General features: G+C 34.2%; 2 protein-coding genes across 8 annotated transcripts; one reads left to right on the top strand and one right to left on the bottom strand.

Moving 5' to 3' along the window:
• Positions 1-50,281: 50,281 nt before the first annotated feature.
• RNMT (RNA guanine-7 methyltransferase) lies at positions 50,282-89,431 on the bottom strand. Of its 4 annotated transcripts, none has more exons than XM_012541563.3 (11): positions 89,362-89,431; positions 78,062-78,514; positions 75,630-75,765; positions 72,239-72,364; positions 70,521-70,636; positions 66,486-66,667; positions 61,244-61,408; positions 57,690-57,807; positions 54,367-54,468; positions 53,577-53,610; positions 50,282-52,269 (listed from the first exon to the last, which is right to left on the bottom strand). In XM_012541563.3, exons 2-11 carry the CDS (start codon positions 78,467-78,469, stop codon positions 52,232-52,234), a joined length of 1,425 nt encoding a protein of 474 aa, XP_012397017.1. In that variant the 5' UTR covers positions 78,470-78,514; positions 89,362-89,431; the 3' UTR covers positions 50,282-52,231. The 4 variants fall into 4 exon arrangements, with proteins under 4 accessions (XP_012397017.1, XP_023352042.1, XP_023352040.1 ...); XM_023496274.2 differs by lacking the exon at positions 89,362-89,431 and adding an exon at positions 89,047-89,126; XM_023496272.2 differs by lacking the exon at positions 89,362-89,431 and adding an exon at positions 79,395-79,443.
• Positions 87,926-124,898, top strand: FAM210A (family with sequence similarity 210 member A). 4 transcript variants are annotated; one of them, XM_023496271.2, is made up of 5 exons: positions 89,495-89,810; positions 103,346-103,410; positions 114,633-115,127; positions 121,312-121,423; positions 124,002-124,435. In XM_023496271.2, the coding sequence occupies exons 3-5, from the start codon at positions 114,673-114,675 to the stop codon at positions 124,233-124,235; spliced, it is 801 nt and encodes a 266-aa protein (XP_023352039.1). In that variant the 5' UTR covers positions 89,495-89,810; positions 103,346-103,410; positions 114,633-114,672; the 3' UTR covers positions 124,236-124,435. The 4 variants fall into 4 exon arrangements, with proteins under 4 accessions (XP_031802543.1, XP_023352039.1, XP_031802542.1 ...); XM_031946683.1 differs by lacking the exons at positions 89,495-89,810; positions 103,346-103,410 and adding an exon at positions 87,926-88,013 and having other exon boundaries at positions 124,002-124,898; XM_031946682.1 differs by lacking the exon at positions 103,346-103,410 and having other exon boundaries at positions 89,514-89,810.
• Positions 124,899-144,179: the final 19,281 nt, after the last annotated feature.

Here is a 144,179-nt window from a genome sequence, read left to right as displayed (position 1 = left end):
TCACTAAGAGATCCAGTATGGGACAAGCTTTGTAAAACCCAATGAAAAGAAGCACAAAAGGTTAATATTCAAGTTCATAAATCATCACAAGTACTACTCTTCTTCCAACTATTGCTCCTGAGAGCTAAACAGTCCTGTAGATTCCTACACTGGAGCTATGTAGGTCCCTTCTGGTCCCTCACTCTTGCCTCTTCCACTCCCCCCAAAAAATATGGTAGAAAATCAATACCCTTCTCTAGATCCACTAACTATATGTAACTCACAGTAATAGGTGAAACAAAGTCTGGATTTATTCCTATACATTATAACAATGGGTAGAGAACTGTTCTTGGAGTCAGAAAGGTCCAAGTTCAGATCCAGCCTCAGACACTTACTAGATGTGTAACCCTAGGCAAACTATTTAAGCCTGATTGTTTCAGTTTCCTCATCAGTAAAATAAGCTGGAGAAGGAAATTGCAAACTGTCTTTGCCATGAAAACCTCAAATGGGTTCACAAAGAGTTGGATATGACTGAACAACAATATTATGGTTCTGTCTCTTCTCCTAGACTGCAAATCCTACTTGGTCCAAGAACTAATCTCGATCAAGAAAATGAGCCCAGACATTGATTCATTGTTGGTGGAGTTGTGAACGAATCCAACCATTTTGGAGAGTAGTTTGGAACTATGCTCAAAAAGTTATCAAACTGTGCATACCCTTTGATCCAGCAGTGTTACTACTGGGATTATATCCCAAAGAGATTATAAAGAAGGGAAAGGGACCTGTATGTGCACGAATGTTTGTGGCAGCCCTTTTTGTAGTGGCTAGAAACTGGAAACTGAATGGATGTCCATCAGTTGGAGAATGGCTGAATAAATTGTGGTATATGAAAATTATGGAATATTACTGTTCTGTAAGAAATGACCAACAGGATGATTTCAGAAAGGCCTGGAGAGACTTACACGAACTGATGCTGAGTGAAATGAGCAGGACCAGGAGATCATTATATACTTCAACAACAATACTATATGATGACCAGTTCTGATGGACCAGGCCATCCTCAGCAACGAGATCAACCAAATCATTTCTAATGGAGCAGTAATGAACTGAACTAGCTATGCCCAGAAAAAGAACTCTGGGAGATGACTAAAAACCATTACATTGAATTCCCAATCCCTATATTTATGCACACCTGCATTTTTGATTTCCTTCACAAGCTAATTGTACAATATTTCAGAGTCTGATTCTTTTTGTACAGCAAAATAACGTTTTGGTCATGTATACTTATTGTGTATCTAATTTATATTTTAATATATTTAACATCTACTGGTCATCCTGCCATCTAGGGGAGGGGGTGGGGGGGTAAGAGGTGAAAAATTGGAACAAGAGGTTTGGCAATTGTTAATGCTGTAAAGTTACCCATGTATATATCCTGTAAATAAAAGGCTATTAAATTAAAAAAAAAAAAAAAAAAGAAAAAGAAAATGAGCCCAGGAAGTTCTCAGTTGTTGCTACTCCATTGCTTCAATTAAATTCAACTCAATGAGCATTTATTAACTATCTATTATGTATAAAGCTTTACTAGGCTCAAATTTGGAGAAAAAAAAAAAGTCCCTGCCTTTAAGGAGCTTAAATTCTAATGAAGATTGCAACATTTAATAGACAAATAAATAATATTACAAATTAAGAAAGGAAAGAACACAACCACCCAAGGAGATGAGAAAAGGCTTCCTTCAAAGATATGACCTGAATTAAGCATTAAAGATAACTAAGAATTCTAAGAATCAGAGATAAGGAAGGACTCCAGGCATATAGAAGAACCTGTATGGATGCATGAAGGTGAGAGATGAATTGCTGAGGAAGGGCTCCACAGAATCATAGATTTAGAACTGGAATCACCTAGATCAATTCCCTTTTTTTCCCTGACGTAATTGGGGTTAAATGACTCACCCAGGGTCACACAACCAGGAAGGGTTAAGCGTCTGAGGTCAGATTTGAACTCCTCCTGACTTCAGGGCTGGTACTCTATCCAGTTCCCTTCTTTTAAGGATAAAGAAACTGACCCACCCACAGAGGCTGAGTGATTTGCCTGTAGTTGAACAGCTAGTAAATGTCTAAGGAAGGATCTGAACGCTTCTTGTCTTACCTGATTCTAACTATTGCACTCTTGTGATCTTATAAGAACTATGTAATCATGAAGGGCTAACTGCCTCCCAAGATTCTTGTCATTAATGTATCAGAAACCAGATCCTCACTTATTATTAGGATAGGATCCAGAAAAAGCCCTTTTCTCTGCTCTTCTATTCATCTTTTTCAAAATGAAATGACTATTAAATCAAGTAAAGAATTTCCCAACTGTTCTCTTTTAGGAAATGTGGTTTTTATAATGACTATTTTAAGATCTTATATTGTGCCAGTAGGTAGTCCCATTTTAAATGAAGAATTCATTGTGTTTCTGGTTAATGCAAGTGGCTTTCTTAGAATATTTGAAAGGGTTTTCTAATTTTCCCAGTCCTTTATCCCTTGGCTATGGAGAAGGATGGAAGAAGATTTGCACCTTGCCGATTACTTTAGCACCAAACAAGGTATAAGTATTTACCAAATTAAAAATCTTCAAGTCAAAATTGCCCAAAATCTAAGACCTAAAACAAGAACAATAATTTAGTAATCCTCACACTATCCTGCCTTTATTTGTCAAATATAGTATTTCTTACTTAAATCCAAACTTTCCTTAAAATGTTTTCTTTATGAGCTCATTAAGATAATAGTGTTTACTCCAAACATCCAGAGGCAAACAATTCATGGGATTTAATGGATAAAGGGTTGGATTTGAAATCAGGAAGACTCATCTTCCCAAATTCAAATCAGTTCAGACATTTCTTAGCTATGAGACCCTGGGCAAGTCCCTTAACCTTGTTTGCCTCTGTACTTCATATGTAAAATAAACTGAAGAAATGGCAAACCGCTCTAATAATATCTTTGCCAAAAAAGTACCAAAGGCAAAATTAAGTCAGAAATGCCTTAACAACAATAACAAATGTGTATGGATGTGGGTGGAGAGGTATCATGTGAAAGGGGATTAAATTTACTCTAATTAGGTAGTATCCCTGAAAGAAATATGGGAGTTGGATAAAGTAATGGGGTTGAAAAGAAAGAGAATGATCTGTGTTTTAAATATGATGCAGAATAAATGCCTATGGGACATCCAGTTTGAAATGCCCAATAGATAATTGGTAATGATAGATTGGCATTCGAGAGAAAGGATGGGAATCATCTGCAGAGATAATTAAGCTCTTGGGAGTCAATGAGTCAATGAACAGATAGAAGACAACCTAGGACAAAAACATTAAAAAATCTGGAAATAAGACTACAAAGAAATTTCACTAGACATTATAATGGTCCAAACTCATTAACAAAAGAAAAATAATTTTCTCTAATTTAAATGGCTAATCCAGTAAGATTAAATGGGACTTACCATTTTATACCATGCACTACAATTTCATTATATGTTTTAAACAATTACTTTTCTGACCAATAGCTCATTAGAGCACCACATCAAAGAGAAAGTAAAGAAACAAGAAGAATTTTTGGTCTTTTAAAAATTAGTAATTTTAAAAGTAATCTTTGGCTCAAATCTGTGACTTTGTTAGTATAATGCCAGTACAGTATTTGCCAGTTTGAGATGAAGATGGAAAAGCAAATTCAGTCTTATAGAATTATCTAGGGCAATCAAAGGTTAAAAAATAAAAAAATAAAAAAACTTTCCTATGGTACAACAACCAGTATGTGTCACAGGCAGACATTGAACTCAGCTATCTTTGACTTCAAGGATAATTTTATATCCAATAAGATAAGACTCACATCCATGTATTAAACTGGCTAGTGATTCACATTCAAATTTTTTTCTCTTTACAATCTATTATTTTTAGGGGACCTGGAGAGAGGGGACCAGGAATAGAAGAAAAAAACCCATCAACCATAAATATTTATTAATATGGTCAAAAATCATGATATGGCATTCCACAAATGCCTATTTTGAGGACCAGAACATTCAGAAATAGGTTGGCCATTACTCAAGCTGTTCTAGAAACTCAGAATTTCTAAGCCCTATAACCCATCAAAGGAGAGATTTATTCTCTGAATTCTATGATTTAGAATGGAACAGGACATCATTGGAGCTGTTAGGGACTTCAGAGGTCATTTAGTCTAACTCCTCATTATATACAGGATGGCATTTGAGACATAAAGAAATTAAGTGACTTTAAATCCAGAATGACTGGACTATCAGATTTATCTACTATCAACAATGCTTTAAAAAGAAAAATAGCTACAGCTGCCAGAATAAAGAGCAGCTATTACTGCTAACTTGTCCTTTACATATGGGGAAAACTAAATCCTACATAATTATTTTTATCAACTGAAAATTTCTGACGAGCATATCTCACAATTGCCAATACTAGAAGATGACATATTTGAGGGTATTAATAGCCTAACGATTCTATGAGGTATTTTTTTTTTTCCTTTATAGTCTAGTTATCCTGCTTTTTTTGAGTTGTGACTCAGCTTTGGTGAGGACTTTGACCTTTAAGCCCATGACAAATTAGTCTAACCCTAATAAAATTAAAGAGATATTGAATTAGAATAAGCAGGGAGCAGGGAACTGAAGAAAGGAGTCTTAAAAATCATTACTTTCACTTGTTTTTGAAGCTCAGTTTTATCAAATGTAATTCAAACTTTAGGGAATTGGGTGGTCTAGTGACTTGGCCTATTGTTAGAATGACTTAGCCTGTAAATTCCCCATTTTTTATGGTCTTCAAGCAGATAATAAATGATTCATTAAAATGGGTATTCCTTCATCACTCTACTCTGCATCTGCTGCTCTGCCTGGTTTCAACTCTATAGAACTAGAAGTCCCTTTCAGATTAAACTCATCACCTCTAATCCCATCACCATACTGCTAACTCAAGCCCAAATTGACACAAACTCCCTGCTCTCTCCTCTGATTGGAGGACTAGAGGGTAAATTATCAAACTCCATCTCAGTGCCTTCCTCTAAAGAGTACAGAAATTAGACTTAGCTCACTCTATTCTGCCTCTGCTGATATGCTCCCGAAAACAAATAAACTATTTTTCATTAACCTTACATTTTTTACAAAGTACAAAGCAATTTGGAAGATAAAAGAGAAATAATTATAATTTTTCTTCCCTCAGCATATGGGGTTTAAAGATGATAGTTGTTAGAAAGAAGGAAATCATCACGCCAGTTAGGCCTCTAAAAGCTTACTCCTTGCTCAGTCATTAAAAAAAAAAAAAAAAAAAAAATGTCCAAAATACTTCATAGGAGCTTTCCTTTCACTCTAAGTGCTTGCATAGAAAAGCCCAGCATTGGGAGAGGATTATGTTCAATCAGCTCAATCATTTACCATTCGAATGAAGTTCCATCCTCCTCCTCTACATGTCTAAATGAATTTTTAAAGATAGGTCCCAGCTCCCCAGCATGGGTGTGAGGGGTAGGCTGGAAAGTGAAACTGTGTATAAAGAAATAATATTCCAAAAACAACACTTTGAAGAATTTCCTCTGCCACTATGACCATTCTGATAGACTACTAGGAGGGGCTAGCCAGCGGCACTACATTAACTTGTGAAAAGGAAAGGGAAGGACATAGGTTCAAATTCTGATGCTACTTTTTAGTACCTACATAACCTTAGATAAGTCACAATTTCTCTGTCTCAGTTTCCTTATCTTTCTTTTGTTGTTTTTTTTTATATTTTAATATTTTTCTTCAGTTACTTGTAAAACAATTTTTTACATGTCTTTAAAATGTTGAGCTCCACATTCTTTCCTTTCCTCCCCACCCTATTAAGAAGGTATATGTGAACATAAGCAAAACATCTCCTTAAAAGTCATATTGCAAAAGAAAACATAGTTCTCCTACCCCCAAAAAAGCAAAAATCCTCAAGAAAAATAAATTTAGGGGGAAAAAGAGAATGCTTCAATCTGTATTCAGATACTATTAATTCTTTTTCTGGATAGCATTTTTCATCACGAGTCCTTCAGAAGATCATTGTATTTATAAAAATAGCAGTCATTCACAGCTGATTCCACAACATTGCTATTACTTTATATATAGTACATTTCACATCACTTGAGCTCATGGAGGACTTTCCAGGTTTTTCCGAGAGCATCTCATTCATCATTTTCCATAGTACAATAATATTCCATCATAATCACATGCCACAATTTATTCATCCATTCCTCAATTGATGGGCATCCCCTCAGTTTCCTTTTTTTTGTCCTGAAAAGATAGCTGCTATAAATGTTTTTGTATATATAGGTCTTTTCCTTTTATTTTTAATCTCTTTTGGCATTCTTGCCTAGTAGTGGTATTTTGAGGTCAAAGAATATGCATGATTTTATAGCCCTTTTAGAAATAGTTCATATCTTCTGGTCATTTATCAAATTTTTATCAATTTTTTATAAATTTGACTCAGTTTTCTATACATTTGACAAATGATGACTTCATCAGAGAAACTTGTTTCAAAATACTTTTCAAAAATACTTTAGCTAACTGTATTTTCCCCATTTTTCTATATTCTCTCTCTCTCTTTTCACCCTGTCGCCCCTCAAAAGTGTTTTGCTTTTAACCACTCAGTATACCCTCTCTTCAATCACACTCCCCCTTTCTCATCCCTTTACCCTCCTACTCTCCTGCAGGGTAAGATAGATTTCTATACCTAAATTGAATGTGCATGTTATTTCCTCTTTGAGCTAATTCTGATAAGAGTAAAGTTGGCTCAATCTCTCTACCTTCTCTCCTGTTCCTCTCTATGTAAAAGTTTTTTCTTGTTTCTTTTATGGCAGATAATTAATACCATGGCACCTCTCTCTTTTCCTTTCTCCCAGTACATTATTCTCTCATCCCTTAATTTTATTTTTTAGATATTTTCCTTTCATACTCAATTCACACCTGTGCCCTCTGTCTATATATACCAACTGTATAATAATGAGAAAGTTCTTATGAAGTTCTTATAAGAATCATCCTCTCATGTAGGAAGGTAAATAGATAAAACTTATAAATCCCTTATTATTTCCCTTTTTAAAGTCATCCTTAGAGCTTTACTTCAAAGTGTACTTATATAAAGTTTTCCAGGATTTGCAACCTCTTATTTTGCATTAGTTAGTAAATTTATAATTATTTAGAAATTTACCTCACCTTACTTTTGCTACCACTCATACTCTCTAATCCCCATCCCCTGTCATGATATCCTGCTCTAATTCGCCCCACCTCTTCCATTTTGTCCTTCAAGGTGCATGATCCATGATAAACTTCTTTTTACCTTGAATTTTTTTCTTTCTCACTCCCTCTATAGTCTGAAATTTATTGAAACCTGTATCCCTCCACAATCTGGCTTTCAACCTTATCATTTCAACATTTTTTTCAAAACTGTCAGTGTTCTCTTAATTGCCAAATCTAATGGGCTCTTCTCAATCCTCATTCTTCCTGATCTCTATTCAGCATTCACCACTACTGATCACCCTGTCATCCAAGATATTCCCTTCCATAAATTTTAATCCCATTGCTCTGTCCTCATTCTCATTCTTTCTGACATCTCCTCATTGTCTTTTGCTAGTTCTTTATCCATGTCATTTCTATTGTCAAAGGGATTTCTCTTGGGTCCACTTCTCTTTTCTATCTTATCTGTTCATTTATTCATTAAGCTTCATGACTTCAATTATCTCTATATAGATAGCAACAACAACATTTTTAACACTAATATTTTCAAAGCACTTTACAAATATTATCTCATTTTATACAACAACTCTGAGAAGTAGGTACTGCTATTATCTCCATCTTACAATGAGAAAACCAAGAATATGAATTCAAAAAGGAGATTTCATACCAAATGGAGAAAAAATTTTCACAAGGAAGGCAAATGGTAATAATAGTCAGGGACACAGGAAAAATTCTACCTTGGGGAAATACATATTCGCTATCATTTCCAGAATTGTTATTTCTAAGAGTAAGGCACAACAGAAAATAAAGGGGGGGGGGGGCATCAAAAGGCAAGATATATATGGCAATAGCATAAAAACTCTTTTGAAGAGGGAACCCAAAATGAGTAGCTTAGAAGCTTTAATTTCATAAGTAATATCAAGCATAAAAAAAGGGATAAATATACCTATTAGCTAATAGGTTTGCTTTAAAGTAAATTAAAATAAAATGTGACAAAGTACTGTCAGCATAGAAAAAGGCAAGATGGGAGAAGAGAAAATTCTAATTCAGAAAATAAAAAGCAATATTAGACACAAGTAGAGAAAAAATATGAATCCAATTTATACTTTAAATGTGAAAAGATTAAAAAACATCTTCAAGCAATGCCTCTAAGAAAAAGACATCTTGAGCAGAAATTCAACTAAAATTCTTACAAGAGATGAAGCAAAAGATTTTTTTTTAAGTATTTAAAAGTATTTTTTCCAAATGGAATGAGACTCATTAAGGAAAAAATTTTAAAAAGAAATGAGAACTATGGAAAAAAATGGAAAGGGAACTAACAACTTGGCAGAAGAGGTCAAAATTTCCCCATCCAACAAATTCCCTGAAAATGTAGATGGACCAAAAAAAGCCAATGACTTCATGAGGCAATGAGAAATATTAAAACAAATAAAATAAAAATTAGAAAGAATAAAAAGTATCTTATAACAAAAACTATTATGTGGAAGAGATCAAGGAGAAAAAGATTAAAAATCAATGGACTATTTGAACATCATTACTATTTTTAAAAAATAGTTCAAGAAATCTTACAAGAAATTTACTCAGATCTTTTGGAACCAGAGGACAAGGATGAAAATAGGAAGAATTCACTGGTCACTTGTAGAGGGCTGAAACTATTGAATTCAATGCACTGAGGTCAGGACTGCCCAGGGCGCTGGAGGCTAACAACTGATTGAACAATATCCCATGGGCATATGCTTGGACAATGGTCCTTTCCGCTATCCATACTGGCTCAATGATTAGTGTATAGAGGGTTGTAGGAGGGAATAGGGGATGGAGTAAAGCTAGCCAGGGATATACTCTTGGCAGTAGACGAGGGAAAAGGTGGTCACAGAGAATCTGCTTCCATCCTGTTCAATCCTGTTGTCTGGGGACTGAGAACAAAGATTGAGGACTTTTGCTTATCCTGACTCCGACTGATTCTGGGATGTCCTAGGTGCTAGCATGGTTGTTACAGTCATCTCCAGAAAGAAACTCCAAAATGAAAATTTTCAGCAACATTATAGCCAAATTATAGAATGTCCAAGTCAAATTAAAAATACTAGAAGTAACTAAAAAGAAAGAAATTAATTAATTATCAAAGAACTCCAGTCAAAGAATACATAAAAGCTAGCAATGTAAAGCGTAAGAGAATGTGGAATACAATATTCTAGAAGACAAAGGGTACAGGCTTACACCTCAGAGTAAGTACTCAGCAAAATTAAATATAATCCTAGAGGAGGAAAATTGATTTTTTTTATTTTTTTGCTGAGGCAGTTGAAGTTAAGTGACTTTCCCAGGATCACACAGCTAGGAAGTATTAAGTGTCTGAGGCCAAATTTGAACTCAGGTCCTCCTGACTTCAAGACTAATGTTCTATCCACTGTACTACCTAACTTCCCCCAAAAAAGTTTATTTTTAAAGAAACATAGGACTTCTCAGCATTCCAGATGAAAAAAAAAACAGGGCTACAAAGAAATTTTGAAATACAAACATGGGAAAGAAAAAAGAGAGACAGAGAGAAACAGAAAAAGGTACAAAAATCATTTCATTCAACAGGAAAATAGGAGGCAAAGAGAAGAGAAAGGGGAATTAGAGGGGGAATAATCTATTTGGGGATAAAAATATACAAAATGTTTATATAGATTTAATCACAAACTGTTCTTTAAGGAAACAAAGAACAATTTAAATAACTTGAAGAAAATGATAATACTACCAACTTAAACTTTTAGAACTATTCTAATGAAATAATCAAAGGAGTAATTTACAGAACTTAATAAATAATAACAAAACTCACTTGAAAAAAATAAAAGGTAAAAAAATGTCAAGGAAATAATTAAAAGAGGTAGAAATAAAGCAAGGAATAATCTTTCCAGAACTCAAAATTATATTATAAAGCAACACTCACAAAAGCTATCGGTAATGGTTTTTTAAAAATTAGAAAAGTAGATCAAAGGAATAAATTAGACAAGGGAAAAATCAGAAACGATGAACTCAGTAACTTAATAGTCAATAAATTGTAAAACAAACTCCTTATCTGGTTAAAAACTGCTAAGAAAACTGGAAAGCAGTCTGAAAAAAATTGATTTATCCAATATCTTACACTATATCCCACAATATATTCTAAATACATATGTGATCTCAATACTAAAGATTACATATTAAAAACTTAGAAAGAACCAAATCATATATCTTTCCTAGCCATGATAGTGTATATATTCGAAACATGTTGTCTTAAATGTATGCTCTATCCCAAGGGACAGAGGCAATTACAAATGATAAAATAAAATATATCATGTAGATTGCATCAAACTGAAAAGATTCTCTACAAACAAAACTAGTGCACTGAGTATAAAAGAGAAAATGGTCAATTGTGGGAGGAGGGAGTGGGCCCGAGAGGACGACGGATTTTCATATCAAAATTATCTAATAATGGTTTGGTATCCAAGATATAAGAACAACTAATATACATGTGTATATTGGGGGGAAGCCATTACCCAATAGATAAGTTATCAAAGAATATGAACAAGCAGTTCTCAAAAGAATAATTGAAAACTATTAATAACCACATGGGAAAAATATTCCAAATCACCAACAATAAGAGAAAAGAAAATTTAGAACAACTCTAAAATTTTATCTTCCTTCCTTCAAATTGGCAAAGATAAAAAGAGATGAGAATAGTTAATGTTGAGAGGGCTATGGAAAGACAGGCACACTACTGCATAGTTTTTGGAGCTGAGTATCAGTTAAATACCATTTTAGAAAGCAATTTAGAATTATGCAAATAAAGTGATTAAAATGTCATACCCTTTGACCTAGAGGTTCTATTTCTAAGCTTATACCTCCAAATATACTATTGATAAGAAGAAAGTTCAAATTGACACCAAAATATTTATAATATCAATTTATGTGATAGCAGAAAATTGGAGGAGGGGGGAGATAGGTGCTTATCAACTAGAAAATGGCTAAACAAAGTATGGAATATTACTGTACTATAAGAATTGCTGAATATGATAAATGCAAGAAAGCATGGGAAAATCCATATGAACTCATGTAAAGTAAGCAGAGCCAAAGAAGAGATATAAAAGATATTTCCATTGTATTCCTTTTTGCAGAGGTGAGAATTTTTTCAGACTTTACAGTAAATTATGCTAATTTTTCCTCTTATTGTCTTGGAAAAAATACTATTTGTTATTTGAGTTTGCTTTCTGGGAGTAGGGGGGAGGAATACAGGGGGAAATTATGATAATATTTAAATGATGTAAATAAAAACTTAGTTTTTAAAAAAGAATGCTTTGAATGTACAAATGGCCACTGATTCTAAAAGAAAGATGATGTACATTTCTTTTTTTTGGCAGAAAATATGGAATGCTGAATATAATATTGAATTTGGTCAATGTGTTAGTTAATTTTGCTGACTTTTTAATATTTTTATATACTGCTGTAAGGATAGTTCTCTAGTCAAAAATCAGGGATATATTGAGAAATACAAATGAGATAAAAATAAAAATATACCAAACTCTGAAGAAAGTTTCTCAAAATTTTGGTGCCTAATATCCCCCAAAGAGTCTTAAAATCTACTACTTGCATAGTCTATTTTGAAATAAAGAGATGTCTTTAAAAACCCTCATGTTCTTACTCATTTGTATTCCAGTCAGCATGCAGCATTCCCAGAATTCTGCTGAATTCATGACATCAAATGGATTAGCATAGATGAGCTTATTTTTAAATTTTAAAATAATGATCAAGTAGCCATATTGGTTAAATAATATAGCATTTAAACTTAAATATGTTTTACAGTAAATTAGAGTTTTAAAATGGAAGAAGCTATTTTAAAGAGTACAGATGAATAGATTCTGGAAATATGATATCTGGAATATAATAGTTTTCATTTGGAAAACTCTTACACAAATGATTTGCCTAAAACTTTTTTCTATGATACTTTAATAATAATCATAGATACATAGGAGTTTGGCTTTTTTTGTTTGTATTTTTAATCTCTTCAAAAAATAAGTTTTTTCTTCACCTAATGAATTTAAAGAGTTGTTCCAATTTCAATCTACCAATCACCAAATATTTATGGAACACTTACTAAATTGAATTAGAAAGACATATTTGAGGCATATAAGAAATTATAAAATGGCCCCAAGCTATATGGAGCTCAGATCCTAGCAGTATCCTTCACTTATCTATGCAAACAACTGTGACAAAAGATTATATGACACATATATAAAACACAGATCTATGACCTTGGACAAATTTCATGACATTTAGGATGTGGATTTCTATATCTATAAATTGAGAAGATTAGACTGGATTATATACCTCCAAAATCCTTGCTGTCCCCATAATTTATGAGCTAAATAATGTACTATAGGAATTCAAAAGAAGGCATGATTGTTTTTAATTAAAGTTCCAGGGACAACTTAACCGAGGAAATAATAGTTGAGATGGACCTTGAGTGATAGCTAAAATTTCTTTTGTTTTGGTTTTACTTTTGTTTTTACATCACCTCAACCTCTAAATATATCCTGCCCTTCCCCTCCCCAACAAGCCATTCCTTAAAACAAAAAAGAAAGAAAAAAAGTAGTTCAGTAAAGCTAATTAAAACATGGACCAAATCTGACAGTATACATTATGTTCCAATCCCATAGTACTATAGCTCCACAAAGAAGAGATAGAGGAGCACTGTCTTATTTGTTCTGTGAAATCAGAATTGGTCATTACAATTACACAGTATTTAATTGTTTTCTTAATAGGTAAGATAGAGACAAATGGAGATTGAGGTGGGGATCCCCTCCCACTAAAGACAATATTATAAGCAAAAAACTCAGGAGGAAGGCACAGGGCATATTTGTGACTAAGTGAGGAATCCAATAAACAAGGAATATAGACTCTGTAAAAGGGAAGATAAAACCAGTGAGGCAAATTATAGCAAGTTTCTGGAGGGCTTTGTTTAGGAGGCCACGAAAAGCCACTTTTTAAGCAGGGGAGTAACACAATAAGAACTGTGCTTTAGGGGCACTATGTAGTGATGAAGTACAGGATTGATGAGAATGAGAAAGCCTGGAGACAAGGAGAATATTTAGGCTGTTTAATATTGTAGACATGAAGTAATAAGAACTGAGCCTGGGGTAGTAGTAATGGGAATAGAAAAGAAGGAATGCATTAGACAAACTTTATAAAGGAGGAATTCAAAAGACATAATGAATAACTGGATATGAAGGATAAAAAAAAGGAAGGAGTTGAAAACAATTATATGAGATTCAGCCTGAATGACTTTCAGAAATAGGAAAGTCTATTCAGAGAGGTGTTTTGAAGAAAAGATTTTGCATTTGGTTTTTGTTATTGAATATGAAGGGATTTTTAATACCTGGACTTCAAGATCATATCTTTAAAATGATCCTTCTTAATAAATGTTTGTTGGAGTGGAGTCCTGAACAAATGTCATATTATCAACAGTTAAAACTGCTTCAGAAAGACCTTCTCACCACACTTAGCCCTTATAAAAACCTTGACTTCTTTTACAATAGAAACAATAACAAATGCTACCATAAGACACCAATCTACAAGGGAAGGGATATCTAGCACTTTCATGTCATCATTTCCCTAATTTTTAACATGTGGGGGAAAGTGTCATGGAAATTTCGCTTTAAGAAATCCTAACAAAGCAGAAGCATCCTTATCAGCTTCTGGCTTATGGTACAAATGATTAAATCTACTGATAACTACTATAACCTTTCTTCTACTGCCTTAAATATACTGTGCAGCAACTCCACAGAGAAACAGATGCAACATCACCTATCTGTGCAGTCCCAATTTTAGTTAAGCATATGAGTCATTTACTTTACCATGATGCTGACTGCTTCTCTACAAAGAGACACTTAAATGAGACATTTAAGGGAAAGTTATCTAATCCAGCTGTCAAATGGAAATGACAGACTAGAGTTACAGCAAAGTACATGGTTAGATGTACTAACTGAGAGGACATTTGTGTAGGGAACAGATATCCATAAATATTAGTATCTCATTCTATATAATCAAGAACCTCCTTCATAAGAATATTAGAAAATTAGAAATTATTGTTATTTTGCATTCTACTTAGTCTATATCTAATGGCATTAATTCTATAAACTCATTAAGAATGGGGACTGTAACATTCTTTAATTTTGTACTGCCAATGACCAGCACAGTATTTTACACATAGTAGGATTTGAGTATTTTTAATAAATACCTCTTTAATTGAATGACTAAGCTTTACCAGATGTCTAAAATTCAAATACCGAAGGATTGCCTCTTTGCCAGTGTATCAATATTAAACACACATTTACATAATTCAAGTCTAGACTAACCCATGCTAAATGAACAGAGAGTCTCATCTAGCTAATTGGATTGCATCCAAGAAGCAGGTGTGAATGTTTTCGGTCCCCTTGCTTTATTTAACTTCTGATGCTTTTGGCATACCAAATGTTTCATACTTTTAAAAAGAATCTATCTGGAGTGAGCTGAATGCTCACAGTGTTTTCAATGATAATCAAAAAGGTGACTGGGGAAAATTTGTACATGGTCACTTAACATTCCCTTTTATTTTTGATGGTAGATATAAAGCAAAAATACCCAACCAAAAATTCCCAAAGGTCATATATCAAATATACATGTGGGGCTACTTTTCTGTTCACATGTTTGCATGGGTATATTTAAATGTAAACTTGTCATTCTACCTTAAATAGGTTCAAAACAAAAATTAATTCATTTACAGGGCTTAATACAGTCAAATGTAATTTCTCAGAAAGAATTGAAAGGTATTTTATGAACCCATATCAAAGCCCATCATATAGCACTTGAAATCTTTTTAATGTATCTATTTTTACAGAGCACATAATTTTTTGGAACTAAAAATATTTAATGAATATTATAGAAATAAAATAGCAATAGCACATTATCTCCATAAACATAGAATCTAGTTACCTTCAAATAAGTACAGCATTAGTGAGACGATTAATTCTACCTCAAAAACAAATCCATGGAGAACATATGGAGATTTCTATGCCACTAACTTCTGAATTTCAACTTTTCAATATGTCTTCTGGTTATCTCAGAACCCACTTGGGAAGATACAGTCACTAGAGAGTCTCTCCCTGAAAAGGGCAAACAAAAATCTTTAAGCATAGCCAAGAAGATAAGCTACAACTACCAGTTAAAAGACAAATGTCAAACAGAGTTTAAAGATTAAGTATGACTTTTAAACTTTCAATTCAGTTGTTTCTAGTCAAGTCCAACTCTTCATGATCCCATTTGGAGTTTTGTTGCCCAAGATACTAGAATGCTTTGCCATTTCCTTCTCCAGCTCATTTTATAGATGAGAAAACTGAGGCAAACAGGATTAAGTGTCTTGCAGAGAGTCATACAGATAGTAAGTATCTGAAAACAAATTTTAACTCAGAGAAATGAGTCTTTTTGACTGCATATACAGAACTCTTATCCACTGCGGTCCCTATCTCACCCTTTTAAATTTCCCAGTCTCTCTATCTGACTTAGGGCTAGACAATCTTTGTAATATCTGCTGAAGTTCTGACTATCAATCTGCTTGCTCCCTTTCAGATGTGCTATAGAGCAGTAATAATAACTAAAAAACTCAAATATCAGTGAGGACTTCCAAAAGTTCTATTGTTCAGATTTTCAGATTGTGATGAATTTTTTTTCTGTTTATCTATAAAATGAAAGGCTTGGACTAGTTGCCCTTTGAAGTCCCTTCCAGTTCTGATAAATGATCCAGGATTCAATTAACTGTATTTAATGAAAAGATATGTACACCCAGGTAGGTATTTGACTTTATAAATGTTCACTGTTATAGGGCATGATTCTCTCCTTGGACAATCAGTAGTGCCAAAGCCTAACCAATAAACACTAAATAGAAGCATTGACTTATAATGACAAGGAACATAGAGATCACCTTATTGAAATTTTTCACCTTATAAGTTAAGAAATTAAGTCTCAAAAGAAGTGAAGTGATTTAGGATCTTAGATACCCAAAGTCACACAGCAAATGAACATTAAAGTCTAGACTCAAATCCAAAATCACAAATTACAAATTCTTCATTGTTTTTTTATTATACCACACTGCAGATTAACATTCAATAGCATCAGTGACTTTGTGCTTTGAGTTTCATTGCTATGGTAATGACCTAACACTAAAAGCCTTGGTCAAACAATCTGGTTCACTTTTGTTTAAACCTATTGCTTAAAGATTGGCTGAGATGGTATTGTCTATGGAAGTCTTATCTGTTGTCAACATTTCTAAAGGTGAAGTTTCAGTGGAAGTTGTTACACTAAGAAGATCCATCAAGAAGAAAGTAAGAAAAGATAGGAAATGTTTTTCAATAAGGGTTATCCAGAAATTATCATTGGGCTAGACCAAAAGATCAAAGAGACCAACTACATGAAAAATAAGAACAAAGAACATCCCATTTATGTCCTCAGAACCTTATGGTCCATATGGTCCCTAAACTGGTTTTATGTCTGGTGACTGTCTCTGCTCCACAAACCTTAGCGGCATAATGTGGAAATTTATATTATTCATAAATGGTTATCAGTCTTGTACTGACTAGATACTAGAAGGCATGTAACTGAATTTTGTCTAATATGCTCAGGTTTTTTATATGCAGTGATTTGCAAGTCCTCTTCCATAGGAAGTCCATTAACTCTACAAGTTATAGAAGTGCAGAATTTGTGATTGGAAGGACCACAGAGACTATCTAGTCCAATCCATCACTAAGAACCCTCTCTACAACATAATCAACAAGTGGGAATACAACTTTCACTCAAAGGCCTTCAGGAAAGAAGAGCCTGCCCACTTCACCTGAGGTATGGGACAGGCAAAACCCTATATTTGTACATATTTAATTTTTAGGAAGTATTTCCTGACATCAAACAAATTTTTTTTTGCCAGCTTCTATTCTTTACCCTTCTATATATCTATTGAAATCATACAAACTATGTCTAATCTTTAATCCATAACAATCCTTCAAATGCCTGACAATAGAATTTTAATAAGCCCTCAATCTCATGTTTCTCTTCTCTAGAATGAACAATTTCAGTTCTTTCAACTAATTCCAATATGCTGTGATCTTGAGGTCCTTCACCATATTGGTTGTTCTCTTGAATTTATTAGTATCCTCACTAAAAATATGGCATCTTAACTCAGAATGTCAGAACTAGAAAGATCACCTAACTGAAACTTCTCATTTGATAAATAGGAAAACTGGGACACAAAATGAAAAAGGATTTTCTAAGTCAATTAGTGTGCTGATAGCAAGCAAGTGATTAGAGCTCATATGAACCTTCAAAACAAAAGGAGAACATTTACTTTACTACATTACCACTTTGCTCTTTTACTATCTTTCTGGAAATGTTTACAGCTTTCAACTTATAAATTGGAATTCACTTTACTCACTTAGCATCTAAATCACACTTTTCTGCTCTCTGTACTTAGTTCTGCTTCAACAGTTTCAAAGACTACTGTCCAATGAGTTCTGTCCCCAGAGGGGGAGAGATACTTCTAAGAGCTCTCAGAAGCAGGATGAGGCTCCTTCATCAGAAAAGTTACTCAACCTAGAATCAAATTTATTTAAGTAGCCTTCATTTTCTTTCCCTCCTCCAACCCTTGGCAGATTTTGAGCACTTTTCCCTTTCTGTTTCTTTGGTTTTTGTCTCTGGGAACTTTTTTTTAATGTCTCTACAATCTTAGATGGGAGAAATACTTCATTTTGGAGAATATCTTCCTGTGCGCCAACACTTTTAAGTCTATTTGTCAAAGTTCTTATATCTAGAAGGTGTTCAATCCTTGTTCAGCAGTTCCTCTTCTGAAATTAGCATTCCCTGGTTTCTGAATGTAAGGTGCTATAACTACATGCATTGCAATTCAGGAAATGTAGTATAATGGCACCAATAAAAACAAACAAATAAACAACAACAACAACAACAACAAACTCATTGTTTGGAGGCTCCTAAACAAAATAATTGATTGGTTAATGCTATTTTTTTCTTTCTCAATTATTTAGTGAATCAGTTTCAGTGACAATGTACAAGACTCTAGAAAAACAAAGGTTATGGGATCATTTAAGTTGTGGGCTAACTAAAGTAAGAGAGAAAGCAGGTCAAATTTTAACAGAGATTTCTTTTCCCTGTACCATATGATCGCTCTTATTCATAAGCAAAATAAGAAACTAGCTACATGTGATTTCAGAGATGTAAGGGAAGGTCATCCTAGCTCAAAAAACCTCCTATTCTCAACCCCACTAGCTGATGCCTGAAATTATTTAAGTACCATTATAAGATTTTTTTTTTTGGTGGGGGGAGAAGCTGGGGAAAGACCTTGAGAATGATAAGAGTCTAAAAGATTAGAACAAAGTAGAATAGGTACCAAAATGGGGATGGAGTTCTACTTGGAGTCACATTAACTGGCTGTGCAACCATGGATAAATCATAACTTCTCTCCATTTCCATTTCCTCAGCTTTGCTATGAACACGATTCTGAAAGCATAGGTTTAGAGAGGGACCTCAGAGGTCATCTAGTTTCACCCCTTCCTTTTATAGATGAGGAAAATCTGGCCCAGAGAAATTAAGTGTCTTATCAAAACCTCACAGAATTAATTTAAGGAAAACAATTTATAAATTTTAAAGCAAGTTAATTTATAATAATTGCTATTCCTGATGCAAACACAATTGAAGCCTAAATTTACTAATCACACTAATACAGTATAAATTTAGTGCTGACCTTTTCTAATTTTAGTCACAAGTTTGAATAGAAATGAAAAATTATTCTATTAGTAGAAAAGGTTAGCGGTGGAATTACTCAGTAGAAGAAGATGTACCCATCAAAGATCAGAGACACATACTGTCCTGACAAATGTTCAGAGAGGTAGCTATACATAGAGAAGGGGATTCAAGGCTGGAAGTATCTTCAAAGAGTAATACAAAAGAAAGCCAACAGTGAATTTCAGAAAAAATTAGCCCTCCTAGTCAAGAGTTGAGTTGAAGATATTAGCAAACAAAAAAGCTCTGCTGAATAACCTCCGAACACAACTCATATTACTTCACTGATAAACAGGAAGGGTTTTAGTTAAGATACAATTAATTTTAGTCTTATCCATAAGAATTTCAATGGAATAATAATCATGTGATAATGCCCATATAGCATTTGGTGCAAATGAGTATTTGGGTCCTGCATCCTTCTTGTTCCAATCCTTACATAAATCTTCTATACAGGATTAATATACCCATTACATGGTAGATTGTGAATTCCTCAAGATCATGAGTTTTTAAACTTTTTTTTTCTTTTACATTACGGACCCTTTTATAGGCTAATGGTAAAGCCTATAAAGCCCTTCTCAAAATAATATCTTGAAATAAACAAAATAAAATACATAAGATTACAAAGACAATCTCATATTGAAATAGAGTTATGAGAATATTTAAAAAACAAAATCAATGTCAGAAATGATCACAACCCAATTGATCTTCTAAACTATTTAACATAACCAGTTTGCTCACTCTGGTAATCAGATGTGCAACATTTCTTGGATGAAGTCCTTCAGAAAGTGTCGTCAGGGGGAGGATTCTGGGAAGACATCAGAGTAAATCAGAAAGTTCCAATCTTTCCAGATTACCACCCCAAACACAACAAAATTGCATCTCAGAATTGCAGAGGACCTATCAGCAGCTACAATAAAAGACTGAAAATCCTGGAACAATCAAAAGAAATAAGCTTGTGGATGAAAATGTTATCCAGAAAAATTAAATATAATACTAAATGAAAAATAATGGACTTTCAATGAACTGTCAGATTTTCAGGATTTTATTGCAAACAAACCTGAACTCAATAGAAAATTTAATATATAAGAGAGCCAACATCAAAGACTGATTTCAATAAACTCAGTAATGCTTTATATAGAAATATCCATATTTCTAAGATTGTGACTAGTAATTGGGTAGTCCAAAAGAAAGACTGGGGTAGATGTGAGCATGATGTGATTCTAAAAAAAGCAAAACGGTGTGGGGAAAAGGTAAAAACCATAATGATGCTATATAAATGAAATACAAGAGCAAAAAACAAGGAGGAATTAGATGAGGGAAGAGAGCTGGTAATTTTGAAGTCCTATTCACATCAGGATTAGGGTAAAGAGGGAACATTATGTGTGTACACATGTGTATATACATACATATATAAATAGTATGTATATATAATCATGTCTATAATGCATATAGTGCCATTCTTGAAAATGGCTTCTTGCAGTAGCTTTGCCCAGACTGTGGGGCAGCAATTATGCAAGCCCAGAGATATCAGTAAGCAGAAAAAAAGTCAGCAGAATTGCTCTGTGACATCATAGGTCAGCTCAATTCATTCCTCTGGCAGAAGGGTCATGCATTGTTATTCATTCATTACAGGTTACAAAATACTTGCTTAATACCCTTATTAGCCCCAGGGATAGATAGCTGTGCTCATTCCTAGTTCCAATGGACTGAGTCTCTGGGTTCCAGTGAGTACCCCATATAACAGTGTTAGTATAGTGCAATCGCCTAAACACTGGACAAGAAGGGCTTTCAGAAAGTGCATCTATGTTAGAATCCTATAAAGTATTAACTCACTAGAGCTGATAGAAACAATGCTTATGTAATTGGCTCACACCTTTGGAGTTCACACCTTTGGGAGAGTTCACACATTAGAGCTCACACCTTTAAGAGAGTTTACACATTAGAGGTCACATTTTAGAGTTCACACCTTTAGAGAGCTTATATAAGCTAGAACCCTCCAGGAAGAGAAGGAGACTTCAATAGATGGAGAAAGCAGGAATCAGTAGAGGTGACTGAGAGCCAGAATTCAGTTGGGAGATTCAGAGGGAGCTGGAGGTTGAAGCTGGAAGAGACAAAGGACAAGCTGCAAGAGCTCTTGGAACCAAGCAGAGAGATAGGCCTCTAAGAAAGCTAACTGGGCTATTTTGAAAGAGACAATAAAAGACTGAACTTTTAACAGCTGGCTGCATTTGTGATTATTACTTTGAACTGAAACTAAGGCTGCCTCCAGAAGCTGCCCAAGAAATCTGCTCCCAGAGAACAATTATATTTTAAAGAAAAGAAGAACATTACACATCTAGAAGATGTAGACGCTGGGAAGGAGCTTGTGAATAAGAAGGAATATTGAAAGGAATTTAGACACATCCGGTACCATTATTATGTAGAGTGTTTAGGACATATAAATGCTTTTTCACTTATTCATTTATCTTCATTTTAGAGAGGAAGAAACTGAAGCATAGAAAAATAAAGTTACATACCTAAGATCACACAACTGTTAAGTGGCAGAGTTAGGATGTATATATGGATCTTTTGTTTATGACACTAAATGGATCTTTCCCATTATATCATCTTTAATTTAATCAATGTATCTTGATATGGGATCACAGGCTTTAGAGCTAGGAGAGATCTTAGAGTTCAACTAATCTAATCCTTTTATTTTACAGGTAAAGAAACCAAATCAATTCAGATAGGTCATATGATATGGTCAGGTCATGAAAGTAGCAAATAATAGTATTCAACCTCAGATCTTCTGAAACAAGATCCTGTACTCTTTACATTAAGCTATATATATGCCTCCTCATGCAAATGAGGACAAATGTAATTGTCACATTAATAAATAAATCATCATCAAAAACAAGGACAAGAATGGGAACTCTCATCAACAATAAATAATATGATAAATTGTGTTGCATAAATGAATTGTATCATGCCAAGAGAAATAATGAATATGAAGAAGTAAGGATTAACCAATTACTAGGCCCTGTGTAACAGAATCACTCTGCGGTTAATCACTAATTGATTTGTCAATTTACTTGGAAATTCCTATGTACCCAATAACAAATTTAATCAATTTTATTTAGGCAATGAGCGCAAGATTCTTCAAATCATAACCAGTTTATATAACCAGGGCAACTAGATGGCATAGTGGATAGAGTACTGGCCTAAAGTCAGAAGGACCTGAGTTCAAATCTGGCCTCAGACATTTAATGCTTCCTACCTGTGTGTCCCTGGGCAAGTTACTTAACCCCAATTGCCTCAGGAAAAAAATTTATGTGACCCAGATTAGCAAATTTTCTAATCACAATACCCATATGATTAATAAGAGAGGCAGCAGGCAGAGCTTCCTGCTGACTGCTTCAAAGTCACTCTCCCATTTGGTCCCCGTGAATCTACCCAGCAACAGCACTTGATAAAAAGGCAAAGACATAGAGTTCTGGATTCTAGATTGACTTAGGGATCTCATCATACTCGTGGCCAGGGTACTGAGAGACTAGGGACAATCTGAGTATTGTGTTACTTCTCAGGGTTTTACTCTCACATCATCTCACAAAAGAATTGAAAGAATCATGGGGATGCTAATAGGACTAATAAAGAGTAAAATAAAAAGAAGCAGGAAAATAACATGTACATTGATGACAATTTTTAAAAAACCCAAGAATAAAACGAGACTGAATGCTATTTGCTTCTGTTTCATGGGAGAGTTCATCCTATTCCCATTTACAGTTATGATTACCACCTCTGTATTTCCTTTCATCCTATTTTCTCCCCTGTATATAGTTTTCTTCTCTCTCAGTCATTTGGGTAATTCTTAATTGTAAGCCCAGGTCATTTGCCTTCTAGAATTCTAAGTATACTAGGCCCTCAGACACTTTATTGTAGAAGCTGTCAGATTCTGAGATCCTGAGTAATCCTGACAGTTGCTTCTTGATACTTGGATTGTTTTTATTTGTCAACTAGCAGTATTTTTTCCTTGAGATTATAGTTCTGGAGTTTTGCAACAATGTTCCTTGGGGTTTTCCTTGTGGGATCTCTTTCCAGAGGTGATTGAAGGATTCTTTCAATGACTATTTCCTCTTTGATTCTAGGACAACAGGGTAGTTTTCATTGATGATTTCTTGAAGAATGCTAACCAGGCTCTTTTTTTTTGGCATTGCCCTTCAGGTGTAGTGTTCTTGTTGGTTTTCTGGAGGTCTTGGAACAGCCTTCCTTTCATATGATTGATCACCACAAGAATAGCCAGATGTTAAAAATCCAAAAGCCTTTATTGTCTCCTTCGCCTGGTGCTCAGCTAGCTTTCTCATGCCCTTCAGAGTGGACTTGGTTTCAATGGAGAAAATGCAAGATGACAGGCCAGCCACCACAAGGCTGATGAAGATGGAAGTGAATCTCTCTCTCCTTGGCTCCAAATACTTGAGCTCCTGCCTCCAGTCCACTTGTCTTCTCTGGCTCTGAATCTGGCTGAGGCTCCCAGTTTATATGCTCTCTTATAATTACGTTATCATAGGTGTGAATCTTGTAGAACTATATTAAGTACTACGTATATGAACTGAACTAGAGAACTATTAAGCACTATGCTAAACTAGATAACCATTGTCTTTATCAATTCCACTGACTTAACACCTTGTAAGAATCCTTGTTTCAGAGTTCTGGCCCATAACATTAAGGTAGACCATTAATTTATAAATTTTCTCTCCTGCTTCTATTTCCCAACTCAGCTGATTTTCCAATGAGATATTTTACATTTTCTTCCATTTTTTCATTCATTTTAGTTTAACTGATTCTTGATATCTCATAGAGTTATTGGCTTCCATTTGCCCCACTCTAGTTTTTAATTTGTGATTTTCTTCAGTTAGCTTTTGTATCTTTTTTCCATTTGATTAATTCTACTTTTCAAGGTATTGTTTTCTTCTGAGATTTTTTTTTGCATTTGTCCAATTTTATGTTTTAAGGAATTGTTTTCTTCAGTTAATTTTTTTTCCTTCCTTTTCCAAGCTGTTGACTCTCTCTTGCATACCTCTCATTTATTTTTTCACTTTTTTTTCTACCACTCTTATTTGCCTTTTAAAATCTTTCATGAGCACTTCCAAGAAGCCTCTTTAGGCTTAAGAACAATTCGTATCAATCTTTGAGATTTCTTCTGTGGACATTTTGTCTTTATCTGAGTTGGTCTTTTGGTCTTTCCTGCCATCATAGTAGCTTTCTTTGGTCAAGATTATTTTCTGTTTCTTGCTCAATTTTTTTTTCCTTCTCTTCTCTCCATCCCTGTCTTTTGTGCCTTTTATAATCTAATTTTTCTTCTGTGTAAAATGAATGCTGTCCCAAGTTTCCGGTGCACCTCTGAGTCTTGATTTTGTTTGATGTGTTCCTCACGGCAGAAAATAGCCCTACCTGCTTTCTCCAGGCAACAGCCAGATTTCCTGGGTTGGCAATTTGTTCTTTAATCTAGGACTGAAGACTGCCTCATTAGTCTGTTCTGCTACTGATCCAGGACTGAGGTTCTCAGTTGCTGATCTCTAGTATTAAGATCTTTTCACTGGCTTTCTAAGACACTGTCTTAGATGGATTGAACACCCCTTTCACCTTAATGAAACTGACCTGTTTTGAAGTTCTTGAGCTGGAGAGTGGTTTCATTCCATCAGACTCTATTCAGAGGTTTGGTTTCATGTGGTTTTTAAGGCAAACTGGAAGTGCTCAAGCAGCTTCCTGACCATATTCTGTCATCTTGGCTCTGCCCCAAGAATCAGAATAATTGAATGATGTACAATTATAATTAGTAAACTTGGCCTTAAAAAATAAATGGGGGTGGAGCCAAGATGGCAGAGAGGAGATGTGGCTTAATGTGCCCTCCTCTGACCTTCCCTCAAGTCAACAGCAGATTAAGCCTCTGAATTGGTTTTGGAGTGACAGAACCTACAAATATTTGGAGTACAACAAATTTCCAGAAGATACTTTGGAAGAACTTCAGGAAAGGTCTATTTCAATTGGGACAAGGAGAGGCTGTCGAGCCCAGACTGCAGTGCAGGGAGCCCAGGGCAAGGAGCTGGGGTGGAGAGCCAGGGCACTGAGGTGTCCAAAGACTAGGGAATCTACTGTGAAGCTCTAAGGTTACTCTGTCCTGGCTGCAAAAAGGTGGTTTAGCAGATTTGCTGTGACACACCCAAAAGAAAATACAAAAGCCAAATTGTAAACCACTGAGCCCTGAAAGAACATGGGACCTAGCCTACTCAGCATCAAAAGTCAGTGAGGAACACTGGGCCCCAGAGCAAACTAAAGCACCTGTTATCCCTTTGCCTTTACAGCAGATTTCAGCTTTTTAAAAAATTGAGCAAAAAGGACTCTTACTATAGACAGCCTTTATGGAGAGAGAAAAGAACATACTTCAAACCCTGAGGTTCAGAAAGGCAAACCAGCTCCAAATGAAGCCCCAAAGGGGGATATGAGTTGGTTCCCATTTCATAAGGCTCTCTTGGAAGAATTCAAAAAGGATCTTAAAAGAGAGTTAGAAAAAAACTGAGGAAAGGAAATGAGATTTTTGCAAGACGGTATGGAAAAGGAATCTGAAGAAAACTCCTTAAAAAACAGATATGATGAAATCGGGAAAGCATATAACTCTCTACAAAATAGATTTGACAAAAGAGAAAAGGCAAATAACTTCTTACAAAATATATTTGATGAAATGGAAAAAGCATATAACTCCTTACAAAACAGATATGAAAAAGAAACCAATTCATTAAAAAATAGAAATTGTGAAATAGAAAAAATTGATGAGAAATGCAGCTTCCTCTGATTTTTGAAGAGGTTTGGATTATCACATTTACTGTCTTCAGTTCAGGTTATATATTTGTTATTTTTGATGAAATGATTTTTTCTTTCTTTTTTAAAGAAATTGCCAAAAGACATAGTTTGCTGTATAGGAGAGAGCAAGAGATATATTTGAAAATTTTAAAATGTACAAACAAAACTATCAATAAAAATTACTTTTAAATAGTCTTACAGTAATTTTCAGACAAATAATTCTGTGAAAAGTCCTCCCCAAAGTATTATTCAAACTAATCCATGTTCCAGGAAAGTGAATGTCTATAAATTGCAACTACAACTGCTCACACTGGACTATTATGAGTCTGCAGAACTTCTCATATGGCATCAAAGGAAGGATTACAAGCAATCTCTATCTGAAGGCAATATCATAGAAAAAATATATTATGTGGAGAAATTCCATAATCATTTTATGTACTATGAAATACCTTGTTCCTCACCTCTGCCTAGAAATAGCAAGCACAAAATATGTTTTTCATGGTCTCTTTGGTGTGGCAGACTGCTTTGTAGATGAGAAAGTTTAAGGTCTTATATCCAGAACAGATAAATATAGAAGTAGCACTATCTTCAACAGTTTCTCCAGCAAGACTGTTGCTGAATATTGTTACTCTCCCTTTAAAATGTAATGGAATCTTGTATTGTTACATATTCAGTTATGCCTTAAGAATACAGTAAAGATATCAATAGTCTTTGTAAGAGAAGATTATATATGTCTTTGTAAGAGAAAATTATATATATATATATATATATATATATATCTGTATATACACATGCACATATAATTTGTGCATATACATATATGCATTGGTAGAAAAAGATATGTACCTATAGGATTCCAGAATCTAGAATTAGTCTGATTTAACTTATACCTGAATAAGAATTAGCTCTGCAACACATGAAACAAAGGTCATTCAGTCTTTGCTTGAAGTTCTGCCTTGAATACATTGTCAAATATGACCAAGTTGTTATTTACTTTGTTTTACTTTATTTATTTGGTATTGTGAAGTTCAAATGGCATGTCTATAAACTGCTTTGCAACGTTTCAAAAAATAATATGTAAATGCCAGTTATTATCATTGTTATTATTATTAAGAGGAAGGAGGTGTTGGGTGGTGACAATGATAGGAAAAAGGAATATTAATAAAATATTTAAAAAGAAAAACAAAAAACATTTATAGAAAGAGAAGATCATAAATTACACTAGATGAAAGGGCATTAAGGAAGTATGATTTATACCTGAGGCAAAAGTATCCACCCTGATGAGATGGTGGTTCTAAGGAATAAATCCAACAGTTTGAATTATGAAAGGAGCTGATCTTTATCTGATCTTTATCATTATCAGATCAGCCAACTACTGATTAACTGGGAAAAGAATTATACAGGATGAAAAAAACCAATCCTGATTTCCAGAACCATAAAATCTATATGAAGTACTATACTCAATCCTACTTTTATCCTATCAATAAATATCCACTTTCACAATTCCCTGTGAAAACTAAATAAAATTCAACCTCCCAAAGTACAAAAAAGATTGAAGGTAATTAATAAAATCAAAGGTTTTAATGATTTAACTGAAAAATTGAATGAATAAATGAAGTCTTGAGCTGAAGGAATATGGCATGTCTGTGGTCCTCTAGTGATCCTTGAATTCACTTTAGAAATTTTTGGCAGTGTGTCATAAAGCTTAGGTTTCTACAAGTTTCCTTTCCCACTTCCAAAATTTATTTAAATCAGAAGCAGATAGGTGCTCAAGGGCTGGCCTACCTTTCAAAAGTCTTCTGTTAAAGAACATATGTAAACTTTTTTACACCATTGGCTTCTTTAATTCTGTATGTGCACAGAAATGTGTGTGTTTGTACATTCTTTGTCCAAGGTTTGCTGATGTAGTATTATAATTAGCCAAAGTGTTCTTTCAACAAGATCTTATACATCAGAGAGCCTATCCACTCCCTACTTAGATAATCCCAATGCTTTTGATTCTGCCATAATGTGCTCTATGAATGGAAAATGTTCTGGTTTTTCTCAACAGATTAATAAATACTCCTGGATCATTACATGTCACTAGGCTTTATAATCATATTACTAATTATAAAGTGATTTGTAAATGCTACCAGTTATCAACAAGATTGGGACAGTTACTCTAGGCTTGCTCTAATTATCTGACTCCAATTGGGTCTACATTATAATTTTACAATGGTCAATTTTCTTCATGCAGACATTCCAACATTGAAGATTCACTAAGAAATTACATATTCTTAGGGACAGAGTTATTTCCAGATTGAGATCTCCAAGTTTGTCCTAAGTGACCAATCAGATTAGTAGACTAGTAGTATAGTGGTAACAATATTGGAATCAAAGTGAGGAGGGAATCTGGATTCATATATTGCTTCTAATATTAATTGTGTGACCACTGGAAAAATCAATTAACCTTTTCAAACCTATATATTTCCTTATTTGAAAAGAATGGGGCGAATCATACCTCATAGGGTTTTTAAAAGGTATCAAATTAAATAGAAAGATATGTCATTTTGTAAACTTCAAAACACCATTTAAAAACCAGCAACATAACTAAGAGAAAGCGACAATTTTTAGAGAGACCTAGGAAACATGGTCTCGAGCTTCGATTTCTTTCTTCATTGGTAAACTGAAGATTCCAGAATTTTCTTCCTCTTAATTCTATTTCCTAGTATCAAAACCTAGACTCTCTCTATTCAGTCTATTCTTCACACAACTGCTGAAATCACCTTTCAGAGATTCAGATTGCATCCCATGTTAATTATTATCTTTACACTGATGATTCTTAAATCTACCTATCTAGCCCAAAATTCTAAACTTGCCTTCAACCTCACATCTTTCAATCTCACATGTCTTTCAGTCATTTCAAACTATATGTCCAGTAGACATCTCAAAAGAAACATGTCCAAAATAGAACTTTTTTTTTTCTTTTAAACCCTTCCCTACCAGCACTATCTTCCCTATTACTGTAGAAGATAACACCATTCTCAGAGTCATCTTTGACTCCTCATTTTCAGCCCTTCATATCCAATTTATTGCCAAGTTTTGTCAATCTCACCTTTCCAACATCTCTCAAATATTCTCCCCTCTTTCTTCTAACACTGCTAACACTACCACCACTCCATTAGAGGCCCTCATCATTTTTCACCTGCATGGTTGTAACAGCCTGATGGTGGGTCTACACCTGCCTCAAGTCTCTCTGCATTTATCACTGTGTAATGACTTCCCTGGATTCCTTTATTTCTCAGCTGAAATCCCATCTTTTGCAAAAATTTCAACCTTATTTATATATATTGGTTTGTGTTTTCCTCCATTATGTTGTAAGTTTGTCAAGGGCAGGGACTGTCTTTTACTTTTTTTTTTTTCTTGCATTCTCAGCACTTAGCCTGGCATGTATTAGGTGCTTAATAAATGTTTATCAGTTGATTGATTTAGGCTGTTATTCCTACCCTATCCATTCCAAATAAAGTCTTGGCCTTGCTTTCCCAGGATTATTCCATGGAGAAGGTACAGATCCTTCTTCAGGACCTAGTCTATCCAGATCCTCAGCCATGGAAAGAATGTTGGATTTGGAGTAAAGAGACTTGAGTTCAAATCAGGGGTCTATCACTTATTATCTCTGTGCCCTGGACTTTTCCATTTTCTTACATGTAAATTGAAGAATTTTACTTAAATGAACTTAGATTCTTTATATCTTTAAATTTATGACCCTAATCTCCACTAGAGTAAATGCTTTGTCCCTTGGGAACAAAATACACTTAAAAATAGCCCCCCCAAAAATGCAATAATATAAATAAATAATTCACAGTAGTCCATAAACAAACAAGACAAATCTCACTTTCCAAAGTGTCATAGGATCATAAATCTAGAGCTGGAAAAGACTATTAAAGTTCATAAAGTGTCACTAGCACCACCACCTCATACACACATATATTTATAGATGAGAAACCAAAATACAAAAAAGTTAAGTGATTTGCATTGGGTCACACAGCTAATAAATGTCTGAAGTGAATTTTAAATGCAAATCTTCCTCTAACTCCAAGTCCAGAATTCTTTTACATCATGCTGTCTTTCACAAGAAAAAGGAACAACCATTCATCTTGGGGGCAATCCCTAACAGGAAAATCCATAAGTCAGAAGAGGATTAAAAACCTTAAGATATTGAAATTAACAGAGGAAATTCCTTAATGAATCTGACTATTCTTTATTTTAATCACATGAAAATCTGGTAACTCTTATTGGTTGCAAGATCAATAAGAGTGAACAACATATAGACCTACATAATCTGCCTCCATCAGCCTCCATCTGGATTATTGTATTCAATTCTGGGCACCACATTTTTTTTGTTCTTTTCTTTCTTTCTTTTCTTATTCTTTTCTCTTTTTACTGTTCAATGGTATTTTCTTTGTGCCAATTACATGTAAAGATAATTTTTAACATTCAATTTTGTAAGATTATGAGTTCCAAATTTTTTCTCCCTCCCTTTGTTACCTCCCTCCCCCCCAAGATAGATACTGATATAGTTCATATATGTACAATCATTTTAAACATATTTCCATGTTAGTCATGTTCTGAAAGAAAAATCAAAACAAAAGGGAAACCTATAAGAAAGAAAAAGCAAACCAAAATGAAGGTGAAAATAGTATGCTTCAATCTGCATTCATTCTCCATTGTTCTTTCTCTAGATGTGGATAGCATTTCCATCCCAAATCTATTGAATTGCCTTGGATTACTATATTTCTGAGAAAAGTCTATCATAATTCATTATCACATAATCTTGCTTGTTACAATACATACAATGCTCTCCTGATTCTGCTCACTTTACTCAGCAATCAGTTCATGTAAATCTTTTTTGGCTTTTCTAAAATCAGTCTGCTAAAATCATTTTTTATAGAACTTATAGAACAATAATATTCTATTGCATTCATATACCATAAGCTATTTAGTCATTCCCCAATGGATGGGCACCCACTCAATTTCCAGATCCTTGCCACCATAAAAAGAGCTGCTACAAACTTTTTCGCACATGTGGGTCTTTTACCCTCTTTTATGATCTCTTTGGAATACAGAATCAGTAGTGACAGTTCTAAATAAAAGGGTATGCACAGTTTTAGAACCTTTTGGGAATACTTCCAAATTGCTCTCCAGAATGGCTGGATCACTCCATAACTCCACCAACAATATAATAGCTGGATACCACATTTTAAAAAGAATAGCAATAAATTATAAGACATCCATAGGAAAGAATTAGAGATTATTTGTATGAGGATTAATAAAAAGAATAACTGGTATTTATATATTCTTTTAACATTTGCAAAGCTTTTATATACATTATCTCTGAAAAGATCAATAGCTATAGAAGAACCCTTTCCCATTAAGGTGCTCCCTTACTGGACTCTAGCAAACTAGGCTCAATCCTGGGGGAGGCAAACCCTAAAGAAAAGAGTTGCTCATAATTTCTTCATACAAAATCCCTGAGAGAAAACTCAAGTTTAACTTACATCAAGGGTCTCCCCCAAAAAAGGGTTATGGGGTTCCTTTTAGAAAATTAGTTAACATAGTCAGTTAACCAATAAGCATAATTATTAAATGCTTACTATGAGCCAGACATTATGCTAAGTGTTGGGAATACAAATGTAAACAAAAATATAGCTTCTGCTCTTAAGAAGCTTTTATTCCAAAAAAGAAGACAACTCATAAAAAAAAAAAAAAAAAAAAAAAAAAAAAAAGACAAAAAGGAGGGAGTAAAATGGAGTCACAGCATGGAGGCATGAATGACAAAGTACAGGGGAATGCACCTTAGTTAGAAATGAAGAGATGGAAAACCTGAGTATGGAGATTCTGTGAAGAGTCTTTCATTTTTCATTCAGAGGAAGGGGCAGCTCTTCCTTCTCAGTCGTCAAATATTTATGGAAAGAAGGAATCAATCAACCGCCTCTGTTCACATATGGAAACTTAGAGTTCAGAGAAGGGTGACAGTGAGATCTAACCACTTTGGAACATTGAAAGCTTGCAGGTCTTAAGTCTGTTGCTGAGGTCCTAGAACAACACAACAAATCCCCAAGAAACAAGAACAGGACCAATCCAGACCTATCTTTAACCGTGTGTAGACTCTAGCCCTAACAGTCCAAATACATTGAAAGAATGAGCAAAAAAAGAAATCTCATCACAAAGAACTGTCATGTTGAAAGGGAAGCTCAAGATACAAACTAAAAAGAGAATGATTCCTAAAAACATCTGTAACACAAACGTAGCCACAAGCTCTGCTTCAAGATAAAAAGTAAGTAATTTTAAAAGTATTTAAAATTCTCACAAATGTAATGAAAGCATTTGAGGGAAAAGATGGTAGTTATCAAAGAAAGACTTATAGAAGGGATTTATAACTTGGCACAAGAAATCTTGCCCAAGTAACAAACTCCCTGAAATTAGAATGAATCATACAGAAATCAATGACTCCCGGAAACAACAAAAAATATTCCAAATCAAAAGATCTAGCCTTTGATCTACCTCTTCACTGTTTACCTCAAAAATTCCAGACACCAGTAAGGCAATAATTCTACTGAGCTACTTGCTCTTTAAAAGTACAGGTTCCTAGTGTCTGGAGCTTTTCAGGTAAATAATGAAAAGGTCAAGGGATAGATCTTATTTGGTTGGCTTCTAATTCTAAGCACTAGGAGCCTAAAATTTAAGGGAGACAAAGCAAAATCCTTGCTCACACTACTGCTTGGAAGTGAAACTAGCTGGCCCCACACTAGCAGTTTCTGAATCAGTAATATAGATTGAGGCTGAAAAGGACAAAAATGTCTGCCTTACGGCTAGCTAATTCTATAAGCAATAATAAAATCAGACTCCTACTCGATAAACACATTAATCTAAGCGCAAATATTGTAGCAGGATAATATTAATACATTCAAAGGATGCAGAAAGGGCTGAAGAAGTAATTGACAGACTTGTAAATTTTTCTCTAGTGAATTGAGTTTTGATGTGTGACTTTGGCAGTCAGCATTCACATGATTAATGATCACTAGGATACGGCAGAATTCCAATTTGGTAAAATGTTTTCTAATGAAGTATGATTTAACCCTTTTAAACTCCTAATAACAATACTACATTCAGATGAAAAGATAGGCATTAACAATCAGAGGTCATTTATTCCCAAATTACTGTTCACACCAATAGAATACAAAGAAATGTTCCTCAAATAGTTCTATTAATGATGGTATAAAACATGTTTCTAAAATGAATTTTGGTTAGGTCTACATCAAACCAAATATTTCAACATTATGGTCAGTACAAAACAAAACCAAAGAACCTTACTTTTGGCTTTTACAAAGAAAAAAAAGAGCTTTTCTTTTCTCAACCAATTGTTTAGTGTCTAAGCCTTATAAATTGTTTCAGTTACAAGTTCTAGAAGAGAATTCAGAGCAGTTACGTATCCTCTTGACTGCAATCAGTATAGCTGGTATGGAGTTTGTTGGGACTAATCCTCAAAGACAGTTTTGATGTCTGCATCACCCCTACTTACCTCAATAATAGCAATCAGTCAGTAATAGCAATATTGTTTTTTAGTCTCCCTCCCTCTTTGTTCATGACTTCAGACTGGCTAACAACACTAATCTGATGGAATGATGGCTTCTGATTATGAATTTCTTTTTGCTTCAATTTCTCCTGCTTATCATTTAATGACTAGACAAAGTTGACAGCTTTGTGGCAAGATTTCACAGATGTTAGGAAGCATCCCTGGGGGAAAGATACTTCCTGTACCTTGAAAAAAGTACTTCCTGCATCTTGGATCATAAGATTTTAGATGATGAAAAGATGATATGTTTACTTCATTTGACACATGGGAAACTTGAGGATAAGATAACTTGACTAAGATCATATAGAAGTAATTAGGAGAGCAAGGATTCAAATCAAGATTTTCTAAGTCCAGCATTAATGCTCTTGTCACTGTAACATTTTACCTCTGCTAGCTACAAACCAATATTTTTAATTCCATTATCAGAACCCCTCATTGCACAGCAAATATGCAAATATTCTAGGAAAGAATAAATTGACCTAAATATTATCGTTATAGTTATACAGCAATAATTTAAATGATTGCTATGAGCTCCTTTTTTGAGAATATATAATAATATCAGAAAGCTATTTGAAGGAGCTATGGTACAGAACAGAAAGAAAAGGATGGGGATTTAGAAACCATAATAGGATATCCCCCACAAATTGGCTTAGAAAACTGATTTAAACAGTCCCAGCAAGTGGAATAAATTCCTAGTCTTCTTGCTCAGTCATCCCCCAAAAATCTAGTCTCCTTTATCTAGGAGTGGGATAATTAATAGCAAAAAAAAAAAAAAAAAAAAGGAAGAAAAAAAAAGTACAAGGAGAGGGAAGCATAAAAGACTGATAAGAACAGTTCATTGGTCATAAAGTGACCTAGGCTAATAATTTCAGAATGCAAAGGCAAAAAAGGTAATCTTCCTACTTAGAGACCAGAAAGTGATGGCTTTTTTTTTTTTTTTTTTTTAATCAATCAGCACTGTAGCATCCCATCACCTTCAGGCACTGCATCAGCCATATAAACCTTGCAGCAGCAATTAGCTGTTCCTCTGAGTCTCTCTAAATGAAAGAATTGTAATGCCAGAGAAACTGAGGCAAGATAGAGATTAGAGAGCTAATATTTTATTTGAAAGGGCAAGATTTACTGGGACCAAATGGATCCATGGTTTGGTCCCAGGGCTAAATGAGACTATCATCTCCAAGAATCCAGCATGCAGCAGCCAATGTGAGTTCTCCATGACACATTTATGCACAGTAGCTAAATAAAGTCGGGGGGGGGGGGGGGGGGGGGGGCCCCACCCCTGGGGGGGGGGGGTGGCCCAGCCCGCAGACCCCACCGCAGACACCGCAAACTCTGGTGAGTGGGAATCTCCAAGCAGGAACCATCAATCCCATTCTAACAGGTTGGAGGGTAGGACCATAAATTCTAACAAACTAGGAGTTAAGAAAGTGTCTGACTACAGACACAAAGTCTGGATTTCCCTTTTTTGAATTTACACATTGACAATTTATAACCTCTGAGTTATACCCTTCTTAATGCACTGGAGGTTTGCAAGTAAGGGGATTGAGACAGAACAATTAAGGAAACTAAGGCAGGATCAATTAGGGAAACTGAGGCAGAACAATTAGGGAAACTGAGTCAGGACAATTAAAAGAGAACTGTGGCACAACAAAATAAATGTGAATCTATGCATCCTTGTCTTCCTATAAATTCCCAAGATAGAGGCTACATTCTCCATCACAAACTCAGCTTCCTCCTCCTCCTTCTTGGGACTTTCTCCCAGAACTTTTTACAAACAATTCCAAACACCTTGACATTAGTCTCTCTGGTTAATGAATTCTGGGATAGCTAGTTAGGTAGCCAACATTGGTATGCCCTCCAATGGAATGCCAAGATGTGCAGGAGCCTAATTGGTAAATTTTCTTTATGAACATTAACATCTCAGAAGTCAGCAATAGGAACAAATCAGAGCTTAATTTATTATTTTTTGATTGTCTAGGCAGAAGGTATCAAACTGCTGCCCTCTCATTATGACCCACAAAAATCTCCAGTATTGGAGGAATCAAATTAAAATCTAACTTAGAAATAATTAACAAAATGAGTAAAAATACAATAGAACATAGATTACATTAACGTGGCTTTCTAAAGCAATATGTGCCTGCAGGGATCTTTATGTATGGTTTAGTGGCCCCAATTCCACTTGAGTTTCACGTGCTGGTTCAGACTTAAAAATGTATTCATAATAAAGATTAAATTTAAAAGTATTTATGCACACATATACACTCTACACAGCCTCTCCACACCAGAGCCTGGTCATTAAACATTTGCTGGCATACTCTTTTTTGTTCCATAAACATTGCTTAAACTCAGAAGGTGGCTCAGGGAATGCCATCATCATCAAAATGGAGGCCTAGTGACTATAGAACGATGATGGTGATGATGAAATAATTATAATGAAAATGAAAACACTATACCAACACTACATATGCCAGACACAAACCAATATTTGAAAATCCATTATCAGAACTCCTCATTCCACAGCTAAAATGTATATATCTCTGCAAAAGGATACAAAGACTTAAATTTATCATTATTAACTTTAACATTAAATAAATAATAATTACATTATTATTAACAATAATTTAAACAATTGCTATTAATTCCTTTCTTGAGAATAGTTAATAGCAAAAAAAAAAAAAAAAAAAAAAAAAAAAGCGGCATTGGATATATGAAAGAAGAGCATACAGGATAAAAAGAAGAGGGCAAAGATTTAAGATTTAAGAGATATACTAGCATATGCCACCAAAATTATTGATTCCATGAAGACTTGACCATAGATGAAACATTACAAAGAGTTAGTTAATTCTAAAAGAAACAGTTACAGTCAGAAGGGGAGGTGATAGGTCAGTCTTGAGCAATTAGACCTAATTTGACCAATAAAGTGGGAAGATGTCTTACTTCTGTAAAGGTCATTTTTAAAAAAATTTTAAGCCTGAACTTAACAAGCAGGGAGAGAGAGTTAGAAAGAAAGAGAGAGAGAGAAAGACAGGGACACACAGACAGGGATATTTCCATAAACCTAATAGAACAAAAAGGATTATATCTAAAACCCAGAATAGGAGAAAATATTATGATGAGGCTTGATTAATGATGTTACCATTGTTCATTGCACTTTTTCTTTTTCAGTTTTGACTTGGGTGGCCCACTGTGTACAAAGATTAATATGTTCTAGGAAGTTATAATGGAAGTCTTTTGTCTTTCAACCATTAGGAAAACATGAAGGTTTTCACTTCTATTCCTAATGAATCTTAATATGAGAGATAATTATTATCATTCAGGAAAAGCACAATTAAAAAGGAATGAAAAGTTACAAATAATTGCTGTCATTAGCCATTAGCAATTTTAACACAGAAGTAAAAAGATGTCTTATAAACAGTCTTTTTTCAGCACTTGAGTGGGACCTATGTAATTAACAAACTTTCATCTAGCAGACTATAGTAAAAGATCTGTTGTTAAGGTCATTGAATCTTCATTTCTTTACCTCAAAAATATCCTTAGCAACAATTGCTTTCAAAGAGGTTGTATAAATTCTCGAAAGATTATAAAGATATTAGGTAGGAGAGGAGATAGGCAAGAAGAGTCAAATAGGAAAAGTTTAAATATTCTAAAACTATTTTGCAAAGAGTTCAGAAAAATATATCAACAACACAAAGAAACTGTTTTGTTTTTTTAAATTTTAATAGCCTTTTATTTACAGGTTATATGTATGGGTAACTTTACAGCATTGACAACTGCCAAACCTCTTGTTTCAATTTTTCCCCTCCTTCCTCCACCCCCTCCCCCAGATGGCAGGATGACCAGTAGATGTTAAATATATTAAAGTATAAATTAGATACACAATAAGTATACATGACCAAACCGTTATTTTGCTATACAAAAAGAATCGGACTCTGAAATATTGTACAATTAGCCTGTGAAGGAAATCAAAAATGCAGGTGGGCAAAAATATAGGGATTGGGAATTCAATGTAATGATTCTTAGTCATCTCCCAGAGTTCTTTAGCTGGGCGTAGCTGGTTCAGTTCATTACTGCTCCATTGGAACTGATTTGGTTCATTTCATTGCTGAGGATGACCAGGTCCATCAGAACTGGTCATCATATAGTGTTGTTGTTGAAGTATATAATGATCTCCTGGCCCTGCTCATTTCACTCAGCATCAATTCCTGTAAGTCTCTCCAGGCCTTTCTGAAATCCTCCTGCTGATCATTTCTTACAGAACAATAATATTCCATAATATTCATATACCACAATTTATTCAGCCATTCTCTAATGGATGGGCATCCACTCAGTTTCCAGTTTCTGGCCACTACAAAGAGGGCTGCCACAAACATTCATGCACATACAGATCCTTTTCCCTTCTTTAAGATCTCTTTGGGATATAAGCCCAGTAGTAACACTGCTGGATCAAAGGGTATGAACAGTTTGATAACTTTTTGAGCATAGTTCCAAATTGCTCTCCAGAATTATTGGATGTATTCACGATTCCACCAACAATGTATTAGTGTCCCTGTTTTCCCACATCCCCTCCAGCATTCCACATTATCTTTCCCCGTCATTCTAGCCAATCTGACAGGTGTGTAGTGGTATCTCAGAGTTGTCTTAATTTGCATTTCTCTGATTAATAATGACTTGGAGCATCTTTTCATATGGCTAGAAATAGTTTCAATTTCTTCGTCTACAAAGAAATTGTTAAGTCCAGATACCAATGCCCGCAAGAGATAGAAAAAATAGAAGTATTACCCCATGGGAACAAATTAGAGGTAGCTGGATGGTACAGTGAATAAAGTGCTGGACCTGGAATCAGGAAGACCCAAACTAAAATCCTGTTTCAGGTGTTTATTAGCTCTGTGACTCCCTCCTATCATTGAATTGAGATTTCCCCTCATTTCCCCCTCTTTAAATTCTTCTCTTTACCACATTCAATTTTCCTGTAGGACCTCTTCTTCAGAAGTTATTTTTCCTTCATTGTTTACTATTAATTTGATCAGGGTACATGATACACTCCATTCTGTCTTCTTTCTACCCACTTCCATTTTTTTTTTCTGCACAGGATGTGCTCACTATGTATAGTGCCTACAAATTCATTCAAAAAGGTATTCATGATATAAAGGCATTACTCTTCTGATTCTGATTCTTCTGATTAATTTACAAATCTTTGGTCACATTCATTCTTTTTCTTTTTTTTATCTAAGCTATCTAATGTGTTTCTCACGATTTTATCACTTTCTCCACCTTTTCAATGAAATCAACATGCACCCATTAAGAACTATGGATAAAGTACTGTGATAAGTTCTGGGATATAGATAGGTAAAATGAAGTTTCTGCTCCCAAGAAGCTTACAATAAGTTCTGCTCCCAAGAAGCTTACAATAAGGAAGACAACATGCAAATCATTAGCATGGGACTTATGTGAGATCAACAAGAAATAACATAAAGGCAAAGAGGTTCTGTCTAGGACAGAACCAATGAACACCTGTGTTTAGCACATGTAACCTGGTGAAGTTCCAGAGAGTCATGACTAATCAGAAAGAAAGGAAAAAAGGAAGGAGTGTCATGAAATTAGAGAGAGAAAAGAGTGTCAATTAAAGAGTTAAGGATGAGAAGTGAGAAGTTAAGGAAAAGTGAGGAAAGGATAGTGAGGAAAAGATAGAATGTAGCGTGTCATGTATCCAAATCAAGTGAAACACATAACTGACAATAAAAGATAGGAAATGGATTTAGAAGTTTAGCCAATGTAGCCAACAATTCATAATTAGCACTACTAGATAACAAAAAGTTAGGAAAATATTTTAGACACAAATATGACTTACGTGCCAGATGGCTTCAGAAGGCAACCTTGGGTTACAATATAACTTATTTGTAAGATCTTTTTATTTATTTGAGTGGATATTTATTACACCTCATGGATGCGATAAGACAATGGTCACAGCCTAAATATTGGTCACAATCACAGAACTTATTCCAGTCAAACACAAATAAATGAAAGTGTAAACCTTAAAAGTGTGTTTAAGTACAAATGAAAATGGTATTTAAAATGAATTATAACAGCTTTTAAAAAATAAATCCCACATTAATACATTGTTGGTGGAGTTGCAAAATGATACAATCATTCTGAAGAGCAATTTGGAGCTATGCCCAAAAGGCTATAAAACTGTGCATACCCTTTGATCCAGCAATGTTTCTACTGGGTCTGTATCCCAAAGAGATCATAAAAAAAAAAAAGGGAAAAGAACCCACATGTGCAAAAATGTTTATAGCAGCCTTTTTTTTTTTGTAGTGGCAAGGAACTGGATTCCTATCAGTTGGGGAAGTTATAGTATATGAATGTAATGGAATATTATTGTCTATATGAAATGATCAGATAAATAGGATGGTTTTTGAAAGGCCTGGTAAGACTTGCATGAATTGATGCTAGGTGAAATGAGTAGAACTAAGGACACACAGCAACAAGATGATTATGTGATGATCAAAAGTGATGGATTTGGCTGTTTTCAACAATGAGGTGATTTTGATTTAAAACAATTCTAATAGACTTGTGGTGAAAGAGCCATCAATATCCAGAGAAAAGACTATGGAAAGTAAATATGGAGCACAGCATAGTATATTCAGTTTTGTTGTTATTTGTTTGCTTGATTTTTTTTCTCATTTTTTCCTTTTGATCTGATTTTTCTTACACAGCATGATAAATGTGGAAATATGTTTAAAAGAACTATACGTTTAACATACTTTGGATTACTTGCTGTTTAGGGGAGAAGGGAGAAAGAGAAAGAGGGGAAAATTTTTGGAACACAAGATTTTGCAAGGATGAATGTTGGAAACTATCTTTGCATGTACTTAAAAAAATAAAAAGTTATTATTATTTTTAAAAACAAGAAAAATAAAAAATAAGTCCCATTATTACTAGTCCACTTCATCTAGCTAACATTGTTGCATGAAGGATATAGATCATGAATATTTTCTAATTCTCAGAAAGTTGAAAGAAACATCATAAACTAGTGGTACTTTATACAGAAAAAAAAAAAAAAAAAAGCCTGAGAAAACTTAGCTAACCATGAAAACTTAATTCCAACATTAGAGCAAACTTAGTCGTGTGATACTTTAACTCAACCAAGTTTATACTGAGGTAGCAACAATAGTAGACAAATTAAGATTTTAATTTATTACATCCTGTTTTAATAGATGTTTTCCTTAACTCACAGAGAAATGAGGTAAATAACCTCAGTATAATGTATTGGGGTCATAATAATGTTTTATTTAAGTTGTAAAATTATGCTGAAAAGAATCACAAAAAAAGGTGAAGCCCAGATGGTGGAGTAAAGGCAGGAACTCGCCCAACTTCTCTCCCAAACTGCTCCAAATTCCTATAAATAATGACTCTACACAAATTTTAGAGCACACCCAAAAAGATGTAGAACATTTTCCAGCCAAAGGCAATTTAGCTCAGCAGAAAAAGTCTGTTAACACCAGGGTGGGAGTGCCAAGCTGGGGACTGCAGAAAAAGTTAGCTAATTTTTGAGACTAATTGGGGAGTTTTGCAATTGGTCATTCAAGATTCCAAAGTATTTAGCATAAAACCAATGCTATATAAGTGTTAATTTCTTTATTGGATTTAATTGCTTCATATTTGGTAACTTTATATGGATTTTTAGATGTGACCAACATACAACATTGAGATAAAAGAATTTTATGTGTGTGTAAAGTAATTTGGAAGCAAATTTAACTAAATTAAGGCCTCCTCAAGGAGGATAGTGCAGAGTCGAGTCTCTTTTTCTTCCCCTTCCCCCATTCCCTGACTGCAGCAGAAACTGCTCAATCAGTTCAGTGAAATTTATTATTTGAGATATGATAGTAAAAGCAGTTTCATATAAATAGTAATCCTTTTGCATTGACTTTGGAAACAAAAATTTTATGATGAATCTCTTACAATTATATGAGATGATCACTATTAAATGGTATGTGGCAGAATTGTGAATTGATGTACTTTAAGCACAAGATCTCAAAAATTTGTGTGCAAATATTGAAACATTACTACTGGAAATTTAAAGCTGTATTTGATTTGATTTACATTAGAATACAGATTATTAGAACAAAGTTCTGATAGCTTACCTTGGGGGGGGGGGGGATCACATGTTTGTATCCTCTAATTAGATGAAGTATGTTGCTTTCTAAGTTGTATATTGGATAATTTGTAAAAATTATGAGCTATGCTTTAAAATTTTGTCAACTCTGCTGGATATATGTATAAGTTTTATGAAATTTGTTCCAAATTTGAATCTTAAAGTTAAAAAAAAAAAAAGGCCATTTTAAAGACAGTGGACAAGATTGATTTGCAAAAGAAACTGATAGTTTGAATGAAACATCTAGGTAGAATATCATGAGGTAAAGTATTGATTTTTTAAAAAATATCTTTTTAATTGGTGTGTATATTAAAATTGGAAACTGTGATGACCGCATATTTTAAAATCAGCTGGAGTCAGGAATTCAGGTTAAGGGAAAATCTTTATTTTCAGTAGAGGTGAAGAAGGATCAGAGGTGAAGGGGAGTTCACGATCCCAATGTGTGCAGCTGCTTCAACAGCCTTCTCTTTTCACTCCTCTCTCCACCCCTCTGCCTCCACCCACCAAAATCGTCATTTCCTATACAACACATCAGGACTTGCACAAAGAGTGGGTGGGGGCCATTCTTTCTCCATGCATATATATTAATAGAATATGATCCAATTACTATTTAGCCTCACGTGCTTGGGACCTCAGTGCATCAATTCGAGCTTCAGCCCATTATAGGAAACAACTATAGATTATAGGAAATTCCTATCCATTTTTGTGATAGGCTATGTCATGTTTATTTGGCTATCACATGAAAATTGTGAAATTGCTAATTAAATTATTTGGGGTTATTGTTATATAATATTGAAACCTAAAAATTGTTAGGTATTATATGGGTTAGGTAGACACCAGATGTTGTTAGGCACCAAAGCTGGGATTCGATCATGTGGGAAATTCACACTAGCCATTATCTTTGATAAAAGGTAGATGTATTATGGAAAGGAGCAAGCTCCTAGTGGAACTTGCCCTTTGACAGAGGAAAGGAGATACCCCATGAGGTTGAGGCATGTTCTTTGGCTGGCAGGCTGGATCCTGAGGGGACTTGGCACCCTAAAAAGTTAGCTATAAGTAGGGTTGGGAAGCATGGTGGAGTTGGGAGAGATACCACATGGAGTGGGGTAAGAGGAAGGTAAAACAGGAGTCTATCCCACCACACACGGTACCCTCTTTCTCCCTCCCCCTGCTACTCTTCCTCCTCCTCCACAGACCATGTCCACCCCTATTGCTCCACCCCCAACCACCTCTGGCCTAGCAATCCTCCAGAGGACTTATCTCCCTCCACCCCTCTCCCTAGACTTCTGAGGAGGACAATAGAACTTTAAAAGTTTAGTGAATTTAGTGAAAAGTCTAGTGAATTGACCCCATCTACACCTGGGGCACACATATGCCCACTAAAAGAGGTGCTCTTAACTCAACGTGGGGTTAGGGTTTGTTAATGCACCCCTTAGCATTACTGAGGTGAAGAATTTTAAGATGAAACCACTTATGGATGATCCATAGGTCTATCAGAACAATTAGATCAGTTACTGTTTTCTCCAAAAGAAAGAACTCAAGTGAGAAAGACCGCCATGATAGAATGGGAGAGGAAGCATCCTTCCCGTAGCCAGGGTAGCCAGCTGATCAGGACCCCAATGGGACCATAACAATGTCACATTCAAGACCTAAAGGATTTAATAATTATAGGAATTGAGTCTAGTGCCCAAACCTCAGAACCTGAAGAGGGCATTAGACAGAATGCAAGGCAAGGAGGAATCCCCTTCTGAGTTCATAGACTGAAAGAAAGTTTGAGAAAATACTCAGGTTTGAGGGTACATTTTATAACAAATGCATAGTCAGACACAAGCAGGAAGTTATAAAATCTAGACAAATGGAATCATAAGCCATTAGGAGACATTGGAGGAAGGACAATTTGACCAAAATACAGATCTTCTGAGGATTGGGTGTGTCAGAAGCTAAACTTGTTTGTGAATGGGAAAGATCCTCTAACTCCAGAGGAAACAGCTTATGCAAACCTCTGGGTGCCAAAGGCTCATCTCTTCCTTTCATAAAGAAGAAAGACAAAGAGCTTTATGCTTGGAAAGGTAAAGATTTAACTCAACCTCCTTCCCCACTGGGTGTGTCTGCTTTTTAGAAGTGATAACATACTTTACTCACTGGGGTTCACCCCCTCCCTTCAGCTGGTTGAATGAAATTACCTTAATATTAATTACTTTTGTTTTTTAAAGGAATAATAACATTTATATGTTGTTAATAACTGAATATTTGCTTTTATATTTCAAGCCTATGGCCAATTTAAGGCAATTTTTGATGCTGTATCAAAGATTCCACTGCTTAGCAATGCAACTTTTAAGAGGTTTGTTAGAACTCCCAGTTCTCTGAAAGTGATTATTTTTACCAAGGTCTCCATCTGTCTTCAGCAAATTATTTAATATTTATTTAAGTGCATCATGATCTCTTTGTTTAATGAATATAACAGATGTAATCTATAGCTTTCTTGAAGTACCTAGAGCAGTGATATCTCTGCACTAGTTTTGCAGGCTCATTTGATAGGGTACGCATAACTGTCTATAAGATTTTTATTTTTATATAGATCTGAAGCCTCTGATTGGTACTATACCTGTTTATATTTCCAAAAAGTTTATAGGGACTTCTCAATTGGAGGAAGTTGAATTAATATTTTTTTTTAGAATGAAGAAATTATTAATGTTAATTCTGATAAGGTTCTTTTATATGAAATTAGACTATTCTATGTTCTGTGTGTGTTTTTAATTGATTGTATTAAGTCATCTTAAAGTTGTGCCTATTATTTAAAGGGACTGAGGATAATAGTTTTTGCCTTTGTCCCTTTGAACATGTTTCTGCTATAGACAATAAGCAATTTAAAATTTTGTATTGAGTATTTTAAAAGCAAAATGATTTGTATAATGTTGAACTTAAAACCATCTACTTAGATATGAAAAATAAGCTGTGAACTTTCTAGGATTAATCTATGTTATCAATGTAAGGTCATATACCTTAGTTAGGATATGTAATCCTTGAGAGCTAGATTCATCTAAAGCTTTGATTAATGAGATTTGCTATTGGAGATAAAATCTCTTAAGAGTGTAGCTGATATTATTTGGAGTTTTAAATTCAGGTTTGACTGTCTGATAGATCATCAAGCCAGTGATCCACCATCTGACAGGAATATGCCACAAGCTACTCAGATGAAATTGTTGCACGTGGAAGTTAGTATTTGGGCAAGAATTGTAAGGATGACCTTGGTCTCTGTAAATGTGTCCAAAGCTAATGCACTGCCTATACCTTTACTATTTTGGGACCCTTGTCTATGCCAGAGAATGCAGGCCTGGTTTGCTGACATAACTTATTTTATTAAAAATTATAAGTCCAGTGGAGTGAAAGTAATCAAGTTCTCAAGATAAAGTTCATACTATTCAAGGTAGTGGGCAGAAATATGAGCAATGCTCCTTGCCCTCAAAAGATATTCATCTACAAAATGGCTGTAATGAATTGTGACCAACAGCCTGGTTTTCTGATTCAGTAAATAGCAGTAAACTAATTGGAAAACCAAGTCCAACTCAGTGTAAGGGAGCTCCTCAGTAGTTGAACAATAACAAATGAAATCCAGAATAAAAAACAATGGCATATATATTATACATGTTTCCACCAAGAGAAACCCTTTCCAGGGAAATCCAAATGGAATAATATGGTTAATCAAACCTCCATCTGACAAATCTTAGTAGCACAACAGATATATACCCAGATCCACTATGGAAATGAATAAGCAGGACTTAGTTCACCAGAGAAATATCTATCTCATCAAAGAAGCCAAGGAAAGGAGAGTTAGTTGCACTTCCTGCCAATGCCATTGCCATATAGAAAAGGATCACTTAAGGAAGTTCTCTTGGAAAGTTTAGTTGTCCAGATCTTGACAAGTTGATTATGTGGGCTGTCTTCCATTACACTGTGGCTGATATGTGATACATCTTACAGCATTCAACACTTCTATAGATACCTCTTGCCCACACTCATGAAAAAGCTACCATCAGTGCCCTTGAAAAGAGAATTTGCCTTTTGCCTTGATTAGTGTTGACTATATTTCTAGTGACAATGGAATTCCATTTACTGTAGCCCATATTCACCAATGGGGATCAAATTAGGGTAAAGATGGGTGTTCCCTGTCCCATACACAAACTCAAGTAGACGACATTATTAGCACAATAAAAGAATCCAATGACAACAGGCAATTTCTTTATGGCTAAAGAGCCTACCTGGCACAGCCAAGCTATTCTGAATCTCTTGATATTCTACTGAAGGGCGAGCCTCCCACTTGGATGTTAGCTGTCCCATTATGAGGAAGCAGAGGGAATGGAGTCACTATTATAACTAGAAGTGCATTACCCAATGACTCCACACCCCAAACTCAATTTCTTTCCCCTTCACTGGATCCTCTCTAAGGGGAATAGAAAAAGCACTGGTCAGGTCTACCATAACATTCCATTTATACAGTGTGGTCACTAGTTCTAATTAGTCATTATGTCTAAACAGTAAGAGCAATTGCATCCAAAAGTTGGATTGGCCCTCAAGTCTAATAATAATTGCCAAATACCTCTATAGAAGCTTCACTAGTTATACTAGATCGGTGAACTAAGAGATCACCCTAAGTATGACTGAACTTGAAACAATAATAAGGCAGTGATCCTTTGCCAAGAATTGGATATTGCTTGAGTTGGATCACCTTGACAGAAAAAAGGCAACTGAAGGGCTTTATCACCTGTCCCTTAGCTGGTAAGAGATAGACTGCATCCAGCCAACATGTATGTCCCCGTAAGGCAACTCTCCTGATTAATTTATCGTACACCTATACAAATTAATTCTTCAGTAGGGATCACCACTATAACCTATTTGATATGCTGGAATTGGTTCCACTCCAATGCTGGAAGTCATCTGGATACCATTTAAGATGAGGCCAAAGCTGCCAGGGGTAATTCTCTTGAGAGCACCTTGCCTGTGGACATTCCGACCCTAGTCACTGAAGCTCCTGAAACCCAGAAAATGCCGTTTCTCTGCTTAGCCATTCTTTAGTGACAGGCCCATGGGGCTCTAATCTCTTAATCTAACCTAGGACTATACCCCACTCCTATTCCTGTTTGCCCATTCTGCAGAGTATGTGGTCAGGATAGAAGTCGGACATCTGGAGTGTCTTCTACTTCAGTGGGAGATGGTGATGGCAACATTGAGGGCTAAGAGTTTCAGTGCATCAGTAAGCACAATCCCTTGTCATCCTTTTCTGAGATCTTCAAGGTTGTCCTGTGGACCATTCTTCAAATGATCTGCCTCCCCTAGCTTGGGTTTTTCCATTTAAGACTTTTCATGCCTAATCAGATGGATCATTTTCCAGACTCCCTGTATCAAGATTAGCTCCTAAGTATCCCTACTCCCCTACCCTTCCTTGCATTTCATTTCCACAGTAAGATGTTCAGGAATCTGATGTTCCCCAGAACACTCTGAGTAATAATCTATGATCTTTTTAAGAGAGCATCTCATGAAGTTCCCCTCACTCATCTGTTGTGCTTTTCTATTCCCAATAATCTTTTACAGGGACCTTGGGCAAACAAGTTCTCCTTGGACTGGAATGCTCCACATAGTACCCTCTTGACCACATCTCATCCTTAGCATCTATATGTTTTTGTCTCCCCATGCCAATCCCAAAACTTGAAAAAATAATTTTTCTCTTATATTTCCCAATTGGTACTTGGTACAGCTCCCTGCAACTATCCATGGAACAAGAAATATTTAAATAAAATCCAAAAAAGGCTGAATTTAATACCAACTATTGTGGTTTGTCCTTTGTTTTCTTTGAGCTTTTTTCTTGGCTGAGGTAATTGGGGTTAAGTGACTTGCCCAAGGTCACACAGCTAGGAACTGTTAAGTGTCTGAAGTCAAATTTGAACTCAGGTCCTCCTGACTTCAGGGCCGGTGCTCTATCCACTGCACCATCTAGCTGCCCCTTGTCCTTTGTTTTCAAAGTGAACCAATGTCATCATGAAGTGATGTCTTGATGTATGTGAACTCTGGTGATAACCTAGGATGCAGTGAGTGACCTGTGTCTGATGCTGGTTCAGGTTCTAAGTGTTCCACACCACAGCTTCAGTCATCTTCATGGCTATTGGTAAAAAAACTCGCTTCTTATTGTTTATTCTGTGAGGGAATCTTCACATTCTTTGTGGGTAGATGTTCCTTTAACTCACCAACAGTTTGAGGCCCACTAATTATCCTCAACCTGCTTTAATCTTAATCAGAGGTTTGCTAGAGTGCAGTCTCTGCACATGCTATTTCTTGGAAACACAAGTGAGAATAGTTAACAGGTGGATGAGCAGCCCTGAAAAGATCTTTAAAGACCCCTCATGCCAGTATTGCTAGTACTCCTTGAACACCCTATACATTCCACACAATCCCACTTCACTCCCGCCAAACTGACCTTGAAAAGGAATGGAGAAAACTTAAGACACTGGATTACCTGAAAGCTACAATAAAAAAAGACTAGAACTATTTCAGGAAACCTTAAAAGAAAACTAATCAGATCTCTTAAAGGGTACAAAGTAGAAAGGATGCATTTCATCTTCTAAAAGGAGCTTCAAAATCAATATTCCCAGAAATATTAAAAAAAAAAATGTACATACACAGAGCTTCCAGTTCAAAGAACTCAATTACTGGAAAGTAGCGAAAGAGATTTTAAGTAGAAATGGCCATGGTTAGTATAATACATATTAGCCACCACTATATAAAGGAATAGAGAGCTCAGAACAATTGATACCAAGAGAAATGGAAAAAGCAGATCACACAAACTTCACTCTCATCTAAAATGAACGAATACACAAACAGAATTGGGTACAGAACACTTTTCACACAACAGAGAAAAAGAAAAGAGGAAAGGTAATAGGAAAGGTAGATTAAGGGAGATTACTTCTAAGTAAAATAAACTCTTAAAAAATGTATAAAAATATAGTTTTTTGTAGTGGCTACGAGTTGGAAACTAAGGCATATGATGTGGTAGAATATGGTACTCTAAAAATTTTGAAGAGGATGGCTTCAGAGAAACTTGGGGAGACTTGAAATACTGAAGAGCCAAGTGAGAACCATAACTGATACAGTATTATAAAGACAACTTTGAAAGTCTTAGAAACTGATCAGCATACTGACCCACTATACAGTTCCTGAGAACTCATGTTGAAATAATTTTAGACATGGCCAGTAATGAAATTTTTTTTTGCTTGACTGAAGTGTTTTATTTCTCAACTGGGAGGTGTAGGTGGGAGCGAAGGTGGCTTTTTAAAAAAATTCTGAGAATTGGTATCGCAAGTTTCAATGTGACGGAAATGTCCCTCAATGGTTTGTTTTTAACAATGTGCAGCTAATGGTTTTCAGAGTCGGATGATTCTTAAATTTTCTCTTTTCCACATTGTATCTGATAGATACCTCATGTTATCCTAATTATCAATTGATATTGTTCCAATTTTTTTGTTCTCATTTAATCAGTTTCATTTACTCCTTTCTATTAAGGCTATCTACTACTTCTTGGGTCATATTTTCCATTTCTGTTAAAAAAAAAAATACCGTCTAATTTTATCATAAAGAGTTCTCATTTTATTTTTACCTCTTACTTTATTATTTTTCCCTTAAATCTCTTATACTTTTTATGCAATCCCCCTCTGGCCATCTTTATGCCAAAGCTACTAGATATGTAACTATTGCCCAATTTGACTCAGAACTAAAAACCAAACCCAAATTACTACTCCTGGAATGGAAGGACAACTGCCTTATAGCTCCACTCACCATTCCTGTTGTCTTCTAAGTTCAAAACACCCTTCCTTCACCACCAATCCTTGTTTTTCTACTGAGTAACTTCTTAAGAGTAATGGGGTTCAAATGTATTTTAGCTTTCATGTCCCTAATCTTTACCAGAATATCTTATGATGTGGGGAGCCCGCACTAATCACATAAGGCCACATTCCAAAAAGACTGCCCTAATCTTGAATAGGAATCTCCTAATCACATCATACCAAAGACTTCCTGAATAGAAATCTCCTAATCACATCATGGAGGAATCCCCTAATCACATCCTAACCTAGACCAAGGACCACCTTAACTTTGAATAGGCAGATATCTAGGCATCCCCTAATCACATCATAGAGCTTCCTACAACCAGAGCACCTGAGCAGCTCATCCTTGGGTGGGATACCAACCCTTTGTCTAGGACCCCAACCTTGTACTGTGTTTGCACAACCCTAACCCTCCTTTCCTACTGCTATATATATCTGTACTATTGCACCCATTAAAATGAGGCTTGATCAGAATGCTTTGTCTTGCCTCCTCTTGCATGTCCCCTCTCTCTTGCCCTCATCTCTTTTCTTCCAGGGTCCATACACTCTGCCTCGCGGGCAGATGACATCTTTAGCAATCTTTGAAAGATTTCATTAAAATGTGACATTCTAAAAAGACAGCAATAGCAAATTCTGTCAGACAGATCAAACTAATTGGCTTACCAATAACCCACAAAAGCCCTGTAACAACAAATGAAACCTATTTAAAGATATGTATATAGTACTACATGCCAACTAAAGAATTAAGTTTGACTACTTCATGTACTCACAGCAAAGTGACATTTTATTATTCAATCTTCACGGCCCATATTTATTTATAGCTATAGTACATTGACAAATATCAGGAAAAAAAAGAAAATCTTTATTAGTATCACTACCAACTATAATACACTGATTGGAGGTAGGGCATGAGAGAACTATGAAAACCAAAAAAATATAACCCCCAAATCAGAATTGTAATAGAAATCAGTATAATGGAAAGACAATCAGTCAGAATTCTGACACTTACAAACCCTGTCTTACCATGAGAAATTTGATCTCTTAGCCTCAGTTTCCTCAGCGATAATCTATGAAACTAAAAAATGGGAATAAAGCTTACCCTGCATGTTCTACAGGACTGTTGCAAGGAAATGACCTTGTAAACACTGAAGTAACATGTAATTTTACTATTATTGATATCTGCCCTCACAATTGAAGGCAGTTCTGATATTTGAAGATTATAGCACAGACTGCATTCCTTCTACTGACAACCAATAATGGAGATTCTGACTCCTCATATATAACAATAAACATTTATTTAGCAATCAGAGATTTTTCTTGGTTACGGTAATGTTTTATTCATCAAATAAAAATAAGAATCATTGCTGAAAGTACCATCGTTATAGAGCCTACAGGAAAATTTTTAAAAAGGCAAATAACCTATCATGAAGTGTCAGCAAGTGCCTGAAGTGTTCAATAGTACCTTATACCCTGTATTTTCTGCCAAACCCCCTTTTCTTCTTCTTGTCCCTTGTTTTTGTGCTAACTAAAACTGACATAGACAGACCTAATGGTGCTTAGAACTGACTCCTGGACCAAAAAGCCACTACTAATTTCTACTATTCTTGACTAGGCATCAACCTAATGTCTAACTATTGACTTTATGACCATACATTGCTAGAGTAATCCCATTTATGAAGATAGAAAAAGTTGCAGTTTAGTGTGCCAAAGGAGATTTTTTTTTCACTTGTGAGAAAAATAAATATTGTAATTTAGATTCACTTGAGGTTTACTGATTAAATACCTAGTAGCCAGATACAATCTTTGAATAGCTTAGACTTCTGTAGTTCTAATAATCAAAATATTTTAGATGGCAACACATATTTCTCCTTTAAAATAAAAACAGAAAAGTTGCAAACATTAGTATAAAAAACAAATTGTAAAACAATTCTTTGCTATACAGCTAAAAAAATTCTATTTTGGGAAGGATGTTATGCTAAGCAAACTACTAGTACTAAATATTTATACTATATTACTAGTAGTGTTACCAATAATAGGAGTACTTGTATTAAATACTGTAGCAAATGTCTAAACAAGTTATTTAGAATTTTAAGATGTTCGAAAATAGACATGTGAAAGTTTCTATTTTATCAACACATTCAGTACACGAACATTCAAACTTGTACAGAATACAAAACCATTTAATGTTGAAAACAAAATAACAAAACTACATATATGCAAGCATGCACATGTGCATGCATGCACAAACACACAATTTGAATTTCTTGCCCCACATCCTACAGTCTCAAAATTTGATTCTGTAAACATATATTACTGAACAAATTGAAGCTTCATAGTAATGGCTCAGCTGCCTTAATGACAAGTTGTAATAAACATAATTTTTGAAAGCTACCTGATCAGTGAAAAGTCAAAATAGGTTATTTTCCCCCTGACCATTTTTGAAAGCAAACAAATTGTTTTAAAGAAACGAATGTCCAAGTTCATTTTTACATACACACTCTCTTATCTACCAGTCAGGAGCTGGAGGGCAGACACATGTGTTTGTCCTAGTTCTTGGCAGTCCTACATGTTCACAATTTTCTTAAAAAGGAAGATAAAAATAAAAACAAAAAAGGGCAAGAAAAAGATTAAAGCTAAGCTGCTAATGCTGATTGTGAATCCTCCATGTCTGCACAAAGTAGGATAAACCAGTCTTCTTGACAGTTTTATATTCACGGCAACTTTTCAAATGCAAAAACCAAGTAAATACCTAAAAAGAAAAGAAAAAAAAATTAAGGGTTAGTATTTTGCTTCACAAGGAAAACAAAAAGTAAAATTCTAATACAAAGTATAAGATTTGGTAAAAATTCCTCTGCTCTAAAATAAAGAAAAAGGAAAGTATCCACAACTATTTGCTTTTTTCTGATAGCTACTTCAGTTCATGTTTAAATGGATGAATGATCACTGACTGCAAAATTTGTGCATATACTATAACCTACAGTAGCATCAGTTCAATAACTTAATGGCTCAAAAAAATGACATAAGACAGTTTAGAAGAAAAAAGTGGTTTATGCATAGTCTAATGTGAAATTACTAAAGGATATATACATTGATCACCTCCCAAGTAGTATAGTAGAATAACTTCACAATAAACCCAATTGGCAGTGATACTCTAAAAACCCCAATTAAAGTAAAAATTGAAACAAGAAATGAGAAATCAAGTTTGTGAGACTCCTTACAGGGAATTTCTATCACTTTCTTTGTCACTGACAAAACATAGGAACTAGCTAAAATTGATTTGATGACTACAATTAACTAATTTCCTATCAAAGATGTCAAAAATATTTTGGCTGTAACTTTTAAGTCAAATGTAGGGTTAAATGTGCCTCTGAAGCATATTCAAATAATCTTATCTTGGCTAAGGAAGAACATAAAGAATCTTTAAAATGAACTTCCATGCTTCTCATATTCTAAATCTATAAAAAAAAAGCCTTTTTCACTTTTATTTTTTTTTTAAATCTTTAGAAGACAAGTGGTGCTTCACACACAATACTTTATATTAAGGAAGCATTTATTAAAAAAATCCTGGTTTAGGGTCAAGTTAAGGCTAAAGCACTGATAGTTTCACATTGAAGGAAGGGACTAAATATCAGTCTTAGGCTACAGAACTGCTACATATGCAAGATATAAGTCCCTGATTTTATTTAAAAAAAAAAACAAAACAAAAACAAAAACAAAAACAAAAAAAATCCTCACTGATTTCAGTAAAGGAAAGGAGTATATAACTAAATTATAGTCAACCCCCACCCTTACTAAATATTTGCCCTCACTTGGGATGCTTATGTGTTGAGGGAAGGTGGAGAGTGAAGGTGGGAATGGGCTTGAGAATGGATAAATAAAGGTCAGCCTCCAGATGTATAGAGGCTAACATTCAGGCAAATTTTTAAAGTATTTTAATAAATATATCCATAATAGAGCAAAATTTATCTCTACAATTTATCATCAGAATATGAACTCCTTAAACTTATCAGAACTAAACAGTAAAAGATGTTATGTGTTCATATTGATACCACTTACTTGTAGCTTCCCATTCGGATTTACTTAAGGTCCCCTAAATTTAAATTAAAAAAGAGAGGAGAGAAAGTTATAAAGATGAAAAATTGCAGGTGTAGGTTCAGCCATCAGTGCAAACTGATATTACAAATTTTGAAGGGTAACTACAAGTGTGTATATATATTGCCTATGTACAATGTCCCAAAAGTCCGAGTTCTGTTTTAAGCTTTAATAAAGCTTAAAATTTCTGTAGCATATACACTTAATTAAAAAAAAAAAAAATTTAAGTACATCTTCAATTATAGCCAAACTTTTCTTATCTTAACCAATATATAATATTAGTATAACCTAATTAAAAAAAAACATTAATTTTCAACTACACTCACAAATGCAATATTGGATACAGATTCTTAGTCTAACAACCTTCTCTTTTTTTTCTGAGAGAAAAAAGGAGAGAAGGGGGGAAACCAAAAGAACAACAAAGAGTACTTTTTCCTATGCTTTCATGTAACAATGAAAGACATAAAGCACTTTTAGTTATCACTTAAAACATCAAATTTCTTCCCTGATCCCTTAAAATTTATCTCATTCCTACTCTGCTTCTACATCTAGAGTTGACTTTGAGGATAATTGATCATTGTTTCTGAATTGAGAAATAGAGATGAACCATAAACACTGCTTCTGTATCACATATCACCGACTTCAGTGTTGGTCCAAGAGAAATACAATGGACAAGTCTTAATTATCTTAAATTTCAATATATTATTTGCTTTATCTAATACCTAACAAATGTCTGCTTTAAGGAAATACTTACCAAAGGTAATCTAACTTGACTATTTTTCATGTATTTTGCAGCATGTTCATAATCACGCAAGTTCCCCGAGGCAAGCTTGGAATTCTCGTTTGCTGGATATGGCTAAGAAAGAAAATTAAATTCTTGAGTTTCCTGATACCAAAGCCGATAATTAAGTCAACAAATACTACACTTTCTTTTAGGAATAAAATAGTAACTTACTTTAATTATGACAGAAACTAACACTCTTAGACTTGGGCTCAGAAAACCCAATCCTATGAACTACCAAATGATATTCAATCTGAATTTGTAAGACACTTAAATTTTAAGAATGTTTCCTCAATTGTCTAAAAAAATAAGCAACTGATACTACTTGTACTATGTACTTCATAAGATTGTTTTGAGATAATCCTTACAAAGAAAGTTACAAAAATGTAAAACATTACCAAACGATAAACAAAGGATGTGAAGTTTTTAAAGAATCACATGAAAAACTGTTTTAAATCACCAAAAGAAGGTATGACTTCACAGTCATCAAACTCGCAAGAATGAGAAAAAAATATAATTAGTCAATGTTAAAGAGGCTGTGAGTCAACAGGCACAATGATGACTATCTCTACTGTTAATGAAGCTGCTCAAAATTTTAAATTTTTTTAAAGAAACATTTCTTAAGTGTTCACTATGTACCAGACACTATATTAATTGCTGGAAATACAAATAAGAAAAAGTTCCCAAGGAACTTATAACTTAATATGGAAAAGAGAACACACAAAAGAAAGCAGAAAAGGATGGAGGAAGGGAAAAGGTTTGTGTAGAGGCAGAGGTGGAGTCAATTACAAAGAGTGCAGCTGATAGGAAATAATTTCCTGGGTTTTTGAAGTCCTTTGGATAAACTACATAACCTTCCACTTTCTATTTTAAAAAAAATTAATACCATGTCATAGAATGAAATTATGTTACAAAATTATTTAATAAAAAAGTGAAAGGGAAAGGATGTACATGTACAGACTAACAACAATAAGAAAAGTAAGAATTGATGAGTACTTCCAGATATTAAAAAAAGCAATTGAAAAATCATGCTACTTTTATGCAGTAACAATAGCTAAACAAATACAGTGGTTTTTATCAAAATTCAAGACCGTTAGTAATGAATACTTAATTGAAATATAAGAAAAAAATTAGATTTGTTTTAAATTTGCTCTCTCATTCAGTTAAAGTTATTAATATCCAAAGGACTTCAATTATAAGATGATCCAAAAGATGTACTGAGAAAATAGTGTAATACAATTAATTAGTCAATGAATATTTATTAAGCATCTAATATCTGTCAAGCTATACTGTCTTGGAGCTGCAAAGAAAAGAAAAAAGTCAATGCTGTCAAGAAACACTCATGGTCTAATGAGGGAGACAATATGCAACAAACTACATCAGGAAAAACTGGAAATAATCAACAAAAGGAAAGCACTAAAGTTAAGTAGGGAATGAGAGAAAGGTATTTTATAAAACCAGGGTTTTGGTCAAGACTCGAAGACAGATAAGAAGCAGAGATGACAACGGAGAACATTCCTGGACTGGAAGACAGACAGTGAAAATGCCTCAAGTTAAGAAATGAAGTGTCTCATTTGAGGACCAGAAAGGCAGTTACTGTCACCGAGTGCAGAGTTCATGCTTAGAATAAGGTATTAAAAAATACTGGAAAGAAGGAAAATACTGAAAAATACAGGTTACGAAATGATGATTACAGAACCACTAGAATATACTGAGAGAAAAACAGTGAGACCAGAAGATGATTTCAGTATTATGTTATGAAGGAAAAGGAAAATGTATTAAAGAGATATAAATGGTGGTACCCTTGACAGAAATAAAGAAATTAGAAAAAAGGAAGAATTTTTGGAGGAAATATAATGAATTCTGTTTTAGACATGTTTGTTGAGTTTAAGATGTTTACAGGGTATCCAGTAAAGAGTGTCCAATAAGCAGTTGAAGAAGTGAGACTACAGGTCAGCAGAGAAATTAGGGTGGAATCATCAGCAAAGAGATATTATTTGAATCTGTGGGAGCTGATCAAGTGAAATAGTAAAGAGGATGGGGGAACAAAATATGATTCAGGATAAAGCCTTGTGAAATACCCAGGAATAGCAGGACTGATCTAGATGAAAAAACAACAAAGGTAAGGAAAAGTTGGATAGGGAGGAAAAAAGAGTGTTGCAAAAACCGAGTAAGAAGGTGATCAACAATATTAAATGCTGTAGAGAGGTCAAAAAAGCTAAGGAATAAGAAAAGGACATCAGATTTGACAATTAAAAAGTGTTGGTAACTTTGGAGAAATTAATTTCATTTGAATAATGAGGTCGGAAGCCACACTGTAAAAAACTGGTGTCAAATTAAAATAGGAACCATACATAATTCCTGTCAGCTAAATACCGATTTAGTTTTAAAATGTTATCTATGTTTTAATTGTATTTTTATTTATTTTGTTAAATATTTCTCAATTACATTTCAATTTGGTTCAATTATTATAGGCAGCTTCATGTTTCACATCACTGCTGTAGAGAATTACCAAGAGGGAAGTAGAGTCACCCATTATAGAGTCTTTTCAAAGCATTTAGTCACAAAAAAGAAAGGCAAACGACTATAGTTAGCTGGGATGGATGGATCAAGTACTGTCTTCTTGAGAATGGAATGTTTGTAAGCAGCCAGTAGGGAGAGATTGAAGATTAAATCTCCTAGAGAAGATGGGGTAGAACGGGATCACTCATGCATATATAGGGCTTTGAAAATAGTGCCAAATAAAGGGGGGTAGTAGATGAAAAGGGAGTCCTTAATGAATGGTCTCCCAATTTTTTCAGTAAAATAAGTAGGAGGGTTTTCAGGTGAGAAGTGAAGAAGGAACAAGAGAAGGTTTGAGGAGCATGATGAGGGAGATAGTGAATTAACTGCAAAGGTCTAAAAAAGACTGCTTTGCCACAATGAAAGCCCAATTAAAATTATTACAATATAAATTAGTAGCAAATCAAGTTATCACAATTTTCTAATTTTTCTCCCAGCTTTGTTCTTTGGAACACAAACAAGAATAAAGGCAGGAGATGATGAAGGTCATCCAGGAACAAGCACTAGCAGAGCAAGAACAGTGACAGGATAGGGGGCAAAAGATATGACAAAAGATGACAATGCAGAATTGAAATGATACATCAAAAAGGAAGAGAGTTGGGAAGTGCTGCCAATGCAACTAGCCAAAGATTACTGTAAAGTAAATGTGTTTGGAAAACACTTCAAAAATGAAAATCTAGTTAATGTATCCTGGGAAAGAAACACCAATTTCAAATTCTTTTTAAAATACTTACTTCTAATGCTTGCATTCGTTTTAGGAGCACTTTGTTTTCAATATTCTTGATCTTTTCTTCATAGAATTCCAAAAATGTTTTTTTGTAAACTAGTTTCATGTTATACTTCTTTGCCATTCTGTTAAAAAAAAAAAAAATTCTGATAGCATAATAAACTCATACAGATTTTGAATAATTTATACTTCTATGCCACAGTGACATCTTCTGGTTTTAAATAAAACAACCACTCTCCCTAGAAATGGTAACACATTGTGTGTTCATTCATTCCCACAAATTATGTCCTGAAATGTACAAAGCACTCAACTAGGAGCTCTGGGAGATACACAAAAAGTAATAAGAATAAACTCTTATCTTCAAGGATATTACATGGAAGTAAACAAATTTAAGAACACAAGCTATTTACTTAAAAGGGAAACTTTAATCTTCTTAAGAAGTTATAAAATACTTTGTCTAACCTACTTGTTTTGTAACTGAGGCTCAGTAAGAGAAAAGGAACTAGAAAACAACACCATCCAAAATGTTAAGGAAATCAGAGAGATTGAAAGGCAAGAGACAAGCTAGCTTGACTAATAAAAAGGATGAAATAATATCACTTGAAGTTAAGTGAAATAGTTTTAAGAAATAAAAATACTTTCAGAGCTAAGTAATAAAATGATGGCACTTATTAATTACCTTAAGAGGTTGAAAATAAGAATATTTCACAAAAAAATTAGCTAAATCAATACATGAACTACAATGTAATGAGTTAGTGGTCAATATACAAGAGAAATGAAAGTTACTCAAAAAATCAGGTTTCACTGAAGAGCCGAAAGTTAGACTCAAAAAGATCAGGTTTCATTGAAGAGCCGATTTCCTTTTCACTAATTTCCACAAGCCAAACAATTATTAAATGAGAAATGAAGGGATATTTAATTTTTGTAAAGTGTTTTAATTAAAATGTCAAGTATGGCTTCCACCCTAAATGGCTTCCACATTTTCTCAAACTTTTCTTTTGTTCTTTTTTTTTTTTTTTTTTTTTTTTTTTAAGTCGAGTTTCCTTATCTCATGCATGTTGGAAATGCCAACAGCCACTGACAGGTGGATATCACTACTGATTTACATGGCATGGGAATTTTGTCCTGTTCCATTTCCGACCTAGGACCATTTTATTGCTGCTCTTCAGGCAGTCTTGTGGTTTTTTGCTCCAAGGACTCATCATATTAATACCAAAATTACTGTGGGAGACTTAGCATTGCAGCTGAGAAATCCCATGCTCAAATAACCTGCTACTTTCAGCCTCTTTGGTAGCAGAAACTATCATTTTATGCCAAGCAGTCTGGTATTTACATTTTCTTCCATTAGCATGGGGAGGCAGCTAGTTTTTAAGTGTTCCCCCCGCCATCAAAACATTAAAATTTAAAATATGAAACTTATTCAATGTACACTGTGTATATGATTTTATGTTTATGAGGTAAAATAGCCACAAAATAAAAAATAACCAGTGTACAACTTTTACTTGCAGAAATATTACTGAAAATTCTGTAAATCATAATTTTATAAGTCACTTACTATTACACTAAAGTACAGGAAAAAAAAATCAACAAACGAAAATTAAAAGTAGTTTAGTCCTACTAAAGAATCTAATTATTCTTCATGTAAAAAACCAAAAAGGTACTGAAAGAGTATTTCAAAAAACTGGAAGCCGTGATACTTAGAACTATATTGTAAAATCAGAGCTCTAAAATTCAGATGGTTTATGCTAAAGTTCATTTTTGCATGAACAATAGGGATCTCCAATGCTTAGCTTGGGCTCTACTGAGAGATCTAAGACTTACCTGATACACCTCCAATCCAAGTTAGTTGCCTTCACCATTCACCCCCTCTCCATGGTTTACCTGAATTCCATCAGAGAGAGGAAGATAGCCCACATAAATGCCCTCTTCCTCCTATTCTAGCACTTTACACTTAGTACCCTACTCCCCATGTCACCTTCCTAGGCTCTCCCTCTACCACTATCACTCAATAAGCTGTTCTCTTTTGAAGTTCATTCAATTCATAATGATTAAGAGTCTCATGGTTGTTTGCTTCTATGATGACACTTTTCCCTTCTTTAATAAGTACAATCTCTCTCCTTTCCAACTCCTACTTTAGTACTAGGGGATTTAAACATAGATATTCCCTTCAAATCCTTGAATTCCTCATTTCTCATCCATTCCATCTCTTAGCTACACAGAGGAAGTCATACCTTTGATCTTGAACTCACTGTGTTAATGAACTCTGAAATTTATCTATCTTAATCTATTCTTATTCCACTTCTACTTTTGCCTTGCACATCCTAAACCTGTTTTTCATCCTCATTATAACCTGCAATCTCTCCACTGCTCAGTTCTTTCCCAGTCATCTCTCTTCATTGGCTACCCTTTTCTTCCTTCCCCATCCTTATCCCTTTATGAACCAATTCAATTCTACCTTCTTATTTTTTCTCAAGTCCCTTGACTCATCCTACAGCCAATCTTGTTCTACCAAGTCTCAGCTCTCATCATTCCCATGATTCTTTCTTTGTTCTTACATTCTGCTGAACAAAGCTAGAGAGAAATCACAGAATCATTCTTTCTGGTTGGGTCCACTATAAGTCTGCATTATATAATAATTAAACCAAGCCCACAATGAAGCAAGTCAATCCTTTTATACTTCCCTAATCAAGACACCCTGCCATTCATCATAGTGCCTTTCCTATATCTTCTCATTCTTCTTTAAAATCGACAAAACTCCCAACTCTCTTCTCCCCTTTGAAAATCTTACTTTCTATTTTACTAAAATTAGTATAAAGCCACTCACAAAGGAATTGTTTTTGTCTATCTCCCCCTCATATGGGTACTACTTTTTCCTTCAAATGTGTCTCACATGAAGGTATGGTTCTTTTACATTAACATGATTCCATGACATTTTGTCTTTTCCAGATCTGTATCACTTCTCTCTAGGTTTCATGATGGTGTTCACTTTTAGTTTTCCTACCTATCTGATCACTCATTCAGTCTCCTTTATTGGACTGCCATTCAGGCTAAACTCACAAACCCCATCAAGTCCTTCAATGATTTCTCCAGTCAGAAATGATTCTTTATTTCTCCAATCTCACACGTTGTAAATGTGTTGTTCTTATTATAGTCTCTTCCAAATTATAGTTACTATATAGATAGTATATGTAAGTGAAGTATAATGTAATATCTGTGTGCCATTCTCCTGGCTAAATTATAAGTTTCATAGACCATATTTTAATTTTATTTGTATCTCCACAAGCACCTAGCACAGTATTTTGTCACAATGTAGGCAATTGATAAATGGCTGCTGAATTAATTTTAAGAAGCCAAAGAAAAGCAAGAGCAAAGAATCATAAAACTGATGATATCAGTATTGTGTAAATAGTTGCTTTTCTATTTGTAAGGCTATATTTCTCTTAAGTCTCACTTTCCCCCTCCCCCAACACTGGTTGAATACAAATAGTACTGTTAATCATACTCTCCTGCCCTCTTTTAAGGAGTAAGAAAATAGAAAGAGATAAATTATGAAATTCTTACTCAATCAGCAGAGGAAAATAAACCAAAAATTCTGGAACATCCACAACACCTTCCAAGTTGAAATCATATTTGCATCCAAATAAAGGATATTCTCCCTTCTTCTGAAACCTTACAGTGTAGACTTCATTTCCAAATGATTCTGTTTCTGATGCCTCAAGACGTTTTCTGTGAGTTAATCAAAAGGGATAAAAATTAGTTTGACAAATTTATTCTAGACAATAAGCTAACAATTTGATTAACTTTGTAAATACTAGTTTTGTGCTTTTTCCAGGAGGCAATACAGTAGAATACTAACTTTATTACCACTCAAAATATTATAATAGAATTAATATTCCTGGTCTAAATGGCTTCAACCTCTCCTATTATATTTGATCTGCAGGCAAAATGCCACTAAAAACACCTCAAATTCAGTACATAAGCAATCTGTATAGTCAGTTATGAAAGTTTGCTTTCATTCCGTTATTTGAAACTTGGAACACAGAAAAAAATGCTATAAATAAAGGATAAACTGGATTGAGAAATGAGGTCACAAAACTAATCTATATTTATTCCTTAAATATAGCATTTCAAGTATATAAAACCATTGTTTAATTAAATATTCCTATAAGAAAATGTTCTAAAGGGGCAACAGAAAGTTATGTATCGCAGAAACTGATGGAAGTAGGTTGCACCCCAGTAATTTATCAAAACTACATCAGCCTAAGAAAAAGCAGCATTCTAGGTCAATGATTAACCAGTATTCTTAATCAAAAAACAACTCACGATGATTCCATCTAAGCCTCTATCTTAGGAACCACATCTTGTTTATAGCACTGTTTTTGGCTTTGTCTAGTATAAATATACTCTTTTCTCAACCTATCTCAATCTTAACCAGCCTATTCTTTAAAATTGAATAGAAATCTCTTTCTTCTTAGCTACTATGGCATTTCTATACAATTCAATTATAACTAAGATATGCATTGTATTCACTATATTGTTCACAAATCTATAACTTTTATTGCTCATAAGATTTTCAACTTTTTGAGGTCATATGTGTACTTTTATCCAGTGTAGGAATCTAGAACATATCTTGAAGACATCCAGGAATATTTAGAAATAAACTGGGTGATTAACAGTGTTAAATGCCAAAAAAGACATAAAAGAGGAGAATAAAAAAAACTACAGACTTTGGCAAAAGCATTTCCAAAATTTAAAACTATTATTAAAAATTCAATAGCAGAGAATAAAACTTTAAAATCTGTTTCAGGTATTCAAGTAGACTTTGTTTATGAAAACCCATTCTGGGCAGGATGGTGTTTTAAAAAAAAAAAAAACAACAGATATGAAATCAATTAGACCTGGGCTGGAATGCTGTCTGTTACTTACCACCTGTGTGACCTCTGGGACATCATTTAACTTCTGTGTCTCATTTCCCTGTCATTGTGACAGAATTATTATAATTATCTAATAATAACTGACCTTTACATGCCACTTTAAAGTTTACAAAAAGACACTAGATTATTCGAGCCTCAAAACTGTGTGAGAAAGATACTACCAAAATACATTACTATTTTACATCCAATTAAGAATCACAATATCCACTGTTATCTTCCACATCACACTCACCCCATATATCGAATTAGTTGTCAAGACTTCTCTCTCTAATATTTCTCACATCCATTACTGTTTCTCCATTCATTGGGCAACACGTTATCTAATCATCACCTTTCACATGGGACATTACAACAGCACACCAACTAGTCTCCCTATTTTAAGTCTCTCTCCTCATCCTCTACACCGATGAAGTAATTTTCTTAAAGCATGAATGTGAATGTTCCCTTCTTGCTCATGAAATTTCAGTGACTACCTACTTCCTTAAGGATCAGGCTTAAGTTCCTATTTAGCATTGAAAGACCTTTAGAAGTTCCTAGAGGACAAGGATTGCTTAATTCTCTCTCTCTCTCTCTCTCTTTTTTTTAGTAATCCCCAGTGGACAAAAGAATTAAGCACACTGTGCTTAATTAATACTTGCTGGTAATTCTTTTCATTACAAATGAATTAAAAACAAGTCTAGAAAGTACAGTTTGCTGAGGGGAAAAAAAACACACAACTGGCTCTAGAATCAAGAGACCTGGGATCAAATCTACCTCTGACATTACCAGTGTTGATATGTGGGAATCAATCAATGAAGTTCCTATTGTGTGCTAGATCTGGGAGATACAAAATGCAAAGAATGAAACATCACAATTCAAAATAAAATTATATTCTAAAAGTCACTTTGACTCTAAAAGAATAGAACTAGATGGCATCTGATATCATTTTTAATCCTAGATCTACAATTCCTATGAAGAATTAAGCGATTTGCTCAGAGACAGGAGTTGAAATCAATTCTAAAGTCCAGTCATTTGTCCAATACATAATACCACTTTTCATGAACTAACAAATATAGATTTAAACAAACTTAGTTACCTTTGTGGGAAACTACAAAGTATCTTTAAGAAAATTTGATACCATTTGGTATATCTCCACCTTTCAAAATTCTTTTTTTTTTTTTTTTTTTGCTGAGGTTATTGGGGTTAAGTGACTTGCCCAGGGTTACACACCTAGGAAGTGTTAAGTGTCTGAGACCAAATTTGAACTCGGGTCCTCCTAACTTCAGAGCTGGTGCTCTATCCACTGTACCACCTAGCTGCCTACACTGAATTCTTAACCTGCAAATTTAATTGCCACAAGCTACTTTTTTTCCTTTTTTTTTTCCTTACAATAAATGAGAGCAAAAAATAAAAGAGCAGAAGAGAGTCTGAAAACAGAAAATACAGAGAAGACACTAAGCTGAAACCAGACTTGAAAACCATCTACAATAGAATTAAGCACAAAGCAGGGTTAAGCTTAGTTTTAATGTGTATGTTTTTTTTTTTACTGGAAGTCTATATAGTAGTGGCTGTCCTAGCTCTTCGGCATCCAAATTCTTTTCTTTTGTTTGACTATTTTTTTTTTTAAACTGGAAGAAAAGGTTCCTAGGAGTTTCTTTGAGGGGAGGGTTGACTCGTGGAGTTCTTTCTATTTCTACTTTACCCTTTGATTCTAAGAAATCTAGGCAATTTTTATTTTTTTTTTTGTTATTTATTTTTTTTAACACTGTTTCATTTTTAAATTTTGAGGTCCAGATTCTCACCCTCTCTCATCCCTTCCAGAGATAGCAAATGATATATCAATTACATATGTGAAATCAAGTTAGTTTTGCTTCTTCCCCATTCCCCACCACTTTTGATTTGATTATTTCTTATTTCACAGTGTCAATGGCTTCTATTTGGTCCATTCTATTTTCAGGGAATTTGTTTAGACAATGTTTGATACTTCTCAGTTCAGGGTATAAATTTCCAGTCTCTCTTCCATAGTTTCTATTTCTTTTCCAATTTCTTCCTTTGGAATTCTCATTTTAAAAAATCTTATAGCTGTTTTAAAATATTTACTTCATTTCTTCTAAAATTGCCAGTTGAATTTAGGTCCAAGTTTTTGTTTTTGTTTTTTTTAAGGTTTTACTTGCAAATGCTCTGGCTTCATTCTCTTCTTCTTGTGACTTGTGCATCCCTATCATCATAACAGTGTTGTTGTTTGATTTTTCTTCCAGTCTAATTCCTGACATCAGATAATGTTAGAGTGGGGTTCTGCACACTTTTGGAAAAACATACGGGCCAATTCCATTCCTGCTTTCTTGATATCAGAGTGAGATCTGCAAGCTTTTCAGTTTGGAAAAATGTAAAACTAAGATTTGTTCTTCTTGACCCCAGCAAGACTGGAGCAGAAATAGAGAAATGGGTTCTCAAGGTGTTTTGATCCAGCAAAATTTGAATGCTGTCCCCTGATCTAAATCCTGCCTATTTCTGATTTGAACTTGGGAATCTGAGCAGATTGCTGTTGGGCTCAGTCATTATTAACCAGATGGAAATCTCTGCTGGTTCAAAGCGTCAGAACTGTAACTCCCTTTTGTTCTGGGATTCCGATTCTTGTTATTGCACTGTGAGCTTCAAATTGGGCTAGAAGCTAAGAAAGATCAACACCCTAGCTCAACCCAAGAATCCAAAACCACACTACTTCTGCTTGTATCTGAACTTATTTCTCTTTACGTATATGGCCTCGGGCTGACTCTCTACACAAAAACTCACCCTCCCTCCCCCTTACACCCTGGATCTGTAACCAGATCTGTGAAGTAGGTAACAATGCTGTCAGCTGGCACCTTAATTCCAACAGTGGCCCAGTAAGAGTCTGACTTCCTCTTGCCTGGGTGTACAATCAAGTTCTCTCTATTAAGTGGTAGAGTGCTTATTAATGCAAGTGCTCTGTAAGTCTGGCTAGACATACCCATTCTAGTATCTGCAGAAATGCCTGTCTCCCTTTGTCAACAAGGACTGGAAAATATGACAATGTGACTTTTTCTTGGGTTTACACATCAGGATTAGGTCTAGTAAATTTTTTAGATATGTTTAGAAAAGTTTAGAAGAAGGGGAAAGAGAGGGGAGAGAAATCCTAATCTCCTGCTATATATACTCCATTTACTTTCCTACTTTCTTCACTCTGTAACATGACTAAAGCCAAGAGAAATGCATCTTGAAAGTAAAGGACAGGTTGTAGTTTCAATATTATTCTACTTTAATTTCCCATCTACATCTCTAAAATAATAAGATGAAATCAAAAAGAAAGGGAGGTAAGAAGGGAATGAGGAGAAAGAAACCATTAGTTGTTTTCCTTCCTATAGAGAAATTATAGAAAGAGAGCTTCCTGTTTCATCATGTGCTTGAAAATGAGACTAAGCAAGTATATCAAATCTTATATATATATATATGTGTGTGTGTATACACACACACACACACACACATATATATATATACACATAAAAAATAGCAAGAAAATGTTAGAACATATCAATAAAATCAAAGATATTATACAATCAACACAAAGTTTCTAGCTAGTTTCCTATATTGATATTCTGTATATTCTGTGCTCTCTAAAATCAAGTCAATACATGCAAGTATTCTAAGCACAATTTTTCAATAAATATCTGACAACTTATTTAACTAATGCCTTTAACTAGAGAAATGAGTATATTTTATTTGTTAGATCTTAGGATGACAATACATTCAACAGAAAAAAATCATGCTGAAAAATAACATTTTTTAAAAATACACATTATAGACATTTCATAAAACTTTCGTAACAACAACAACAACAACAACAACAACAACAACAACAAAAAAAAACTTACATGAGCTCAAAGCTATTTGGTGTAGTGCCAATAAAATATCCTCCAGGGCAAAGTTTCTCACAAGCATTTCTGAGCATCATATCAGCCTGTTCATAAGTTTCAAATGAATAATGATACACAAACTGACAACTGCAAATGTCAAAGGACATCTCTGGATCACGAAACTTATTAGTCAAGAGTTCCTGAAACAAATTCAAACAAGTTAAGAATTCAAGCTATAAAAGCCCAGATATAAAATTTTTTCCAAGTTGAAAATAGAACTTGAGAAATTAAAAGAAAAAAACTTTCAAAAGCTTACCAAAGAACTTAAAATACAAATTAAATAAAACATTTCAACAATAGGAGAAGAAACTAGGAAAATCAATGTAATCAAAGATAAATTGTTCATCAGATAAAAGTTCTGTTTTCTTTAGTTAGATAAAACATATCAATTCTAATTTCTATTACGGAGATAAGAAGAAACTGAATAATTCTCTAAGTTAACAAAGCATCTAGTAGAGGGGGTGGACAATGCTTTGAAAATAGATACCTGAACATTTGCTGAATAACTAATCAAGATAGGGACGGGTCTTAATTAAGTGCAAGCCACATGAACATTAAGGAACCAGAGCTGAGGTGAGTCTTCTTGAGAAGACTCCAAGAGATAAGAAAAAGAAATCTCTCAAGTATCTACAGAATTATCATTTGGAAAAGTGTAAAACTAAGATTTGTTCGAATTGACCCCAGCAAGACCGGAGCAGAAATAAAGAGAAATGGGTAGAATTTGCAGATGCACATTTGGAGGATAATTAAGAAATGACTTTTACTAATGAAAACAATTCAGAGGTTATATGGACTACCTGACTGGAAATTCTGAAGCAAATGATGGACAAACCTGGGCTCAAGATGTTCTGGAGGCATTCCTCTCCACAGATCCCAAACTTATCACTATCTTGTTCAGACTAAGGTTCTATATGAGATGATAAATATCAGCAGTTTATAAAATAATCACTGAATGACAATTATTTTGTCATTCTGTTACTAATGATTTCTCTCTTTAAGATTATTGCAAAAATGAATTTCAAGTGCAACATGAATGAGGCAAAACAAAACAAAACAAACCCCTCCAAATACAGAAAAACTAAAGTTCAATTCACTTGAGATTAAAATAACCGACAAAAATACTAAAAATCAGAGAGGATTCTGGAAAGATAGCAGAGTAAATTGCAAAATTCCAAGCTCTCCAGCTTTCCCCCACAAATAAGACAAAACTGCATCTTAGGGCATAAGCAGAGTGGTAAAAACAATTGAGAGTGGGAGCAGAACTGTGGTCCTCCTGGGACAGTCTGAGAAGATGTTAAAGAAAGGTAATAGGACTGAATTTTGGATCTAGTGAAGTGTAAATACCTTCAAGCTAGTTCCAACTGAAATAGCAACCATACAGCCCTATAGTGGAAGGTGGAATAAGAATTTTCACCTTCTGGACAGTATGAGGAAAAAGATGGATGACTATGGGAAGACTGAGGGAACCTCTGTTAATAATGAATGCCAAGCAGTTATGCTGCTGAAGGCAGCCCTCGATGAGAAGAAACCAACACACTCTTGGTAAATACACAAGAAATGAGACAGGGAAGCTCCTCAATGTGGTCAAGGGAGTGTTCCTGATTTTGGAGTCCTTGCCAAAGAAGAGAACTGAATGAAGAACTGAAGCCAGAGTTACAATCCTTGCTTCACCACACTGACTAGAGTTGATTACAGTAACAAACTTATTTTAAAAAAAATAAGCAGGCAAAGGAGAAAGTTATGGGAATAGAGAAGATGAATTCATTTTCAGAGGAGGATAATGAAGTTAAAAAAAAAAAAGTCTCTTCTATCCCCAAAGAGTAATGTTAAATGGTTACTTGACCAAAAAGAATTTACAGAATCAAAAAAAAGACTTTAAAAATAAAATGAAATTGAGGAAAAACTTAAAAAAAAAAAAAAGAAAGAAAGAAAAACTAGATTATGAAAACTTAGTCCAAGGAGATCCAGAATCTCAAACAAGAAAATGATTCCTTAAAAACTAATACTGGGCAAGGGGAAGCCAATGGAGTTTTATGAGAGAAAAAATACAAAATATTAATAATGGAAAAAAAATGTAATAAATAAGAAAAACAACAGATCTGGAGAACAGATCAAGAAGAGAAAATAGAAGAATAATTGAACTACCTGAAAGTTCTAGAGAGAATCTTGAAATAATAATAAAGAAAAAATTAAAGAAAGTTTTACTGAAGTGTAGGAACAAGAGAGGAAAGTAGAAATAGAAAAAAATTCCACAGATCACCACCTAAAAGATCCTATATGCAAAACCTATAGAACAGTATAGCTAAATTCCAAAAACCCCAAATCAAGGAGAAAATATGAGCAAGAAGAAAAACACAATTCAAATATGGCAAAGCCACCACAAAATCACACAAGACCTATCAACAGTTACAATAAAAAACCACAGGCATTGGAAAACTATATGTCAAAGAGCAAAAGAATCATAGAGTTGAGGCCTAAATGATCATACCTCACAAAATTAAGCATAATCCTGAACAAAAAAAACTGGACATTCAATGAACTGCAAGACTTTCAGTCTTATTGTTACAAAAAAGTCCTGAATTTAATTGAAAATTTGATTTAGATAACCCATAAAAAAATATAAGGTAAACACCAAAGATAGAGGACTCAATAAGGACAAACTGTTTTATGTGCAGATATGTAAACCATATGTCTAAAACTATTGCTATGTAAACTATATGTCTAAAACAAGCAATTGGGTAGTTCAAAAGAAAGACTAGGGCAGAGCTGAGTATGATGTGATTCTAAAAGCAAAACTGTAAAAGAAAAACTAATTATGCCATATGAATGAAATGTAAGAGGAAAAAATCACAGAGAACATAGATGGGAGAAAGGGACTGTTAGTTCTGGAATGCAATTCACATCAAAAATGGGTTAAAGAGGGAACTATCTATCTATCTATATCTAGAAAGGTATAAAAGTCTTCTAAATTTGTAAGAAATAAGAGGGGGAAGGAATAAAATAAGGAAAATAAAGAAGAATGTGTAGATTAACACTTAGAGGATATGGAATATCCCAAAGGAAATGGGATAAAGAGAAAGGGAAAGGGTAGGGAGAGAAGATAAGGGTTAGATCCTGAAGAGAGGAGAAAGAGACAGAGAGAATGAAATAGGGGGGAAAGGGGAGAGGGGGGGGAGAGAGAAAGAGTGTGTGTGTGTGTGTGTGTGTGTGTGTGTGTGTGTGTGTAGGGAGACCATGCTAAGTAATACCAAGGCAAATTAGCAGGAAGAAGTAATGCAAGAATAGGAAATAAGAAATACACAAAAATATAGTAACAACCAAAAGAGTAACTAATTAAAAAAAAAAAAAAAAAAAAAAGCATGGGTAGTAATCATTGATCTCAAAGTTAAGGCTAATATTTAATCAAGAAAGAAAATTAAGGAAAACTACACTATATGGCAGTCATATTAACATTGTTTTAGACTATCTAAAATAACTAGGCAGTATAAGGTTGGAACATTGCTGTGGTGTAGGAAATAAGCTGGTGAATTTAGAAAAATATGGAAAGGCTTGAACTCAGGATGGATGATGTAAGATGGTGTTATCCATTTTCAGAGAAACAAAGGCCAAACAAGCATATGGCATTACCTAGGTGAATATGAATATATACGAATGATTATAGCTATTTATATACATGCATGTATGTGTATATCTGTATATGTAAATATAACCATGCTTAACAAGAGCTTTCTTAGGAGATGTGGGGGGAAGAAACAGGAATAAAAGAATAAAATAAAACATGCACAACTCTGAACACAATGTGTAGTATTTATTATATAGGCTTTCTTGAAATGAAAATTTATTGTTTCCTATTTTGAAAACTCCCTTATGTTCTGCTGTGCACATGACATTGTTTTTCCCCCCTTTTTCTAACTTCTACTTAAGTTTTAAATAAATACATTATCAAAAATCAATTACAATGACAGAACGATGCATGAAACAAGAAAACAGTACCTTTGAGCTATCTGCAGTTACAAATTCTGCACTGAAAATGTACTCATGGTCACGACAGTGATTCTTCATGTCAGCATATCGCTGCTGGCACTGCTGGATGGAAACATCAGCAATATCTACATAGAAAAGTTTCCAATTAAAAGTTATTAGACCAAAACACAGAGTGAAAGCAAAATGTAGAGGCAGAATGATAGCACAAATTTCATACAGTTAACAGCAAATTCTTGGCATATAATATAATTTAGGTACAAGACCAATTCTATTTCCTTCAAAATAAAAAAGAGGGAAAAAAGTTTTTAAGAAGCATATTACTTAAGGACTGAAAAGAATCAACACAGAAAAGGTAAATCTGTTTCAATGTTATAGAACATAAGAATTTGCTGAAGAGAGTATTAGTATTGATTTAATTTACAATAGGATATTTTCTGCATATTATTCATTGCCCCATTCTTAGAGACAATCACTATGAATTATATTCTGCTTAACAGAACCTCCAAATCACCAAAATGATCTTCTTAAACAAGATTTTAAGTCTGATTTGTCAAAACAGTGAATAATTACATAAAAATAAAAATCTTTGAGTCGTTATTTTTAATCCTCTACAAAGTGGTTCCAAACTTTATCTCCTGCTTGTCTGCCCTCCATGTTTAGAATGCAATACTTCTGTCACTACCCCTCTGAATCTTCCATCTTTCCTGTCCCCAAGTTGCTAATGCCCTCTCTCTCAAATGACCTTGCATTCAATTGGTGTTCCCTTTCACAAGGGAAAGGGTAGATTTTTAAAGGTAGGCACCAACAGAGATCAGTGAAGCTCCACCACTCTTTGGGGAGGTGGTCCAGTATGAAATCCAGGTTATTTCCAATTCCTGAGACCCACTCTTTCTAAAAATCCCAGTCATGTGCTTGAGATTAAATTTTCCCTATAAAATCTACTTATGGGCCAGCCCACCATGGTACTTTTGCCTCTTGGTGTTCTCTTCCCCCCATTTCATGTGTTATCTCCCCTAACTCCACCATGCTTTCCAACCCCCACTTCTCCTTATACTTAACTCTTTTAGGGTGCCAAGTCCCTTTCAGGATTTAGCCTGCCAGCTAACGCATGCCCCAACCTCATGGGATAACTTTCCTTTCTACTGGATAATTGTGAGCTCTACTGAGGAACATGTCTTTCATATGCTTTTCCTACTCTATTTCATATTTATCATTTCTGATGTCTACTGCATCCCTTCAGTTTGTCTGAAATCTATTCCCTTAAATAAACCTACCTTGGCCATTGTGAATTTTCACATGATTGAACCCCAACTTTTTCTGCCTGCCATCATTTGGTGCCAAACACCACATTATAGATCATATCAATAGGAGGCTAACAAAGTTCAAATAAATAAAAACTTTAGGGCTAATCTCTAACTTCTCCACTATTTAAACCATTTCCCTTGTGACCAACAGCAGATATTGTAGGCCATGCCTACAAATTCAGTACCAGACTACAGAAAAACATAACTATCCCACAAAGGGAAAAAACTCATTACTTTTTCAATATCTTACTTTAAAAGCATCACTAATGCCTTAGTGTATTAATTAAAAGTACATTAGAGATTCACTACAACTTGGTCTCTGGGATTCATGCCATAATATTTTAATTTATAAAGTTCTTACATCATTTCCAATTACCTAACTCAACAGAATAGGTGTGTCTAAAACAATTTATTTCCTCTTACCAGTACAAACTAGTTTGCTAATTCTGCCCTTTTTCCACTTGAGTAAATCTCCACCTTTTCCACAGCCCAGATCCAATACAGTGATGTCACTCTTCTTTTTCTGCCGCACTTTTTCTAAAAACTCTCCTGAAAGAAAAAAAGTAAACCAAATATTTTACTTAATTTTTGCCAAAACATTGATTACTGCTTATACTAACCTTCACCTGACAAGACACAGAAATCATTATACATTTAATATTTAATTTGCACTTAAAAATAAATTTAAAACAAGAATAAAAGTTGTCCCAAAATGGAAACCATTAAAAATCATGTGCTTATTAGCATGCTCTTATAGGAAAGCATTTTGGAAAATAGTCCTAAAATTCTCCTCAAATATATATATAATTTTCCCCAAAGGGAAGAACTAATAATTCATAAATGAATCTTTTGTTACCAAAGCTATTTGCTTAACTAAGGACTTCTAACTTCAACTCATGACTTTGCTGTCAAGTTTGAATTTTTAAATCTTAATTTGCAAAGAAAACAGAAGTTTTTCCAAAGATACTCTCATGTGTTAACAGTCTGATTAAAGTAGGAACCTCTTGAAAATAAAATGAAAACTTAAAGAGAATTACACATGGATTTGTCAAAAAGTAGCACAGCCTAGTTAAAACTATATATCAAGATCTTGAAAAAATTCGCAATTAAAAAAATCTCTCATAATTGTCAAATTACACCTAGAACCCAAATAAATAATCACATTGTGGATAAGCACCTATAAACATTCTTAAACAACTGCAATGGTCAGTACTATTACATCCTATCTCAACTACTACATCCAAATTAACTTCTCCTTTCTCATCACTTTCTGGATAAAATATTGTTTTATGCAACGTAGAAGCATAATGGTATAATGGAAAGAGCTCAGATTTGGAAAATAGATTTTGTTATAGCCCAAGTTTCAGATTCAAAACTTCAATTTCATACCTATGGATCATTGGGCAAATCATAACATTGGGCCTGTTCGTTTCCCTGTATAAGGGGGATATGCAACATCTGCATACCCACCTCTCAAATATGCTGTATCATACAATTTATGGGCATGGTGTTCCAGTAAAAAGAGCACTGTATATTGAGCTAGAGGAACCAGGTTTAAATCCTAGTTCTATTTACTATCTTTGGGCAAGTGACTTAAACTGCTCTGGGATTAAATCTGCAAACTGTATGAGGTAGAAGGAGAAGAGCTGAGGTCCCCCCTCCAGCTTTCAGTCTATGATCCTAAACCATAAAGTAATACTTGTTCTTCACCTTTAGTGATCACTGAGTATTGTTTGTGTTTCTACTAACTGTAGTGTTAGATATGGATGGGGATTTAGTTTCCAGAATTATGAAAACTAAATTGGAGAAAACGTTCACAGCAGCATTGTTTGTAGTAGCAAAGAAGTAGACACAAAGTGGGTGTATACTGATTGGGGAAAATAACTGAAAAGACTGATTGTAATGGAATATCACTGAACAGTTAGAAACAAGAGAAGAGACAGTGTGGCATAACTAAGAATTAAGGGGAGTTAAGGGGATTTGGGTGAAAAACTCAGCTCTGAAACATGTCCCCCATAAACTCAGCTAGACAATAAAAGACACAGAATAGCTACCAATTTGCATTGCAATTTGCTCCTTTCCACATCACAGGAAGCTCACTACTAAATAAAATCACCACGCCCAAAAGAGTAAAAAAAACAAAAAGCCCCAAGGAATGTAAAGAAACAAGATTTGTATAAACAAAGAACAATACAAACAAAAATAAAAAAGCATTTATATATGACAACAACAATATAAATTTCATCTAAGAGGAAGTTGAACTTTCAAACAGTTAAAAAACTAATTGGCCACTAAAGGAAGTTTTTGCTTAAATTTTTTCTATCAAAAGGAAATGTTCAAAGGGTGAGGAATGAAAGGAGAAAATGAATGGAAGGCTTTTTTAAAGGCTATTTTTTCTGCATAATAATTAAATATTAAATTTTATTTAAAAAATAATAAAAAAATTTAAATTAAATAAATTTAAAAATTAAAAATTAAATAAAAATAAATAAAATTTCTGCTTAATAATTAAAAACTAAGTTTTTAATATGTAATGTTTGTAAAAATAAGATCATTTGATCATTTGAAAAATCATTAAAAAATAAACACATTTTACAAAGAATAAGGAACTAGACTATTCAAAATATAGATATTAGGATAGAGACTATAAGGGAGATGTAGAGACAAAAACTGTCACTGAGATTTTAATAGCTGGGGAGGAGGAGTGAAAGCTGTCACTAGACCCTCTGAAAGCTGAATTTAGAATTCCAAGACTCCTCCAGTGAATAACTTTTTACAAAATGCGCACTACTTTTCTTAATGCTGCAGAAATTGAAACAGGGGAAAAAAAAAAATATAAGCATATGATGAAAAAAATGACCAGAGATAGATGAAAATGGCTAAATAAAGTCTACGTTGAGTAAACTGAAAAGCTGCAAGAATACAAACAATACAAAGAATTTAAGAGTAAGATCATAGAATCATAGAGTTGGAAGGGACTTTAGAGACCAGCTAGTTTGATCTGTAATAGGAAACTGCAGGGAAGAGAGAAGATGGAGTGGAATACAAATGACCACAAATTCCAAATGATCTTTTTCTTGGCAATATTTTTTTTTTACAAGTCCCCTATATTCAGCATTTTTCCTAAAAATCAAGTGCAAGCAATCTCCAATTTATCATTTTATCTAAGTTGACCAGCATTCAAAATAATTTTTTTTCATGTGCCAATAAATGAGATATTGCAGTTTTAATTAGCTGTTTTTATTTCAACACTAGACACCAAGTTCCCTACTTTTTTTGGCCAGTCCACAATGGCCTGTTCACCTCATGATGTATCACCAAATGCAACATTATGCCTAAGGAATTTATGGGACAAACACCCCAATCCCACATCATCTCTACTGAAAGAAGGTGGTACTTAACCAATTACAAAGTCTGTGTTAGTGCTCCAGAAATTTAACCCAATTTCTAGATGGAAATTTAAACAAATGATTTCTCAGCTATGAACTCAAGCTATACTAATTATTAACATCACAAAAAATATCAGTCAATAAATATAAACAAATGGAATACTGTACCTACTTTTCCGAGATTTGGGACTTATTAACAACTCATTTCCTCTCCCCCCAATATCTCAATATCAATTAAATCTGTTAATCCCTTCACAGAAATAAAATTCTAAATGCTAAGGGAAATCACTAGTGATCCTGCTAAGTTTAGCTTCAGATCTGAGTACACAAAAACTTTTAAAATTTTAAAATATACCAAAGTGTGCTATAAACGGCCAATTATGCTAGAGGAAGATAAATAAGACATAGAAATCTGACAATCATACCAATGAGGACACTCTTCATCCAATTATTAAAATTTCGAAGGTAAAAAATACGACTCTGGCTTCGTTTCTCCAAGCCAACTTCCTGAAGTTCATTGTAGTGAGCAGCTACTGTTGAGCCATGTCCTTCTTCTAAATGCTGAACACAGGAGAAAGTAGGACAATATTAAAATAAGTATAAAATAAGCGAAATAAAAATTCATCTATACAGGTGCACCAAGTTTAAAAATTTAAATTCCTTATTCATTGGTATGAATCCATAAGATTTCCTTTTTTAACTTCCTTTTATAACACTACTGTTCCTATTGCTTTACTCTCCAAACCACATCAGCAGAGACCATTATTACAAGAAGCTATCTGCCAAACTGTCACCTTGTTTATGGTCTTCTCCCCACTCCAACCCACAACCATAATCTTCATCTCTTTTTCTAAGAACTGTAATAAAATCCCTATTACCATTATTAACAAACCTAGAAATGTTACATTACTAGAACACTCTACTGATATACTCAACATCTGTGATTTCCCAGATTATGATATTCTTTCGTGGCTACTATGTGTACTTCTACATATGTGTGCTACATATCACCCTAGGCAGCAAGGCAATGATATGGCTAGAATATATGGGTTGGAAAATCTATATTCAAATCCCAACTCAGCCACTTATTACTCATGAGATTCTGGGCTTCTCCCTTAATTCCTGTCTGCGTCAATTTCCTCATCTGTGAAAAGGGAATAATAACAACACCTAAATCCTAGGGTTGTCATGAGCACTAAATGAGGTATTACTTATAAAGCATTTGGCACAGCTAATAAATGTTTGTTCCCTTTTCTTCCTTGAGAAAAACGACTGTCCAGATTTTATATTTATATTCCCAATTCTCAGCACAGTATTTGCAACATGGTAGGCAATTAATATTTTTCAAATAATTCTTAAGAAGAATTAAGAGGGAAAGGGATGAGGGAAAGGAGGGGAAATTTTGAAACAGAAGGTTTTGCAAGGGTGAATGTTGAAAAATTACCCATACATATGTTTTGTAAATAAAAAGCTGTAATAATAATAAAAAAATTAGTTCTTGCAAAACCCGTGTTCCAATCCCCCGCCCCACCCACACACACCCTCCCCTAGATGGCAAGTGGTCCAATATATGGTAGACATAGTAGAAATATATGTTAAATCCTATGTATGCATACATATTTATACAATTATCATGCTGCACAAAGGAAAAAAAAAAAAAGAGAAGCAAAATAAAATGCAAGCAAACAAAAACAAAAAGAGTGGGAATGTTATGAACCACATTCAGGTCCAACATTCCTCTCTCTAGGTGTAGATGACTCTCTTCATCACTGAACAATTGGAACTGGTTTGAATCATCATTGTTGAAGAGAGCCATGTCCATCAGAATTAATCATCGTATAATCTTGTTGCTGTGCACAATGATCTCCTGATTCTGCTCATTTCTCTTAGCATCAGTTCATGTAAGTCTCTCCAGATTTCTCTGAAACATCCTATTGGTCATTTCTTACAGAATATTCCATAACATTCATATAAGATACTATTCAGTTTCCAGTTTCTTGCCACTACAAAAAGGGCTGCCACAAACTTTTGCATATATGGGTTCCTTTCCCTTCTTTAATATCTCTTTGGGATATAAGCCCAGTAGTAACACTGCTGGATCAAAGGGTATGCACAGTTTGATAACTTTTTGAGCATAGTTCCAAATTGCTCTTCAGAATGGTTGGATCTGTTCACAGTTCTACTAACAATGTATTAGTGTCCCAGTTTCCCTACATCCCCTCCAACATTCATCATTATCTTTTCCTCTCATCGTAACCAATCTGAAAGGTTCATAGTAGTATCTCAGAGTTGTCTTAATTTGCCTTTCTCTGATCAATAATAATTTAGAGCACCTTTTCCTGACTAGAAATAGTTTCAATTTCTTCATCTGAAAACTGTTCATCTCTTTTGATCATTTATCAATTGGAGAATGGCTACCTTGTCTTTCAGAGCCAACCATGTAAAAAAAAATTTAGGGACAGCTAGGTGGCACAGTGGATAGAGCAATACAGAGTTCAAATTTAGCCTCAGAAACTTAACACTTCCAAGCTACATGACCCGGAACAAGTCACTTAACCCCAATTGCCTCAGCAAAAATAAAAGTAATAATAATTATTGTTATTTACAACCTTAAACTCAAATATAGTTAACTAAAAATTTCTCAAAAGTAGAACTGATTACTTCGGTTAGCTTTACCACAGCTAATATCAAATGTAATTATCTAATTGCTAAACACTATATAAGCATGAGATTACATCAGTATAAAACACAAAAGCTAAGCAAATCTTTTAGGAACTATAACAAGGAAATTAAAGTTGTGCTATATCTTTAAATAAATTTAAAAAACCTAAATATGTTAAATATATAGTACACATACTTTGCGTTTTACAGGAACATCTTCACCTTCCAATTTTCTTTTTTTTGCAGGAGTGCCATCTCCACAACTAGAAGTATCATCTTTTGGATCATCAGTTTCTAACTTTCTCGTTCGTGAAATACTCTCTTCATCACCTGCTGCAGCTCTTTTCTCAGGAATAATTTCATTATCCAACTTTCTTGTATTTGATGGAGTGCCCTCTCCACAACTGGCAGTCTTAACTTCAGGGTCACTCTGAAACTCTATTTTTCCCTTTTTTGGTGTGCTTTCCTGAACACTATCAGTGTCCTTTCCATCAGAGCATTCAATTTCATTAATGTTGATAGAGAGTTCTGTTTTGGAAACTACAGATGCCTCTTCATCTTGAAAGATTTTTTTACATTCTTCCATTTTTGCAGAATTTTCCATTGTGTCCAATGATTTGAATTTAAAGCTTCAGTTCATAAATGAAAACTGCAATAGAAAACATTTAATATGCATAATGAATAGAAAATTATCACTCCCCTGCAAACAACTTGAAAATAATACCTCAAATGAAAATTTTGGAGTAGCAGAGTCAAAAAAAAAGGTAAGAGTAAGACACTTTTCTAGTCTAAGAAAACTAAGAAAGTTGACAAGAGTAGTCTAGGAAACCAGGATGGATGTCTGTTTGGAGTGTGATAGTAACAGGGGCAGCTTCAGGTGATCTCAACCCAGAAAGATAAGAAGACTGGACAACTGGCCAGAAAAAGATTACAGGGGACCTTACATACTCACTTGCATTTATACAGTTCTAAGTCCCAGCTCCAAGGTGAAGAGGAATGACTGTGGTCAGTCAAAAGAGAATAGCAGCAGTGGTCACAATTCCAGGGCCAAATAGTACTGGAGCTTCAAGAGAACAGGGGCCCTTCCCAGGTAAAGACCAGAATACAAACCAAGAGAACAGTCACTACACCTCTCCATAAATTATACCACACTGGAAGCACTAAAAACTTGCAGAATCTGAAGCTTGAGATAATTCCTCCCCACCCCAAGATGAGCAGAACCCAATTTTAACATAACATTTAACATAACAAAAATTTTAACATAAAACATAAAGAAGAAATAGGCCAGGAGAATGGGAAAACAATTAAAAAAAAAAAAAAAGACTTAACCATTCAAAAACCAAGACATATACTTAGAAGACAACATGCAAATAGCTATGATCAAAACCTCAAAAAAAAAAAAAAAAAAAAGTTAACTGGATTCAAGCCTGTAATATTCTCTCTAAAATGTAATGCTCTCTGTTGAATTTTCTTGGGAGTCTCTGGGAGCAGCCTTTGATTCAGTTCAGTAATCACCACAAGTGACATACCTTCAAAGTCCTACTCCTTCACTTGGGGCTCGGCTAGTTTTCTGGAGGCCTTCCGAATCTTGATTTCAATGGAGAAGGGAAGGAAGAGAGTCTGCCACCACTTCTCTGTCTTCCCTAGTTCTGATTCTGGCTGTTAGAGCTTATAACAAAAACCCAGCAAGAATTCCTGGAAAACTAAAGAGATAAACATGGTAGCAGAAAAAATGGTAAAAGTAAATTCAAGAAAATTATGAAAAAAAAAAAAAAAAAGAAAGAAAAAAAAAAAAAAGAAAAAACAGCTTGGCCAAAGAGGCACACACAAAAAAATTTAAAACAGAATTGGCCTAATAGTTAAGGGGGGGAAAAAAAAACAGCAAGAAAAAAAAAATTTACACACACACACACATATATATGTGTGTGTGTGTGTATATATATATCTTTAAGAAAAGAATTCCTTAAGAATAGGTAAAGTACAAAAATTCACTGAAGAAAATAATTCCTTAGCAATTAGAAGTAAGCAAATAATTCCATGAGACAACAAGAAACAAAACAAAATCAAAAACATTGGGGGGGGAGGGGGGGGAAGAAGCAGAACAAATTAGGAAATATTTCACTAGAAAAACAGGTGAACTAAAAAACAAAGAGAGAAGTCAAAGAATTATTGGACTACCTGAAAGTCAAGATAATAAATAATAAAGTCTAAAATCATATTTAAAGTAATTATTTTTAAATGCCTCAATATCTTAGATCCAGAGAGTAAAAATGAAAAATTTTTAAAATCCACCAATTACTTCCTCAGAGATCCTAAAATGAAAATTCACAGGTGTATTATAGCCAAATTCCAGAATTCCCAGGTCAAGGAGAAAATACGACAATCAAGTAGAAAGAAACAATTCAATGGAGCCACATTAAGAATCCCACAAGATTTAATAATGGCTTCCATGATAAAGGAACAGAGTGTTGATATATAATATTCCAAAAGGCAAATGAGCAAATATTATAACCAAGAACCTAGTAAACTGAGTATAATTCTTCAGAGGATTCTGGAAAGAGAATTCCAAAGATTCCTGATGAAAAGAATAGTACTGAATAGAAAATCTAACAATGAAACAGAAGAGTCGAGGAAAGTATAATAAAATTATTAATGTACTCAAGATTAAATCATTTACATTTCTATATGGAAGGTGATACATAAAACTCCTAAGAATCATTATTAGGATAGCTAGGAAGACTCAAATAAACAGAGAGCATGGGGTTTAAGCTGATAATGCTAGAATTATTTCCAGATTAAAACAACTAAAAGAGGTGAAGGAAAAAAAAATGAATAAGGAAAGGGAGAGGAAGGAAGAAGAAAATTTTCTCACATAAAAGAAGCAGTGTTGAAGGAAGAGCTTTATATAGTAGAGAGAAAATGGGGGAAAAAGAGCCAAACAATGCTCACTCAGATCAGAATGAGTTCAAAGAAAGAGACAGAGAGAGGGAGACAGATTTAATTGGGTATAGAAATTGATCTTGCCCAGCTGGGAAACAGAAGGAAATTAAAAGAGAATGGGGGAGATCATAAAAGGAAGGATATCTTAAGGGAAGCAGTGGTTAGAAACAAAATAAAGACTTTTAAGGAGAGGCAAGATTAAAAAGAAAAAAATAGGATGGAGAGAAATAAACTGCTGGTAATTATAACTTCATAAATGAAGACCTGATCACAGAACAGATAGTTGAATGGATCAGAATCCAGAATCCATCAATGTTTTACAAGAAACACCTGAAAGAGAAATGCACAGAGGTAAAATAAGGGTCTGGAGGAGAATCTAACATGTTAAATCTAAAATACAAAAGGTAAGGGGCACTAATTATAATCTCAGACAAAGCAAAAGCAAAAAGAGACTTAGGGATGAATCAAGGAAATTACATTTTTCTAAAAGGTACTATACAACAGGAAGCAATATCAAAAACCAAGTTTATCTGCTACATATTACAAGCTTCTCTGATACGTGCCTCACTTCTCAAACATAGAGAACTGAAACAAACTTATTAAGAAAGCTATTTCCCAATTAATAAATGGTCAAAGGATGTTGGAACCCTAGTTTCAACTCAACTTGAAACAAGGTGAAAACTCAAGGGTGATGTCAGGGCCCTGGTGTTAACAATAGAATTGATACAGTGCTTGTTGGTTCACACCTTAGGGCGAATCCTTGCAGGGTGCTGGGTTGCTAATACTGATAAACAATAATGCTTGTGTTCACACCTCCCTTGAAGTTCTTAGGACCAGAGAGCACTCTGGGAGATAACCCATAATCCCTGCCTCCAGAAGGAGGAGTTAACCTTTGGGAGATCATATATATGGAGGAAGCTCTTAGAGTTTAGAAGAATTTTACCAGAACATTGACTGGGGTCGGAGAGGAGCACTCTGGGAGGAAGCCTATAAGCCCTATCTTCGAGGCAAGAGAGGTTCATTGCATCTTCCACCTTGGTGCTGACTGGAGGCTGAAGAAAGCAGAGGCAGAAGCCAAGGACAAAGCTGCAAGAACTCTTGGAACCAAGCAGAGAGATAGGCCTGAGCTAACCGGATTATATTGAAGGACACAATAAAAGATCTGAACTTTTATCAGCTGGCTGCGATTTTGGAGTAATTATTTACCTGTAACTGAAACTAAGGCTGCCTCCAGAAAAACCTCCCCAAGCAACCTGCTTTCTCCCAGAGAGAACTATTATAAAGAAGAAAAACACTAACAAAAGGATATGAACAGGCAGTTTTTAGAAGATGAAATCAAAGCTATTTGTAAGAAAAAAATGCTCAAATCACTATGGAATAGAAAAAGACAAAACTCTGAGGAACTATCTTGCCCTCATCAGAAACAATTAATACTTCAGGGGATGAGGAGAAAAAAAAAAAAAATATATATATATATATATATATATATAAAAATAATCTCTATATATCCATGAATTATTACTCTGGAAGACAAATTGGAACCCTGCACAAAGAGCTATAAAATTGTGCATACTCTTTGACCCAGTAATACTACAACTAGGACTCTACCCCAAAGAGATTAAAGGAAAAAGAAAAAGGAGCTTTATGTATGAAAATATTTAACAGGTTTTTTTATGGTGGCAAAGAACTAGATATTAAAGGAATGATTAATTGAGAAACAGCTGAACAATATGGAATGTGATTGTGATGGAGTATTGTTGTGGCATAAAGAAATGACAAGGAGAAAATCTGTATGAACTGATGCAAAATGAAATGAGAACCAGGAAATCATTTTGTAAAGAAATAACAATCTTATGTTGATGAACAACTGTGAAAGACTTGGCAACTTTGATCAATATAATGATCCAAGGCAATTCCAAAGGACTTGATGAAGTCCTTCATGATGGAAAAAATGCTATAAATAACTCCAATGAAAGAACTGATGAAATGTGGATACAAATTGAAATAAAATTTTCTCACTTAAATTTTTTTTTTTGCAATATAGCTAAAACAGAAATGTTTTGCATGAATTAATATATACAATTTTTATCACATTGCTTGCCTTCTCAGTACATGTGGAACTCAAAAATTTTAAAAGAATGCTAAAAAATTTATTATTGTTCAGTTGTTTCAGTCATATCCAATTCTTTGTGACTTGATTTAATGTTTTATTGACACAGATCAGTTTTTGTGGTTTATTAACTGATTTTGTAAAATGAATGTGGACTCAAATAATTTTAATCACTAGTTTTTATCCATTGATTACTCAATTACCCATGAACATATCTTGTAAATAAAAAGCTATAATAAAAAAAAGTCTTATTGTCTGACAATAAATAACATCTTGACTCTAGTGACTAGCTCTTACTTCCAGGATCAAATATAAAATCCTTGGCTAAGCTTTTAAAACTCCTCATATCTTAGTTGTTTCCATCTTTCCAGTTTTCTTAAAACCTATTTCCTCCTCTTATGATGCAAGAACATGGGAGCCCTTGGCACTCCTCAAACATGACAATCCATCTCCTAAAACTGGACATTTTCAAATGGTTTTCTCCATACCTAGAAGGCTCTCCTCTTATCACTAGTCTACTAGTTTTTCCCTGGCTTCTTTCAAGGGGCAGGTACAGCTCCATTCTGTACAGAAAGCATTTCCTAGTTCTTTTTAATCTTAATTACTTCCCCATGTTAATAACTTCCAACTTATTATATGTATGTATGTTTATGTGTGTGTGTATGTATAGCTTGTTTGTATACACACACACACACAAACTTGTTTGTACAATCTGTATAGTTTCTTCCATTAGAGGAAGCTCCTTGAGAATAAGGTTTTCAGATTGGTTTTCTGCCTTTCCATGTATCCCTAGTGTTCAATATAGTATATATTGCATAGTAAGCACTTAGTTAATGTGACTGGTCCAAAATTTTTTCAGACATCTGCCTCCAAAGTCATTCTTGCTCTTCTTTCAAAAAAAAAAAAAAAAAAAAAAAAAAAAATCAGTCAATCTAAACCACTCACTTATAAGGTGAGTGATAAGGTACAAGTCATGAGGTGCAATTCATGAAGGTGGAGTCATCCAAAATGAATTCACAGGCTCAAATCATCTCCAGGTCAAGGGTTAAAGCTTTATTATAAAGCTTTAACAACTCAGCAAAATCTCTAAAGAGCACACAATTAACAAAGTAAAAGGTGGAATCTTTTATAGGAAAGGTATACAAACTATGGTAATTATATAACAGTAAATCAAATGGTGATAGTTATGGCCATCCTGTTTATACAAAATAGCTTCAGGAGTTGATGCCTATAGCAAGATAACAGTAGGCATGAGTACAGAAAAACTGGCTGTACATAATTAACTCCACAGCAATATCCTCAACCTCACTAAGGGCCCACTTAGATACTGTGTTTCTACCCAACTACACGGTCTTTTGCTGGAGTCCATTCATTTCATCACTGGAAAACTTCCAATACTATACTGAAATCCTTCAAATTCTCTGGCCATTAAATTCATCAATCACCTCGATGTTTATTTTCATATAAATTTAGCCACCTAAATCTATCTCCCATAACCATGCTAACTTCACATCCTTAAATCCTGATAAGGCAATTAAGTGGCACAGTGGATTGAGCTTTGCACCTGAAATCAAGAAGTCAAATCCCACCTCAGACTCTTAACTACCTGTGTAACCCTTCAGCCAGTCGCTTAATGCTAGTCTGTAAAATAGGGAAAATAAAGCACCATCTATCTCTTAGGGTTGCTGTGAAGACCAAATGAGAAATTTGTAAAGTGCTTAGTACATTGTAGGTGTTTAATAAATGTTTATTTCCTTCTGTTCTGAACATACTTCTTTTTGTCTCTTGTCCTCCTCCTCTTTCGCTCTACCTCTTCCAACTACTATTTGTCCTTTTCTTCTAGTCCCCTCCCTGTTTTTCTAATTCATCATCCTTGCTTTATTCTCATTTTCTGCCCTTTACTATTTTTTCCCATAAATTTCAGGTTTTGTTAAAAGTTTGAAAAGAACAAAATAATGGACTTAGAAAGTAAACAGATATCTTGTGATTAGCAATTATCTCTCAAAAATCTTTATGAAATTTCAGTCTTTGTCCTAATGACTACACCAGTTCCTTTACTAGCCAAGTATTATCTGCCTTGCTACTGCTGCAGTTTCTGCATGCTTTCTAAAAGTTTGATCTCAACTATCAGTGGCCAACTAATTTAGTTTTTATAGTAGGTTTTACAACTCCCCATCAGTTTCTTATGCATGTCTGGATCACTCCTAATCTAAGTAGTTCTTATCTTGGGATAGTCTTTGCACCCACAAAGAGGGGTGCTTCCAGAAGTGTTATGGGCCAGAACTCTGAACTTGAAAAAAAGGATTCTTACAAGATACTAAGTCAGTGGAATTGATAGAGACAATAGTTATCTAATTTAGCATGGTTCAGTATGATTGTTTTAATCCTACAAGATGTTATGGGCCAGAACTTGAAACAAGGTACTAAGTGGAATTGAGGAGTCAATGGTTAAATCTAGTTTATTATCGATTTAATCCTACAACATATAATGATTTCCTAGTGATATAATGATTGATTTCTATTCAGTGTGGACCACATAAGTGAGAAGCTCTCAGGGCTAGAAAGGGCAAGTGTGCTAGAAGCTCTCAGAGACAGATCCATTCCATAGTCCACCTTTGTGGTTGGAGGCTGAAGCACAAACCTTTGGATTCGGAGAGAAGGCAAAGGACTGGCAGCAGGACCTTAAGCTCTCAGAACCAAGGGAAGAAATTCAAATCGATCTTCTATCTTCCTGGTGGCTGGCCCAGACTCCTGCACTTCCCCCACTAACACCAAGGCCAGACTTACAGGCTCTCCAGAAAGCTGCCCGACCCAGGTAGGAGATAATAAAGGATCTGGACTACAAGAAAGCTAATGGCACCCCAGGAAAGGAGACAAGACTTTGAAAAAGATAATAAAGGATTTGTACTTTTAACACCTGGCTGCACTTGTGGTGATTACTGAACTGAACCAAAGGATGCTCAACAGAGCAAAACCTCAACAGCCTATCATGAGAAACAACTTCCCCACACTCGTTCATATTCAGTTTTACTATATAGTACCAGAGTCTTCTTCCTGAAGTCATTTGTCCATTACTTTTATACTAAAGAAAATTTGCCCAGGAAGTAGGATCCCTTCTTCTTTATTTTCAATGAGGTGTGGTACTCAACTACAAGTTCAGATATATGAATGACAGCTTGATAACTTTTCTCTTGATTTTAGGGAGTATTATTCCCTTTCCAAAACTGCATTCCTGTTTTCTTCTCCCCTAATTATTGGTTTTAAATTCCAAAGGATTGTACTGAGATAGTTGGGTAGGATTATTCATAACCCCCCAATACCAGACAGAACTGGAAGGTATCAGAATAGAAAGTATATATTTTTTAATATCCCCAACTATAATTCCCCTTGAAGACATACTTAATGAATAGTAATTTATGGGGTTAGGGAAGAAGAAAAGGCCTCAATTTCATTACCAAAAAAGCACTAATTTTACAAAGTAAAGGCTCTAAATCTAGGCTAACTAACCTTTAGAGCTACAGAGAGCTCCAAACTTTAAATGTATTACTTTAAATTATGTACCATGAAAATGTTTTCCATTTTCACATTTGTATCTCTTCTCTCTCTCTCTCTTTTTTTTTTTTAAGGAAATTTTCATCTGTAAGGGAAACAGTCCTATAACCACTGCCAAGCCTCTCTACCTCTTCCAAAAGGTTATCATTAAGATTTCAGTGAAATCATAAAATTCTCTGAGGGGGAAAAAAAAGTTGAAATTCCTTTTTCAACTCCCATTCATCACTGAACAACCATACAATTATATGCCAATTCAGCAGATTTATCATACACTAAAACGTGTGTTTTCTTCTTTAAATTCACAAAGAATGTGTTGGGAATCTTATTAGAAAAATATTACATGTACAGGCAATAGTTGATTTTATTGTGGTACCAGAATGTAATAGAATATAAGTGTCACAAGAAATGACAAAAGTCATGACTAGGAAATGGAATGAGAATTTACATGGCACTCACCATAAGTAAGTACTGTGCTTAGCACTTTTTTGAAATATCTCATTTGAACCCCACAACCACACTGCATGGAAGATGCCACCACCATCTCCACCTCATCATTGAGGAAACAGATCTGCCCTTCAATCATTGGAAAATTGAATTAAACATTATTCTCAAGCCTTGTGTTCCTTGCTTTCTTAACCTATGGCCATTCATACCTTCTCAAACCCAATCCTGGGTTACCCTCACACCAACTTCTCCATTCTTATTCCTAATCCCATATTAACATTGGGTCCATCACAAATATTTGTTTAAAAATAAAAATCTCAACACACTCAATATGTCAATCTTTTATCACTCAAGTTTTCCTAGAATAGCCAACGATAACTGTAATCCAAGCCTCAGTGGCTCATTGTATAGTTCTGAAGGCTTCCCCTCCCAAACTGTTATCTTTGTGATGGCAAATTAAATCATCTTTAGTCTTAACTCATCCCCAGTGCTAAATCATAGAATGGGTTCAGTCTCAGACAAACTGAGAACTGGGAATGGCCTTAATTTAGAGAAGGGAAGGTCACCGAGTGCATCCTGGCCAACAACAACTGTTTTTATTTTTGTCTAGCCTTGGCACTTTGATGACTGAACTGATTATGAGAGGTGAGAGGTTGAGACTCTCAAATCCAACTCATTACCCTCCAAGTGTCCTCTGCTAGAAAACAAAATCAGAGCCTGATAAGTCTCCCAAAGCCTATCTCTACTCATCATCCTTTTAATCAAAACATTCAAAGACTTCCCAATATCTGCTCAAAACACCAGATTTCCTAGGTAAGAGGGAGTTTCCAGTCTGGACTCCCTCCTAAATCACTCTTTAGTCTTATACCCATACACTCCAACAGAAGGACTGAACATTCCAAGAATCCTCTTCCTCCCATTAGTGTCTTTGAGTCCACAGTTCTAGATGGAATTTCCCTCCAACCTCTAAACTTCTACTCATCATTATTCTAAGCCTGCATTCAAAACAAAAACAAACACTTGTGGGAGAAATCACTCTCCCGGGCACTGTCAAAGCACTTCTTCCCTTTAGATGATCTTTCGCAACCATGACCCCAGAGTGGTAAGTAATCTCTCTTTTTGTGGTTTGCATTTCTTCCAACATAATGTTACCACGATTTCCCTCATCCCTCACTAGCATTTAAATTTCTTACGTCCAGATTTTAGCTTTTTTTTTTTAAATTGTTCACAGGATTTTTGCATTCAACATCTCAAATACCAAATCCAACTCGATCTAATTTAGTTGAAAACTTTCAACCAAAAACTGGTTCCAATAAGAATTTTCTTTCATGCTAAAATGATAGTTTTATTAACTGTGAATTTCATTTACAAGAGCTGTTCTCTTTTCATTTCGAAAAAATTTGTCAGACCACTAACCCCCCCCCAAAAAAAAAAAAATGTTTCCAGAATGAATAACGTTACTGGAAGAGGGAATAGAGAGCACGTCTCGGGTCTCGGAGTAGTGGAATTACCAATCGAGAACATGTCACAAGTCTTGGTGAGTTGGGGGAAGTAAAAACAAAGCTACAGAAAACGTCCGGAGAAAAACTCTCCAAGGAACCATGACACTACGTCTCAGGCATGATCTCTTTAAAGCTTCCACCACAGAGCCAAAAGCGCGGCGGAGCCCTGGGCTCCCGAGCTCCTCCAAGGTGCTGAGAAGCGGAAAGGGCCTGCGGGCCCCGCTTCCGAGGACCAACAGGCCGGGGACCCCTCCCGCCCGGCGACCCCTCCCGCCCGGCGCCGCGGCCTCCTCCGCTAGCCCAAAATCAAGACAATCAATCGGGGAATAGAATGGGAGGCTGCCCCCAGGCTACCCTTTCTCCACACTTTACTGGAAGGAAGAAGGCCCGGATGCCGCAGGTTCTGCTCTTCCCTCACTTTATTCCTCGGCTCTCACAGCTATCCCCTCCACAGGAGCTCCTCAAACCCAGGGTTAGAAACTTCTCCTCCTCTCTCCCCCTCCCCCCCGTTGTCTCTCGCGCGACACCTCAAACGTGTCGCGGGACCGAACGGGATCAGCGCCTCTCGGAGCTCCGACACGCATCTAGCCAGCCACAGATTCCAATAGCTCCCCGCGGCCCAGCTGAACCTACCCAGACGGTTCTGAGGCGCGGTGTGCGCCGTCCCTCTGCCCACCTTTGCAGAAGCCGGCTCAACCGCCGCGCGCGCCCAGCCAACGTCACGTCCGACCCCGACAGGGATCACCGACTTCCTTCCCCGCCACACAACACAATGAACGCGGGCTACTAAGTCGGCAAGGTGCGCGACGAATGCATAGGGCAAATGCATTGATTAATGGGACAAAGCATAATCTCTGCAACGGCAAGAAGCCCCGAGAGGGGTAGAAGCGAGAGTAACAAGCACCCCGAGGGGAGAAAAGGACCAGAGCTTTAGCTCGTAACACTTACCTAAGGAAAGCTTTCCACCATTCTGTTTGCGGAAGTAGTAAGCGCGCCACGCTGCGGCTGTTACGCAACTTCCCGTAGGCGGGGAAACAGCCTCAATTCCATATAACGCATGCGCTTCATGTTTCCTCCCCATTTTCGCTCGGGAGGGAAGAGTGCCCAAAGGTTCTTTTCTTAAATGAACTACGTTTCCCAGGATGCTGGGCGCAGCCCACTGTCTTTGAGACTGGAGACTAAGCCCTCGACAATCGCAAGCACGTTTTGAGTGGGAGCGGCTGGCTAAAGAGAGCCAAGGACCGCCCGACTTCTCCGTGTCTGGGGAGGTTGAGGGGAGGCCTGTCCACTCTGGCTTCAACGGGGACCCTGGGGGGAGTTGGTCTCCTGTCAGTGATTGCAGCTCGAGAAATCCTGCCCTGTCAGTGCTTGCGGTCACGGACCCAACGTCCTCGGAGGTACCTTGGCCCCGAGGGGCGGGAGAAGGGAAGTGTTGGGGGGGAGGGGGGAGTCGCTGACCCGAGGCCGTGGGGAGAGAAGGTTCGATTCAACTGGGGAGAAGTTGGAGCCGGACCTAGAGCTCGTGGCCAACTGCCCTACATGGACTTGTGGGGGAAGGGCACGATCTGCCCTGCGGGGGTAGCTAATAGTCCCAGGGCTCTCCTCTCCTTCTCCTCCCCCTGCGTCGTCCTCTTCTCCCTCCTCCCGGGGGGGGGGAGGGGGTAGTCCTTAACCTGTTTCCTCCATATGCCCTCTGCCCTTTCGTTCTCCTATCCCTTCCTCCTCCCTAGTCACCACATTGAGAGGGCGCCCCTAGAAGTTTTTTCTAGTTATTTTGTTTTCTTTTTACTAAGCACTGGCAGTTCTGCCGCCTCCTCTCGCCTTCCCCAAGAATACAGGCCAACCAACCATTTTTTGAATTGTAAACACTCTGCGGCCTCCGTAGGGAAGGAGCAATCTCTAATCTTGGCCCGGCCACACGTGGTTCTATTGAGAGATGGAAAGGGTAGTACGTGATGCACCTCTCGTGTCCGGTTGGTCCGGTCTACCTGTTATTCGTTTAAGGGGAAATCTCAACTTTGTTGATTCCTCAAGAGTCCTACACTTTATTACATATTTGACATTCTGGTCTACAAACAGTTTCATAAGACCTGCAGTAGTCCTAAACCAAATCATTGGTTGCTTGCTTGCATCTAGACCTTGTTGAAAACCGTCTCCCTAAACTAAAGGTTATGAAAATATGAGCAGCCTAATTATTCAAACTGAATTATGTTATTTTATTCCCAAGGTCTATCCCATAATCTTACTTTCAGGGAAAAGTCAGGAGAAAGTTTGTCAGAATTACATTAATTTAAAAAGATGATCAGCATTCTGTGAATGAGACTATCAAGACAATATACTTATATTTTCAGTTTAATTACTCTTTGATTTTAAGTGCTGTGTATTACTGATTCTTCATAAACTTTGATTCTGGAATTTGAAGGGAATGCATTTGCTACATTTAAATATTTGGGTTGAGTTATATTGACTGAATTCAGTTATTAACGTTGGCATTTGTGAAGATAGATTATTTCCTAGAGGCTTTTATCTGTAATTTACGTATATGTTTGTATTTTTTAAGTATTTTGTAAATCAAATCCCCAAGTTAGCAATTCTCATTGCAGTTCCAAGAAACCTTTAGAAATTCATCATCCAGAAGTTTTTATTTCTAGGTGTATGAAGTTCTCTTATTAAATCCTTTGGTTCTTAACCAATGATAGTGTCACTGGCTTTAAGCTTGCATGTGCTGGAGTTTCCCCAGGGAATTCTTAGGGATCAAAAGAAATACATATATAGTTCTCATTGAGCAAAACTTTGTCATAGGAACTTTTTTTTCAGTTTTTAAGATCTCTGAACTAGAAATCAGAATCCAATGAGCAAAATTAGGACAGGATATGGTAACTAATAATGGATAGAAAAAAGCACAGATGATAAAAAAAATAGTTTGAACTTCAGCCAAATCCTCTAAGGTAATGCCAAATAAAACAGAACCTCTCGTAGATCCTATCAAGAGCAATGTCTGACTTGGAGTAGGCACTTTTTATTTACTGATTAGAACAAATTCAATTATGGGCAGAATAATTTCATAGTCCTTCATTTTAGTCAAATTCAGAGAAGATAACTACTTTGTATAGATATCTTCAGTGACTTGAATAGAAGAGAAATATGAGAAATATACTCTTTCCTACGATAGAGAAAAACACTTTGAAGAGTGGGAATTTCTCCTTTTCAAACTCACGTTTCAGTGTCAAATGATATTTAGAAAACAAGCATTACATTACATTACATTACAGACTACATATGTATATGTGTGTGTGTGTGTTTATAAACACATAAAAGTTAACATTTAAAAATATCCTCCCTTGGCCTCCCAAAAAAGAAGAAATTCAAGCATGGACTATGGTTTTGAGAGGAATTTTTTATATACTGGATATAAAAAAGTATATAAAGCTAGACTTACAGTTAAGAAGACCTAAGTTTGAAATCTGCTTCAAGTTCTTGGTATTTGTATGACTGAGCATGTTAATTAACTTCTCTTTGAGTTTTATGTTTCTCATCTGTAAAAGGATAGTAATGGCATCTATATCACAAGGGTCATTATGAGAATCAAGTGAAATAATGTTGATTTACTACAAACTTTAAAGTCCAGTATAAATAAATGTGAGCCATGCTAATTTGAATCTGGGTAGCAAGAAGAAAGAGGTTTGCTCCATAAAAATGTTTGAATCGGATACTATCGTCATTATTCATATCTCTTGCCCTATGTCATCCTTGGCACAGAAACAAATTTTTTTTTATTAAGGAGGTATTTCTAGAGTTGAAAGTAAAATCATCTTGATATAATCACAGATTGACTTTCTTTTGGGGAAACTGAAAATCATATTCTTTAACTGTTCTCTTAAGGGGAAAAAAAAAAAAAAGACAGACCATTATCAATACTAGAATTATCACTCCAGACTCAACAATAGACTGCTTTCATGTTATGCTAAGTATTCCTTATGAAAGTGACATTACAGGTAACTGGTGTCACTGTGGATAGAATTATGGACCTGGCTTTAAGAAGAACTGCGTTCAAACACAGTCTTAAGACACTTACAAGTTGTGTGACTCTAAGCAAGTCACTTGACCTTTATTTAGCTAGGTCTTCTCATGTTAAAATGCAGATAATAATAGAACCCCTACTTCCCATGATTGCTGTAAGGATCAAATGAGATAACATTTATAAAAGACCATTTAGCACAAACACCTCATTAATTCATATTAATTTGAAAGTTAATTTGAAATAGTGAATAATTTGAATTGTAGAATATTTGTTTGAAATAAGAGTTTTTTAAATTTGAAATACTGATTCCTGGGAAACAATAGTTCCAGATTGTACTGGGGGCAGTTGACCCAGGACCAATGGTCAATCAAGATTGTTGGCAGCAAATGTTAATGGGCTGGATATTCTAGACATCTGTCTATAATTGTTTTTTCTGTGGATGGCACAGTGACCTAATTGGGTCTCAGTGAATCAGTGAACGAAAAAAGAGAAAAATTCCTTACCAAGGTAAATCTCACCCCATTTTTATATAGTACTTGAAAGGTTTACAAAGTGCTTTGTTCATGATAACTCTGAGACAGATAGTATAGAGATTTTACAGATAAGGCAACAGATTCAAAGTAACTAACCCCAGGGTCACATGGCTATTTATCTTACAAATGTCAAATCTAAGATTTGGATGAAATTCTAATTCTTAATTCCAAATCCAATATATATATATATATATATATAGCACCCTTCTTTCACTATTCCATTTCTCTTTGGAGCATAACTCAGAACTCTGTCCTCAGTCACCAGTTAAGACTCACAAAGCAAGGCAAGTCAGCTTGGCATAGTGGATAAAGTGCTAGACTGATAGGAGGACCTAGATTTAGATCTCTCCTAGACCCTCTGCTTTCTAGGACTTCCTAGACTTTATGCTTTTATGGACAAAACTCTAATCACTTCACTTGATTTATTTGTAATAGCTGTAGTTCCAATTTTGCAAGTTTATTATAAAACTTAAATGATATAATGTAACTTCTTCGTAATCTTTAAAGTGCTATTAAGATTATTTCAGTTATTATTAGAAGAAAAAGTTTGGTGTAGTAGAAAGAGCATTAGACTGGATATTTGAATACCTGTACATTAGTCCAGAATTTGCTATTTCCTTGACTTTGGGCAAGTCACTTAATTCTCCTGGAGTTTGTTTCCACATTTATAAAATTAGGAAGTTGTATGAGATAACTAAAACTTTTTTTTAAATAAGATTTACATTGGAACTTGCCTTCTCCAATTCTAATAGGTAACTTTACAGAAACACAATAATTGGAAGGGACCACAGAGACTATCTAATACAATCCACATATTCCTCTCTGCAACATACTCAATAAATGGTCATCTTGCCTTTGTTCCAACTTATCCATCAAGGTCACACGATACTTTCAAAGTAAGCCCGTTATCTTTTGGGAAAAGTCATTTTAAAGGAAATTTTCCATAGATTAATTAAGATTATGGTATGGAGTCTAAGGCAATAAGCTGAAGAGTGTTTTTGTTTTTAATCATTGCTTATGGCAAGTGTTTCAGATTAAAGAGAAAGATTTAAGAAGATATTGTTGGATAAAATGATGTTTTCTGGAAATAAGATTGAGATTTCTGGACCATGGCTTAAAAGTATAGGGATTGTGGGCTCCTGTATAGAAATGAAATATACCTAGCAAGAACTATTAAAAAGTTCTTAAGCTAGAACTTAGCTTCTAGCTAAGTATTTTCCTGGAATCTTAAAATTCTTATCAGAGAAAACTGTCTACTTATATCTACTGTATATATATATATATATATAATTTATATAAAATAGAGTAAACTACAGTGTGGGACAGCTAGGTGGCACAGTAGATAGAGTGTAGGGTCTGGAATCAAAAAGATTCATCTTTCTAAGTTTAAATGCAGCCTCATATATTTACTAAGTATGTGATCTGAGAAAGAAAATTCTTTCCTTCAGTTTCCTCATCTGCAAAATGTGGAGAAGAAAATGGCAAATCATTCCATTATCTTTATAAGAAAATGCTTAGTGAAGTCATGAAAAATCAGAAACAACTGAAAAATGACTAAACTCTTGCCTTGTGGAACATGATTGGCAGTAGACCCACCTAGAAATTATCAAGAGACAAAGGTCAAAAAAGAAACCAGTAATAAAATATATTGACTCAGATGAGTCGCATAAATACACAATGCTTAGGTAACAAGCAATGAGACCTTGAGTTTATAGCAGTAATCCCAAAAAACCTTTAATTATTGCTGAATGACCTGTGGAAGAGTAGATATTTTTCAGAAGAAGCAGAATAGATTAAAAAGAATCAAGAGGGTATATCAGCTTTGTATACTAAGTGGGTAATACTCATGCAAAGAAACCTGGAACCCAGAAGGGGAGAGCATTTGGTTGAGATTCAGTGAAGGCGTAAATAGGAATTAGATTGTTTTTGGTGTACACTGTTGAGTAACTGCACAGAATAAAGAAATAAATAAGAAAGGTAGAAGGCAACTCAGAATCTCACAAGATTAGTAATAAAAGTCTTCATTTGTTTGGATGTGTTAAAGTTGTTCCCTGCCAAAATCAAAATAGTTCAAATTAACATAATTTATTTTAAATATTATTTCTCTATTCATAAGATAGAAGAACCAAGGAAGAAAACTGACATTCCACACTTGATTCACTTACCAGGGGGGACACAGGACCATGGGCTTGAAAGGATGGGAATCTCATCAGGACAGTGACATTTCGCCAAAGTAAAAGAATAGGACAATCTGACATGTACCAGAGGCTTGAGAGAGAAAGCATAAATAGAATTTCATGATTAAAGTTTAATAGGATAACTGTGGGCAGAGTATTGGGCTCCAGGTTGGAAGATTTTAAATCTTAACTCAAGACATAATAGATACCTGGCCAAGGATAAGTCACCTAATTGTTTGGAGCTTCAGTTTCTTCATCTGCTTAAAAAAAAAAAAAAATCACAATATTGCCTGTCTATCAGAATGCTCTGAGGATCAAATAAAATAATATATGCAAAATACTTTATAGACTTTAAAGCACCCAGTAAAATGTGAGGTATTACATGGAAATTAGTTTAAGATAGATGGAATTTTCAAGAATATCTGCACATATAAAGAGAAACTTCCACTGAGAAGTAAAATGGAGAAATTCCCCAAAAGGTTGTTGTGAAGGTACAAGGAATTCTTTAACCAACTTAGATTTATATGTTTAGAGAAAGAGAGAGACAAAGTAAAAAACCATGGCCTGGGTAACAAAGGAAGAATGCAAAAGCATGGTACTGTCCCAAATGAAGTTTCATAAGTATAATGCTCAGAATGAGCTTCAGGGAAGTTAAAGAACTACAAAGTTTTAAATGTTTGGTTTTTTGTTTCCAGAGGAGAAAAGAAAGGTCAAAGGAAGGGATAAGGTCCCAGCTCAAGGCAGTTAGCTACAAACTAATTATCTCTTTTCCTTCCAGCTAATTATTTATTATATGACATGAATGTTCTTCAGTTTCTCATTCATCATTGTCCTTCTTAAAATGTACCCAGAACTGGACACAATAACACAAATGTGGTTTTGCCAAGTCAGAATACCAAAACTATTACCTCCCTTTTGTAATGAATCCTAAAAAGTACAATTGAATGTTTAATGTGTACAACATAGAAATCATCTTTCCCCCCAAACCTACCCTTCCTCCAAACTTGCTTATTTCTGTTGAAGTCACCATCATCCTTCCAGATACCCAGATTTTCAAATTTGGGATTTATCAATCTTGGAACTAGAACTAAAGGTACCTTAAAAGCCATCCATATATTCCAACCCCCAAATTCTACAGAAGTTAGTTAGGCTCTGGAAAGTTGTGATTTGCTCAGCATCACACAAACAGTATCAGAGGTAATATTTGAACCCAAAGTCACTGCTCTTTCCACTGTACTAATTTGAGTCATGTAGTCTCTAACCTTCTCTACTCCATCCAGTTTCAAAATAATCTTTCTAAATCACTATGGCATTCCCATACTATAGAAACTTCAATGTTTTCCCTATTGCATCTAGTATAAAATACACGCTCATTCAATAATAAAGTAGTACAAATTTTAAAAAATACAATAGCAGCATTCATGTGGCACATCCTATGTGCTAGGTATTGTGCTAAACATTTTATAAATACAACATCTGATCATCACAACTCTTGTGAAGAAACTAAGGCAAAGTGATTTGCCCCACATATCATAGGTGTCAGAGGCCAGATTGGAATTCAGGTCTTCCTGAATCCAGACATAGAGCTCTATCTACTATACTACCTAGGTTCCTGTTTGGCGTTAAATATAAATTATTGCTTTTGCTTTCACCTTCATTTCCAGGTTTACCTCTTATCGCCAGAGTACCATTCCTTGAGGGAGAAAAAAAGGAAGCTCTGAAAAATCATCTGTTTGACCTTTACAGTCTGACTTCACCTTTTTCTACTCTTTGTATATTCTTCCCTCTCTTGCACTTTACATTACAAGCAAAATAATGGAACTGGGCCCCGTCTCATTTCTGGAATGATGTTTTCTTCCCTTGAATATTTTTCAGACAATCAAGCATCTATCAAGTGTACACTCTGTGCCAGGCACTGTACTTTACAAACACTGAGGGTACAGAGACAAAACTGTAATAGTCTTTGCTGTCAGGAAGCTTATATTCCAATAGAATGTTCAAATCCTGCCAAGGGTAGCATTCTTTCATCAATTCTTCAACAGGAAAAACATTGCTTACCTCTAAATTCCATGATCCTACATCTAGAACTAGGCTTCTTTACCCCATTCCACAGATGGAGAAGCTGAAATTAGAGAGCTTTCAATTTGTCCAAATTCACAAAGTATGAAATGGCAGAGTAGGTCCTCTCGATTCCAGGTTGTTAGGATTCTCTCCCTTTCCAACTTATTTGAAATGGAATAGAGAAATATAAATTAAGCAAGTCCTACTTGCTACACACTGCTAAATGATGAGAATACAAATAGAAAATTGAGACTCTCCCTGCTCTCAAAAGAGCTCACATTGAACTTGGGGGTGGGGGGGGTGGTGGTGGAGAAGGACACATAAAAAAGTTAGCCACAGGGCCACTGGCAAAACCCAGGTTACATTCAGGGAAGGAGAGATTTTTGTAGAGATCCTGGATAGGAAGGATTCAGGGTGGGATCATTCGAAGAAGTAAGCACTACATAGATCTAGTACCAAAGCTCTATATTGGTTTCTGGATAGAACAGACTTTGACTGGAATGGTTGCAAAGAGAAGAGGATTGCAAGGATTGTAATATTTTTGTTGGGCTTCTACCCACTCATAGCAGCATTTGGATGGATGGTACTTGGGCCAAGGTTTCAGTGCTGAGAATCAGTCTTTTCATTGTAGCAACTCCCATCTGCTTTGTATCTCACCTTGTTTTGTTTCCTACCCACACAGCTCAAACACTACAATATAACAGACTTAAGCTTCATTTTTATACTGTTGTCATATGTGTTGTGTGACACTTATTAATTGTATGTCCCCAGACAAGTCATGCAACTTCTCTCAACCTTAGTTTATTTGTAAAATGGGGAGAGTAGCATCTACCTTACAACATTATAAGGATCAAATAAGATCAAAGCGTATGGAAAACATTTTTTCATTAAATATAGCTTAAAATTCTATATAAGCATTAATAACAGTTATAGTTATATTTTATATAATATATATTAATAATTGTTGGTATTTTTTTACTATTAGTATTTGCCACACACTGAACTGTGCTATTCAGTTATCATTTCATTCAGTCTTAACAACCCTGAGAGATTGATAACTGTTATTAGCTCCTTTTTACAGTTGACTCTACTGAGGCAACCTTAGATTTTTAACTTGGATCCTCCTGCACTGGTCTCTATCCACATCATCATCTAGCATCATCCAATAGAATGCAACTGTTTTTCAAACATTTTATCTTTGTATACCTAGCATTTAATCCAATGTCTTTTATCTATTAAGTTTGTTGGATTGTATCTGAAAAATGTTTATGAAATATTTGTTGAGGTAGATATACTAAGGTATCCTTTTGAACTACTATTATAAATGTATATTTTACAATTCTTAGATTTGAGGTACTCTTTGGTAATGGTTAACTATTTCCTGGATATATGTACTGTCAGTCATACAATTAAATATCGATGTGAATACCTAATTGCTTTAGTAGTTGTGAACTGGTTATAAATTATTTCCCAATTTTTAAATTTTAATTGATGAACAATATTAAGAATAATCTCAAACTAGAAAATATTAGATTGCTTCTTAATAACTAGAAACACTCCAGTATTTTCTATAAGGTTGATATAGCTAACATTTTAAGAAAAGTTAGAGCTAATCTTAATATCAGGGTACAACCAAACATTGACTACAGTCCCTTTGTAGATTTCAGTAATTGCCACATTCTAGTTTAAGAAAATGCCTTTTGGCAACTAAATGGCATAGTCATTACTGACCCTGAAGTCAGGAGGACCCAAGTTCAAATTCAGCCTGAGACATTTAACACCTAGCTCTGTGACCTGGGACAAGTCACTTAACCCCAATTGTCTCAGCCAAAAAAAAAAAAAAAAAGAAAGAAAAGAAAATGCTTTTTGATCATTTTTCTGTTCTGGGGTGGGGGTGGGGGGGTAATTCGACCACTGTAGAATTCTTATTATAAAATACTGGCATGGGAAGATAGCATCCATATTATAGGTTTTCATAATAGTATGATGTGTTTGTATGTACACAAATATATATCTGCCTATATATACACACAACATCTTACAGGAATGCAATGGGACCTTTAGCTTAACCAGATTTTGGGGTTAGATAATAACATAGAATCTATGTTTTTGGTTATGTTTTTTAGTATTTGAAAATAAATTCAATATTCATAAATGCAGATTTTGCTATGAGATCTTTTCCCAGGATTGACCTTGAAATTTAAATTAGAGAGTAGTTGATCTTGAGTTTCAGATTATAGAGTGTAAAATTCCATAGCTATGATGACAGCTGTCACCTGTTAGCTAAACTGGGGATAAGAAAGGGGGGCCTCCGGGCACTGAGGATATGTAGCAGACTCCCTACTAAACCTCATTTTATGACCTTCAGACTTGGCTGCTATCACTTCTTTAAATGTTTTAAATCCCAGCCATCAAAGCAGCTAAATTAGTCAGACTTTGAGTTCTGTGTATGTGTAATAAAAGTCTGTTACCTTATAACTAATTATTTATATATATTTGATTTGATTTATTATAACTTCAAGTAATTTTGAAGAGAGACAAAACCAAATTCTACTTCTTCCCCTAGTTTAAATTTTCCAAGCCACAGAGACCATATGATCATCTTTTCTATCTCCAAGAGGCCCTAGAATTCATATTTTAGAAATCACAACACAGATCTAATTTATATTTTAATGTATTTAACATCTACTGGTCATCCTGCCATCTAGGGGAAGGGGTGGAGGGTAAGAGGTGAAAAATTGGAACAAGAGGTTTGGCAATTGTTAACGCTGTAAAGTTACCCATGCATATAACCTGTAAATAAAAGGCTATTAAATAAAAAAAAAATAAAAAAAAAAGAAATCACAACACAGAGAAATAATCAGCAATTATTTACTGAACATCACCATCAGTGATTTAGAAAATTGTGAGACAGGAATCTACAGTCTAGTTATGTAAATGACATCTGTTTTTGTAAAAAGTACAGAATAAGGCTTCATAATAAATACAATATAAGTAGTATAGACAATAAATGTATCAAGGGAGAGTGTTTTGTGTTGGGGTAGGTAATAAGAAATTTTTTTTTTGTTTTTTTGCTTCAATAGGAAGAAAGAACCATTATTTGTAGATGTGGAATAACCCTGTCAGGATTGGGCAAATAGGTCCTTTTGGCTATCGGAAAGTATTGGAAGACACAAGATTGGGTTCTGATTAAGGAGTTTTGAATACCAGGATAGAGTATTTTGAACTTTATTAAATGACTAATGGAGAATATTTTGGAAGTTTAGGTAGTGGTATGGCAGAATAAAAATAATTGTTGTAATGCTGAAGAAACTGAGGCAAGATAGAGATTCGAGAGCAATTTAATATTTAAAAAGGAGAGATTTACTGGGACCAAATGGATCCATGGTTTGGTCCCAAGACTGAATGAGATTATCCAGCAGTGAATGTCAGATACAAGATTCTTTTATATGGTAACATGAACAATGCTATAATGGGGAAGGTACCTGGATGGGGATGACATAATGGAGGGAGGTACCAGAGAGGCTTCTGATTTTCTAATGATGTCTAAAATGGATAAAGACCTTTATCCCATCAAACATTAAGAGGGAATGGTTATAACCTGAGATTGAGTAACTGAATAGGACAATTAGGGAAACTGGGTCAGGACATTAATAGGGAACAACATTGCACACTCTCTCTCTTCTAACTATTCCAGTCATTGAATTACCTTCCTCTAGAAGGTCTTAGCACGGTAATTGACCAACCCTATGTGAAGTAAATAGACCAAATAAAAATCAAAATTAAGCTAGAACAATGCAAGGATTTATGGCAAGGACAAGCCCTGATAATCCCAGAGTTAATCAGCAATACACAAAGGTTGCATATTGCAATCATGTCAGGTCCTCTGCAGTTGGGCACCAACTCAGCCACCAAAACCCATATGTCCAGCAGAGCTGAATTTAAAGCATAACTTATAGTTTACAAATTACCTAATACTTTTAGAAAGCAACATACCATATAAATAGGGAGATACAAACACAATCTCTCAAGGTAAGCTACCTATATTTTAACTTAAAAGCCAATCAATTACAGCTGTAAATTCCCAATAATATAAAGTTGCTTTTCCTATCATATTTCAAATAATGAAACAGCATAGTTTTTCTTTCTCTCCCTCTGGCCTCACGTGGCTGTTATTCCCAATGGACTTTTCCTGAGCTCCAATTTGGCCAGAGTTGAAGCCTTCAGAAAAGTCAGATCCTTTTTGCTACATACATACTTTATATAATTAGAGGCACATGACCCCTTTCAGGCAAGTTAACAGAACTTCTTTAAAAGCTATTGTTCTTTTAAGATCTCATACTTTTAAAGATAACTGCATAGGCAACAGTAAAATTATTTCCCACAATTTAAAAACTGCCCCAAAGAATGCTCAGAACAAATCTGGCATGCAAAGGCAATAGTAAAATTATTTCCCAAATTTAGAATCATCCTAAAATTTCTAATCAAATGTTTTTTTCCAAGCTGGAGTTCAGAAGTAATTATACTAAGTACAGTTGCAACATTGAAATAACCAATTCCCAAATTTCTTGATCATTGTTCTTAAACTTAACAGTTCTTAAATTAACAAAAACAGACAAATCACACAGAACATACATAGACTTCGAAGTCAGACACACACCAGGGGCTCTCTGGAAAGAATAACCCTGAAGGAAATTGTCAGCTCCAGAGTCTTCTCTCCCAGATTCCAAACGGAGTTTTTAGCCAGATAGTGTCTTAAAAGACACCCAGATTTATACTCTGGAATGTTCAGAGTTGTGCCAACTGGCACACAGAATTTATGCCTGTCAGCATGTCATAATTCTGGGAATCCAGATGCTAGCATACAGAAAAGGTCTTAAAACTTAACCAGAACCAGATAGTACCCCAAAAGGTACTCAGATTTACTGTCCTTTGGCCAAAATGGGGGTGTCTACCATCAGGCTGTTGTGGCTGGAAACTGCTCTTTCCCAGAGGCTCTGGGAAAAAAAATCCAGGGGGCCAACCTCTCCAGGCCAAGAATTCAGATCCCCAGCCACCCTGAGGCCTAAGCAGAGATTTTCTGACATCTTGATGGGACCTCCAAAATGTAATGCAGAAGAAACTGAGGCAAGATAGAGATTAGAGAACAATTTAATATTTTATTCAAAAGGGAGAGATTTGCCCTCCCAAATGGTCCCAAGGCTGAATGAGACTATCCAGCAGTGAATGTCAGATACAAGATTCTTTTATAGTGTAACAAGAACTATGACAGGGGGAGGTACCTGGATGGGGATGACCTAATGGGGGGAGGCACTTAGGATGACATAATGGAGGGAGGTACCAGAGAGGCTCCTGATTTTCTAATGATGTCTAAAATGGATAAAGACCTTTATCCCATCAAACATTAAGAGGAAATAATTATAGCCCAAGGTCTAAGATTTAAGACCTTTATCCTAATAAGAGGGAATGGTTATAACCTGAGGCAGAGTAACTGAATAGGACAATTAGGGAAACTGGGTCAGGACATTAAAAGGGAATTGTGGCACAACACTGTTGATATGAAACCTGTCTATAATTTCCAGGAAATCCTGGTTCTGGCCTCAGACACTTTTTGATCTACCTTTTGCAAGATAATTTTTCTGATTCCATCATCAGTCAGTCAATAAACTTTTATTTACTATGTACTTCATACTGTAGTAGTGTGTAGCTCATAAATTGAACTTCACCTGCCCTTAAGGGGTTTAAATACTACCAGAATAAAATTTACATATACATAAAAATCCATATGAGAATTGGGTATTTCAGTTTAAAGGAGTTTAGGATAGTTTAAGGGAGGGATTTTATTCTTTCCTTTGGACAGGGTTAAGGGGTAACCTGAAGTTTACTAAATAGGTTATATTTGTGGGAATGTTAGGGTGTGGTGTTTACTAAGGCTGATTTGCCTTTTCTTGCCCCAAAGCAGTGGGTCCCGAGATTCTTCCCACCTTAAAGTATCATGGCCTACTTAATACTGGTCACTCCTAATGCCACTATAAATAAAACATCTTATGTGGCTTTTTGCTCAGGCTTATAATAGCTACATTCCTATCTACCTACATTATAGAAATGTTAATTTTTCTGCTCTTTGTTTTGTTTTGCAGTTGTAGACCACCAGTAATCTGCTGATTGCACTGTGAGAACCACTGACCTAGTGCAGTACTCATGGGTATGGGAACTTAGTACATTTTAATGGATGATGATGCTATTTTCACCCATGATCACATATTTAGAGCCAGAAGGGATCTTAGAAGTCATCTAGTCCAACCCCCTCATTTTATAGATGAGGAAACTGAGGCCCAGAGAAGTGAAGTTATTTTACTACCTGTTGACCTTGGGCAAATGACAGAACCAGGATTTGCATGCAGGCTGTCTAACTCCAAATCCAGCACTCTTTCCACTGTGCCACGTCTGATTCTTTGGAAAGAGGTAAAGATCTAAGTATTTTGTGTGAAAGAAATTTGCTAGTAAAGTTGAAGAATGATGATTATCTCTTCTCCATTTAGAAATATGTATAAAGATGCAATTCCACAGGAATTCACAAGAGGGCATACATTAACCTTTTCTGAAAAAATTAAATCTGATAAGGGCCAAATCTTAATTTATCTATTGAGATTTTGTTTGGCTCAAATCTGCTTTTATAAACCATCCTTACACACACGCACATACGTGTATATGCATGCATGTATGTATATGTTACATATGTTATATAATATATATATATAACAGACATTCACAAACAGAAGGTGGATTAGTAGTCTATAATAAAAATTAAATGGAATAGATCTAGTACATTAGATTGGAAGAAAATAGAAACTAAGAAATACCATAAATATGTGTGCTTACTTTTTCTTCCTGAATATCAAATTAAATTTGATTTAATAAAGGTATGATTAGAATGATTGTGTAAATGTCTTTAAGATGACTGATTTCTTGAAATAGAATTTAAAATTTTATTAAAACTAAGGCAGTGAACATGCAAAAAAAAGTTACTTCTTTTTTTAATGTATGTATTTTGATAGGATAATTTATGTGCCATATCTAAGTCATCTAAGACCACAAAATGTTCTTTTTAAATAAGTATTAGTTATAGAATTAAAATCAAAAGTATAAAAAAAGTTAGATAAAAATCCAGTGTTCAAATGATATTGGTAAGGAAAATTATGTAATGTTAGCCCAAGTTTAACATTAATAATTAACTTCATATACTAGTGATTTAAATTTTTCGTATCAATGTTGTTACAAGCCAAAACAGAGCTTGTGCCATTCTTGTCCTTTTTTTTTGTTGTTGTTTATAGCTTTAGTAATAAATATTAATATCAGGCTTTAACTGCTAAAGAAGAAAATTGACTCTTAGCAATAATTCCTCTTTTGTATAAACTTGAATTTGACAGTTTTGCCAAGGGTATGCTATTGGAGCAACAACATGATTGTTGATGGATCTTGAAGAAAGCATTTCTGATTAACTGGTAGCTGTAACTTAAAAACTTCGTTTGAAAAACTCATAAAGTGATAATAGAACTTTTGGGGGGGGGGGGCTGAAGGTAATTGGGGTTTAGTGACTTGCCCAGGGTCACACAGCTAGAAAGTGTTAAGTGTCTATAGCTGATTTGAATTCAGGTCCTCCTGACTTCAGGACTGGTGTTCTATCCACTGTGCCACCTAGCTACCCGCTAATCCAACTTTTAACTGCATTGATTTTTCTATAAGTATTAGAAAACTTTTTTTCCTTTGGAGTAATTTGGAATAAATTTAAAAACCATTTGAAAATTGAAAAAGCAAGAATTTTTTTCAATTGTTGGAATAAAAATTCCTTCACAAAGTCCTACTTGGAATCTTCCAGACTAAGATGTTTTAATGGCATCAAGACACAACTTTTTGCAAATATTATTGTTATCTAATAATAGTAGTAACTAAAATATAACTTTAAAGTTTGCAAAATGCAAACTTAATTCATTTGAACTCCCTGACAAACCCATGAAGGTAGAGAAAGCAACTGTTATTAAGGAATGAAGATGCTGAGGGCTGTAGATATTAAGTGAATACCTTTGGCCACATATCAAGTAAGTATCAGAGACAGATCAGACCCTTCTTCCAAGGTTCTCGGTCCAGGATATCCCCCTTCTGCTTTTAAAGTAATTGTTACAAAATGATAGAGAGTACTAAACATCCAACAGTTTTTCTTTAGCTATTATCACTTGAAATATGAGGTCCTTCACTAATAATCTACCAATACTCATATGACTAGAAATGACTAATATTAAGATGTTTCAATAAATAAGCCTCAAAACTAAAGGAAATTGCAAGTAAATGGAATGCTGTCTTGCAAGCTTACAGAAGAAAATAAAGTAATTTGAAGATTATTTTACTATACATTAAAAGGCAGCAAAATCACCTTGAAGATTATATTGTTGCTTATGAACTTATTTGTTTTATGAGAAAGCTCTTAAATCAGATAATCAAAATTAAATCCATGTATATTGTAATATTGGATGATTATACTGCAAAATAGGGTAAAGGGAGGATAGTAGACAAATATGTTGGAAAACATGGTTCTTAAATAAGAAATAAATGAAGTCAAGAAGTTCAAAAAGGAATACAAACAACACAAATGTGGTGGTAGTCTTTTAAACTTAACATATACTTTTAATATAAATGTAACATATGCACAGTAGTTCACAGTTTTTTGCTTTCCTAGTCTTTAGAAATTTAAATATTTATGTTTTTGAATTAAAAAGAAAAATACATTAAGATTTTATATAATTTTAGGTCTTTCGCATTTTGCTTTCATTTGTTTTCTTTGCATTTTCATACTTGAGTGTTACTATCCTATCATGGTCTAACTTTGTATTGTTATGTCTTGCTCTGCTTTCTCTAAATTTGTTTTATCCTCTGCTGCTTATTGATGGGCTTATGAGGAAATATTACTAATAATTTTTCATTGTCTTCAAGATTTTAATTATTCTAAAATAGTATTGCCTTTTTTTTCTCAATAGTCCTGGTTTTGCAAACTGACAAAGTTTTTAGGGTCGTATGGTCTTTTTCTTGGTGGCAATCAGTTTTTATTTATTAAACTTGAAAATGTTGGAAGTCTGTCCATATCTGTTCTTTAGCTATATCCCTTTTTATGTTGGCAGCAGCTTGTTTATGATTAACAATGCCTTAATTTGAACAGCTTGTTTTGTATTCTAATTTGATTTTGAGTTTGATATTTCATCTAACATGTCATCAGTCTGATCACAGTAGTTAAATTTAGAATTATCTGACCAATCATTTCCAATTTGTTAAAAATATAATTAAATCCCTTCTTGAAAAAAGCATTCATGACTCACAGGCATGAGGCTTCTGTATGCTCCTAATAGTCTTTGTCTTTTATTTATTCCATAACCATGTTTTAAAACAGTATTTTTCACCATTTTCTCCTTTGCTCATCTTTACATTAAAGTCATGTAATAAAGTAATACAGTAAATGTTGATTTAATTTAACATGTCTTACTGAATTTATTTGGTGGAGAGGGAGATTGAGTGACTTGTCCAAGGTCATATAGTTAGTGTGACAAATGTCTGAGGCTCGATTTGAACTCAGATCTCCTAACTTCGGGGCTCGTGCTCTATTCACTATGCCATCTAGTTGCCCATATGACTGAATTCTTGATGGAATTTTTTTACCTTATGTTCTGCAACCAACACTACATACTACATATCCATACCACAGTCATGCTTCTAATGGCCTTTTCCAAATCTGGATCATTGCTATATGAAATAATTTGTTCCAGGAAATACTTCATCTTATCTTTGGATACACCATATAGTAACAACTCTGCCTCTCTGCAATGCTTCCAGTTTGCTCACAGTTTCCTTTCATTTTTTTATTTTGTATTAGCAAGAATATCAAGATAGATATGATTAAGTTTCTCTTGTAGTATAATCATCACTTGGATACTGGACAGGAATTTCATATTTAGAGTACCATCTGCCAAGTAAATGTTTACAGAAGCCTAAAATCTATGTGATTCTTTAGTACCCTTTGCCCCCTTTTCTTCAATTATTAACTTCACTATAAAAATATATTATACAAGATTGAGGACTACTTTTTATCTTTTTGTTTCATAAACTTCCATGACTGAAGAATTCATCACTAAATGGCCAGCTTACTGGTGAAAATTTTTCCATACTTAAAAGTGTCTTGACCTCAAAAAGCAGACAATTTCTCAAAGTTTCTTAAACAAAATTTAAACAAAAATTAGATACTTTTTATTTTTTAAAAAAATTATTAAATTGAGACTTTGATGTTTACATAAAATTTATCTTATACTCACTTATATCTGACTTAGTACTATCATCTTGTATTTTAATCCCATTATTGTACTGACTATCAGTCATGCTTTCATTATATTGAGCTGATGCAGAAGTTTTGAGATGAACAATTGAAGAACACATTTTTTTCTTTCAATATATTGAAATATTTTGAAATCACAATTTTATATTATCTCAGCTGTACCATCAGTAGCTTAGAATCTAACTAAGAAAAATGGAATTGGCTTTCCTTTTCTTCAACTTTATCTTTTTTTCTCAATGAACGTATAATTTCTTGGGAAATTTCTCAGTCATCTACTTTCACACCTATGAAATTCCTTGTCATCTTTCCCTCCTTTCTCGGGATGCAGTGGACTATTCCCTTTAATTCCTTCATGTTTATTTTCCATTCCTTCTCTCTTCTAATTTCATTGATAATCCCCCTATGTTTTTCTTTATCTCTTCCTTTCTTTTGATTTCTCTTCAGCATACATACATGCTTTTAGATTTCCAATCTAAAAAAAATAACTTTAAAAGGAAATGGTCTTCATTTACTTAGGGACCATCTAGTCTAGCTCATATTAGCGGTTTAAAAACTCTCAAGCAGAGAGAACCTATTACCTCTACAGCAAGCCTATTTCACTTTTAGAAAACTGATCATCAGAAAAATTTTCCTGATAACAGACCTTACTTCTTTTTTTTTTTTTTTTTTTTACCACTTTTACCCATTGCTTCTGGTTCTGCGTTCAAACAGAATGGATCAGTCCTTAACTCTACATGCCAGCCCTTTAGATACTTGAAGGTAATCTTGTCTTATTGTAGTTTTCTCCAGGCTAAACATGCCCAGTTCCATCAGTTAAAACTTCATGTTATGGATTTGAAATCCTTAACTGTTGTGGTTCTCCTCCTCCCCAGGCTCTCTAGTCTGTCAGTGTCCTAAACAAAACATAGTACTCTAAATCAATTCCCCTAACTGCCAACTGCAGTATCACTCTCTTCTTAAACCTGAAAACTGTCCTTTCAATAATGACCAAGATCACATTAGACTTTCTTTGACTGCCACACTATGCTGCTGACTTATTAAACTGGCAATCCCCAAACTTATACTTTTGAAAGAGATGTTTTTATACCCAAATACAAATCCTTAAAATTTATCCATAGCAAATTTATCCTTACTAGTTTCAATCCAGATTGATTGTAGCCTGTCAAGATCCTTTTGGATCTTTATTCTTTTATCCTTGATTAGCTACACTTCTCAACTTAGTGCTCATCAGATCCATGTACTTGATGAACATAGCTTCTATGTTTTTATTCAAGTCCTTCTCCTGGAGACCTATTTTTGACACCAAACCATTAATAGATACTTTTTGAGTTTAATCCGTTCTGAATCCCCCTGATTGACTACACTGTCATCTAATTTATATTTCTCCATCTTCTCTAAAAGAATAGGTACTTTATCAAAACTTTGGTAAAATCTGGATAAATTACATCCACAGCATTTCTCTCACCTACTAGTTCAGCAATTTTGTCAGAAAAGGAAATCTAGCATGACCTATTCTTAACAAATCCAAGCTAGTTCACTGTTTCTCTTTTTAGGTTTTCACCAGCTATCTAGACTTCAATTTCCTCAGGTCTTAAAGTTCAGGTATGCAGCATATAAACTGCATATTCTGTTTTCTTAATTTTTTTTTTTTAATTAAGATACTTGCTCTTTTTCCAGTTTTGTGGTACCTCTTCCATCTTCCCTTATCTTTCCAGAATAACAGTAGCTCAGCAGTCATTTGCCATTGTCTTAGAACTCCAGAACACAAAGTTCATCTGAACTAGGTGTTATGGGACAGAACTCTGAACTTGAAACAAGGTACTAAGTGGAATTGATGAGAACAATGGTTATCTAGGTTAGCATGATGTTCTCTAAGTTCAGTATCATTGATTTAATCTTACAACAAATAATAGTTTCCTAGTGATAAAACGATTGGGTTATACTCAGTATAGAGCATATAATCTGGGACTCAGAAAGCTCTCAGAGGCAGAGAAGACAAAGGACTGGAGACAGGAGCTTAAGCTCTCAGAACCAAGGGGAGAAATTCAATTTTATCTTAGATCTTCCTGGTGGCTGGCCTGGCCTCCTGCACTTCCCCCACTAAGACCAAGGCCAAACTGAAAAGCTCTCCAGAAAGCTGCTCAGCATCAGGCAAAGAGACAATAAAGGATTTGGACTTTAACACCTGGCTACACTTGTGGTGGTTGCTGAACTGAAAAGAGACCCCAAGAAAACCAAACCAGAGAACATTACAACTAAGTACCTTAAATTCCTCAAGGCAGATAATTGTCCACTTAGTCATGATTTTATCTTGAATATCAACTCGCTGCTAGTCATTTTTGTTCTATCTACTGTAAAACCTGTTCTCCTCTGCAGAGAAAGGAGAAACAAAATTAGAATTAAGCATCTTCAGGATCTGAAAGAACTGGCAGCTGTGATAGCTGAGCTTACTGGTAATCATATTAGAAAAATCAAGGAAGATGAAAGAAATACCACAAAAGGAAATAGAACAGAGTCTGCAAATTAGAGTAGGAGAACATCCACAATTGGGAGGCTTTCTAGAAAATCTGACCTTTGAAATAAATAATGAAGGAAAATAAGGATTCTTAAATGTCAAAGGTGAGGGAAATCATTAATTCCAGACATCACACATTTATGAATACATGGAGCTAGATTAGGAAAATAGGAATACAGTTTGGCTCTAACATAGGTGAGTCCATGAAATATTAGGCCAGTGAAGTAGATTGTAATCAAGTTGTGGAGAGTTTAAATGACAGGACTTTTCTCAGTAGAAAGCCACCAAAGGGTTTTGAGCAAGGGGAGTGATGTGCTTTTAGGAAGATTATTTAGCAATCCAGTAGGGAAACCAGTTAAGGAGATGAGTAGTGCAGCCCTGTTTTAAGGTAGTGATCTCATGTACATGGAAGAGGTCAATTTGACAGATATAAGAGATACGCAAAGTAGAATTGACAAAATTATGCAGTAGATTGGATTTAGACAGGGAGTTAGGAGATGGAGAGTCAGAAAATAAATATGGCTGACTGAGTAAACAGTCTACTTCGTACAAATAAAAAAAGATTAGAAAAGAGTATAGGATGATGAGTTCAATATTTGGCATGTTGAGTTTGGGAAGGGTGAATTAGTGTTAGGGATTAGCAAAGTGTAAAAAAGTGAGTGGAAAGGAGAGAAAGGAATTAGTGACTAGTAGTTAAACTAGCTTGTAATCTAAGTTTTAGCTAAGTTTGAAGAACCTTGTTGTTAGATTGGGTACCTGGTATTAAATTTTAAAGCCATACCAACTCATGAAAACAGTGCTCTGAATATAGAGGTTTTGTCAGTTTTCTGTGGAGAATTCATGAAATTGCAGCTTGTTGGAAGTAGCAGTTGAAGGAGCCAGGAACTTTTATGGGCAAAAAATAAACATCTTTGGTCAAATAGGAAATGATCCAGGGAATAAAACCCTCCTTATTTTTACCTCCCCCTTCTCCTTTTTTTCTCTTTAACTCTTAGCTCCTTTCATGGCATATGTGGCAGCTTGCCTTCACAAGCATCCCCTCTTTATCCACTTAATTTGCCTATAAACATCCTTGTAAAAAAAAAAGTTACTTGAATCTAGAATCCTCTAAAATTTAATTTTCTCTCTCCTCACTTTCTCAGATAAAACACTAGAAAAAAGTTCATTACATTTACCTCAACTTCTTTCTTCTCCTTAACTTATCTGGTTTCTGACGTTTGTTTTTTTCCCAAAGTTGCTGTTTCTCTCATATTTACCAAGTCTAATGACCAATCTCCTGCTTTCTTGATCCCTACAGCATGTGATGCTGTTTACCATTCTTCCCTCATGGATAGTGACATTTTCTTGGTACTATTCACTTCTTTCTGATCATTTTCTTCTAATTCTTTGTTAGCCAATCAATCTATTGTGCTTCCTTACTCTTTCAAAGCGTTTAGCTGAGAAGAAAAGAAGGGATATATCCAGGACTATATCTTACATGATATATAGGATCAAGTTCAAGGTTTGGTTTTGTTTGGTTATATTTTGCTTAATGGTATTTTTTTCCAATTAGGTAGAAAAATTTTCAACATTCAATTTTGTAAGATTTTGAGTTCCAAATTTTTCCCTCTTTCCCTTACTTTTCCCCCCTCCCCAAGACAAGAAATAAGAAATATGTATAATTTATACATATAAAATTACTCTAAACATTTCCATATTAGTAATGTTGGGGGGGAGATCAGAACAAAAGAAAAAAAACCACAAGAAAGGGGGAGATGGTCTTCAGAGTTATGTTAATTTGCATTTCTCTAATCAATAATGATTGAGAGCATTTTTTCATATGACCATAAATGACTGATTACTTCATCTGAAAATTGTATGTTCATATCCTTTGATCATTTTATCAATTGGAAAATGACTTGTATTCTTATAAAATTGAATTAGTTCTCTATATATTTTAGAAATGAGGCCTTTATCAGAAACACTTTCTCCAATGATCTGACAGGTAAACTATTTCTTGCTCTAAGTTGCTTATAATATCATCCATTATCTCTAAATCATGAACTCATTTCAAGCTTACCTTGATATAGGGTATGAGACATTGGTCTATGCCTAGTTTTCTGCCTTACTGTTTTCCAATTTTCCCATCAGGTATTTTGAAGATTAGAGAGATATAGGTATGTTTTTAGACAAAGAGAAATATCCAGAAGATCAGAAATTTGAGATATGGGGCAAATCTCTGGAAGAGCTTGAGAAAGGAAATGAGATTAAAAGGGACTTGCCTTGGCAACAGGCACCTCTTCTTCAGGAAGTAAAGCAAAGAGAAAGGGAGAGCAGGAAAGTTACAATGATTGGCCACTTTTCTGTAAATGATGTGATTTCTTCAGCTCTGATGGTGGGAAGGTAGGAAGGGAGATTTAGGGTCTTGGAAGGTTTGGAGCAGGTATGAGTGGGAGAGAAAATCAGAAAAATAGTAAAAAGGATTGCTTTTGTGGAGAGGGTACAATGAGATAATGTAAATTTGTAATAGATCTTATTCATAAAGTTAAATGTCTTTTTATATTTTTATGTTCAGCAGCACTTAAATGAGAGTGCAGGAGATAGGTGACAATTACAGCTATTGGTTTTCTTCCTCAATAACTCCTTAAAGATAGGGAGGATTTACTTTTTGTAGTTATATGCAAGGTACCTGATATGGAGTAGGTCTCTGATAAATTCAGTGACTGACTGTCTTAATATTTCTTTGGGCTTGAATTTGTTGCAGTGTACTAAACCAACATTATGTTTAAAGAAATGGCTTTTCTCTTATAAGAGCAAGAAGACCCATTCATTAAGGTTTGGGGGGCAGTATGAGGTAGTTTTTATGTTATTCATTGGCATGATTTATTATTTTTATTCCTTTGAGTTTTGGTTGTAATTCTAAAATACTGGAAATTGGACAAGAGTGCTCGCTATACTTTTGCTTCAAGACAGAATTTTTGATGAGAGTACAATATTTTCTTTCCACCTTCTTTTCTTGCTTCTGGCTAATGGTTTACTCCAAAAACTTGGCAGTGAGAAAAAATAAGCAACATTATGTTCACGTTATTCATTTGCCTAATGGACAGGGAATGTTTTATATATATGTACACACTTTAATGTGTATGCATTGTAGGTATGTATGTGTGTGTGTGTACATATATATATATCTATATAGATTTATAGATATATCTATATATCTATATAGATATATATATATGTACACAATATATGTACACACACACATAAAGTAACATCTCAGACATCTGGAGATGTTTTTTCAGGGGCTTTGCCCCTAGAATACATTTCAAATTGGAAATAAGTTTTGGTGTTTTGTTGTTGTTAAAGGTTTCTAAACTCCAAAATGTTTCTGTACTTGTCATCCTTTTTATTCACTACACACCCCATTCTACACATTATCATATAAATACAGGCTTGGTAGACTACAGCATCTTAGAAATAATAAACGACAGAGAAGATGAAGGGGCAAGATATCAGAATTGAGTACTAGAGTAGCAAAAAAGATGGCCTGATCTTGAGAGAGAAGAACCTGAAAGTCAGGCACAACTTGATGGAAAGAATGGTAGACTTGGAATGAGGGGGACAAAACCTGGGTTCAATTCCCATTACTTGTCGTTGTCACATAACATCTCTGAGCTTTAGTTTCTTCATTGATGAAATAAGAATAGTATTCAATTTTCAAGAGAGAATATTGTTCCAAGATTGTAACATGATTATGTAGAACAATAACATCTTACAGAAAATAAATTCCTTGAGGTCAGGGATTGTTCTGTTATTATCTGTATCTCTACTACCTAACTGTCTTACTCATAAGTGGTACTTATTTGTTTCAATTACATCAATATATCAAAAGTTTATGGCATTACATTATGATACTCATTATAACTTTGAATAATTCAGAAAATGTTAATTATGTTTTTTTAAAAAACAACTAGTTTACCAGAAAAGTGAAAAATGTGAGGAGGGTCTTTCTATTGACCATCCAACAGTGTTGATAACTATTTTATTATATTTTTTCTCATTTTCTGGACCTATTCTTCCAGATGTGTAGGATAAATACATTAAACTGCAAGAATCCTTTTGTTGCCATCTTTAAACAGAAGAAAGCTATGTGATAAATACATAGTACTCATCTTTAGAAAGCTGTGTGTGTGCATGCACATGTGTGTACAGTTTCACAATATTTTAGAAAGAGATTTGTTCATTAGACACACATGAACAGAATCATAGAAAAATAATCCATTTAGTTCCTCAACTTTAGTTTTTTTTCTCCTCATGAAGATCTTAGGATAGTTTATTTTATTATATTTAGATTACTGAGTATACAACTATGTAAAATGCCATTTTCCATTCAGATTGTATTTTAGCACCTGAAAATTTTAATGTTAACTTCAGCAGAATTGGAAGAAAATGTTCTTTTATCTTCTGGTACCTAATTATTAAGTTTACTTTAAAATTATACCATATAAGGTATACAATCCAGCTTTCTCATTTTTGTGTATATCTGTTTTTGGTCTAGTCTCTATAGGAACTGAAATCAACATTCACCATTCATCAAAATGCAGTGGAATGTAATACGGACTATGTCTCAACTGGCAAATAGGACATGTTTGGTTTCACATGGGGCTGGTTATATTGGTCACTCTCAAAGCATAAAAGGCTGTCCAGTTCTATATAAAGCTTGGCCCAAGATTGTTTTGGTGCAGGGTCCTCGAAGCCATTGGCTGCATGTATCTTCTGTACAACATATCTCAGAGGAAAGGAAGCCAGGAGATGTTTCTCATCACAAACAACAAAAAGAAGAAACTTCTTCAGAGAAGGTCGTATCATCTAGTGGCACAGCCCAAGGAAGAAGTGCTGAGAAAAAGGAAACTCTTGATCCTTTACAAGACAAATCTATTAGTCTTTATCAGCGATTTAAGAAAACATTTAGACAGTATGGAAAAGTTATGATTCCAGTACACTTAGTGACTTCCGGTATTTGGTTTGGAACATTTTATTATGCAGCCTCGAAGTAAGTTATTCTTTTAAGACCTTTCTTTATTGAATCTTGACTGTAGACCTACTTTTTTCTTATTTGTGATTATCTTAAGGCTTGTTTAAAAACATGATCTCTGGATTGCTTTAAATATCTTGTTCACAATTTGGTAGTATACAGAAACTTAATATTTCTTATAATAAACACAGTATTTAGAATATTGCACAAGTAATTGAAGTAGCATAGTACATTGGAAAAAGTACTACTCTTGGAGGCTCTAGTTCAAATCCTGTCTTGTTATTAAATAGGCAAGAAGATTTTTCTGAGCCTAATGTACAAAATGGAAATTCCATTCCAAAAATAGAAACCAGCTATCTCTTTGGGAATTAGTTGGGTAGTGAGTTCCTTTGCATTGTGATTCTTCACATGAAGACTAAACAAACACTTGTGGAGTATGTAAAATAGGATTTATTGTATGAATTACACTAGATGGATACTATAGTCCCTTCTAGTTCTTAAATTCTGTCATAATGGTACATATAACATCCATTACACATGACTGTTGTGAGAATTAAATGAAATTGTACATCACCTTAAAGTGCTAAATAAACATCAATTGATAATTTGAAAAAACCTAATTTTTAGGAATATAGACATATTATAAATATTGGTATTTTGTTTCATAGAGCTATAGCATTTTAGAAGCAGATACTACCTTAGATATCATTTAATCCAAACCTCTCATTTTATAAATGAGGAAACTAAGCCTTACAAAATTTGAGTTCAAGTTAATGGCAGAACCAGGATTAGATAGCCCAGATCTACTTACTCCCCAAATAATGTTCTTTCCAATATGCCATGTGAATGTAAAATGTGTGTGTTTGTATGTGTGCGCGTGCGCGTGTGTATGTGTGTATGGCAAAAATATACTTTGTTTGAAATAACAGAATTTTAATAAAGTTTTCATTCTTATTATATTTGTTTAAGCTTATTATGTTATACAGGTAATTTTTTAAAATAAGATATGTTATACAGGTAATTTTTAAAAATAAGATATTATGTTATACAGGTAATTATTTAAATAAGATATTTTGCCTCAATCAAAAATTAGCTCTTGAAAGTTTTTAGTGAGTCTGACTTCCCAGCCTTGTGAAATCAACCTTCCTTATTAAATGCTATCTAATCCTTATTTACTAAATACATTTCAAAATAGAGGTATAGGTGAAAATGTACATCATGCATATGCTCATTTCATCTTCTGACATAACCACCATTCTATTTAGACATAATTGTTATGCTTTTTTACTGATACGTGTGCCTTTTTTTTTCTGTGAAAGAAAACAGACTACTTTAAGTGTTTCCTGTGTATTGGGCATACCAGCAGCATAGGGTTAAAGAGGAGAAGCAGTTAATTTTGATTTCCTTATCTGCAAATTAAGTAGAACTTGGGTAGCCTCAAAGGCACCTTCTGGTTCTGCCATCAGAAGTGATTCTAAGTAGCTATAGTCTTGTCATTTTTTTTGTTTTCCTATCTTTTTATTGTGTAATTTTAAATTAAATTATTCCTACTATCTTTTAATGACTGTCACCTTTCTTTATACTTTTTACTCACACTGTGTATTTTAGAATTTTTTCTCTCCACTTTTGATGTTGCCTGCTTAAATAATGAAACAAAGGAAACAATGGGGCTTTGCTTTCAGATTCACTCTCACATGCACATACATATATATATATATATATATATTTTTGATTAAGTAAAAAGCCATTCTCTTCCTCATTTGTTACCTAGCCTTAATCACTGAATGGGTTGTTAAACAGCTTCAATCAAACAAAGACCTGTTAAAGATCTTGACTTTAAAAAGCCAGTCTTCCACTTCATCCAGGGCCATCTCCATTGTCCTAATCTGTACCACTGGACCCAAGTGGCTCCAAAGAAGAAAGTAAGGCAGGTGACTTTGTGCTTTGCCCCCTCAATTTGCTTGTATGTCATGGCATCATCTCCCCATGTCAAAGTTCTCTTTGAACAAAGGACAATCAACAACAAAGCAAGCTTCATAGTTAGAGGACATTTTCCCCTTTTTAATGAACTCTTCAGCAAAGTATTCTAAATTTAGCATAAATCTCCTTGTCATACTTGTTTATTAGCTAGATTTTCTGATATATCTAATAGGACCCCAGGCAGAGGTTTTATCTTCCTTAATCAAAAGACAAAATGTCTCACCATTTCTAAATAAAAATTATTTCAGGATTACCAGTCTCCATTGTTTAATTGAAATTTTATACTTATAGGATATCTTTCAGAACTACTGAGAAGTATGCTTTGGTTGTCATTCCCCACAAAAGACAAATGCTTTCTTTAAAGGGTGGGTCTTTACCATGGAGTTAGTCTCCTTGGCTTTAAGAAATGAGTTCATATTCTAGTGAACCAAAGATCCTCATGTAGCCAGTCCAAGGGTTTTTTTTTGTTTGTTTGTTTTGTTTTGTTTTTGTTTTTTTAATCTCATTTTTTGATAGCTTGCCTTTAGTTTTATTGTTAAGTTTCTCTGAAACTAAGTGCAGATACCCAAAGATATATAATACAATGAACTTAGTAAAATTAAGATATTATGATATTGTTCTGTACAATGTGTAAATCTTTTCCTTCTTCCTTTCCTGTTAATTGATCATGAAATCTTGCTTTCTCAGTAAAAAAAAAAAAAAAGATGACAAATTTTTCTTTCTTACTATCTTACCTTGTCTCTTTGCTATTCATAAAGATGAGAATTTGCTGAATCGAGCAATTGTGCCAAACTAAAATAGCAATTAAATTTTACTAGGCCAATTCTGGTACATTGCCATGTCATTGAATATTAATAGATTGTTTCCCAAGGCAGTCTTTTTTTTTTTAATAAAGTATGTAAACTTTTACTTAACATTAATTCTATAATTCAAAATCCTAAAAATTGCTTTGTTCTCAAGCTAACAACCAATATAGAAGAAAATAATCTCAGGAAATGGTAGTATGCAAAGATGAGAGGGAAAGAAATTTTAAAGAAAAGAGCAAGGTAGCTTTTTAAGTGAGCAGTAATAACTATAGCAAAATTGCAGTTTATTTATTAAATACAAACTTTTAGTTCCATCTAGAGGGAGACCACCTATAATGTCCTTTACGGTCTAGATTGAACCAGAAAATATTTTTCCTGGACTTTGAATATTGCTTATTTAAATAGTGTTTGAAAGGAAGCAATAGGTCCTTGATAACATAATAACTTGATAACATAACATTATTGAACTAGTATTCTAGTTACTCCAACCAACTGGCCATATCCATCATGTTCTAAATTTAGCACAAATCAGTGCCATCCAAATATTTTATTTTGCTTGTGTCAGTTTCCCTTAAAAGCCCACAGATTTTTCATTTCTACTATCCAAAATGACTATTTCCCTGCCTGATAGAAGTAGTATAGATTAAAATTGCTCATTTTTAAGAAATATTGGGGAATCTAATCTTCAAGTTGATCTTCATAAGACAAAATCCTGCTTGGCTATGAGTGTTATTTCCCTTTCACATTGGCCGACTCACCAGATAATGTCAACATAAGGTAAAATAAAGGTTTGTATTAGTTGTGAAGTGAAAAACAGTTGACATTGCTTACTTTCAGGCTATATGTCATTTATGTACCACCCTTTTTAAAAAGCTCAAAATTCTTCACCTGATTAAAATGTTTAGGATTTTCTTTTGCTTTTTCAAAAGTAAAATAAATTTTCATTTCAATTATTTATAGAAAATAGAGGCCAGATATTGGCATCTCCATTTTACAACTGTAAAAACACAGTAATAATGATTGTATTATCTAGAGTAATTGCTCTGATTTTGCATAGCTGCTCTGGATAATATAAGTGGAAGGTAAAAAACTGAATCAGTTATGTTAGACAATAAAGTTGTCTGGTCTTGTATGGACAAATTGATCACAAATTTTCACTTTTACCTACATGTTTTGATGTAATGTAGATACAGCCTTAAGTACAAGGCTTTCTATATTACAAAACTGTGATGCCTCCCTGAAACCCTATGTAATTATATGAGTATTGTTAAATTGGACTAACACTTGTTCAGTTTTGTGTCCAACTCTGTGTCACCATATGGACTTTTTTTTAACTATGGGGTTTTCTTGGTAAAAGTACTATAGTGGTTTGCCATTTCCTTCTCCATTGTGGAGACAAAAGGGGGATAAGTGACTTACCCAAGGTCACACAGCTATCAATATAACTGTATCTTAATTTGAACTCAGAACTTCCTGACTCCAGGTCCATTGCTCTGTCCACTGTACCACCTAATTGCTCCTCCCTTTTCTTATCATTTTATAAGTGTCTGAGGGCACATTGATCTTTGCAATTCCAGTGCTGTTTCTGCTGCTCCATCTAGTTGTTCTTTAGAATTATAGCTGTTCTCTAGGAACAGTTTCTTTATGATAATTCTGGTGTTGGAAGGTAATGTTACAGTATAGATTAAGCTTGTTATTTCACACTTTTGTTGTGTCTCAATCAATAAGCATTAAGTGCCAACTATGTGCCAGGTACTAGGTTAAGCATTATAATTATATTGGGAGTCATGTTAGGACCACAGTATATCCAAATCTGTAGTACCAAGTCACAAAACAGCATTCTTCCATTCATAGGAACCTCTTTGAGAAGGGACCTGGTTTTCCCCCAAGTTATTAGAAAAAATGGATTTGGACCAGGAAATTTAAGGCTAGTTCCAATTGTAAGATTTTATTATTCCTGGACAATTTATTCAAAATTGAAGGCACAGAGGATCACTTGAATAGTTAAGAGGATTATTTCTAACAATCTTTCTGGTAGCATGTTATAATGATAATTGCAGAGAGGTGTGTGTGTGTGTGTGTGTGTGTGTGTGTGTGTGTGTGTGTGTGTGTGTTGAGGCAATTGGGGTTGAATGACTTGCCCAACATCACACAGCTTAAGGAAGTGTTAAGTGTCTGAGCTCAAATTTGAACTCGGGTCCTCCTGACTTGAGGGCTAGTGCTCTATCCACTGCGCCACCTAGCTGCCCCGAATTGCAGAGATTTTTGATAAAGATTTAGTCATATAAATAGAAATATATCAGGGAGACATTAATCAAAAATTCATATTGGGCAAAAAAAAAAAAAGATTTATGTTACTAATCACATACCAAATACAACCAAATGATTTAGGCCTGAAATTCAATGGATTCTTTTTTCAGCTTTATTAAAATCATGGGTAATTGTCTCTAATTTCCATTTTTTTTGTAGCAATGTTAAACTAACAGAACAAAATTAAAAAAAAAAAGTTTAGAGTAAGAATAATTGGAAATACTTTTTTTATTTCTAAGAATTAACTCTATAGGTTATTTGGTTAAATGTAGGCTAATAATCTTAGACAAGGTTCCTAGCAAACTATGTAGAATACCAATGTATTCTTTGATAGTAGAATATAAAATGACCTTTGCATTTTCAATATATCTTTGTTTTAAGAGACTCAGTATGACATAGTTAGTTCTGTACTAGGAAGTAAGAAAATCTGGCTTTAGATCCCACCTTTATCCATCTGTGTCAAAGATACTGAACTTAACTACAAATCCAGATTAAAGTGTAATTGGAAAATGTTGGACCAAATCAATAAAAATATATCATAAATAATGTTAATTCGGGTTCATGGCCTAAATTCAAATTCTCTGAATCTTGGTTTGCTCAGCTTATAAAATAGGAGCAATAAATCAGTTTTTATTAATATTTAAAAGTTATCTGAATTATATCTTAAAGGTAAAAACCAGAAACAATCAATTTTGATTTCAATCATCAAATCAAAACAAATATCACTTGCCTTTGAAACCAAAGAGATTGCTGATTTCTTCTCATTTGCTTTTCCTACTTCTGGGGAGGGAAAAGGATACTTATTATCTTAACAGTCATTAAAAGACTATGCTGCTAATTTTCCCAGTAGAAATGCCTAACTATGGTAATTAGGGAAACATAAGATGTTAACCATATAGTTAGCTTAATCAGTTTTATTTTCTTGTAGCAGAAACACATTTATTCATTTTAAATATTTCTACTTTTAGCCAGCTGAAAGTACTTGACAAGTTATAGTCAATTAAAAAAAATAAAACAAAGATGAATTATATTGTTTTCATAAAACATTTCAAGAAACTTAGAATTTGTATGTGTATAAATTGTTCTCTTTTTTTTTTCTTTACTAGAGGAGTCAATGTTGTTCCTTTTCTGGAACTTATTGGGTTACCACACAGTATAGTGGACATTTTGAAAAATTCCCAAAGTGGAAATGCACTAACTGCATATGCGTTGTTTAAGGTGGGTATTTTAACAAATACATTGAATCCTAGATCTAACCAATATACATAATTCTTCATAAGTTTCTTTGTTGAGCTAAAATAATGTTATGTTTTATAATTTTAAAGTTTAAAGTTCCCTTTTGTTTCATAAAATTTTAATACATATGTTAGTTTTAGAATAAAGAGCTGGGTCTTTCATAGCTTTCTACAAATAAGATAACCAGGTACAACTTGACAAATTTCTATGTTTCACTATTTTTGTGGAAACTGTGAATATTGTAGGTTTATAAGTATATGTATATTAAATTTAATGTATTGGTACAATACCTCTTGTCTGTTTGTCTTCATGTATACTTCTTCCAGGTATCTTCTATGTTTTTGCGATTTTGCTGGTTTTTTCTAAATATTTCTTTGTTTTCCGTTTTTACTGTATTAATAACCACTTACTGCTTCTATCTCCTATGACTACCCAGAATAAAAGCCCTCTCTTATTCAAATAAGCTTAGTTAAGACAGAACTATGATTTAGCTGTAGTTGAAAATATATGTCTTTTTCTCCATCAACTTTCAGAAAGTGGAAAGTTTGCTTCATTGTTAGACTTGGGAAGTACTATGATTGTATTTATCACATTTCATAATTCTTTCAAAATTGTTTTGCTTTACGTTATTATAGTCATTGTAAAAGTAGTTTTCCTGACTTCTCCTTAAATCTTCCTGCATTAATTCATACAGATCATCTCAATTGTCTCTGAATCTATTTCTTGTATTATTTTTTATGGAACAATCATAATCCATTATATTCAAATATATAATTTGCCCATCTCACCAGTTCATGGGCATCCACTTTACTTCCAGCTTTTGCTACAATAAATCATATCATAAGTGTTTTTATACCTATAGGTATTTTCCATAAACCAGGCTATATATGCCTGGTAGTGGTATTGCTGATATATATATTTTAGTGACTTGGATATAATTCCAAATTGTCTTCTATAATTGTTGGATCAATTTATAATTTCATCAATAATGCATTCTGTGCCTTTCCTACCACATTCTGCAACAATCGACATGCCCTTTTTTTGCCCTCTGGTACTCATGATTCTTAACAATTTTTCTCTGTAGCTCTTACTATAAAAGAAGATAATAGACAGGAACTTAATTAAGATGACAATTTTTATTTTGCTGCTTCATGAGAAATAAATTACTTTTTTACTAAAGAAATGAAGTTTTTATTATCCTGTGGCTTGGGAAGATAATAAGAAAAAAGTATGCATAAAGCTCTAGTTGTGGATGAAATGAGCTTTTCCATGAAAGCAAGTAAAATTTTTTAAAAATTAACATTCACCCAATATTCTGCCTATAGTTCTTTGATTCTAACCCTTGGTATTTTTGGTTTGGGTTTTGGAGGAATTTTCCCTTTGGAGGGAATCCCTTTTAGAGAGATTCAGAGTCTTTAATTTTATTTGAATTTTTAGTTGTTAGCAAATTAGTTTTTTTGTTTGTTTGTTTGTTTGTTTTTTTAGGCGTCTTAAGTTTCTGAAGTGTTGAGGCTAGTTTAAAAAAATAGCTATAAAGATTTTTCTTGTTGCCAACAGAGTGGTATTATTTTTCCATTTTTTTATTGATAGAGAGGAGAGACTTCCAAGGTTTTTATAGTAAGAATCCTACTTCTTTTGATTTTTAAAAGTATGCTAAAAAATTTATCTTTTTGATGCCATTTATTTACTACCACATTCCAAACTACAGAACATTTTTAAAAAGCACATATAGTTTATTAGAACTGCAAGGGACATGAGGCCTGTGCTTTCATTGTTATAGAGAATTCCCTGTGATAAAACTCTGTCTGCAGTTTATAATCTTAACAGACTATTGCCTGAGGACTTGCTCTGGGTCACTTAGCCAGAAAGAAGTTAAACCCTGGTGTGTCTTCAAGTTCTCAGCCAGATTTTTACAACTATGAAATTATTGCTGCTATGTAATACACAAAGTTCTTTTTTTTTGGGGGGGGAGGGGGGGAGACAGTTGGGGTTAAGGAACTTGCTCAAGGTCATACTGCTGCTTGTGTTAAGTATCTTGAGGCCGAATTGAACTCAGTTCCTCCTAACTCCCAGGCCGGTACTCTATCCACTATACCATCTAGTTGCTCCCTACAAAATTCATTTTAGGAAACTTAAGAGGTACCAGGAACATGTTTGTATTATTCAACAAATATGTTTTAATAGAATATGCATGCATAATTTATTCATATTAGTTCTAAATAATGGTGATAGTGCTTAACTTTATATAAGAAGAAGCATGTTATGATGTAAATTGGAGTCAAGAAGACTTCCTCAGACCTTACTAATTGTGACCTTGAGCAAGTCATTCACTTTTGTGAGCCTCATTTCCTATATCAGCAAAAGTGCTTGCATTAATTCCTATATGACTAACTCAAAGTAAAAAAGATCAGATGAGGAAATATATGCAAAATGCCTTGAAATAATCCATTTATCATAGTAATTTCTTCATTGACACACTTTATATTTGTAATCTCACTTCTTTCTTGCTGGCACGCAATTGCCTCAACTAATCTACCCTACGTTTACTCCTTCTTTTAAGATTGCAACACCTGCCAGATACACTGTGACTTTGGGAGGAACATCCATTACTGTCAAGTATCTTCGTAGCCATGGCTACATGTCAACGCCACCTCCAGTTAAAGAGTACTTACAGGACAGAATGGAGGAAACAAAGGAGCTTATTACAGAGAAAATGGGAGAAACAAAAGATAGACTCACAGAAAAACTGCAAGAAACCAAAGGAAAAGTTTCCTTTAAGAAAAAAGTGGAATAGGAAATGTTATGTGCCAGGCCTCATAAAAGTCATGCACTTTCCTTGGGAGACTGTGGACAAAGACATGTTCTCCTAATTATACCTTTGGTTGGCAGTCTTGAAATACTAGTGCTCAAAGGGTTAAAGAACCCATAAAACCTTTTTTAAAGTTAAATATCACTAGAAAAATCAGTGTTGCGTGCAAAAAAAAAAAAAAAAAATGAACCCTGTATATGAATTTTATAGCAGCAGCAGCATAAGTAATTGTTATTGTTTTATGTCATGATGATTTTTCAAGTATCTTTCTTGCTGATTTTATTCCCTACTGCAGTGATGACAGACTAAGCAATTCACTACTTGTATAAGAAATTTGTCTGATAGAAAGGATGGCTCTATTAGGATCATGATCTTCATGTTATCCATTAGTTAGACTTTTAACTATAATCAGTTTTCAACATAGAGAGCTCTTAGCACCATTGTTGCAAGTCAATAAGGGTCTTTTTAAAAATTGTCTCTCAGAATCTCAGAAATGTTTAACTATTAAAAAAAAAAAGCAAGATGAGGCCATTCTAATAACTATCTACCAATTAAAACTTTAATTTTATATGAAGTTGAATTAAAATTGAGACTGTATCTGTGATAAAAGTGAGATGTACTGATTATACATAAATGACTAAACAAATTGGCATTTTAAAAATAGTTTTGCCTAAAATCTGTGTGCGTCAAATTTTTCAAAGTAAGTACATATGTCTATAATACTTTTTTAGAGATTTAAGTTGGTAGCTGTCATCTAAAACACAAAATTTACCTCTTCATCATCAAACTTTTCAAAGTAAAAATGAAAGTAATTTCACTTGCTGTTAAACTTTGCTACTGAAATCAGAGTTGCATAATTTTTGCCTCATGTTTGTGATGATTATTTGAATAAGTTGTAAAAATAGGGAACCTGATTTTGGAATCAGTGGGTACCCTTACAAACACTGATTAAAATTTGTCATATTTTAGCATGCACGTGTTTCTGCCAGCTCTCTTAAGATAACAATATTAATGTTCATTTTCTTACTCTGTAAATTTAAGAATCATAGCTTTCCCTTTTTAGGCAGAAATTACTGGGTTGAACATTATACTTGAAATTTTATTGAGAGGATTGTGCCATTCATGTCTTCAGGGGCAATGCCTGGAGGAGAATTCAGCCATTATGAAATACTTAAAATGTCAGCGTGTAGGCGGCTTTAGTTCTATGTATTTTTTTTAATTGATATTTGGAGAAGAATGCGATATCTTCATGTCATATTTATATACCTCACTTAATAAGGCAGTAGAATATGAGTAAAGATATTATCCCTGGGGTTCATGCCACTGACCAATATTGGAATATTTCAACTTCACTTGGGGTCATTGGCAAAACTGAACTTGAAGGAATATTTATTTTCATTAGCCTAATCACAGTATTAGAACATTATATGAATTAATATTCCATAAACTTGTAAGGCTTCCTTTTTCTTGTTCTGAAATGCAGAGGCTTTGAGTAATCTTTCATTTCTGCTGTTATAGAAAAGTTTAATAACTATATTTTAAACTGGAAAAAAACACATTTTAAAGTTTTATTTTTAATTAACTAGCTCCCTCATCTCCCCCCAAATTTAAAAAAAAAAAAAAACTATCATAACAAATGCTTGGTCAAGAAAAACAAATTCATTGTCCAAAACAAGTATGTCTTATTTTATGTCATATTTATTTACCCCTCTAACAGGAGGTAAATGAAATACTTCATCATTGATCCTCTGAAATCAAGTTGTTTATCTTTCCAATATTGTTTTAGTATAAATTGTTCTGGTTCTGTTTACTTCACTCATCTTTAGTTATTACAAAACTTCTTTAGTTTCTCTGGAACCATTTCTTTTGTTTTTTCTAGAAGCACAGTAGTATTTCGTTACATTCATATACCATGATTTTTGTTCAACCATCTTCTAAAGTTGATGGACTAATGTCTTAGGTTTCCAGTTCTTACCTACCAAAAGAGCTGTGATAAACATTTTTGTACCTAAGCTTAACTAGCAATTATATACCAGGCACTGGGTTAGGTGCTAGGGATACAAATTAAAAGAATAAAGCAATTCTTATTCAAAATAATCTTACAAAATAGAAGAGACAACCAGTGTGTATAATATATCTATGCACGTGTTTAAACACGTTTATACACGTGACACAGCATAAAGTTAATGAAAACAAATATATAAAATAGAATACAAAATAGTTATGAAGAGGTGATCAGGAAAGACTTCATGTGGAAAATGGTGCCTTATTTGCATCAAGAGAGGGATTTTATGAAATAGAAGTAAAGAAAGGAATAGATTCCAGGTTTGGGAGAAAAGGAAAGGAGATTCAGTGTTGCTAGTGAGGAACAGAAAGCAGATCAATTCATAGAATTTGTAAGAAAAAGTAACATCTAGTGAGGTTTTATAGGTGGTATATCTCCAGGTCAAAGGATATGCACTGATTAGTGATTGGAGGAGTGGAGAGGAATAACAGTAAAGTTCCAAATTGCTTTCCAAATAAATTCAGAGATCCAACAACAAGATATTAATGTGCCTGTTTTCTCAGAGCCCCTCCAATATGTCATCCTTTTTTGTCATCTTTCCTATTTTTATGGGTATTGAATCTTAGAGCTGCTGTAATTTTCATTTTTCTAACTTGTGATTTGGAGCATTTTTTCATGTGATTATTGACAGCTTTGATTCTTCCTTTGAAAACTGCTCGTTTTGACTGTTCCTTTATCCATTTATCAATTAGAGAATAGCTAAAAATATGTATTTTTTAAAACTGAAGTATAGGGTTTTTTTTTCCCCTAGCATTACAAATAAGCTTAAATTGAGCAGTTTTCTCCAGAAGAATCCTAACATAGGAGAATGATTAGTTCTTTTATGTGTACTCATTATGCCATTGTCTTAGTTTTAAGATTATTTCCTGCATGTTTTTAATATGTCATATAGAACCACAGATCCTCTCTTCTAAGTCTCTCAATTTTCACATTGTGTAACTAATTACATTGTGTATCCCTACTTTTTTCATTGGGGAAACTATTGATTCTTCACCTTTGGAAATTTAAGAAATGTTTTCAATGTCATATCATGTATTATCCTGGAAATGTCAGAATTCACTTTTCCTGAGACCTGTCCTGTATTTAGTCCACTAGATTGTTGTGTTTTGTTTTTATTTGTAGACTTCCAAATTTTTAAGTCTTTTAATCTGCAGTTTTCACAAGTATAAAATGAAATACTGCCATTAGTTACTTTGAAGTTGTCTCATAAAAATTCTAGATTTGTGGGAAGTACTATTGTTGCTTGACATCAGAAATTATATAGGGATGCTGTCATTAACAGTGCAAGAATGTAGTCCAGATTACAAATAAAATAGGACATCTGTAGTATGTTAAATTTGAAATATTAATAGCAGACAAAATGGCTAACATACTACAATGAAATACTTTGCTGTGTCCAATATAGTAAAACATATGCAATAAAGCCTTATTGTGTTCAACTAATTTGGAATTCCCATTAGCCCATTTATGGTATCAATGGAAAATTGGACAGAGAGATTTTTAATGCCTGAGATCAGAACACTCGCATTGAACTAAGAAAATTGAAGTAAAAGAGAGGCAACCACCATTTACTTTTTGTGCTGTTGGTGGGGAAGGGATTTGCTCAGCAAATTCATTGTGGCGGGGTGGGAGGGAAATTGAGTGGCAAATATTTAGTCTGTTAATGAAATGAAAACAGGCCTATAATCCCTGCTTCTGATGAAGGCCTAAAACTGAGAGATATTTCCTAAGTTTAGATGTTCTTAGCAGCAGTAACACTCAAACCAAATGAGTATTTGTACCAAGTCTGGCACAAATTAGATCCAACAGCCCCCAAATGGACGAAACAGTATGGAGTTGAATTAGCTCAGTTGCAGAAACAGAACAAAGTTAATAAGTTTTGTAATCAAGCTTAAAGTGGCCATTTACTTCTAGCATATACAAGATAAGTGACCCAATTTCAAAAAACAACCACCAAAAGAAATGCCTAAATCCAAAGTTTCTAAAACTTCCTTTTATTTAGCAGTACCCTTTTACAAATAAAAATGTGGAATTGTAAACAGTCATCTAAGAAAAATATTTCTCTGCTCAAACTTGAAAACAACTTTTAAACTACATAACCTTTTTTTTTTTAAAGATCTACAATTCATTCATTTTTAACCACCCATTTATTTTTTTAATTTATTTTTGTTACCTTTTCTTACCTGTTATATTTTGATAGTTTTGTCTTTGTATCTATAATTTCATTCTCTCCTATTTAAAAAAAAAAAAAAAAAGCAAAACATCCTTATGGGAAGATGTGCTGACAATGTGTGTGTATATATATATCAGGCTATTCTAGCACCACCCCACTTTTTTTTCTCCTGAGGCAGTTGGGGTTAAGTGACTTGCCCAGGGTCACACAACTAGGAACGGTTAACTGTCTTGAGATCACATATGAACTCAGGTCCTCCTGATTTCAGGGCTGGTGCACTGCGCCACCTAGCACCCCACTTTTTCATCATAAAGGAGAAAGGACATTTTGTTATCCTTGTAAATCGTTTTTGGATTTCCATCATTCTAGCACTTCACTATCTTTTAATCTTTTCATTTGTATTAACATCATTCTATATGTTATTCTCTTGGTCTCCTTATTTAGCTCTGAAATCTCACTTTCTTTTTTAATTCCTCAAAGCTGTCTTTTTTATATATAATTATATTTCATTATATTCATATACCATGATTTTTTTTTCCAACTATTTCCCAGTTGATATCTACATTGTTTATAGTTCTTTACTACTACAAAAGGTACTACCAATAGTGTTTTGGTCTTTCTGTTTTTAATATCTTTGGGGCATGTGCAAATCAGTTTATTTCTACCCCATTTATTTCCAGGCATCTAAAGTTAAAAGTCAAGTTACTGACTACTATTCATTGATCTGTGCTAATTAGCTTTCTTTTTTCTTGGAATTTTCCAAGAAAATGAAAAATTTGATAACTTAAGTAGGATTAATGTTTGAGGGGCAAGTTGTATATTCATATATGCGTTCTCATTTCTCTTTTCTCTTCTATTGCAGTCCACAGAATTTGTTAGCTTGCTCAAACATACATTAGATGTACCCAGAATTAGAATAGATAAAGTAGAGGATTTTGTCACAAGGATTTTGTCTAATGGTGTCTATCATGAGTACCTTATTTTAAGGAAGTTGAAATTATTTCTTAATTTTTACAGAATAGATCTGTCTGGATTAATATATTTAAAAAATTCTTAAAAACAGCCACATAAACAGAACTTAGTCATTCACCATTTAGGCTTTGGGTGCTCAGTTATCTTCACCTCTACTCTTCCTTGAACTTTAATTTTTACATTTATTTTAAATTCCCAAAATTTCTTTGGCTGGAATTAATTTTTTGAGCCTGAAATAAAAGAAGGATGCAAAAATTTTAAGATATAAACAAGTAGAATGTCTATTTTCTACAAATCATTTTCAAATGTAAATTATGTTATAAACTGTCAAGTTAAATTTAGTGATCAAACTTATTTAAAATGTAAAACCATAAAATTTTCTAAGGAGGTTTGCTCTAGAATGAGGTAATCTCTACAAAATCTTTGGTTTTTAGGAAATATTTAAACACTCTATGTATTAAATATAGCTATATGACTGTATTTAAAACTGACTGCACATAAACCCAGAAGTATGGTTCATTTTGCATCCTCTAAAAATTAAGTCACAGGATTATAGATTTAAAGTTGGAAGGTTCCGTAGAGGCCACTGAAGTTAATCCTCATTTTAAAGATGAACTGAAGCTAAGAAGTTATGATTCACCCATGGTCAGTAAGTGGTGGAGCTGGGATTTGGGTTCAGGTCCTCTTATTCTCTCAATATACTTTCCACTATTCTATGCTTTCTCCTAAAAAGATTCAGATTCCTGTCTCCAAGGAAGTTATAACCTTAAACTGTCTGAATTTTTTGACCACTTTTTGCCCATTAAGGCATGTACATCTCATAGGCCATGAATTATAGTTTTTAAAGTATCTCCAGTGTTAGCTTTATTCATACTGTGTGTATTTGAATATGAAACCCATCTACATCACGGGCAAGGAGCCCGTCCAGCCTCTCCTTATAAATTTGTAATAACCTCCCTATCTCTCAAGGCAGCCTATTTCATTTGGGAAAACTTACTAAATTATTAAGAAATTGTTCTGTATGTTGAGGCCAAAATCTGCTTATGTTTTCTACCAGTAGTCCTGACTTTGCCCTCCAGAAGAAAGCAGAATAAGTTTGATCTTAGCTCTTCTGAATTTCATGTAGCAATCCATCATCTAGCCAAAGAAAGTGATTTCCTTTCTTTTTCCCCAGGCTAAACTAATTCCTTCAACTTTTCTCTTATGACATGATTTTTGGTCTGAATATATTCTACTCTGATAGTATCTCCTAAAATGTTACCCACAAGTGAATACAGTACTCCAGATGCTCTGAGCTGGGCAGAGTGGAGTGTATCATTTTCTTTATTCAAAACACTAGGTATTGATTATAGCTTAGTATAAAAAAGTATACTACCATTGAACAATATGCCTTTTACAGCCTTTAAAAGATAAATTTGAGAGTGTAATTTATTTTATCTTTTGCATTTTATAAGACTAAATTTTGTACATAAAAACACTCCTTTTGGTAGTGAAACAATTGGAAGGTGCCATCCACACACAACAGATCAGAGAATTGGGGGCTTGGTTTTTCTTTTTTTCCATCTCTTGGAATCTCTTTCCATCTCATGATTGCATGGTAATAATACAAGATTAAATAGCCTAGAGAGGTGCAAAACATTTAGAAACTTTGAAGGGATGTGCCCAAGGCAGGATGATCACACTAGGATTCCTCCTTTTCTGCTGTTGCTAAAATTCCTAAGCATTTTTGTGGCCTGGGCCCCTTTAACAGTCTGGAGAAGCTATTGAACTCTTCTCAGAATCATGTTTTTAAAAGTACAGCATACATAGAAACATACAAACCATACAAAAGGAAACCAATGATCTTGAAATAGAGTTATTAACATTTTTTGTTTTTAACGGAAGGCAGGGGAAAAAAAAAACAGGTTAGGGGATACCAGGTTAAGAACTCTTTGTCCTGGACCAAAATGACTACTCTCTGGACATTTTTTTCCTATATAAGCAAAGGAAAATGATGAATTTCTGGCTGACTTTCTGATGCCTGAAGGATCTTTGTACTGATTTGTAAACTTTAGAACCACTGAGTTAAGTCATTTGGGTCTTGTTTCCCCTGTGGATTTTTTCTTCTATGACTTCTAGGTCAAGTTTGTTCAGAATACTAGTCACAACAAATTTTTGATTGTGTTCCTTCCTTCAGGGTTAGTCATAGAAAATCAAGCTACATTCTTCTAAGTGAATCATTTGCAGTCACCAACAATAATAATTATAGAATCATAATTATCCTCTGGCAATTATCTGGCTATTTTAATGAAGATGATCTTTGAAGTAGAAAGAATGAGTCTTGATTTCAGAAACCTTCAGGACAGAGTGTAACATCAAGCTTGTTCTTTATTCTGGTGAATTGATTAAACAATCATAGAGAAGAAAATGTATAGGCAACACTCAAAATTCTTCAGGAAATACAATTTTTTATGAGTAGGAACACTTGTAAAGAAAAAGACTAAACATAAGGCATTCTCCATATTTAGTTTTATTTTCTAAGGTCTATAGCTCTATAAGAACAGAAGAGAAGTCTTAGGAAAATAAAATAAAAAATTTTGCCTAGTGCTATTGTAGTTTATATAATATAAAAGATTGATAGTGTAAAGCTCTCTAAATAAGCTTTAAAAAATTTTTAAGCACTAGCCTCAAAGAAAATTTTGCTTTTTGAAACAAATGTGAAAGAACTATATTTAAACTATTCAGAAAGCATACTTAGTTCTAACTAAAATTGCATAATTATTTCTTCTTTCAAAAGTAATTTTAAAAGTTAATTTTTAGTCCTCTTAATTTGAACAAATAGCATTCCCCCCTTTTATTTAAATAAAAATGGTTACTACAAGAGACATAAGTTATATGGATTAATGTTAGTCAAATTTGTCATTTTAGCATATGTTTTATTTATTTCCTTACATACCTTTCATTCAGCTTAATGTTGACTGACTTGGAGTTTTTAAGTTAGACATTAAAAAAAATTAAACTAGGTAATACCTTAATTATAATTGATATTTTTTGGTGATGTAACAAATTATAAACCGTCTTGAAAATTTATTTATCACATTTAATGTTAAAGTTAGACGTAACAGTTCAGCTAAATTAAGCTTCTAATTAACTTTATTTAATGTCCAGATTTCTCATTTTATTTGAATATTTCACTTAATAATTCTTACATAACTGAATTAACTTGTGTTGCCCTAGCATTTACTTTTCCAAGAATAGTGACTGTACTTTTATTTCTCTCCCATCTGACAATAAGATGCCAGAAATTCTGTCTGAAGCTTCAAATACCACTTGGGGACTGTTCTCCTCCCTTAAATACAGTGTGAAGATTGAATTACAAGGTTATGTTGCTATAGAGCTTTATCAACAAGCACATTTTTATTCTCCTGTTAAATAAGCTTCAAGTGTGGTGTATAGTAAATTACATTCTCCAGTTCTTCCCTTCTCAATCAAAAATTAAGTCTGATTTTGAGAAAGTCTCAGAGCTGCTGAGGGAGAACTGTAGTTTAAGATGTTTAAAAAGAAAACGGTGATTACAGATAGAGCATCCAATCTGAAGGCATATCTTGTATAGAAAACTAAATACCATTACCCTTTTCTTCCCACCCTCTCTTCTTAATGCTGTCTTTTTTCTTTTGATTTTTGCATATTTTTCCTTCAGTTTCTCATCTTATAGCTCCCTTAATTCATTATATTAAAAGAGGAAAAGACTATTTCTAATAATTCTAAAAAAGGAAGCAGCATTTATACTTTCCTCAACTAAAAATAGGCCGTCCTAGAATTATGATGATTCAGTTCTTACCTACTTACTATGTAATATGACTGATTCTGTCATTCCTTCAGACAGCCCCAGAACCTAAATTTGGAGCAAATAATGAGTATTTCAAAAATAATATTAACCTGTGTTTAATTTTCTGTTATGTTCAAAGGAAAATTAAGCATGTGGAAATTGCTTTCAAATTGAAACAGTTAACTTTTTCTGATTCATAGTGCTCCCTACATGAGGTTAAATATGGGTCAGCTTGTCTGAGCCAAAGTTTGTGGCATAGTTGGAGCTAGCCTAGATCAGAATTTTCCACTTAATGCCTGCCAATCACTGGTACATCTGAAGTAATTAAGAGCTAGCATTTGGAGCAAGCTTCTAAAGCTACAGGGTTCAGTATATCCTCTGCGAGAATGATTTAGTTTCATTGTAGAGAGAGATATACCAACTTCTTTCTAAATCCCCTAGAAAAGTCAAACTAAGAAATCAAATTTGATATCTGTCTAGTAGTGATTCTGTAACCAGATCACAGAGTCACATCTAATATTGAAAGCAAGTTTTGTTTGTTTGTTTTTCTTGTTAAGTAGAGTGGAAAAGACAACTTCTGGCTTGGTTTGATAAGCTGAGTCTGAAACACAGTATCTTCTCTTCTTTGGCCATGCAAAGTAAAAACATTTGTAGAAAAAGAATTTTGGGAAGCGAATAAAACGTGAGTTTAGTCAAAGTTTAAAATGAGATTGTAAACCAAAAAGCTGTGCTTTAAAAAAAAAACAAAAAAAAAAAAGGTTTTTACAGGGGGGAAAAAGCTATGTTCCCAATATTGGAAAATGGGAGGGTCAGAGAAAAGGCTTCTAATAAGCTGAAAGGCTAGGTTTTCAGCCCTGACCCAGCCCCTTCTTAGATCCCTTTGAATTCAAGCATTCTATCATCTCAGGCCCATTTAACTTTTTCTGGGCCTCAGCTCAACTGAACAATAGGAAAATTGAACTTTCAGATGGTGGCCAACTCCAAGACCATCTCCAACACCTGCTTACCCCAGGGGGTTGGTCTTAGTCATAAGATGGTGTCTGTGAGCTGTCAAGCAGCCTTGAGGTCAGAGACTGTGAAGTATCGTTGTCATTGCTCTCTGAGTGAAATGAAAATAACTTCAAACACAGATGGCATTAAAGATCTACTCTTCTACTATTCTTGACATGCTGCAGAAGAAGGGTGTCCTCAAAACTTGTTTAATCATTCATCTCCTACTTTTAAATATAAATTTTTTACTTGTTTTTTCTCCAATTACATGTAAAAATAATTTTTAACATTTGTTTTTTTAAAATTTTCGAGTTCTAAAACAAAATTTTTAAAATAAAAAAGTTTTTTGAGTTTAACTTCTCTCCTCTTTCCCTCCTCTGCTGCCCTCATTGAGAAGGCAAGCTATTTTGTTACAGGTTGTACATGTGCAACTATGCAAAATTTATTTCTCTTTTAGTCATGAGGTGAAAGAAGATCAAAAAAGAGAAAGTGTTTTTTTTTTAAGTGTATTTTGATCTTCATTCAAACAAATGCCACCCCAAACTTCTCTGGAGATGGATAGTATTTTTCATCATACATCCTGAAGAACTGTCTTGAATCTTTGTATTACTGAGAATAGCAATCATTCACAGTGGGTCGTCATACAATATTACTATTACTACATATAATCTTCTGAATCTGATCATTTCACTTGGTATCAGTTCATTTATGTTCAGGTTTTCCAGAGAGCATCCTATTCATTTCTTATAGCACAGTAGTAATCCATCACACATATTATATGAAAACTTGTTCAACTATTCCTCAGTTGGTTGACATCTCTTAATTTAAAATTATTTGCCACCACTAAAAGAACTGTTATAAATATTTTTATGTATACAGGTCCTTTTTGTTTTTTATCTCTTTGGGATACAGACCTACTAGTGCTATTGCTTGGCCTTTGGGCACAGTTCCAATTGTTCCATAGGATGATTGAATCAGTATAACACTTCACCCACAAAGTATTAGTGTCTCAAGTTTCCCATATTTTTTCCAACATTTGTCATTTTTCTTTTCTGTCATATTAAGCCAATCTGATTGGTGTGGAGTGGTGACTGAGAGTTGTTTTTAATTTGCATTTCTATATTCTAGTAATGTGGAGCATTTTTTCACGTGATTATACATAACTTTGATTACTTTAGCTGAAAATTGCCTTTTCATGTCCTCTGACCGTTTATCAATTGAGAAATGAATCTTATTTTTATAAATTTGATTTGATTCTCTGAGACATGAGGTCTATATCAGAGAAAGTTGCTATTAAATTATCAGTTATGATTAACTGTGTATTTCCCTCTATCCTGTTTACCCCTCTTGATCCTATGCTCTCCTTTCACCTTGTTCATGCTGAAAAGTGTCTTGTTAATGACTTTTACTTTCCCCAATCTAACCTTCCTTCTATCAGTCCCCTTCTCCCCCTCTCTAATCCCCTTCCTCTTTTACTTTCTTGTATAATAAGATAGATTTCTATACCCAACTGAATTTGTTATTCCTTCTTTGAGTCAATTCCAGTGAGAGTAACATTCCTACTCTTATCCCCAACCCCAACAACTTCCCCATCTTCCTTTTCGCTGAAAAACTCTTTTATGCCTCTTTTATGGAGGGTAATTTACTCTATTCTACCTCTTACTTTCCCTTTCTTCCAGTGCACTGCTTCTTCTCATCCCTTAATTTAAATATTTTAGAAAATACTCCATGTTCAACTCACATCACCCAGGCCCTCTTTTTATATTTCTATCTATATTCTTTTTTTTTTTTTTTAAACAGGCAATTAGAGTTAAGTGACTTGCCCAGGGTCACATAGCTAGAAGTGTTAAGTGTCTGAGATCAAATTTGAACTCGGGTCCTCCTGACTAAAGGGCTGGTGCTCTATCTACTGTGCCACCTAGCTGCCTCTCTGTCTATATTCTTAATTGTCCTAATAATGAACAAATTTTTAGGAGTTACAAGTATTATTGAATGTACAGTTTAACCTTATCGAATCCTTTATGATTTCTCTTTCCCATTTGCCTTCTTATGCTAAAGGGTTATCCCCATTTTACTGGGTACATGATTCTTAATCATAATGCTAGCTCTTTTGCCCTCTGGAATATCATATTTTAAACCCTCCAGTTCTTTAACATAGAATCTTTTCTTACCCTGCCAAATCTTGTGTTACCTTGCCAAATTTTGTGTTATCCTGACTATGGCTGCCTAATTAAAAAAAAAAAAAAATTTATTTTTTTTTTTGACTGCTTGCAATATTTTCTTCTCAACCTGGGAGCTCTGTAATTTTGTTATAATATTCTTGGCAATTTTCATTTTGGTATCTCTCTTAGGATGTGATCAGTAGATTCTTTCCATTTCTATTTTACCCTCTAGTCTAGAACATCAGGGTAGTTTTCTTTGATGATTTCTTTTTTGATTGCTTTATTTTTTTTTTTCTGGTTATACATGTATATTCATTTTTAAAATACACATTTCTTTATGATGTTGGAAGAGAAAAATAAGAACAAAAGGAAAAAACCACAAGAGAAAAAAAAGAAGAAAAAAAGTGAACATCAAATGGGTTGATTTACATTCAGTTTCCATAGTTCTCTCTCTGGGTTCAGGTGGTGGTTTCTATACAAAGTTTATTGGGATAGCTTTGGATCACTGAACCACTGAGAAGAATCAAATCTTTAATAATTGGTCATTATATAACTTTGCTGTTACTGTGTACAGTGTATTCCTGATTCTGTTTGTTTCATTCAGCACCAATTTGGTTAAATCTTTCCAGGACTTTTTAAAATCAACTTGTTCATCATTTTTTATAGAACAGTAATAATTCCCTTACCTTCATATACCACAACTCATTCAGCCATTCCCTAATTGATGAGCATCCCCTCATTTTCCATTTCCTTTTTACCACAAAAAATGCTATTCCAAACATCTTTGCACATATGGGTCCTTTCCCTTCTTTTATGATTTCTTTAGGATGCAGACTGCATAATGGCACTGCTGGATCAAAGGGTATGCAGTTTTATAGCCCTTTGGGCAAGTTCCAAATTGTTCTCCAGAATGGTTAGATCATTTCACAATTCCACCAACAATGCAATAGTGTCCCAGTTTTCAGACATCCCTTCAAATATTTATCATTTATCTTTTCCTATCAGCCAGTTTGAGAGGTATGGATAGTACTTCAGAGTTGTTTTAATTTGCATTTCTCCAGTGATTTAAAAACATTTTTTCATATGACTATAGATGGCTTTAATTTTATCATCTGAACATTTTTCATATCCTTTCACCATTTTTCAATTGGGGAATGACTTTGTACTCTTATAAATTTGACATAGTTCTTTATATATTTTAGAAAATTAGGCCTTTATCAGAAATAATGCCTGTAAAATTTTCCCCTAGCTTTATGTTTCTCTTTTAATCTTGTTTGTATTGGTTTTGTTCGTGCAAAAAGCTTTTTAATTTAATGTAATCAAAATTGTCTATTTTGCATTTTATAATGTCCTATCTCTTCTTTGGTCATAAGTTCTTCCTTTTTTTCCTAATTTGCTTATGGTATCACCCTTTATGCCCAAATCATGTACCCATTTTGACCTTATTTTGTTATGGGGTGTGAGATGTAGGTATATCCTGAGTTTCTGGTGTTATTTTCCAGTTTCCTTGATAATTTCTTAAAAGATGATAACTAAGCTTTAAGATCATGACTTTCAGATACCCAATAGTTTTTAAGTGCTCTCTCTGGATCTATTTTCCAGGCCATTTGTTTTTTAAATGATACCCAATAGTTTTTAAGTGCTCTCTCTGGATCTATTTTCCAGGCCATTTGTTTTTTAAATGAGGTATTTCACATTTTCTTTTTTTTTTCCACTCTTGATTTTGTTTATTGCTTCTTACTGTCTCAAAGTTATCAACTTCCATTTGCCCAATTCTGATTTTTAAGAAGTTATTTTCTTCAATAAGCTTTTGTACCTCTTTTTCCATTTGATTCATTCTGTATTTTAAGTAATTCTTTTCTTCAGTGAATTTTTGTCCTCTTTTACCATTTGGTCCATTTTGTATTTAAGGTTTTTTTTTTTTTCCTTCAGTGTATTTTCTGTCCCTCCTTTACTAAACGGTTGAATCTTTTTTCATGATTTTCTTTCATCACTCTCATTTCTCTTTCCAATTTTTCCTCTACCTTTCTTATTTTCAAAATCCTTTTTGAATAATTTCATAATAACATGAGGCCAATTTATGTTTTTCTTTAAGGCTTCAGATATAACAATTTTGATTTTGTTGTCTTCTCCTTATTTTGTATTTTGATCTTCCCTGTCACCATGGTAACTTTTTATGGTCACGATCGATCTCACAATCGATCTTTGTTTTTCTATTGGGTTGGGTTTTTTTTTTTTTTTTTTTCAGTTTATTTTCAGTCTTATTTCAACTATGATAAAGGGGGGATTCTGCTTCCAGAATAGAGAGGTCACTTTCCCAAGCTTCAAATTTTTTTGTGCAGCCATTTCAGATATATTCTGAAGACCAATATACTTTCAATTCTTCCAAGGTGATAGAAGCTAGGGAGAAGCGTGTTTACTACTCTCCTTGCATAAGTTGTGATCTGTGAGTGACCCAGAAGCACACTTTTCTCTCCTTGACACTGTGACCAAGGTGCCAGCTTTCCTGTGGCTACAAGCTTTGGCCTGCTAGTGCTCTTCGTTGCTCTAATACTGACACTTAAGACTGCAGTCCATATCCAAATCTAGGCAAGTTGTGACCATTGCACTTCTCTTAATATATTAAGGCCTAAAAGGAAAAGAGCATCATTTAAAGAGTGAGTCTAATGCTATGAACTTTGTGGAGTTCTGACATCTGGGGGCATAGAGCCTGGAGTCAAGGTGACGAGTTCAAATCCAGCCTCACACCCTAACTGTATTTTGGGCAAGTTGTTTAATCTCTATTTGCCTCATTTCTTCAACTGTAAAGTGGGGGTTAATAATACCTATCTTGCAGTGTTTTGTGAGGCTCAAAGAAGAAAATATTTGCCAAGTTCTTAGCATAGTCACCTTATACATAGTAGATACTATATAATTTTTTTTTCTCATATTCCTTTCCCCTATGGGTATACAAGTAGTTCTAGAAATCAGTCTTGACAGTAGTATTGCATAAAAACACCCAGGACTCTGAAGATGTTAAAAAAAAATTTGACTATTTTTAAAATAAGCATTTTAATTAGTCTGTTCAATATAAAATAGGATCAAAACAATTTAATGAGAAGCCTAATTATTCTAAGTAACAGACTTATAAGTTCATCTGTGTGAGACATGTTTTACAAATTTAGAAATGTGATATTTATAATGAAAATTAATACAAGTGAATGCCTGAAAAGGAGAATTCTTATAATGTTTTAAAAGCATTATCAATCTACTCAGTTTAAAAGAAAAAAGGTTTGGGTAATACTGTGTCATGTATGGAAAAAAAAGATAGGATTTATAGCCAGAAGGGCCTTGGAGGTTCCAGTCATTTTTATAGATGAGGAAACTGAGGCACAGAGTTTAAATTACATGAAAAGTCCTTGTTGAAACATCAGTGGGAAATGGAGATGGGCATTTGAGATGTCTCACTTTTTCCCACAATGACAAACTTTTTTAAAATCCTTGACAAGACTAATAGGTTTGCCACTCGTTGCAGAATTCTTTGGTCATGGCAAGTCATGAAACAATAATACATTTTGTTTCTAATTTTGTTCCTTTCCACTTCTCCTCCAATGACAAGTAGAGAGGCAGAGGAGGCTAATGTTTGGCCTATTTAAAATATTTTGACTGATGGCACTATAAATATGAGGTCTAGTTATCAATTAAATGGCATGCTCTTAGAGAAAGCAGTATTACTATTCTCGCCATAAAACTGGTTAGAACAAGTTGTAGTTAAATGGAATGCTGTTTTACAGATTCTCCTTAGACAAAAACTTTAAAGAGTTAATTTCACTGTGTACCTATGGTAACAAAGAGGCACAGAATCTTGATCTTTTCACCTTGCTTTTGCTCATGATGTATAAACACAACAGAAAGACCACCATATAAAAAAGTGTAAACTTATGTTCCTATATGCTTATGCAGGTTCCAAAAGATGAAGTAGAGAAATTCTACAAATTCACATATAATACATAAAATAATCTGATTTTAACAAAGTAAATATTGGAAAGACTAAAAATTATGTTAGAAAATATAGAAAAAAAAGTAAATGTTATTGCCACTGCAAAGTTGATCAATAGACATCACCCACTAGTAACCTATGATTTTTTAAAAGAATTTTTATAAGAATGACCTACATAGGTGTTGAAAGTATTCATATACTTTCATGAGAAGGTAACTCACAATCTTCTAAATCAGAGCACATAATTAATTGTTGACCTGTTTTTATTGCCACTTAATTTTTTTTTCAACAATCAGTCGAACCAAATTTTGTTTTATGATTCTCTGATTTTTAATAAAATTAATGAACTTAATAAAAATAGAGTAGGACATTTAATAAATAATATAAATAATTTGCTAAACACAAATTTTAATGGGGTTAGTAATTTTAATAAAATAGAGTAGGGTATTTAATAAATTAATAGAACAGAAGACATGCACATTAAATAATGTCTTGCATAAATTGCAAGTAAAAGAGTGATTCTCCATAAAAGTTGAGGTCTTCTAAATGTTCCATTTTGTGAATGATGTAGTGCTTATTTCTTTGACTCAGAATACATCTTGGCCCACTTAATGTGAATAATCTTGTGAATCATTCTAATTCAGACTACATATTTCTGTTGGGTTGGAACCAATTACCATATTTCACATGTAATTTAAATTAAAATAACATGATCATTTCATAGGTTTATTATTCACACTAAGCAGAACCTAGCTGTGCTACAAACACCACTTCAATAAGATCCAATACAATTCAAAAAAAGTCTGGCCTAATGGTTCACATATGAAATACCAGATTTATTTTGAGTGGGGACTCAAATTCAAAAGGAGGAAAGAATTATTATAGGAGTGTAGACATAATGACCATCTAAAGTATTTCGAAGGCTGTCATATGGAAGAGGGAATAGATTTGTCCAGGTTGGCTTCAGAGGAAAGAACCAAAACCTATAGATAAAAGTTACAAGATGGCAGATATAAGCTTGACAGCAGGAAAAAAGTTACTATCAGAGCAGTCCAAAAATTTAAAAGAATCTGCCAGAGCAGGTAGTAGGTACATCTTCACTGAAGGTCTTTCCAAAAGCCTCTCAAGATAGTAGGAAGAGATGATTTTTGTTGGTACAGATTGGACTAGATGGCCTCTCATCCATTTAAATTTGATATCCTACTGCTTAAGTCTAATGTTTTTTATTATGTGAGACTGCTCTTTTTACCCTGTCTGTGCTCTTTCCACATCCAGTGTCTCATTAAGTCAAGGCATTTTTTGAATAGTTTTCAGAGCAAAGGAAAGAAAATGTAGCTTTCTCCTATGATTGGGGAAAATGATTGTGATATTTACAAAGGCATAGGAAGCTAACGTAGCTTTACTGAATGAGGTCTTCAGATGCCCTAAATCTTATTCTGGTTTTATCTGTTTTATGTAAGCTTGGGAAATACCCTATCTTTCTATCCAGTATTTATTTCATGAATGTAATTTTTTTTCAAACGCTTTCAAGTATATCATTATCACATTTGAAGAATTTTTTGTTAATTCTTGTTGAATAGAGAAAGTAGTATTTGTACCAAAAACATACTAGCTATTCATCATATCTTAGTTCTTTTTACATCACTTTGTTATAGATTCTGAATTTTCCTTCCAAAAGTTTTAAGTAAAGACATTCCTGATTATAAGTATAATTGATCATGTCAGTAACAACAAGTTATTGTTATATCCATAGATGTAGAAAAAGGTTTTGACAAAATGATACATTTCTATTAAAAATACTAGAAAGCATAAGAATAAATGAAACTTTTCTTAAAATGGTAAAAAAAATAATCTACTTAAAGTCATTAGAAAGCATTAACTGTAGTAGAAATAAAATATAAGCCTTTCCATTATGAGGTGAAACAAAGATGTTCATTATAACCATTATTATTCAATATTATACTAGAAATATTAGCTATAGCAATAAGAAAGAAAAAGATTGAAGGAATAAATAAGCAACAAGGAAGAAAAACTCATTCTGAGCATACTCAGAGAACACTAGAGAATCAACTACAAAAACTAGTTGAAACAACTTTAGCAAAGTTACAAGATACAAAATAAATTCATACAAAACACCACCATTTATATATATTACCAAAACCTAACAGAAAAAGATAGAAAAATCCCATTTAAAATAACTACGGACAATATAAAATACTTCAGAATCTTCTGCCAAGACACACTCGGGAACTATATGCACATAATTACAAACCACTTCACACGAAGAAAGACATCTAAATTGGAGAAATATTAATTGCTCATGGGTAGGTTGAATAATAAAAATGACAATCCTACCTAAAATATTTTATAGAGCTAGAAAGGATAGTAACAAAGTTCATCTAGAAGAACAAAAGATCATGAATGTCAAGGGAATCAATGAAAAAATAATGTGAAAGAAATTAGCCTAGCAGTTCCAAATTTGAAACCATACTACAAAATGGTGCTCGTTAAAATGTGGTACTAAGAAATACAGTGGTTGATCAGAGAAATAAAATGCTTATTTACTATAGTATAGTTTACTAAATAATCATAATCTAGTGTTTAATAAACTCAAAGATCCAAGCTTTTGGAGCAACTATTTGATTAAAAATAGCTGGGAAAATTGGAAAGCAGAATGGCGAAAAAGTAGGTGTAGACCAACATCTCATCAGGATAAAGTTGCACAGCAAGATAGGGTCAAAATAGGCACATGGTTTAGATATAAAGGGTAATATAACAAATTATAGGAGCATGGAAAAACTTACTGGTCAGATCTATGAGAAAGGGAACAGAAAATGACCAAAGAAGAGAGAGAAAAATCCCAGAAGGCAAAATGATTAATTTTGATCGTCACATTTGAAAGATTTTACACAATAAATATAGCCAAAATAGAAAGGAAAGCAGGAAAGTAGGGGGAACAATTTATAACAAATTTCTTTGAGAAATTTCTTGACTATTTAGAGAATTGAGCCAAATTTATAAAAAAAGCCATTCTCTGATAAATGGTCAAAGTTTTTAAACTATTTTCAGAAGAAAAACAAAATTCAGAAAAAATACTTCTCCAAAGTATTAATAGTCATATGAAAAATGCTCTAAATCACTATTGACTAGAGAAATGAAAATTAAAAGAAAAATGATCGATATAAAATTAAAATGAATTTAAATAAAAAATTTATAAGGTACTACATCACACCTATCACATTGCCTTACATGATAAAAGAAAAAGGACAAATATTGGAAGGGATGTGGAAAGAAGTGGAACATAAATGTACTATTGGGTGAAGTTGTGAACTGGTTCAGCCATTCTGGAGAACAATTTGTAACTATGCCAAAAGGTTTTTAAACTGTTCAATACCACTGACCCTGCAATACCATTATATATCACAAAGAGATCAAAGAAAAAGTAAAAGGACAGAAACATTTATCACTGCTTTTTGTGTGTGGCAAAGAATTGGAAATTGAGATATTCATCAGTTGGGAAATGGCTGAACAATTTGTCATATATGGCTGTGATGGAAGGAAATGTGCTATAGAAAATGATGAAGATGGTTTAAAAAAGCAACAACATAACAGTGATCAACTGTGAAAAACTAAGCTGCTCCGATCAATACAATGATCAAAGATAGTTCCAAGGACTCACAATGAAAGATGCTATCCACCTTCTGAGAGAGAAATACCAATTGAAGCATATTATTTTTCACTTTTTTACAACATAGCTAATATAGAATATGTTGCTTGACT

The sequence above is a fragment of the Sarcophilus harrisii genome, chromosome 1 (assembly GCF_902635505.1).
Source record: "Sarcophilus harrisii chromosome 1, mSarHar1.11, whole genome shotgun sequence".
In the NCBI taxonomy this organism is placed as follows: domain Eukaryota; kingdom Metazoa; phylum Chordata; class Mammalia; order Dasyuromorphia; family Dasyuridae; genus Sarcophilus; species Sarcophilus harrisii.
This window is presented reverse-complemented; position numbering and strand designations above follow the sequence as displayed.

What these genes read in the sequence shown, in the direction of transcription:
- RNMT (XM_012541563.3), bottom strand. Translation starts at nt 78,469, where the DNA reads ATGGAAAATTCTGCAAAAATGGAAGAATGTAAAAAAATCTTTCAAGAT. An exon ending in ATGTTCCTGTAAAACGCAAA is followed by an intron (nt 75,766 to 78,061) that starts GTATGTGTACTA and finishes TCCTGTGTTCAG; the next exon opens with CATTTAGAAGAAGGACATGG. An exon ending in GATGAAGAGTGTCCTCATTG is followed by an intron (nt 72,365 to 75,629) that starts GTATGATTGTCA and finishes TTTTTCTTTCAG; the next exon opens with GAGAGTTTTTAGAAAAAGTG.
- FAM210A (XM_031946683.1), top strand. Translation starts at nt 114,673, where the DNA reads ATGCAGTGGAATGTAATACGGACTATGTCTCAACTGGCAAATAGGACA. An exon ending in TTTTATTATGCAGCCTCGAA is followed by an intron (nt 115,128 to 121,311) that starts GTAAGTTATTCT and finishes TTTCTTTACTAG; the next exon opens with AGGAGTCAATGTTGTTCCTT. An exon ending in CTGCATATGCGTTGTTTAAG is followed by an intron (nt 121,424 to 124,001) that starts GTGGGTATTTTA and finishes CCTTCTTTTAAG; the next exon opens with ATTGCAACACCTGCCAGATA.